This window comes from Chelon labrosus, assembly GCF_963514085.1.
Source record: "Chelon labrosus genome assembly, chromosome: 17".
Lineage (NCBI taxonomy): Eukaryota > Metazoa > Chordata > Actinopteri > Mugiliformes > Mugilidae > Chelon > Chelon labrosus.
In genome coordinates this window covers 5,946,135-6,057,369 of record NC_140350.1, presented here as the reverse complement: position 1 = coordinate 6,057,369, position 111,235 = coordinate 5,946,135, and the positions used below count along the sequence as shown (strand labels likewise).

The window sequence follows — 111,235 nt, the reverse complement described above, 5'->3', positions numbered from 1 at the left end:
CTAAAGGCGAGGCTAACGGTTAGCAAGCTAGAGCCTGGTAGCTCTTCAGTTTGCTTGCCTTCAGCTGACCAAATTTCCTGGATGGTTTGCTGGGGTGTTGCTTTGCACTCTTAGCTTGAGTTTTCACCATTCAGACTCTTCATCGTGCTGTGTCCCTTATCAGCTTCAACAACAAATTTGAAGCTGAAAGCTGCAGCCTTGACCAATGATTCCATAAACTAGGTAAGCTAACTATTCAGTACCTGTGTTAGTTTACATAGTCTTCATCCTGTAGATCCAAACAGCTGCGAATGTCAGCTGTCACTTCCATTCTGATAATTTTGCTATTTATAGAGATCAGTTATTATGTGTGATCAAATATTATATAATATTGTATGAGCTCACTAGGTATTGTAGCAATTTCCTTCCTCAGTTGTTGCTTCTGTTCAGTTTAAAATATTTTGGCATTGTGGCTGAAAATGTGGCTGTTGTTTACATATGGTTAATTTGCCTGATTATTTAAAGTTTTGCTTCATGGTAAAGCCAAAGCCTTTTGTGACATGCAAGCATAGCTGTCCCATTCACATTTAACTCACAAACACCCTTTTTAGCTGCAAATAGAAAATGACTTTCTATTTCTACTGCCAGGAATCGATTATAGCATTTATAATTATGATTTTATTAATGCATTATTACTTGTAACCACAAAAGATTGTGTTTTTGTTACCTTGGAATGACTCCTTCATACACAGGGGGCAGGTCTTCTTCCACTGAGCTGACCATGGTCCCCAGTCATGAGCAAACCAAACACTGGCTCAAGACAGTGCCTTCGTTCGTTTTTACATTGAAGTTGTAGCCACTGCACATACAGAGGTAGGCCGGTTCCAAAAAAATATCCAAGAAGCAGCCTCTGTTTTTACTTCAGCTATGGTTCCTGTAAATGAGTGGCTTTATAAATCTTGCCTACAACTAAATACAATTAAAACTGTTTGTATGATGTTCACAACCGTTGGACATCAAACATTCAGGTGTATTTTTGTGAGGACAGGAACTAGCAATTGTCTCTGAATTCAAGTACCTTGGTGTGACACTTGATTCCACACTATGTTTCAAGAGCCATATTAAAATAATAGAATAACCGCCTGTCCTCTGGAGGTTTCTTGTTTGATGCACAAGGTGTTACATGAACTTTCCTAAAAAAAGGGCTCACTGCGGTCTCAGGACCAGGGCCTCCTCTAGAGGGGACTGTGAGTTCCCACACAGGAAAACGGCATTTGTACAAAATGCTCTTTCTGTAAAGGCCAGCAAGATCTGGCACAGTCTTCCACTGTCCATAAGGGAGTGTCCCACATTACAAAACTTCAAAACCTACATCAAGCAGTGATTGAAAGCAAATCAGTCTTGTAACCACTGACATTTATCTTTTTAGTAATGTACTGTCCTGTGATTATGTCTTATCACGTTTTTGTGTTACTTGCCTAGTGACTACGGATGTAAATCAGCATTGTTGCTATAATCCTGCATATTTATGTCTATTGCTGTCACTATTTGTAGGTGCTGTCTTTGGCAGCGGTCACATGGCACAGCTGTTGTCTCCCTGTCTTGGTGGATTCTATATAATCTAGAGATTCCTTATTCATATAAATGAATTCTGTGTCAGATCAGTAGCTGAAATGTTAAGATGTGTTTCTGGACCTTTTGAACTGCATCACAAATGACCCCCATGGTATCATCCCCTGTGCAGAATTGTGTGAGACCGAAGACTCCCCTGAGTGACTTTTGATGGCGCAGACTGTAACTTGGTGCTTTGGTATAATTTGTAATGTTTTTCATTAACTGAATTCAGACATGTTCTCAGTAACACGAACAGACCCATGAAAGCACTTTATTCACTGTAAAGTACAGCAATCCCTGGACAAAAGGTTGGAGACAGTCTGCCAGTTGCCCCACAAATAAACCCTCAGTAACAGAAAGGTGGACACTTTTAAAATGACCGTTAACAAAGGTTGGAACACAGGGGAAAGAGATTTTTATGCCTGACAGGATTTCCTTGCCCCCTCCCTCATACTGTCAGCCGGTGGTGATCAGGTGTCGGCTTCCTCCTTTGGCACAGCATCCTGTTTTCACATCAGCTTGAGGGTCAGTGCAGTTTTTTTTTTTTCACAACACTGACTTCATGTCAGAGATAGACGCACATTAACCCTATTTACATGTTCAGTGCTGTCTTCTGTCAGGCTTAACATAACCACACAGGTCATCACTTTGTAACAATTACACACTTAAATGATTGCAATTTTCTTTTCCCCGTGCATGGACGACTCACGTACGTGAAGGTTAATTTGTTATTTTCTTGAAATAAAAGAATCCCTTCTGTGAAGAGGCTGCTTATGTGAAAAAAAAATATATATATATATTTTCATCGATTTGTGACTGATTGTTCTGACCCAGTTTCATTCATTTCATAGAGATATATATTGATATCACCTTCATTATTTCATGTGCTCTCTTTATACTTTATACCCTTTAAGTAACATCTGTGGTAATACCTTTATAGGTTATTTGGTATGCCTTGACTACTATCTTTTATCAACAGTTACCTTTATCATAAATTTGAGTCAGTATTATCATGTTGTCAAAATCTTATACTATTATATACTTCTTCTGTGTTTGAGATCAGGGAGATGAACATAACAGTGGTGCAGCACTACATGCTTGTAGAGCTGATATGAACACACCACGTGCACAATGGATCGTTCCATTTATCATAACAAGCACATAGCAAGAAAACAGCCGTACATGTCCGTGTTGCGGTGGGCTTTAGAGAGCTCCTTTTCCCCGGAGTGCTGAGAAAAATGAGGTGTATCAGTTTTAAGCACAACAGCGTTCCTGTGCAGTCGAACGCACCTACAGGGCTGCGAGGACTGGACCGCAGCCAGACGGCAGCAGTAACCTTCAAAGTCTGCAGACAGCAGTGCAGCTATGTTCATTCCAAAGTGCTCTGTAACTTACACATTGTAACCCCTCTGCTTTGTTAGTTTCACTGCACAGGCTTATGCAGATTTCACGTACTGATTGTGTGATCTTATGTTGTGTATTTCACTTAAAGGAAGGAGAAACTAGTTTAGCAGCAGTTTAAAGTGCTAGTGATATGTTGATGTTATTGATGTTGGTTTGGATTTGATTTGTCAGTTTCCTCATAGAGCATGGCTTTAAAGATTTACAGGTTTTGAATTGTTGCTGCACCTTCTGTGCCAAAGTTCACCAGCACAGCCCTTAAAACATATTTATTGTGTACCAGTCACTTCAATTGGGAAGCTTGTTCTCTTATAAATCCTACGCTTTAAGATGCATTTTTAGAACTAATATTTTAGTTGTCAGTCCAAAAGCCAATTTGCTAAATTAACTGCAAACAAACAGGGGTCAAAATATTAACTGACTGCACCAACGAGGCAAAACATTTAGTATAAATGGTGATTTCGTGAGAACGTGTAGATTTTAGGCTATGTTGAGCCTTTGTTATCTTACATGTAATATTGTGTGTAATGCACTGAAGTCTCAGGTATTGAGGGTGCATATTTCTGTGCCAATCCCTACCCGAGATATCGCTACAGATTTCAGTCGGCTGTGCTTTAATTTGAGTGTGTGCAGTTTGTTTGTTCCCCGCAGGATGTCCTCGCACTGTACTGCTTGATTTCTCCCTAATAAATCACAACGTAAAAAGCACAGACAAAGAGACTCACAAAAAGACTTGTCAAATGAGCCTCTGAGGGAACATCAGATGAGTCCGCCGTGTTGAAAACGCGCACCTTTGAGGCTTGAAGAAGGGGCCGTAGAACTCCGAGACAAAATACATCGTCCTTTTAATCCCCATTTCCATTTGCTACATCTCATACAGTAAGCACATGAACGAGAGAAGGGCAACATACAGAGTCCAGTCACTGAGCATACAGAGAGCGACTTCCCAACAAAAACACACAAGTCCACAAAGTTCCCGGAGCTGTCTTTGTGGAGGAAGTCTTTGATCTCTCAATGCGTAGGGACATGCAGTGAAATTGCTGGAGAGAGAACACAGTGTGTACGACTCCGCTTGCAGACAGCTGCTAATTCACAGTTTGAAAAGTGCACACAAGGTACTGATCCCGTAAATAGCTCGATGAATATTATCTCTACTGTACGTCTTTATAATACCATAACACGTAGTGTTACAGAGCTCAATGTAAGACAGCAGTATTTATCGGATGTAAAAATAAATGACATGACATATCAATATTCACAGAAAACTATTGGAATCCATTTCACAATATCTACAAATTCACAACTTAGTAACACTATTCTGAGCAATTAGAATTGTTGCCATTTAGTTGAATAATCTGTTCATCTATTTGTCTACGGCTTTCTACGCATCAAGAGGTTTGCATCAATGCTGTAGAGCAGTTTATGTTGTATAAAACATAGAATATTTAATGCTGTACTGAATAGCATAAATATATTCATATAGTAATATAGTCTTAATATACTGTATCTTATAGGATGACATGTTTCTGCAGAAGTTAACTCTGGCCCTGTGAGGATAGGATTTACCACACACAATGGTAAGCAAACCTAAATGGCAACAGTACAGTGGAGTCCTGCTTATCAAAACCACTCAGGAATAAATACAAAATTACCACAAGTGTTTGTCCTAATATGCTAGATGTACATGCATACCCTTCGAAATACTACTTTACTACAATTTCTTCTTTCTGAATTGATCGATCATCGATTTTTTATTTTTTTATTTTTTATTTTTTTTTGCACAGTTGCAGGTTTTATTGCCAGCGGCCATTCGGTTATCAGTCGGAGCAGTTTGGATGAGTGTAGTTCTACTGCAGGTCAGCAGTAGCCGTTACGGTTGCACAGCTCTGGAAGTGTTTTCCTTTTTTTAAGTTATTCACAGACATTATGTGTGAATAGAAAAAAAAAGACTAACCCTGTGTATTGCGCTCAACATGAAAATAAAACGAGAATGTCACTTTAAGACTCGTCAGGAAGTGCATCAAAGTCCAGTTCCCAGTCATAGGCAACATACAGAATAAATGTAGCCACTCATAAAGTGTCATATCAGTCGTGGAATGGACAAAAATCTGAATGAAGCTCCTGGTAAACCATTTCAAATAGTAAGATACCGATAAAATCCACTCTTCCTTTATATTTTCTAAATGTACTCAACTTGTGTGTGAAACTTATGCTATCCTGCAAGCTACTCACAAAACTCTATTGCAATGTTAGTGTGATTAAATTGTATCTGTACACTGTACACTTCTGACGCACAATACGACATTATACCAGAAACTGACATGACTAAGGCTCGCAGGCATGTTGGCAATATTTATTACTAAGATGGCTGTGCTGTTGAGCGTACGACTGTCTCTGAGGCATGTTCCTCCGCTGATGCAGTTCGGATATTCAGCAGCTACGGCTCACAACGGCTTACCTACAACGCCGCTATCGCATTACTCAAAGAAATCATACATAAGCATTAGGGGTGTGTGTCATCAGGGCCTGAATTAGCAGCAGCCAGCGGGCCTTATACACCCTCAGCAGATGTGTATGATGAATCAGTTTGTCTGAACAAGTCTGAACAAGAGACAGTGTTAGCGGCATAATGTCTGCCTGTGCTGTACTGATAATACGCAGTGCTTCACTTGGTTTGTAATTTCATTTTTTTGAGTTAATAGCGTCATGATTTCGGCAGAATTTAAGCCACGGTTTGTGTTTCTAATCGTGTAATGTAAAATGGTTTACCAGGAGATGCTTACACTGTTCTGTTTGTGTTGCAAATGGAAGCAAGACCAATACTCTTGACGCACGTTTTGATTGGATGAAACAGTAAAAAGATTCTGTCCTTCTCAAATGTATAATTAAAATCACCGCCAGAGCAGAGTTGGTGGGAGTGGCCCCACCTACCTACCAATCACAACATGTAATCATAACGAAACGAGTGAGAAATGAAAATCCATTTCATCGTTGTTAAGTTGTGATTGTTTTTTTTAAGGATAATGATCAGCCAAACATAACAACAACCCTTCATTTTTGTAATAAGCTCAACCTGCAATTAAGTTGGAAAGGATGGGAACTAAATCATAAATTGTAGCTGGCATGGCCTTGCATCTTTAGACATACATGAAAACGCTAAATGAGATGAGCGTAGCGGCCGCTCGGTGTGTGTGAGTGTGTGTATATAGTGAATGAAATCTAAAATCTGTGTGTTACCAAATGAGGGTAAAACACTTTCAGAACTCTGTGCCACCTGAAAAGTACAAGCATCACATCAATATGCACAAATAATTGGGCTTTAAGTGTGTTTATACAGATGCTGCTGAGTGGAAAACTGATGAGTAACTGGGGTGAACTATGGAAACACCGATCCTAAGCGTGACAAACATCATTATTGGAAGATTCAGACATACACATGTACAGATTGTCATGCATAAACCTATGACTGATACATCGTACATGGTTTGTGTTGTTAACAGATCTTTACAGAGGCCACGACACCCGTTCCACTTATTCCCCTCTCCTAGGCGTCCCACTGACGATACATTTCGAAGAGATTGACCGCACGCCAGGGTCTCAAGTACAGTGGTCATCGGAGAAAATAAAAATATCCAGAATGCATCGAGGAAAAAAAGCAACCGAAACCGCTTGAATGAATGATATAACATCTGTATAAACACGTACCAAGTTCAACACATGAACACACAATGTCACACAAAAATACAAACGTCACTAAACAAGCAAAATTTAGAGACACTTGCTGCTGTTGGAGACGAATCTGATCGTCACACGTTGAGATTGTTTGGACTTGAGATGTCTTTATAACAGTTACGTTTCTGGATTTATTGTTGGAGAAGTCAGTCTTTTCTCTTATGGATTTGATCGAACATGAACATATAATCGCCTCCAGGGACAGTGATAGAGTCTCTAAAATTTGCTTAGGAACTCTGCATATGACAGTGACAAATTGGCCTTTGTTGTGTACTACAAAAACAGCAATACAGAATATGTAGACAATCAAATCATCACCAATATACTTCACACAACAAAGTACAGCATAAATCAACTTCTTACTAATGACCATGCAGAAATGCATGGAACCGAACAGCTACTACAGTAACTGATGCAAAAAAGAAACAGTGAAGTAAAAGGCTTCAGGATGTGCGCCCACAATCCCCGGAAAGAAACAAGAGTGTCTGGTGTGATTTCATGTGTAACACATCCAGTGTTGATTGCATTTCCATGGAAAACATACAATAAACTGTGATTTAAAATTCAGTCTGAGGTAATGGTGGTGGCTTGTTATGACTGTTCAGCTCATGGAGACGGCGCACCATGAGCCAAAACCAGAAATGCACACGATAATTGTTGTGGACTATGCTGGATCCTTTATTCTCTCTGCTTCATGAATTCACAGGCAGTGGTCTGTTAACCTCCCATACTAACAGGCTAGTTTACACTCCTGGCTGTAGGCTGCTGGTGGGCGGGGCTCAGCCACTACTGCAGAGCCTGTGGACACCAGTAAATGATTGCATGTAACATACACACGGACCTCTGTGTGTATGTACGTCGTGAATGCAAATGTAAGCATATCCAAGCCTGTTTCTTAATGATGGGTGTATTTACCAAGGCACATAGCTTCTCTGTCACTGAACACACTCAGCCACTTAAAACAATAAGAGCCACTGAGCTAGAAAATGCTCATACAGCCCCATGAGAACGCGATTCCAGATGATACTGCATCGAGACTGTTGAAATTCACCGTGAGCTGAAGGCCAGACACTGACAATTATTAATGATGTTCCTATGGAACTATAGCGGCCCCCAGCTAACAGAGCATGGCGAAGCGACCAGCGAATGGCTCTGCCGCCGGTTTCTTATGCATCACCGTGCGTCTGTGTGCATGCATGTTGCCAACTCGATGGATGTGTCAAAGCCTTATCACTGGTAATGAGCTACAATGGGAACTTCAAACGCATGCTTGCTGTAACTTATTATAAGCAAAGCGCAAACATGTCAAAACATGGTGAAAACACAATTTGACTACTCCATGAAACAGCAAGCGATCGAGATACAGTGAAGGATATTCACGACAGGGAACAGGGCCAGAGCTAAGTGTGGAGGGGAGAAAAGAAATGCTACACAGACACAAACTGACGTGAGAATGTGCTTCCTCCAATGTCCACTACAACATGTAAATCTACTGGATGTTCACATTTGCCTTCCATCTATACAGACGTGCAAAATATCAAACGTTTAAGAAAAAACAGACACACTAAACATGCGCGCACGCACATACACACACGATAAGATGTAATGGACTTGGCCTCCTGCAAATCTGTCTACCCTTCGGAGCGGAACAAGATCAAGCCTAGCATTTGGTCAAACTCAGTTTTGGTTGTTTGCCTTCATGATGGCAGGCTTCCTGTTGACATACGTGGCCCAGTAGCCTAAGTTGAAGATGAAGAAGAGAACTGGGAAGATGATGCGTGATATCTTGTCCACTTTGCTGACGCGGTTGTAGGACTTCTTGGCCTCCGTGTAGGGGTCGTCCATTTTATGCAGGTAGGGGTGTTTGGCTGATGCTCCCGTGGCACTCTTGGAAATGGTCGTTAAACCTTGGTCTTTAGCTACGTTGATGGCATAGGTGGTCCCGACAATGTTGAAGGTGTTGTTTGCCTTTTTGGACAAAGTCGCAGATTCTCTTCTCTGAAAAGGAAGAAGGCAATAAAGTAAAGGTTGTCAGGAGAGAAGCACCAGACTCAACAATACTTCCATTTGAACTCATAAAGAGGAAATAGAAGCAACACCACGAGACACGACACACACAAGAACAAAACAAAAGCCTAACCATATCTTTAATCCTGGCCATGTTAGCCTGAAACGGTTCCTGAAAAGAAAAGTAGAAAAGAAAAAAAGTTTACCAATTATATTAAAATTACCCAACTTACATACTCTATTCATCAGTATCTAGCTGGAAGTACTTTTGAACATTTTACACTATTGATGTTCTCTAATCAAATCTGCATCATACAAATCTGGACGGCCAGAAAGAAAAAGGCCTTGATACAAAAAAAAGAAGAAAAAAATCATGACAAAATGATCAGGCTGGGAAAATTAAGAGTGGAACAGTTCTGTTTTGCATCGCTGAAGAACCGGGCTGGACTGGCATCTGATGCTTGCTAACAGTAGCAGTAGCAGCACAGAGCAGGATTAGAAACAAAGCAAAACAATAGTGCCTGAAAACATGTCTGACAGACTGTATCAATGAGAGCAGCCAGGCCTCTTCAGGCAAACAGCTTGCGATAAAACAAACACGACAAAGGCTGCATGTGATAAAGCTGGCTGAAGAGACTGCTGTCTCTGCACCACTAGAGAGAAATCATTAGACTGCCTCTCATATTGAAATCTCACAGGGACACAGAGTTTTATTTGTCAAATTGGTGCTCTTAGATAACTAAACTCGCATCGCTGGAGGATCCTGTCAGCCTCGCAGAGTACATCGCACAGCAGATGAGGGAGAACACGCTGGACACTAGGATTGATTACTGGCCAGAGCTTCCTGTGTGGCATTCAGCGCGTGAGTCTGTACCATTGTAATTTCCCCCACGCCGTTCATCCCCTCTGTGGCCACCTTAAGATCTGCGGCAAAAAACAGCAGTGTGTGTCATGTAACAGGGAGCCTCACTTCACAGAGCTCTCTGTTTTCTCTCCAGCTTTGAGCCCAGTTTTAATTTTTGCTCTACTTTTTCAGCTTCATTTAATTTCCCTTTTCCTTCCTTTTCCCTTCACTCCGTCTCTTTAATTAGCATAACTAATGTCCCCTCTTCCAAAATGCTTCACGGTGGATCTCTTTCAGTGCACAGCTCATCACCAAATGGTTTGTTTGGTCTTTATCCTCAATATTCACGTAAACTCAGAAATGGAGACAATAGCGCAGTTTCGCTGCACATACTCTGTATTGTCAGATGCTTTAAGTTTTCAGACAATCGTCCAAGGTGATGGAAAAAGCACGGGCGAGGAGATAAGTCTGTTTTCTCCTCAAGTGAGTAGAACAGGATGAGCATGATCCTTCAAGCCCCTCTGCGACGACGGCGAGCTAACAAAGCTTGCTGACAGTTCATTGCTTTGAACTGAGGAACGGTGACCCACTGCCTGAAGGGTCTGCAATCACAAGTCAGTTTGAACAGAGAGAAAGAAAGTCACACTGATGCCCCCAGATAACTCGAAGCTTTTCCATGATATCGATTCTTCCTACTCCATCACAGTTAACAGCTTGCGTCAGCAGGAAAAACAAATGATGCGTCATATGACCTTAATCATGGACGCCCTAACTCTTCTTCTCATAGGACCGCACGGTAACCTGACTACCAAGCTTGCGAAGTAATTTTCTGTTATTTAGCTGGGCTGTCCTCTGCAGTAAATTAGATGGTCTAATTATTGGGGAAACTGCATGTGGCATTGGGCTGTATGCATGTTCCTACAAACCTAATGTGACACAGCATATAATTTACTTCCGGCCAAAGCGTCTTGTCCACTGTTCAAAGTCATTTAGCTAGCTGCAGGCAAAAATACCCCCACAAGTACCATGCATTGACCTTGTCTTTGGAACTTGTGCAAATTGTTGCATCAGAATTTCTTTATGAGAGTGATTAAGTATCCTTAGGCTAATTGTGCCTCGCTGTGTCCTGCTGTTTGGAGCTCAAGCGTGTGCATGTGTGCGTGGAACTGAACCCCGTGACAGTCTGTCCCTCTCTAAGACTGAAGATGAGGTGTTGGCATATTTAATAGCCTCGAGTATGTGAGCATTTGGGTGTGTGACTGCAGATTGCGTATAGGGAGCCGCAATGTCCCTGTGTGTGTGTGTGTGTGTGTAGCTTTGATGTGGCACTCGCTATGCCAAATTGTTTTGGAAATGTGGTCGTTGTGGAGGTGGCCTCAGCTTGATCTCGTCACTGCAGGTTGTGATACAGATTACCTGTCAGCCAGTGTTAATTAAACACAAATAAAAATCCCCAAATCAATGAAGAGCTGCTTCTGACAAACATTTATGCATCCCCTCCACCTGTTTTTTGTTTCTCCTTTGTCTGCTTATTATTAACTGACTCTGACTCTTTCCCTAATGCATCTGCTTTTCTGACTAAGCTAACTTGTTAGCCTAATTTGTCAGGCTAGTCACACTACCCCATGCCTTAGGCTCTCCTGTGCCTCCCCACAAATGTAACCACAGTTCACGGTGATGCAGGCTGCAACAACTCTGATGTGTTTCTCTCAGTGGCCGGACAAGCACAAAAAATTCACCCATCTTCTGCCTTGGTTAGTTCTCAGACACACCATTTGCTCCAATGCAGCGATTTAAGGAAAATTTCGTTCAACATTTGACAGCTTCAACTCCACCACTATCTTCTCTGTTCCAGTCGCCACAGTATGAAGAATGGGAACAAAGCGATGCAGACACACCAGCGCACAAGAGTTTTTGCTCACAAAGGCATAGGCTCAGTGTAGATATAAAACCCAGCTTTATACTTCTAGTGCAAAACCTTGCATCCAGTCATGCCTATGCTAATATTTCAATCAAAGTATGGTTAAAGGGGAATTACCGTTTTTTACAACCTGGACCTTATTTTTGGCATAGAATACGATCGTTTACTCACCCATATAACTTTGGTGTCATTTGGAGTCGTTCGGACAATATTTAGATCCGCGTATATCCATATAGTGGGAGTGACTGGGGCACCAAAACGCAGCCTCTAAATAACGCATTATCTACCACGAAACTTGTTCATTTCACCAATATTTTGTTATGATGAACTAGTGCTATTCCCCGTTGAGTCTGGAGTTACCTGGTATCATCATCTGGGGTCTGTAGATTGACCTACTAACCTTACCGTTTTTAGCCAGAGTATACGGATGAGCTTGTTGAAAAGAGAATGCGGAGGCAGAGAGAGGAACAACTAGCCAAAGAACAACAAACCGCTACACGTCCGCGAATAGGTAACAAGTAACTCCGGACTCAATGGGGAACAGCACTAGCGTATCATAACAAAATATTGGTGGAATGAATGAGTTTCGCGGCAGATATTGCGTTATTTAGAGGCTGCGTTTTGGTGCCCCAGTCACTCCCACTATATGGATGTATGCGGATCTAAATATCGTCCGAACGATTCCAAATGACACGTTAGTGTGGGTTAGTAAACTATCGTATTTTATGCTAGAAATAAGGTCCAGGTTGTAAAAAACGGTAATTCCCCTTTAAGGGTGATTAATCAGTAACAACCACTTCATCTTGCTATGTTATTCCTGGTTGGAACAGTCAGATGAAGCTTCCAAAGAGGCAAATGTTCAACGCCAAAGCACAAAAAGCTAATGCCACAAGCTCAACTTTGTTTTGTGAAACTTCTCGTGTTAAGTTAAGTTTTGTTTCCCTAATAGACAGCGGTAGCGAGTCCTCCGTTGTTCAGTCGAGCAGAATTGTCACACTGACATGCAGCTGCTAGGAGTGACGATGACAGGTTGCGCTCTGTAAGAAATGATTGTGTTGAAATGTGTGTAGATGTAATCTTTTGTGCTGCAGCTGCAGACGCACGTGAGACGGTGGCTCCAGCAGAGAAACACACTGCAAAATCAGCCAGTGCTGCTGCCTCTGCTGAAGAAAATAGCACATAATATCTAACGCAGTGGTGTCACATGGTGCCAAGAATACGCAGACTTTCATTCCAACCAAACTCCCCACCGTCTAATTTCTGTAGTAAGCACACCTTACACCAAGAGAGAACTAATTAGTGGTAGATTGCTTGTCGAACAGAATGTTAGGTGACAAGAATGGAAGAAAATGGCACAGAAGCACCATGACCAGCAATGTAAATTATTGCACATAGACTTCTCTACAGCTCACCATTAGAGACCTTAAGAAGAAGAAGCCTGGAGCTGATGAAGTCATTGTTTGGTTCCAGTAGGAGCAGCGGTTGAAACCCTACCTCTGATGACTGGGGACTATATTTGCAAAAACCTCTGTAAAGCAAATTTGTCCTCCTATAATATTGTTTTCCTTTTCTAAACATGTCAAAAGGAAAAAAAATATGTGAAGCGCAATCGCTTTGCTTTCCAGTAGCTCATTCTAGCAGGGAGTGTGTGCCGTGTTTCCCCTCTGTGACCCCATTCTTTTTTATCTATCATGACAACTGCATGCTCAGCACAGCCCCTGAGAACGCAGCCCAGGCTGTTGCCATTAGGACAAGCCATCAAAAGGGGAAAAAAAGAAAAAGAAAAAAAAAACCCTCCGCTCTGCAGCTATGTAACGCTGCAAATTATCCTCACCGACTGCAAAGTTCCGTGGCAGCAATATGCATTTCTGCCAATCACTCCGAGGACCAAATGTCAAGCGGCATGAAAAAAAGAAAAGGCTGTACTGATTGTGTCAAACAGTTTGTACATTAGTCGCAGAAAATAGATTTGTGGCACTGTCTGTCACAGAAGAAATACGTCTCTCCTTGTGTTGTGTCTGATGCTGATGGAAGAGCATTTACCTAGCCACCATTTATCACGGCAGGACAGTTCCATAATATTTTATATGTGAGTCTTATATTTTACATGGCCATTTTACTAATGTTGTTTTACTTTTGACATATTGCCACCGATAATGGGTTTTAATCAATTTGAAATAAACAAATAGGCTAAGGCATAGTTACAGCATAATTTGCATTTTGCCTGTCTTTAACCAGTGGCGATCCTAGGTATTTGCAGGCCCAGACAAACCCCCAGTGCCTCAGTGCAGTTTATAAAAAGGGGTTTTTGATTGTCATTGCAAAATATACCGAAAGGTAGCCACCTTAGGGGCCTCCTTTCTCTTTTCTATCACAAGGCCCAACGGCTTGGCTTGCCTGTCCTGATGGTCTACCTCTGGTGGTTGTACTGTCTTTTTGATAAGGGCTTTGTCAAATGGGACATACAGATTGGCTGTCCCTTCTCATACTTCTGCTAGCTACAAAGACAGTAGCATGATTATATTCTTTTTCTCATTTTTTTACTCAAAATGTCAACTTCTTGAATACATTGGAACTTGTCCAAACCAACAACCTACTGAACAATCTTGACCACAACCTTATCAACAAAAGACACACATGGAGGATTTGACTTATGTTTGTTAAAAGGTTCAGTGTGAGTGTCCTATTAGCGGAAACGGAATATAGTATTCCTAGTTATTCTTTCTTTAGAGTGACCTGGGATGAATCGTTGTTTTTTTTAGAACCTTAGGATGAGTCCTTACATGGTGCTTGTCATATTTCTACAGCAATGATTAAGCCCTATAGCTCCAATGAAGTGGTGGCCACTGTCGGTTCTCCTACATGCAGTCTACAACCTCACCAAGAGGTGGCACCAAGTCCTACACACTGGTCCTTTAAGGAAAATCGAGACAGAACGAATCTGTCTGAATTTTCACTTGCTGGGAGCAATTTTATATACATTCACCTAAAGGTTTCAAACACTTACCATATCCAACATGAGTGTCCGACATTATAACACCATAAAAATGACAAGGACATGTAACTGATCTTAACACACCCAGACAAACCGCCATTATTAACTGATAGATGTACATCTAAAGAGGAAATCGTATTACATTTTATGGTGGATTTCTCATCAGTGTCAGTCAAACAACAGCATCCACACCTGATTCTGTTATTTATGTGACACACATGGAACGAATGAAGCTTTGAAGCAAATGCTGTAGCTAAATTGTGAGAAACATGGGGGTTTCATACATCCAACACAACACAGGACCAAGTGCTTAAATTTTCCTCATTGCATCTCTGAGCCTGCTGTGATACCATCCCCTGCCGTTAATCTTTTTATGTGATGTGATCAGTTATAAAACATCACAGAGAGCGTGATAATTTTAAGCTTTGGGGTTATCTAGAGACACACATCAGGCCTTATTTAAGTGAGCATATCACAGTTTCCAGAGAAAAGCAACTTGCTTGGACCCCTGCATCCACATTTGGCTGTACCCTCAAAATAAAACCGTCATCCTTTAAATGGGGTCAAGCACAGAGAGCAACTCTGTGCTAAAATACTTGGTACAAGTCTTTAATTCACTGTATTCTCAGCCCCTGTCCACTATCCTCGAAGCAGCCAAGACTAGTGACAAATTAAAAATCTGTAAGTTGTGATTTATTAGATTTCTATAAAAGAAAGTCAACCTTGGGTGACTCAATATGGCACACTCACTTTTTAATCAGTGCGCCCTACAAGGATTAAATCTAGATGTAAGGAGGCTGTTTTATTCTGGAGAGAATGGGTCTTGACTGACTTCAGGGTGAGAGTTGAACATATGCTGCCAGCGTAAATCAGGGCCAGTGTCTCAGGGAGTTTACCTCTGTTTCCGCTCTCACTGTTCCGCCCTACTGTCCTTGTTCCATTTGGCTGGTGATGAATAAATAAAAGCTCTCTTTATAGTCTTTATAGAGTAGTCCGGGCTGCGTTAAAGAGAGGGAACTTTCTATCAGTGTTTCCAAAATGCCATTTACCCTCACCGCTCCTCTGGTGTGGAATGATTTTCTGAGCAACTTGGCGCACTTTAACAATGTTATCAAGTCATTAATTTGGAGAGTAATAAGCAAGAAAAAGCAGAGGACGACCATCTTGCACTAACGTGTCGAAGTGTGTTTGTGCACTTGGGTGAATCGAGAGTGCAGGTGCGACATATACATTAATAGTTTTAGCAGCAAACGAGAATCACTCACCCTTATTTCCATGCCCTCTTTTTTCCCATCCCATGCCCAGCTGCGCTTGGTGAAGTAGTTGACTGTGGCAAACTCAATCAAGGCAGAGAAGACAAAGGCATAGCACACGGCCATGAACCAGTCCATGGCAGTGGCATAGGCCACCTTAGGAAGGGAGTTTCTAGCACTGATGCTCAGGGTGGTCATGGTTAGGACAGTGGTGACCCCTGAGGATAGAATGAAAAAGATCAGTAAACAGGCTCTTACTTTTGATGAAAGGAAAGCTTTTTACAACTTGAGTCTAATTTTGCTTTGGGCTTTGCCGTCATGGCTCTCAGTTCTCATAACTTTTTACTTACCAGCTTCCCTCTAGAGATTTAGGAAAAAGAGAAGGCAGTGTGCAGCTTAGAAAATGTGTCTACCACCACTACCAAGCAGAAACTTTAGATGGGTCTAAATAGTTTATTTCGAATCAATATTATAAATTGCTTTTTGGGCTTGAAGTTAGATTTAAGTTTAAAGTTACAAATTAAAACTGACGGTCCGGTCCACTGCATTGCAGAGCGTTACATAATCTATTATATGAAATCAGAAAGTTGAGCCTCATACTGCTGACACAATTCAGTGGTGCATAAACATTGTGAGTACACTGAGTCAGTGTTGTAGGTTCAAACTCAGAGCGACTAGCTTCTCAATGCAGTGTTTGAGCTCTAATTGTTTTTTGTTTTTTTTAACCAGTTTGACGCATGTGTTTCTGGCATCAGCAGATCTTGTAAAATGTAGCTGCAAAGTCCAAGCTATCTACATTAAAAAATAAACTGCAAACAATAGTTAATTAAAAACCATGTCGACAAGACCCAAGTTGTAAAAAGATCTAACTTTCCTTTTTTTTTACAAAGACAGACAGGAAATGGCCCTGCATACATTTAGTGCAAACCATCTCAGTGGCAGGATTATGAGCAAATGTTATCCATAATGAAAATTTAAAATGAAATCCTATGTGAAAAATGAACAGCAGGCCTCCACCTAGTGAAATTAATTAATCTGGAAATTAGTCTCCTGGAGTAAAAAACGTTGCAGATCATTTCACATTCCCTCTGGGGATGAAAGGAGGCTCGGGCAATGGTCGCCCATCCAACCACATGAAAACAATCATCTGTTCCAGCCTATCTCATCTGATAAAAGACGGATACACAGGCTCTAAAAGGGTACACTGTTAGAGAACGGGGAGGTCAACTCATTTCAGAGAGTCATGCGCGAGAGATTAGAAACCGAGACAAAAAGACTGATTGGTAACTATTCCCTTCAAGGACAGAGATTGATTGATTTTCAGGTAATGCAGTTCGCATAACGGGGCTGTATTGCAGCATTTTGACTGTGCGCCATGTTTCAGTTTAATTATATTCATCTGCACAGAGAGTAGGCTTTGCTGGCACAGTGATTAATTGCTGTCGGATAAATTGAGGACATGAAGGTGCTTTCAGTAACAATATTAACAATCTTAAATAAAATCCAGATATAAATCAAGAACTATTTCACTACCGTGCCTGTAAAATACAACATAAAAGCCTAGCAGGGAACAAAAAGGATAAATCAGTGTAGTTGCTAATGGCTGTTATAACAGAAGAGGACACATAAGAGAAGAGAAAGTTATTTCATTAGATCCGTCTGATTCTTAGAACAAAAAATGCAGCACTGGAGCTGTGTCCTTAGTAGTAAATGTTTCAGTCATTCCCCTGGAAAAACGAAACTGACTACAACTACAATCTCCTAATGTTCTCTGAGGATTGGATTTCTTGTGTAAATGAAATGATTTCCTCTCTTGATAGAAAATGTACTCGAGGGCGTGTGTATGTCTTTGTTTAGAAGTGAAAGAGATGCGGTGTTTACTGGACACATAGGCTACAGTTTTCCTATCTGACCAGCCGTTCACATTGCACGTTACTGCACGTACGCGCATGCTTCAGCCCCAAATCAAAGCGCTAATTATTCAAGAACTACAGATTAAAGGGCACTTCACTCACATTATTCGAGGGGAAGGGAAAATCATTTCATCTTCATGGAGTGCAGCGTGATCCAAGCAGACACAATGTTCTTATGATGAAGAGCAGTGGATGGACGAATTGAATGTATCATTATTCATAGCACATTACAATATTTATTAACATTTCGTTGTTAGATAGAGCTATGATTTGGTCTTCTGATGATAAGTACAGATGATCTGATTTCCTGTCATTTCTTTGTATATTTTTATAAATTATTTTGCAATTAAGAATCCATGGAAACTTAAGCGGGATTCTCTTGGTTGTTAAAAGAGATAGCCATGGTTCTCTCTAAATAAGCTATTGCTCATTAAGTAGTACCACTTCAAATCTGAGTGGTTGTTCAGATCAGTTAGGTATTCTCATCCAGATGCAGCAGATTTTCCGGCTGGCTGGGAATCCACCCAGGGATTCACTACTTGGATGGGGTGGGTCGACCCACCTCCAACTATCTCTGATTAATTAATGTCAAAAGTTACAGAAATAGGATCAAATCAATACTCTGACAAAAGGTTTGGGGAAAAAATAATTACTTTCCATGCTCACGTGTACCTGAATGCACCAAGCTATGTTTCTGCATTTTAAAGTAAGTGGTACTGGAAGTTTTAATGCACCAACTTCTTCTTCTCCTCATTTGTTTTGCTCTTACATCATAATTTAAAAGCCCCGCCCTTGCAATTAGTCTGACCTGTTAAATTAATCATTCATTTGAGCCAAAACACAAGATGGCACTCACCAAATACAGTGCGCGCAGGAACCGATTCTCTGTTTAGCCAGAAGGAGACTTGAGACAGTATGACAGTCATGATGCAGGGAAGGTAGGTTTGAATCACAAAATAGCCAATTTTCCGTTTCAAATGGAAATATGTTGTCATCACTACATATTCTCCTGGGGACAGAAACACAGAGAGAGATGGAGAGAGACACACAGGGTTAGCATTATTAATAGAGCTGTGCCCATTAGGGAGAAACATGAGCTGAAGTATTCCAAAAGAAATTAATTAACTTTAACATGTACACTTGCATCATCAAAGTAGCTCATGAGGATTGTGCCCGGGCCCCTTAGATGAGCCACTAAACCATTATGAAAACATAGAAAGTTTTGGTTAAAAGATGCTGTGTTCTAGGAAATATACCACTGAAGATGTATGCGCACTTTGCATTAGTCACATAATTAACCTCCATCCATTCAGAGAAGCATAAGAAGTTGCATGTCAACTGATAGATGACTAAACTGACTTAGGCACCTTTGGTGCAGATTTGGTGATGCTGTTCTGTTGCAAAGTCCCTCACTGTGGGATGAATAAAGGATTATCTTATCTTAAAGTACTTACTGAGGAGTCAAGGAAAAGAAGCAACCTATGGGCTTGTCCAGAGCTTGCAATAAGATCCGATCTGGGCGTTCCGATCACATAAAAGACAGATGTGAACACCCTCAGGATGGATCGAGATTGCATTTGAGAGATCCTATCTGTGACCACATTTGGAGGTGGTCTGGGTCACATGTGTCCGCATTTTCTTTGGTAGTGTGAACGCAATTTGTCCTGAGTCACATTAAAGACCTCCTATACTCAATAGGGGTCCTATATACATACAGGAGTGTGATTCTGTGTTACTATTGATGTACTGATGTATGAGGAGCTGCATGTGGTTAAGTTATGTATTTCCTCAGTCACTGGTGGAAACTTCCAGGGTTGGAGGTATAATCTGAGTTTTGTGCAGGTCTAACTAACGTCAGGGCAGAGATCAATAAATAATAACTTAACGTGTGCGCCAAAGTCATGGCACACACTCATAAAACAGCGCTGTTCTTGGTTCTGGAGCAGCGGTAGAGATCCATTAGAGACAGCAGCTGTCTACTGCACCTCAGATAATACCAGTGTTTATCTGCATACAGAGTACGAAGCTGAGATGCTAGAGATGCATTTTGGAGACGCATGTTAATGCCAGGTCTGAGCTCACATACCTGTGATAGCCACTTGCAATCAAATAGCCCAGATCGGATCTTAATGCAACATCTGGCTCTAAGTCAAGGTGGAAATGTTTCAAATGTCTGTGAACCTCTCTCAACATCATTAAGGACACAAAGATGAAATAATTATTTCAAATATTATTTAAGATGAGCAACTGATTTTACTTTCACTTGAATGGATATATTGGAATAGCTCCATCAAACATCTTCCTTTTAAAGTAAATAGTCATCTTGTATCTACAAAAGGTGGCTTTGAGAAGTTGGTTGCTTTATTCTTCCTCTGTGGACACATGTAGTCTTACCCAGGGGAACAGTGTGCGCCGCTTTCAGAGCCTGACTCTACAGCCATTGATTTATAAACTATAGATTTTCAGTGGCACATTCCACTAAACACACATTTACATTTTCCTATAGATTTCTAGATGTGAAGAACCTGCGTCAGCCCCTTGATATTTGTCACCGATGGCAGCAAATGAACAAATTCACAGCGCCTCTAAGCGCCAGCTCTCATTGCCATGCCTGCAATCTGCGTTGCAAAGATATGAGAAAAACAGCCCTCCGTTCCCCGAGGTGCTTTTTCTGAGCAGATTCTAACCGGAGCTGAACTGGCTCAAATCCTCCCACTTCCTCTGCTCACTATGGTTCATTAGATTTAAAGTTTTTAAAAAAAATTAGATTTCCTGACACTCATGAGGTGAAGCGTTTTATTAAAGGAGTCCCATTGACTCCACCTTGAATTGAGGCAAACTCCAGCTGATCTTGATCCTTCAAAGTGCCTCAGCTATTCTCTTGACGTAAGTTGAACCCATCCAGTGGAATGACAATAAAAATGGGTTTAAGGACAGCATCCTCTGCAGAGTTCAGCAAGCGCTGTTATTTCAACAACACGCTTGAAAGCAGTAAACAGAATGAGTGCCATCCAGAAAAGTAGTTTCACGGCCAAGTGTAGCTGAATTCTGACAAATCTCTGTAACTCTGTGGCTCATCTCCTGAGAGCTGCACAAGCAAACAGCTTCAGAGATAAAATAGAACACTAGAGTTGTAAACTAGCTTTTGTTGTCTGCACTGTTACACAAGCCTGTGATTGATTGCGTTAGGTTTGCAATTTGCCTGATCGTGTTTCAAAAGTTTCCAAAACTCTCCTTTATGTTAACGAAACACAACTTCCTGTGCATTATAGTCACTAATAAATATAATTAAGATACAACACACAAGCTGAGGTTCATGTCAGCACCCAGCCCCTGTCTTGTCGTTTCTTCTCTTTACGTTAAAGTTCAGCCATAAGCTTTTAGGCCTCCAGAAATAACAGTAACCAAAAAAGCGTTTTTGTGTGCGACAGATAAAAGGATTCTGCCACGGCTCTGACAAGGAGATTTGAAGATCAAATGAATATGTAATCAAAAACCGGGGCTGGGAGATATTTTCTTTAATTTCGTGGTTATTAAAGTTGACTCGGGGGTTATGGCCCAAAACGTAATGGAAAGAAGACTCTCACCTCTGGCACACCTTTGCGTATTATCTCTCTAAATGTGCTGAATAGTTTACCTAAAAACTGAAAATAGTCATTGTTGGGGTTTTTTTTTTTTTTTTTTGATGGACCTGTGCTAGCTGAATTGAAAATGACAGGAAGTGGGGGAAAGTGCAGACTGCTGCTACAGAAAAACACTCAGGAGTGGCAGTATATGTCAAAAGAGAAAATGAAAAATATATGCAGGAAAACTATTAAGAGTTTACATTTTAAGGAAGGAAGGAAGATAATTTTCTCTCACTGCTTGCATGAAAATGGAATTCGGTGCATTAAACTGCTATGAAATTTTGCTAGGGTGACCAGCCTGTGCGTACCGCAGGCAGGCAAGATCAACGCGGTGTGTTTTTTTGCCCTAGGCTCTAACCTTTCGCCTGATCCAACACACCAAATCTGATTTAATTTGAAGTGTACTTTATGCTGCTATCTGGGCCAGGAGTGGCGTATAGACTACCTGTGCTGGAACTGATGGTTTCTTTGCCAATGACGTGTCCCAGTAAGTCGTACTGGTTCAGCCTGGAGCCGTCCTCCGCCACAGCGACAGACTTTTCGTCCCCCTGGGTCCACAGGTAGATCACCTCGTTGTTGGTGTAAGCGTCTAGGCAACAGGGAGAAAGTAAAAAAAAAATAAAAAAACTGAAGAAAACAGATTGGAAATCAAAATACATGGTAATTTGTCCACGCTGTACAACGGATGATCAACATTTACTTTGGTGAGATAAGCTCAGAAGCAAAGTTGATTTCAAGATTTAAAGGACTGAGTCATTTTCAATATCATAGTGAATGAATCATTCTTAGGTATACACTGTTGACAACACACCATCGATTGGGATGATGCGGATATCAGATTTCAGGTGTTGGAAATTCTCTTTGATAATCACATGGGATGGCAATGTAGGTCAGATTTAGAGACTGAAATATATCAATAACAATGGAACAAGTCACCAGATTTATTTCCATCCAGTGTTTGCATTCATTTTTCACCAAGATCTTGTATTGATGATGGGAGAGTCTGACCACTGCACAAAGCCTTCTCCAGCACATCCCAAAGATTCTCAATGGGGTTAAGGTCTGGACTCTGTGGGGGCCAATTCATGTGTGAAAATGATGTCTCATGCTCTCATGCTCACAATTTGAGCTCCATGAATCCTGGCATTGTCATCTTGGAATATGCCCGTGCCATCAGGGAAGAAAAAATCCATTGATGGAATAACCTGGTCATTCAGTATATTCAGGTAGTCAGCTGACCTCATTCTTTGGGCACATAATGTTGCTGAACCTAGACCTGAGCAACTGCAGCAACCCCAGATCATAGCACTGCCCCCACAGGCTTGTACAGTAGACACTAGGCATGATGGGTGCATCACTTCATCAGACAGTTTATTTGTCTAGCTCTAATATGCAGCAGAGTGATCCTCCTCCTTTAACTGTGTTACTACTTTGGTCCTCATTCTATGCAGAAACACTTTTCTCTGCAACAAGAGCCTTGAACCTACTTTCAATACACAAGTTGGTGTGTTAAATACGTACATAGACGTTTTTAGGCTATTCATCTTTATCAAAGGAACTTTCACTTCAAGCCAGTGTTTGGCTACTGTTTCTGTGTTGACAGTTATCCCCCAGCATCATATTCCTAGCGGTGACTGCTCTTTGAGCCTTCTGAAGTTTTTCTAGGTCAGGAAAGGTGCCTAACACCTACTGAGAACAATCACCACTCTTTCCGTAGTGTGATTTTATATTAAACGCTGTTATATTGTGACCATCTGGACTGACTTACAACTTCCAAACTTCAGAGGACAGGCGTGCGCATCCATCGGGAAATCCTCCAGGTGCATGGGGCACTCAGCATGGATGGTCAACCTGAGGGGGCAGAGGGAGAGAAAATACTCCACCGGTCAGGCTGCAGTGTGTTTCAAGCGACCATTGCGAAAACAGTATGACATTATGCCCTTAAAAGTGCCTACGTCCTTCAGAATGATCTACATTTCTGCATAACAATGACTGAAAAGTCTGAAACTAGACAAAGAGAATCCAATCAAACAAATGAGGCAGAAATATTGCACTTGTCCATTTATCTATTCAAGAAAATTGATCATTTGTACATATCTGAGTTGCAAAAGTATGTGAACCCTTGTTTTCAGTATCTAGTGTGACCTTCTTGAGCAGCAACAACAGCAACTAAACGTTTCCGGTAACTGCTTCTAAATTGGCTTGGAGAAATTTGATCCCATTCCTTAGTACAGAACTGCCTCAGGTCTGACATGTTGGTGGGTTTCCTCAAAAGAACTGCTTGCTACAGGTCTTTTCACAACATTTCTATTGGATTAAGGTCAGGACTTTGACTTGGTCATTCCAAAACATTCATTTTGTTCTTCTTTAACCGTTCTTTCTTTAACGACTTGTGTGCTTGGGGTCGTTGCCTTGCTGCGTGACCCAGTTTTTCTTAGGATTCTGCTCACAGACAGATGTCCTGACATTTTCTTCACTGGTATGAGAATTTACTGATATAATTCAAAATTCATTCATCCATCAATGATGGCAAGCCTTCCTGGCCAAGACTCAGCAAAACAAGCTTGTCCACATGATGTTGTGCCCAACTACAGTTGGGCAGAAATGTTCTTGCTCCAGTTGGAGTACTTTTGTTGGTTTACCATTCCTGTGGAGGGCTTACAGTCAGTTAAATCTCCTCCATTTGGTCCCAATCTGTCTGATTGTGGATTTGTGGCTTCCAAACTCTTTAGAGATGGTTTTGCGACCTTTTCCAGCCTGATGATCAGCAACAACTCCTTCTCTGAGGTCCTCAGAAAGCTTCTTTGTCCGTGCCATCACACACTTCCATAAGCATGAGTTGTGAAGATCAGACAGTGACAAATCCCAGAGTTTCATACCATTGATTGGAAACACTTCTGAACTAATTTGGCCTTGAAATTACCCTTGTAAGTTAAAGATATGTAATATTGGCATTTTTTTCTGAATAAACAAATACACTAATATAACATTTCTGTTTCATTTGTTTGATTGGGTTCAGTTTGTCTAGCTAAATTAGGACTGATCTCCAGATGAAATTCTCAAAAGGTCTTCCACAGATTGCAAGAGATTGGCATTTGCACAAATCAAAATGTAGACACACTGAAATCATCGCCACTTTAATATCAAAGTACACTGCAAGACTAAGGCATCCGAACACAGTATGTTTGAATAACATACTGTGTGCCCTATCTGTCAAACCTGCGTCTCAAATCTGACAACACAGCTGACTGACAAGGAAAAAAAGAATCTCCAGAGTTTATTTCATTTGATCAGATGGCCGAGCTACTACACACACCCTCTAAGTAAACAGAGAAATGGTGCATATTATCTCGCTTGTGCACGTTTAATCAAAGTGGGGATTACATTTTCTGAGCTCAAACAAAACAGCAAGCCATTAAGCCATCCTTCAATGGACAGAGTCCCTCATAAATGGACCACAAACTGGGTTATTGTACCTCTATTGCAGCATTTATAGTCCCTGCATCAATTCAAAACTGGGTTATTTGAACAACAGGGATTGGAATGTAATTAGTTTATGTGTAATTCTCATTTCTAAAACATGTCAGCTAATGTGAATGTACTGTAGCTTCATGCACATCTATTTTTGCCAATTTTTTTGCCAAATTCCGCGCTACTGTGACAAGGAGATTTCCCATACGTGGGATAAATAAATGTCTTATGTCTTATCTACAGTTTCTTGCTTGTATATACTGTATAACATACACTGTTGCCCATAAAGTTGTAATCATTCCGTTTTCAGACACATTCCTCTTTTTATTTCCATTTATATAAATCACATTGTCACAATCAATTCACGAGAAGAGATACAAATATTTTAGTCAAACTTTATAGTCAAAAGTGCGTAATGCATTGTGTGGCTCGGTAGTATGCGCAGATGTCTCATAAACTTTTATGTACCATGAAGAGCATAATAAAACAAGTAATGTAATGACTAGAGTCACTTGGTCTTCACCATGATATAAAAGCTGTTTAATGTTGCAGGAAATTCCACATGTAAAGTTAATCGTAGCCACAATATTAAAACTTGTAAGATCATGTCCTGCTTCTTCAGACAGAAGTTTTCGTTTCTAATTAGCTCTTTGTGTTGTATTTACAGCGTTACAGCATGTGCCCGTTTCTTTCTCCCCACCCTCTTGGCTGCTCTCTGGTGCTGCCTTATTACTGATAAGTGGTCCAGAAACTGCTCAAATTAATGCAACGCAACAGAAATCAAACGCGAGCATCACGCGACTGCATATCATACGGCACTTAAACCCGCAACTAATTGACGGCATTCATCTCATTGCTAGGCTGTGATAGGCTGATATGTGAAAAAATAAAAAATAAAAAAAAAAGATTGGAGACAGCAGAATCACAATTACTTTGATCAAACACAAAATAGAAAGCTGACGTTGTTGGCTGTGCAATGAAAAAATACTTCATTAGGTATAAAAGAAACTGGTCTACAACCATAATGAGACACAGTAATGCCTTGTCATGTGTCAACTGTCTTACAGTTCTACCACGCTGATGTTTTACAGGAATCAGTGTTAATCGTCTTCAAAGTGCACACAGAAAAAAAATAGAACTGACTAGTTCTAGTCAAGAAGTCACTGAATTTCAATACAATTTAGCAAGTTGTAGCGATTATAGGAAAACAACATTGGGCAATGCGAAGTTACTCTCAACTTTGAGGCAATGCAATTGAGGCTACAACCAGTGGGAGAATCTAATACAGTTTATAGGAAACACCGTCCATGACTTTAGTTTCTACCACCAAATTCACCCTGCTGATAGCGGGCTTGAGCCCTCAGGTCAGGACGGCAAGAAGGATTAGCTCCGTCCATGCACTAGCAGCATTTTTATGTTCAGTTTGTTTCACTCTGAGACATTGGGGTGGGAAATATACAAGAAGGTTACCTAAGTAATCAGAGCCTTGGACATCCACTAGTAGCAAACTGTTTAGTTCAAGATTTTGTGGCAATGAGTTGAGCTATATAGCCGTAAACCAAAAATATATGGAAATTTAGTGTACATTTCTGTGATTCATCCTGGACGTGTAGACCATATTTCAGTGCAATCGACTGAGTAGCTGTCAAAACATTTCACTAAAATCCAGAATGCGTCAACGTCATGGTGCCTCTTCTGAAACTCAGGGTTTCCCAAGAGTCAGCATCCTCTGGGGATCATGAATGTCTGCACAATATTCAGTAGAAATCAAAAACTTGTCGAGATATTTGAAAAAGTGACTGACCCATGGGTCGCTGGGATAGCTCAGTGGGTAGAGCTGGCGACCCATGTGCCGAGGCTGAGTCCTCGATGCAGCAGCCCAGGGTTCGAGTCCGACCTGTGGCTCTTTGCTGCGTGTCATCCCCTCTCTCTCTGCCCCCCTTTCCTGTCCACCTTCAGCTGTCTATCATAAAGGCAACAAAAGCCCACAAAAAAAATATAAAAAAAAAAAAAAAAGAAAAAGTGACTGACCCTGCTATCCCTAGCCAAAAAAACCAGATCAGTTGTAAGTTATGAAGAACAGTTTAGTGTTATTTATTAAATATGTTAAATACGCGTTTTAAGGCAGCATTGATTCAACTACAGTTAGACAGAGTGAGTCTTGCTTCACTGGTCCAGTGCACCCTGATTTTGTTAAACACGCAGAGCTGGATATCTCTGAATATAACCGAACAATTGTGTTTGTTTTGGGTGGGTTCATAAGCTGTTAAGTCCGATTTGACGCTGGCATTTTCAGCGTTTCATGAATTATTAGGCTCCATGAGGGAAGCAGACTTGCTGTAGAAACCACGAAGAGTTTGAGTTAAATTGAGGTGAACTGAGAGTGAGTGATAAATGCTCTGACAAAAATAAGACTGCAGCAGCACTGACAGACAATACCAGCTCCCTCAATTGAAAATAATGATGCAGTCCTGCAGAGTGGAGGCCTTCACAGCATTTGTCAGTTCAGATGCTGCAGACGTGCTGATTAAATGGATTTACGCAGTTGTTTAGGGAGAAGTGCCAATCAACGCTGGGTGCTATGGTGACGCACCCCACACTAAACTTCCAGTAAGATGGATTTACATTCTAAAGCCTAATGCCTATGCAGTGTGCAAATTTAAGTTATCAGCCTTTCCTTTGGAGTGCTACACAGTGAATCTAACAATGCAGTTCATTTAGGTCCCTTTCAACTAATCAGCAAAAGCTCTGTATGAAGGTGAAGTAGTGCATGAACTGAGGACAGTGAAAGTTCTTTAAAGCAGAAATTGCATATTAGTCATATCAGACGGTGTTACACTTATCAGTTAAAACAGACAAGGTCTGGAGAATAATTGGTAGCTTTAAACCCATAAATAAACCGCAGGGTCTGAATAAACAAAAATGCTATCCAAAATCAGTGGACTGAGTTCTGTTTGAAAGCTTCAAACAGGATATAGCAACATCATCAGTAATCTGGTTCCAAAAAGGGCTTTTTGTTTTATTTTATGACAGGTTTACCATTCTTTATCATACAGCTTACTCATCTTCTTACCGCACATTGACTTGGGTATATAAACATGTCAATCCTTGTAATGCTGCTCTACAGCTCAGATGTCTTTGTTGGCCTTGGCAGAATTGCCACCATGTCACACCTACTCATGTGGGAATGCAAAATGAAATTCTTTCCCTATTTCATTGTCTGGAAATCAATACTGACCTTGTGGATGAGGATCATAAAAAAAAAATATATATATATATTTCTTTTCAAGCCTTTTCATGGCAATGTTGAAAAGCTGAAGGGAAGGCTGATTGGGATATTTAGATCAGACAACATCAAAGTCTTTTTGCTCTCGTTCTATAAACAATGATATTCATTGACTACAAATGTCTTAGCTTATGCCATTTGAAGTGTACTTTTGGCATGACATTCACACAATGAAAATCATGTGTCAGCTGTCTGGCTCTTAATGGTAAAATGAGCAAAAGTGATCCATGTGCGTCAGCTATCCATAACTTCTTCATGCACCACCATGAAGATTGCATTTCCGTGTTCAAGCAAAAGGTCCCAACAACTGTTTTACTAACTGCTATGAAATTTGCCACAGACATACAGTACATGCCCCCCTTGAGATGAACTGGATGAACTTCGGTGATCTCAGTCACCATCTGCTCGAACCCTCGGGTCTAGAACTGCAATTTATCGATTGTACTGAAATGGTCTATAAAATGTTCCAAATGGTCAAACACATCCTTCACAGTTTTTCAGAGCCACAGGGGACATCTTCAGATGTAGTTCTTGACCGTTAGTTTGACCAAAACACACAAATGTCCAGTTTACTGTTAATGAAATCAAGCAACCATTGGAATTTGAGAAGTGAGAACAAAGGAACCTTTGGGCTACAACAATAAAATTGAACAAGTCAATGGATTAATAATTTCGTCTCTGTTTTATTTATCTAGTACTTAAGTTTACAAGACCTGCAAAATAATGACATCAAAACCAATGTCAGCAAATATGGTGAACTGTACTGTACTGTACTGTATATACCTCAGGGCGTTATTGTACTGAACAGACTCACAGAACGGCCAGCATCCAGCATGATGACCCGGGAGTAATCACAAAAGTGACTCACCTCATCGTGTAGAGGAGCGTGCCGTTGTCAACCAGCCGCAGCAGTTTGTTGGGAGTCGTCATGTTGTGGGCCACCGATTTCTTCCCGTTGTGGAAGAAGGTATCGGGAGTCCAGATCTTACTGGCCAGGAGGTTGTTGAGGGGTAAAACTTGCATGGGCCCGTCGAACTTCAGCCGCTCGTCCCTCCAGCTCTGACGGAAGAAGACGTCGATGGTGTACTCCTGCAGAGAGGAGAGCACGAAGAATGCGTTAGCAAGATAACAGTTCGCAAAAGTGGGACATTGTACTGTAATCCATGTGTCATTTTACGTTAATTGACCCCTTTTCATTTTGGCTTGGCAAAGCAGGATGAGCAGTGGAAATAATAACATTTATCGTGGCTGCATTCCGTTAAGGTGAGCCAGTTCTGGGCCTCAGGTATTGTGTGTGTTCAGCCAGTGACTTATGGCGACGCTTGAATGAGTGGAGCCATTATCAAATAAATATGTTATTATTTAAATCTGTGCATTTCCTGCTTCAACACGTCCACATATTTGCCTTTAGAAGCATCTGCTGTTCTGCCCAGAGGATGCTAAAACTATGTTAAATGTAAAACTGGAAAAGCATCCTATGAATTATTAAAGAGGTATATATTTTTTCATAGTAAACAAAGTAGCAACAAATATGCATACACCATAGCAGTTATTGTGAGGTTATGCATTTTTGCATCATATAATTACAACTCTGTTTATCTTTCACACTTGAAAGGCCAACAATGGGCTAAGAGGCAAATGAGCCTCAGCAAGAAACCCTGTTATACATCTGTTTCATGTTTTATTAATATGCAACAAAGTCTTCCCGTGTTGCCACCAACACATAAAAAAAAAAAAAAAAAAAAACTAAATAAACTAAAGCGAATGCTGGAAGTAGCCGGTCAAAATGAATGTATTTCACATTATTCATTCAATAGGACTTTGTGTCCTAGCAACGGCTTTCCCTCTCCAGCTGGATACAGCGGCTGTGCAAATAGAGAGCAGCCGTTTTAACGGAGTTAGATGGAAGGAAGCTGTCTGTATCTCACACAGCAGCACACGTTATTGGTGATCAATAAAAGCACAGCTGCATATGTGCTTCTGTCTGGTACAGCACTTTGTGCTTAATGCTGGTATGGTGATAGGGGCTCGCACACCACAGTGCTCACCAGTGAACTGTAACTGGCTGCTCTGCGAGGGAAAACCTGATAAAGTCATTTCTCTGGGGCTTTAACAACAGGAAATCATCATTCGCATCTGAAGGGGGATAAGACTTCCACTCAGAAACATCAACAGGGCTCCTCTAAGCTGGCTGGACGCCTCTTAATTGATGTAAGTGACCTCCTGATGGCCCGTAAACCTACAGAACTATTAAACAGTTACGCTGCAGCTGTCCTCACAGCGGTGCTCTTAATATATCCCACAGAGATCCTCAAAGACACGTGAAAGCACAAATCGGACAAACACACACCTTTCCCTCAACCGCATTCTTCTTACTTTAAAGCAGATCTTCATAACTGTTCTCATTTAATTGCAGTCTCAGCTCAGTAATGTCTAAGATCTTGACAAATCTGATAAAAACTGAGGTCAAAAAGTAATTTGTCTGTTTCACATTAATTATATCACATTCAGGTTGGTCATAAATTAGGTGCCCGGTACAGGCAACTAGGGACTTCCCGTGTCACAAGAAAGACTGATGACCACACACGCACATGGACACATGCTACACACACTGGGATTTATGAGACCTTGTCTTGTGCATCTTTTTACCTCCAGGAAGTTTGTTCTATCGTTCTATCATTCTTTTCTTTAAGAGATGCCAAATCTGGCCAGAATCAGAGTACGACATCCATTGATGAATAAACAGATAATACTGCGCTTGGCCCAGCTGGGGTGAAGCCATCATTTGTTTCCATCCGTTGGACAGAAATCTCCTGTAAACACAGGGAATTCATTTGAAGATCGAAATGAGGAATGAGGAAAAGTATAGTCAATCTCCACACAAGGCCAAATGGCACAATGGGCTCAGATGCCAGCTGGTGTTTCTCCAGGGACCGAGTGATTGATTTCTCCTTGACAGAGGAGACAGAGCAGAGCTTCAACCCAGCAGTAGATTTCAAATGTCTTTTTTATCGCAGTGAGAATCATGAATGGATTTGCTGTTGCAAACAACTGTAATTTAAATGACATTTTGATACACGTTCATGACACCGCTGCTCAAGATAGATTTGTGAATACAGAATGACTCTTCACACATACAATAATATACTGGTCCTCTTTATATATCTACACTTTACTTCCGGCATTTTCCCATTATTAGAAAGCAGAGAGGCAGAAAAAATGGGGAAAAAAATGGAGAGAGAGGAAAAGAGCAATGACGTGCTACAACTCAATGGATTCAAAGTGGACATTGCAGATAAGCTATTTACTGCATGTGTCTTACAATACTGGGTCAACAACATCTGCTGCAAATGCACACAACTGTTTCGTGAAAGAATCATTTGTAGAAACAAACTCCAAAAGTTTTGCTGTCCGTCCTGGATGGATGGATGGATGGATGGATGGATAGATAGATAGATAGATAGAGCTGTCTGTTATTGGACCATCAATGGATAAACCACCACAAATGGGTTTACTTCCAGAATTCCTTTATCTTAAGCTATGTGACAGCATCCCCTGAAGACACTAAAACAATGACAGCTTGTCGGATGCACGCTGGGGGAGCATAAAGTCAGATCAGGTTACATTTAATGGGGTCGACTCAGTTCCTTGATTTACAAAACCATACAAGAATTCTTCCAAGCATTCTTGTATATTTGGATTCGTGTAAAGATGGTTCTTTTTGCCACGTGCTGTAGAGCCTAACGAATTGAAAAGGAATTAGGTCGGACAATCTGTTTATTCACATGCTTCGTAGTGAAATTATGAAATCACCGTCTTATGTGCCATAACTAAATGTGTCTTTAACGTTTTCAAGTCGAGGTTAATTACCGAACCCTTGCAGTAAGAACCGTGGGATTGTCACTGGAAAACGAGGAACAAACAGATGAAAACGAGAGGAAACAACAAGCATGTCACACACACACAAAGACATGTCTCCTTTGCTCACATGTGAATGTGTGTCGCAGTGGGAGAGGAGCGGTGCAGAGAAAACCAGCCAATGGCAGGGCTGAAAGTGATGAGAATGAGAGGAAATGAGAAAAATAATAGGAGCAGCTGATAAGGCGGCAGTTTAGGTAGGATGTACATTAGACTGGGCTAAATGAGTCTAGACCCTAGAAGACGACAGTGTCTGGCTCCCTGATAATGGCAGGAAAGGTTGTGTCTAATATCTGATAGAATATTAATGCAACCTTTTAATTAATGAGTTCATTAAATTCTAAACATTTAGTTATTACGTTCCATTTGAATAATGTCGCCAGCAACACAGGCGTGTAAAACTTATAGGACTTGTTTTAATCACGTGACCCTTTGTGGTTTTAAATGTGCAACATTTTTCTTTGTGTTTCAGTGAGTCACATCATGAGCCCGGAAGCAAGAACAACCTCCATGCTCATATATTTTTTTTTTTGTGGTGGAAAGTTGGTCTGGAGCTTCTCTGTTGGGAGCTGATTCTGCCCCGGCAAAGATCAGCAACAGCAACAGTGAAGAAGTCATTTTTTTTCTCTGTGTCAGCTGAAACTTGTCCCATAATGAAATCCAAATGGCTACGCCAGGCTATCATGTCATCCTACTACACCTCAAACAGCCTTCACTTTGTTTTTTAAACCCATGAAAACGCAGCCACTTGAACAAATTACTCAGTCCAGGACATTTTTGAGTATTTCCACACAGTAACTTATTGTCCTCCTAGATTAGGTGACTGGTTCGACAGCTTTGATTTACTACATCTGACAAGATACTATATTGTAAAAGGGAGCTATTAGCCCAATTTACTGTGCACAAAGTGTTATGTGATATATGTCACGATGTCTTGTTTTTGACAGTATGTAGAAGGCCCAAGATGAAATTCTGGTGTGCTGGCGTGGTTAATGATATACATCACTTCCTAGATGTAGAATATCTATTGAACCTGGCATTTCTAGATTTCACTCTCTGGGCGTAATGATCAGCCAGAGACTTGATTAATGTCTTAATTACAAGTCTTTCTTACTCTCCCGTCAATTATCCGCTCTCATTTCGCTTCTTGTGCGCTGTTCACCTTTCCCTGCTGGGAGTGTAACCTGTGTGAGACTTGCAATGAGCTGTGAATCCCATACCAACTCCAATTATCTCCAGAGTTCACAGGCTTCTGCAGCTCTGTGGCGTAAACATGTTTTAGCGCTTCCCGGTGTCGCGCCTCAGACATGAACGCTTTGTTCCACAAATACGTACTCCGATGTGTTACATCGGAGTACATATTTGTGGAGCATGATGGCTGCAAGACTCATCGTTCAATTTTGGAGTTTCGCATCTCGAAGAGATTGATTTATCGATCTTGTGCAACCACATCTTCTAAAAACAAAAAAAAAAAATAGACAATTTGAAATGTAATTGGTGTGTGGATTGTGTTTACTAACAATGTTTTTTCATTCTTGTAGTGCAACTAGTGCTTTCAGTGCACTGAAGTCATTAAGATTGAAAATAGGTTTACATTCTATATGATATATGTGACAGACCTATTTTAATCGCCAAGCTTTGTATTTTATGCTTTTCACAAGTCATTTTACACATGCCTACCGGATAGGCTGCCCTGCATTAAGGTTTCATTACTGCAGTAGAGAATATCCCGTTCCACATTTTTCTTCTTCTATTCTCAAATAGTTTCTCAAATATATTCGTTGTTGTCTCTGTGATTGCAACTGAATAATCTTTTCTGTGGCCAGAACATAAACGCATTAAAACAAGGCCAATGCAATAATCAGAAAAGTGGAGAACCTCTTGCCCCTTGACTGCTACATAATCGTAGGGTGCCGAGGTCTTCAAGTCCTATTATCGTTTTCATAAAAACATCGAATTTAACAGTGCAAAAAGGCAGTGTCTGCTCTGCTTTCCAGTTGTTCCGACCCTGCACATGAATCATATTTTGACGCCCGGGAACACAATGACCTGCATGTTGAGCTCTAAAAAAAAAACAAACCCCAACCCTAGTTTAAGAGAATATTTTAAGGTGGTTCGAAAACAAATTTACATTCTGTGTGCTCTCTAAAAAGACTGTTAACTTGTTCTGCAAGTCTTTGAACAAGGGCAACGTGATTGATACAGAATCCAGGAGTTCACCTTCAAATTTTAGTAGCATCCATCTGTTCTGTCAAGACCTTGAACTGATCAGGCATTTTGGAGTTTGAGTTTGCTGAATTTTATGCTGATATGCTCTGGAAATCTTATATACTGTGGAAATGTTTACCTCCACTGTGTGCAGCTGTGGTGAGATCAGGCCATCACTGATGTCTTTGTCAAAGCAAGCCTCGGCGCAGTACATGTGACAGCCTAAATCTCTTCCCATTTCATCGGCGCGGGCCTGTCAAATCCCACCATGAAAACAGGTACAGTGCAGTGACACCGCGTGCATGTGAATGAGATGTGACTCTATAGACTGAGAGGTGAGGAGGAGGACTAAGACGAAAGACTGAGGAAAAAAATCAGCATGCGGAAGTGAAAATGGGGAGGCTGGAAGAAGAGAGTTACACCCACCTACTTACCAGAGATCAGCATCAAGACTGTAACCCACATTCTGGGTCTTGGTGTGACAAACTCCAGAATCGTTCCATTGTAGACACGAGTCTGAACAACGTGCCTTGTTATTTGGCCTAATATTTGATTTTCAAGTCGGTTATGCACTTAGCTCCTGTTGCGATGTGGGACGCTGCGGCAGATGTGGCGTACTGGGGCCCAAGCGAAGACTGAACGAGAGGCCCCAGGGCGAGCGAGAGGCCGACATTTCTGGGACACTTGATGTTACAGAGATGGGTAATTGGACCACTGGATGTACAAAACATAAAATATGAGATGCCTGTGTGTGCTCTGTCTAGTAACATCTCCGCTTTAACAGTTCCTCAAAGCATTTAAGCTCTACATTTTCAGTCTACTCCAGGGATGGCAGTGTTTGTCAGTTGGAAATATCTCAATATTAAATGGAATGACATGAGATTTGGTACAGACAGTCAGTGTACCAAGAGGATGAACTTCAATCTGACTATATAAAATGATTAGCTATCAAGCAAATCATGTGTACATCTACAAGGTTCAATGTTCCCAGATGATGAATCCTATTTCCAATTTTGATCCCTTTACTTCGCTTCTAGCACATGGACAAAAGTAGTTTGGAGTGAAATACCTTGTTAAATAATGCATGGCTTGGTATTAAATAAATTAGCCACATTCTTGTTCAGGTCAGCAGGGGTGATTGTGGTGATAAACCAAATTTTGAACTCATTACGACAAATCTGGAGATAAACATACGCTATCAACATACAAAACAGCATTTCCAGAATCATCTACACAGTGTGTTCATGTTAACTGATAAACTGTTGCATGGTAACGTGCTAAGCTAAGGTGGTAAACATGACAAAACATCAATTTGTTAGCATAATCGTTGTTAGCTTGTTAGCATGATGACATTAGCCTTTAGCTCAAAGAACTACATTAGCTTACTACAGAACCCTAGTAGGCTATCTGGTAGACTTTGAATCTAGTTGCTAATTTATCAAAAATCAGTCTAATTGAGTTAACAAAAATAAAAATCAACTGAAGAGCTGCAACAGTTAGCAATGTTTAATACAATGCTTTAGTAAACCTGACAAAGCAGCGATGCTTTGAGCAGTACAGCTGATTCTCCTCTTTGTTTTAATGACTAGATATCTGCCTAAATAATAAGATAATCTAAACTCTAGCGAATAGTCTTCAAAGCGGAACTTTCCTTTAGTGAAGACATCAAGGAACTATCTTAAAAAGTGCCTTTCCACCTCTGAAATACCTCCAGGATTAGCCATTTCCTCTCTAGTAACTGACCTAGAAAACCGGTCCATTCTTTTGTTTCCCAGAAGTGTTTACTGCACTGCTCAACCCTCAGAAGTTGTTCCACTCAACACAACTCCACTCAACTTAGTAGCCTGGAAACTCACGATACAGAAAACACAATCACACAATCCTGACCTACCGTAGATAGGCCTTCATCGGCTCTGAGTACCCAGAAGTGGGAGTGTCTTCAAAGCCCAAATGTACAACCTTGAAAATAACTTGCCCCTCAGTACATCACCTTTTTACCTAATCTAAAAGCCAGGCCCGGTGCTCCGCTCTCTAGACGCAACAATCTTCTTTATTCTCGAAACTAAAATGAAAAAGCAAGCCACCCTTCACACCCACATACCCTCAGAGGGTACACTCCCCTTTTAGAAACAGGAACCAGTTTTGGCAAACGTCAAAGTCCATAGTCGAGACCTGCTTATTTACCACAGTCTACTATCCACATTTGCTAACTATAATTGACGATCTTGGGAGTGCTGATCTGTAACGTTTTATTTATGCGCTCCCATACTATAACCCAGGCTTTGCAATGCACATACAATGTGATCACAGAAAGTTTTAAATTTACAACAAGCAAGTTGTCAGTGTGAATAAAAAGAAATTGTGCTTTATACTGCTCATATTATATCACAGATGCAAAGGATGAATAACTATGTAATATATTTTCAAAGCATATACCTACAGACTTTTGTCAGTGTGATGCTTTCTGACAGCTAAAGCTTTATCGGCTTTTCAGACTAGAATATGGAAGAAACTTTGAAAGGAAATACTTGAAGCCTTTACACAGTCTTTATGCAAGTGTGGAGCAAGGAAACTCAATCTAGCCTACGGTCAAAATGAGCCTTGCCTGCATAATGATCCAAAACTGACAAGGCAATGCAGAAATTATAAAATAAAAAATCCAATATGCTGATGTTGATGTTTTCACACCTGGGACCAGTCATAAATCCTTGGCTTCCATATTACATTCACTGGCAGGATGGAGGCGTGGAGTGTGCATGGACAGCAGGTGTTTCAGCTCTGACAGGAGACAGAAAAGAGCACCGCTGACCTTACTAACCGTGGATACGACCAAAACATTACCACAAGTGGGTTTCTGCGTCCCATGCTGTTTTCCGTTGATTCATGTTCCTGCCAAGTGGAGCATGTGAAGAGAGTAAAAGACTGGATCCAGAATGAGCTCTGAGAGAGCCTGAAGGTGATACGCGCTGAAAAAGATAAAGCACTGCCTATTGTTATAAAGTAAGGGAGCCAACATTCTCCGACAAAGCCCGCTCAACGCACCGTGATTTGCACATTGTTTCCTGACAATGGCAGGGATGATCTTGTGGAGGTAGAATTCAACCCTGGAACTTTTGTTTCTGAGAACTGGTGAAAAGGTGTTTGTAACACACAGTGCAACACATCCAACTGTGACAAATAAGGAACTATTACATAAACTGTAAGAGAAGAAATAAACATTTAACAACTGTTTCTTTGGCCACATTGGCGCATATGCACATCAAACCATTTTAGAGCAATATCATTATTTGTTTGTTGTTGTTATTATTTATGTCTGCATGGCGGATTTATGTGCCTTCTCTTTTAGCTCCATTTTTCATCCCTTCCAACTTCTGAGTGAAATAATTGTGAGTGAATTCTTATCAAAAAAACTGCAGCATGCTCTGACTAAAATTTATGCTATATGAGCTATAAAGCTCTGTGAAGGGGAACTGCAGATTCACATGGTGCCTCTCTGTAGGTTCATGACACTCTAGCTTTCATTTGGTACAAGAGGTCTCACAGCCTGGCGTAGCCAGATTCAGTTCTTATCAGAATATAAGTCTGGTAAAACACCATCTGGATTTCATTACGGGACGTATTTAAACCGATACAAAGAAAAAAAACAATGGAACCTTAAAGTTATTTAAAGGACCATCACTTGTTTTGAAACACGTCTCAAAAATAAGTAAAAAAATCAGCTTTTGCATCAGTTGAAAAGATAAAAGATGGTCATTTGAAGTTATTTAAAGATGAAAGATGCTTCTTTAAAGTTATCTAAAGCAACATCTTTTATCTTTTCAGCTGAAGCAAAAGTTGATTTTTCTGTCGGCTGTGCTTTGATGACGCATATAACTAAGTCACTGTTACTCCTCTGCCCATCACCGCATAAAGTTCACTCAAAGAATTTTAGTGGACCAGCAGATCTTCATAATGAATTCCGAACAGAGCGACCGCTAAGGTTTTGTGGGTTGAGGAACTTCAGGCTGACCTCCAGGGAATCCTTCCGAGCTATTTAATTAAACAGATATTTTCGTACCAAGTCAATGCCAAAACGTGACCAGAGGTACTATAGTACCAGAGGTACAGAAGGCACAATAGTTGCCATAAGCACTGAAGATACAAGACAATGACAACATATGGGGTAGAAGGTCTGCTACTAAATGTTTGCTATGACACGGGTGAAAAAATAGACTCAGCAGTAATCATATATGGAGACATTTTGCATATCAGTCTGACGGATCCAAGTTATAGACACCCAAAAGCCTTTAAGCACTTCATCGCAGAATCAGAATCAAGGTGCATCTATTTAGGCAATTCTCCACACAACACTAAGAAAGGCTAACCTTTAGTCTAATTTGTTACTTGTTACTTACTTCAGCTTGTTAAGTCTAATGCAGTGGTAGTTGAGCCATAAGCTAGGTGGCGCTCACAGTGTTAGCAGGCTACCACCATTACTGTTTAGTTTATACAGCCATGGGATCTGCACGCAATTGTGCAATATATATATTTTTTTGAATCACATAATATATGCACAGTTTGATTGATATTCTATTTGGCATCGAGAACTGCAGAATCTCACTTGTGTTTTTAGCGACCATCACATTTCTCTGTTGGTTACATCGCTTTATGGTACGTTGTTAGTCAAAATATCTATCATATCCACATCAGTGCACCATGAGATTGTGGAAATACTTTCTATCTGGGTGACACTTGTCAGCTACACTCCTGGAACATTGTTTCTGACTCAAGAGTTTCACTTTAGTATATGTAAGGTAAATGTGATGCATTATTAAACACTGCGACGTCGGTGTGCAAATGGCTTGGAAACAGTGCGAGCGCTCTGAACACAACAGTACAGAAAAATGTAACTGTAACAATGAAATAAAATGAGTTTCGCTTCTACCCTACACTGTAATTGTCTTCATATAAGTCTGTGAGATCCTCAGGAGATCCTTATCACCGCATGTGGAGTCTGAGTCTGACAGCCTGAAGACGAGCTCCTCCGGAGAAGCTAAGAGTGGAGACGTCTTACAGCGCGGAGCAGCTCTCTGAAGAGACCGAAACCCTCAAAGTTCTCCAAAATGCAGTAATCTGGCTACGTCATACAGGCTGTCAAGCCAGCCGAGTGCTGAGCCACAGACACCACCCAGAGCTCAAAGCGGTCAATTAGAGCTGCATGATCAAATATGTCAAATGCCGCATAAAGTCCCAAGACAAAGCATGAAGCATCTCGGAACATCTGCCGTTTGAAGGAGGTCATCCAGGGCCTCTAATGGAAATTTCCCCAGAATATGTTTAAAAGGAGAGCACTTTGAGAAGAAATAACTTTATCCAAAGTGGTTTAGCTATCGTAAAATAGTTTCTTGATATTAAGGTCATATTTTTTGTCAGACTGCACTACGGCTACTTTACTACAGCTGACAGTTCGAGCTGCAAAGTGAAAGTAACAATTCATTTTTGTTTTAAATCTGTAATGTTAACCACAATTAAATCTCCAACTAAGATTTTATCACTTTGTTAAATAAATAATATTGTCTGTCACCTTGGATGGTTTTCATATTGTTCAGCTCAAAGGCTGACAGAACCAGCATGTTAGAAAGACAGCTGAACTAGAACAGTGGCAGTAACAAAAAAAAGTGAATTACTAAGACCAACAATGTCTGCCATTATCTGTAAAGGCAACACGAAGCACATCAGTGGAACAAGCAGTGCAGGAAACAGTTTTCTTTGAGCACAAGTGAAACATGGGTAAAGCGGTGAAAGCCTGTTTAGATCCGATGATTCACATGTCTGGTCAAAGAGAGGGGGAAGGAGGAGGATGGTGCTCACCATGTCTGTGTCTGACACTGGCCCGAAACTCGTCACGTAGATGTTTGTCCTCACTTCTGTCACACTCTCTGCGGGGAGAGACAACAAAGTGGAGAACAAATTACAGTGAGGTATAGAGAAAAAGCTGCAGCGCTGTCTTTGTCAAGCTGATTGCTTGTGTCTGTGACAGTGAAGTCTGACTGTTTGCTTTTGACAAAGCTGCTTCACAAAAAAACACCTCTACAAAGTTATTAACACTCACAGAACGGCTTCAAACCGAGGAGAAACTGCAGATTTATGCACGCTCATTGAAGATTCAGTTGCGTGTATTATTGCTTCCTGCATGATTTAGCCAAATCCATGTTGTGGTTGTTGTGCCTCAGACTGCGCGTTTAAGAACATAATGGCTGGACTAACAGTATTAGATACTTCCTCCAACACAGATTAACCCTCTACCACACAGCACTGCTTTTAGCACTTCCGAGAATTTGGCCCAGGAGAGCTTTTTCGTGAGCTCAATTCCGAGGCAAAATGTTGTTGTGAGCAACTTCACAGATGCTCTTGAAAGTCTTCCGTTCTGTGCCATTTTTTTTTTTTTTTTTTTTTTCTGTCTCCAGCTAGTTTTGTCCACTTCAGCATAAAATCTGCTTTGGACCTTGCCCAAGTCTGTATCTTTGGAGAGGAGACATCCGTTTTAACCCAAAATAATTTAGTTAGACTGCCCCAAAAACATTTAACGGTCCCTAATGGACCACTGGCTCAGGAATAAAAATCAGCAGCTCAGCATTAAGCATGCGGGTCGGAGTGTATTTCCTTTATTCAAATAACGGGCACATGTTGTTGCCGTTACACAATTCTATACACACATTATAATCACATTAGACATGATGGAGTCTATTGTGGTATGAATCCGGCATGACTGTTACAAGGCGGTTATGCTCTAAGTCTTCCTGGGGCCAATGTATTCCTTCCATTATAATTACATGTATCATTGCACATTACATTACAATACAAGCTCTATAATTGCCTTTGTTCTGTCATAGTGATTTATAGATGGTTTCTGATACTGTAACAGTCAAATTGATCATAATACAGGGAGTGATACAGGGGCTTTTAAATGTGATATTAATAATGTGATGTGGAAGGTTTGTTTTGAAACACTTCATATGATCTTTTAATAAAGCATTAACTAGGTCATGATGTGTAAGTCATGCCAGATCAGTGTTTGCCCTCTCCAGTGAGGGCTGAATCAGCTCCTCTGGGACAAATGTGTAAAACAGGCTCTTGGGCCACTGGCGAGACAAATAGCTGCTCCCAGTGGTGCAACAACTAGAGAGGGATGAGGCTTTGGAGTGAATGGATCCTCAGCTCTAACTGTGTCCCAGATCTAGGCGACCACCCACAGGTGAAGTCTCTAATCCTTTGGCAAAGGCCCCCCCCGAGAGTGAAGATCCACTTTCACATTAATCATTCCCACGACACGAATAGCTCTCACAAACACACGATTATCACAACACCGCGTCAGCACTTTGCATTTCAGACCTGGGCATGGGAACAGAATGGGGTGCTCCGTTTCTGTTGACAACAATGCATCAGAGCGTAGGGCAGAGCTGATAGATGCTGCTGAAAATAAAATGAAATAGCGTTTTTCCAGATCCTGTTCAGTCTGCATGTCTGAGATGGTCCCACATGACAGTTTCTGAGACGGACTAGTGAGGCATGGGGGTGGCCAACTGGAAGAAGATTGGTATTCTGTTTCTTGTACAGGCAGAGGCTCTGGACTTTGACTGAGCATGCTAGTTATAGGACGGTCTTTTGTCTCTCTGCAGAAAAAAATATATAGAGACAGATGGTACTAAGTTATCATATTTTTATTTCTATCTTTTTTACTTTTTTATCTATTAAACTGCCTGCTGCTGCAACAGAAATCCTCCCTCTGTACGATAAAGGGTGTTATTTTATCTTATCTTTTGATGAATATAGAAATCTATTAAGAAGAAATAAAGGATGATAAATGTAGCCTGATGTCTAATGTCCCTAATCATTAACATAAAGAGTGGCTACAATCTGGGAAATTCAAACTGATCTGCAGTTCATTCCTCTGTTAAACATAATGACATCTGCCATATTACTACATAAATACAAGTATATATTGACACCATATATTTAGCCTCTGAATCAATGACACTAGTGGCCTAATAAAGTCATTTATATTTTATGCCACCATATATTGTAACCATCAGGATAATTTTAGCTATGGTCCTGGTCTGATGGCACCAGCAGTATTTCTGGAACACCTGTTTGGATTCCATTTTCTCCACATGGAACTTTATTGTCAGTCACTGCTCCACAAAGCGAGGCCATCATGACCGTAAGCCCTGACTGGTGCAGGCCTCATCATCTCATTGCCCACAGAGATGGTAACCTCTGTGCAGAGGCAGAATGTGACATTAATGACCGGTTGCTGCCTCAGAGTCCAGGTCGTCCAGCCTGTTTGGACGACCGTCCGTTGGGCACCCTCATGGCGTCGGCAGCAAGCAGCAGAGCAGAAATGGACATTCCAGCTGGCTGGCTGAGAAAACGGCAAAGCCCGCTTGAGCTTGTGGGCTCGCTGCTATGCAGTTTACTCTCCTTGGGGGATGAATATTTGGATGAAATGGCACCAATTAGTGGGATTTTCACTGACATATGCTATTTGCGAATTTGGGCATGATTGAACAAAGACTTCCACCCAGGGGAAGTCACAGAGCTGCACGAAATGACCTGACTTCATTGTGATCCTGGTGTCATCTATCCAAGTTACCATGACTCATTCAGCCCACTAGCAGCAGATACTGACTTGACTGATGAGGTTAAAAGGAAAAAAAACTACTACTGACCAGAAAACATTTAGCAGCACCAGTACGTAGTTTAAGACAGTGGGATATAATATTGTTCTCACAAATCTACCAGTCCAAACTAGAGCACTATAAAATGCTAGACCACAAAATATATGTGGTTAGTGCAAGATTAAAAAATGCTGCGATTAATGGATTTTGTCACGCCTGTAATTATTATTTGTGTTTCTTCTTTTGGTAGATAATCAGTTTTGTAACTACACTTACTCCCCATTATGTTGGGGATGCGAACAAGAAACATAATGTTGCACTGTGATCAGTGATTCGTGCCATGGGTAACAACTTGGGCGGTGATAAAAGTGTGGCAAATTGGATGCTAGGAGTCCTGTTTGCAGAGTGCCTGCAGATTGCATGGGGGATCAGAAGGAGCAAGCTAACGGCTTTAAAGCACCTTTCTAACCTTCATAAGCTATGTGTCAGGCACTGCTGCTCCTGCAACCGCTGACTGTGCTGATAAGTGGGGCTGAAGCAACATGGCAGCTAAAAGTAATATCTTGTAATTTTCAGAACACTGGAATGCTCCTGCACCCTTTTGGGCCACTTTTACTGAAACCACGTTCTGCGAAACTAAATGAAGCCACGTTACTAATGTATGTGTATTCAAGAGTGAACTTAAGAACGATACAGATTTTATTGCTTAGGCCGTGTACTTTCCATTTGATGTTGTTTACAACAGCATTATAAAACAAGTGCACATAATTAAAACACAAGCTGCGTCTTCTGGCATTATTTTCACACTGGCTAAAGAATATCTACGACACCCTGTAAAGCCTAATGTGGATGTTTTCCTATCCCATCAGTCTGTATCCTTGTTTAGCAGTATCACAGCAGTCTGATGCTGTGCAGATCCTCGCTGAAATCTTTATTTTTTTTTATATCTATGTAGGTGCCTGTGGTTTATCTAACATGTCTTACCTCCGAGCCCAGGACGAAGCCTGTTGTCATATCCATCCAGCAGCCTGTCTAGGATTCGGGTGAAAATGGTGATATTGTCTTTACTATCATCAGGCAATGGTTCTCTGTGTCCAACTACTGCCCTGCAGGGAGAAACAGAGAGAAGGAGATAGAGTAAAAAAAAAAAAATATATACAGGGAAGATATAAACAAAGACGCTGACACTGAGACTCAAACGCCTTCGGTGCACAACTGAGTGAAAACCTGCTGTTTGTTTGCTACAGCCACAGTCAAAGCGATCCGCGTTCTCACAATGAATGTACAAGTCCATGTGTTCTGATGGTTTACCACACAAATGAATATATTAATGACTTATTATTTATTAGTTCTCTATAAATTAATGAGATCTAACTGTTCTCAAAAGCTAAATGTTGGAAATTAGCTTGTTGAACATTGTTGAAATATTGTGAATTCCACTTGGACATGGTACACAGTGTGACTACTGTAATTTCACTGAGAGTGAAATCAGCCTTGAGCCATTTCACTAATGTTGTCTGGTGGTGGTTGTCATATTGTGCTATCTTCATTTACTAGAATGTCTAAAACTTGTAGATTGATGGAAATTAATAGTTTCCAAAAAAAGGAAATACGCTGCAGCGTTTTGTTAGAGAACTCATCATATGCTATCAGCCTCTTATTAATTTACATGGCCCACAATCCCCTGCAGAACAATATTGTACTGAGATGAAAAGGCCACTATACTGTAGGTGGAACAGTGATGAGTTAATGAGTACCATCTTTAATTAAACTAAAATCCCCCGAGGAGCTGACCTATAATATACTACTAATCCTCATCAACCACCACTCCGCGTCCAGATGCACTCTCGCAGACACGGGTCCTTGCTCTGCGCGGCAAAAGGAGCTTTAAGGAATTTGAGGGTATCCCAAATTTTCCCTGAACGCTTCTTGGAGGGAATCCCGAACTTTAAACAGCAAATCTGCCAAGGCTTTCTATAGCTTAATGTTTCCTGTAATAACTCAAAATAAGAGCCCTCCTGAGATACAACCCTGTCCATAAAAACGCTTACTGGGTGAAGGTCACTACTTGAAATCTACGCAACTATGATTATTATCAGTTTGGGAGCAAAAAATGGCATCCCTGAACACTCTGGACACAAAGTGCGCCCAAATTTTGAGTTATCTGGGCACATGACATCAGCCTAGCTAAGTGGCCATTATGAGGGCATATGTGGGCATTATATAAATATCAATTAAGCATCTGGACTCCCTTAAGTTCCAGCTCATCTATATTTTAATGATTGCTGTGGTGTATAGTAAAATTGGGATATCAAAACTTATGAAGGTGTGCTTTAAAGTCTACCGGTGATACTTTATAATGTATTGAATTCATACTCCTCTAGTAACTATTAGGTCTTTATGCCTTATACTACAGTGTTGGGTTGACTTTCTAATTCTGTGGTCCTCTTGGGTTATCGTGAAATTCAAATCAGTTTTGAAACATTTAAGATAATTTATTGCTCAGTTGAGCAAATTTCATAATTAGTGTTGGAGTCATTCACACTCATGAGGAATTCGTGGGAAATGAGGCATGCGTGTGATGCAGCGTTGCACTGTGTAATATTGTCTCCCTGGCTGAACAGTAAACTGCAAATGAGTCATTCTCGTAACACTGTATCAGAGCCGTGGTAAATTACTGCTGGTGCCATTGTTGCTTCACAGTGAAAGCGTTTGGCTAAGGGGAAGACACCTGGAAAGGCAGGACAGCTATTGTTAAAAATAAACATCTAATGGTATGTGGTTGCAATTTGTCTACCTTAAAGGTAATCCAAACACACATCAACGTTTCTCATATGAACACAAATGGCGGTCGACCTGCTATGCCAGGTGCTCACTTGCCATCATGAGCAACTTCAGGTTCGGTGCCTCGCCCAAGGACACTTCAACAAGCTGCAAAGCAACTAACTTTGTTCCTGGATCCTGACCTAGTACATAGTCTATGGAGATTGTCAGTCATCCATATTATGGTATCTTTAAAACAAAGATAACTCGATTTGTTTGAGGTCTCTTGAAGATGCTTCATCACTCATCCAAGCGGAGGACACGTTCTCTAAAAAGCCAAGGTGCACCATCAGGTCAGGCAACCCATGCAATTATTTGGGGCCCCGTGAAACAAGCGAGAAAGGGGGGCCTCAGATAGCTACCTCAGCTACCTTTGGGCAATTCATTTTACTGACAACCATGAACCCTCTTAAACGTATAGAGCATTACAGTGAATTAACAATACTTCATAACCGCCCCTAAGTTTGGCTTGTGAAACCATGCAAGGTGCTTGCCTGCTACCAGGCTCAGTGTCTTGCCCTAGGACTCTTGTGCACGTGGCGGGGATCAAACCACTAACTATGCGATTGGCGTTCTACCACCGGACCCATAGCCGAGAGTGAGCCTGTAGATGTTAGGATTTGCATGTGACAGATTGCACACCTGTACTGTGAACAGATTGCGCTCAATTATTTTTGATTGGCTTTATGAAAGTCTGTTTGTTTGGCTGCACTGCCAACAGACAAACCAGTTGTTGTTGTGTCGGATTTATGACAATGCAGCTCCAAGAGAGTTTGCTGTCTACCAAGGTGAACCACGGATGCTGGCAAACCAAGCAGGAATAAAATCTTTAGGGCTAGAATTTAAGGAAGAAACTACCGGTGAGTAACTCCAAAGTTCACTATTCTGCGACAGAACACTAACCTCACGACTTGCACTTCATTGAGTCGGGCACAGTTTGATCTATTCTGGCTGTCAAGTAGGTGCCTAACTGTATAATTAAACTCTGGAAAGACTATGTCAAAATATGACAGCGTACAACAGTGTACTCATAAATATTTGAAAAAAAAAAAAGAAAGAATGCCGTATATTTTGGGATTTTTTCATTCACACACTTTATCAAAAGTTGACAGGCATGCGTGTTTGAAGCATCTCACGCACACCGAAAACACTGAATACAAAAAGCTCTAGAAAAGCTGGGGCGAGTTTAACTGCAGCAGGTAATATCTCACTTAACATGAATCATATATCAACCAAAAAGCCTATGTGGCCTCTCCGGCAGCACCGGTGGAAATTCAAAAATTAATGAGAAACCTTTAGTCCCCGAGAAACCGTTCCAGCAACGTCTGCTCCACACTGAAATATCCACTTTAGAAAAACAAACCTCTTGTGTAGCATCTGTGTTTAACTGACACACACACACACACTGTCTGTGACACACACAAACGTCCTAACCTCTTCCAGTGGGGTCCAGCTGTTTAAATTCACGATTGGGACTTAGAAATGGGACATTGCCTTTGAATTCGGCTGCATTTTTGTTTAAGCTCCCAGCTTCACAGTCATGCCAGCTGCTAGTTCTACTTCTTTACTCGCCTTCATTAATCTTAACACTTGCATATAAGTCCTTCAGAAGTAAAAAAAAAAAAAAAAGGAGAAGAAAAACAATATATTCCTGAGCATTTCACACTTTGAGAAATTACTTTTGAAGAGGACAAAATCCGTCAACAGACTTGTCTGAATTTTGCCTTAAGTAGAAGAACTTGCTCGATGACTGGAAACTATAAATGGCATAAACGCAGAAGATGCCAAGACAAACATTTACAAAGTTTTCCGAAGCTGTCTAATTTCAGTGTGGTCACACCCTGCCTTTTATTAAACATTTATATTGGTGGTGGGCTTAGTATATAAATAATGTGCATTATTAATAACTGCCAGGACGTTTGATTGCATTACTATCATTATTCCGCGTGGTTGCTCTGAAGCAGAAGTTTGGTGGTTGAAAGTGAATTGTGACTATCTGATCATGAGAAGAGAGATACTTGCCAATGCTGTGTGAGGGCGGTTGCTAAAGGGCTCCAATTCATCATCAAACGAAAGAAAAAAAAAATCAGGATTTATTTTTGACAGACAAATCTGTAATGGACTTAGTTCCTGGATCATGGTATGGGACACAATAGCTTTATCTCCAGGTCATGGTATGTCTAGAACAAAGCTAAAACAAAGGATGTGTTTTGAGATTCCTTGAAGATGTGTCACCACTGTGGTCTCTTCAGTTAAGGAAGCCATATTTAAGGGCATCTATGTAAAACTGGAAAACACCTTCAGTAAAAAGCATGGCTGCACCGTCAGGATTGGCAAACCAAGCAATTGGTTGGGACCCCGTGAAAAAAATAAATAAATGAGAAGGAAATCCCCGACATGGCTACCTTTTGGCATATTTTGCAAAAACCATAAAGCCCATTGGCAGATGTTGCTAATTATGGGCTGAGGAGATAGCAGACAAACGTCTTTGCCTGTGGCCTGCTAAGATGGCCACTGCTAAACAAGGAAGGTCAAAGCTTAATTTACAGCATCGTGTCACTTCTGCACCTTAGCAATAGCGTAGCTCTGGACCCGGTGCTGTACCCTACGGCGTAGCCTGACTTGCACAACCCCAGAAATGTACTTGTCACGGCGACGCAGACCGCCAACCCTGTGACTGGTCCAAGATGCATTTCCTTGTTCCTGTGTCTGAGTGGGCAGACAAACTCTCCCTTGTTCAGCTTCCTACAAACCATCTACTCAGACGACTTCTCAATGTTGTCTGAGTGATTGTTGATACAGTACAATACAGTTGATTAATGGAGCATTTCAGTGGCGTCTTGTAACGTCTCAGAAAAACGTTTCACCCGGATTCACACTTTCAGTCTTAAGAGTTTCAGGCTTAGGGGGCTAAAGAAAAAATAAACTTACCATCAGAATTACATGCTTTAATTCAGGGCCTTCCCTTAACCCGAGTGTAGGCTTCATGCACATGTAAAAAGTAGTCACTAGGAACTGAAGAAGCCGCTTGAATTAACAATGAAAAATCAGCTCAAGTCCAGTTTCTCTGGTAACTTCACTGAAACTGATCTATTTTCTGCTAGAACACTGAGTTTGGTTCAACTCAACTTCAACCTGAGCTCAAGTTTAATTAGAAACTTAAAACCGCTGAGTGGGAGTGCGGTGCCTTCAAGTTCACAATGGTCCTTTTTTTTTTTTTTTTTTTCCACCAGCAGACAATAGGGAAAGCTCAGGTGTTACTAATAACGTTAACAATGGCCCTGTTCTGCTACGCTCCAGAAAGCAGTGGGACGGTGGCAGGACCCTGTAACTGAAGCAGCTAAATGGAGTTTCTGTCATTGTTTCTTTTCCAAAAGGCCCACACGTAAGAGCAGTAGTCACACTGCACTTTCCTCTAATAAAAATGCTGCACGGCATTTTCCATGAAACAGCCTTCGGCCAGAAGTATGTGGACATAGATTTTAACCAACAAAAGCAATTATTTTCCCCATTTGCGTCATTACTCACTTATATTAAAATGTTAATTAACTGCTGTGCTTCATGTTTATTTAATTTGTGAAATTAACAGTAAGTCAGGTCATTAACTTCAGGAGCCAGAGTGTTACGGTAGTTTAATTGTTAATTCAACTTTTTCTTGCTACACAACATTACGGCGCCTCCTGCCAGTGACTGATGACCGGCTATGTGGCACAGGGTCAGTCGTCACTAGAGGCAGGGAACAAGTCTTTTCGCACCTCTTATCTCTGCCGTTTATTTTCAGAGAGCGTACTATCCACAAAAGTGACACATGACATTTTCCAGCGTCAAAATTGACAACTCACAATGAGGAAATGACTGCCACATATAACAGCACGTCAGACTTGATGGAGCGGTGAACAGTGCGCAGTGCTGACCTGCGGCAAGTTTGGATTGAGAGACAATCAAAAATATACTTTTGTTACAACTTCAGCTTGCACATGCTGCATGTACGTGTGCGGAGAACATTCTTCACGGATTAACTGGTGTTGCTATAGTTTTAAATATTTAAATCTTATAGTAAAACTATTAAATTATATTATGTTTTTTTTTTTAACTGATTTGAACTAAACTATGATTGTTTTTTATTTTTAAACACTCACTGATTACTTTCAGCCATTATCATTACATTAAAAGCTTTAACTTATGCTTTAAATGTACCATTATTCTATTTGTATTACTTACATGAAAGCAGAACTAAAACCATCAGCTTCATGGTCGGCATACACACAACTATAAGTCAAAGATATTACATGTCCTGGAGCACATGGATAATTAAGCAACTTATTACTGAGCGCACAAACTTTTGGGGAAATTTATTCCCTCGGAAGACAGCACATAATGAATTAAATTTTACTCAGTGAAAATAAAGTTTCTTAATTAACCATGTTCTCTTAAAGTCTTTTTAATTAGTTATTTCTCAGTGCCATTTCTGAAAGGCACCGGATTTGCAGTTTTCTTCACTTGCGATGAAGGAGACTTTATTCTCTTCTCCACTGACAAAGATGAGAGGGCGCGAAAAAATTGGAGACTGTTGATGAAGGCATCAAAGTATCTGTGCCGCCTATACTTTCACACCACAGATGTTTCGGATAATGAAGTGGTCAGCTTCTGCTGGGGAGGTGCTGTCCTGTATGGGTGACTGGCAACTTAAGAAGTAGAAGGTGCTGACTTTGTAGGCAGGTGGGAACTTATATGTGTGTGTGGGCCCAGCAGGCTGAGTTAGTTGGAAAGGGCACGTACTGAATGAGTGGACTGGCACCAATCCAAGGGTAGTAGTGCACTAAAGCAGTGTGGCAGGTGAAGGATGGCAGGGTTGGCCAGGGAAGAGATGGAATGGTGGTCTCTGAGGGTACACTGGCAGCCGGCAGGACTGGGGTGAGATGGAGAGCGGGATGGAAGGGAGCAGTAATGAGAGCTGTTTGGAGGTGGCAGTTAGGGATGAAAGGTTTCATGAGCTGAGAGAGTGGCGGCCTGAGTGAGGAGGACTAACTAAAACTAAAATATGAGTTAATTTATTCCATATTAGTGAACTTTTTAAACTTAATGTGGTTTATTTATTAATATTTTACACTTTATTAATATGGTTATTATTACACAGTTAAATGACTATCATAACCTAATGTAATATACTGTATATTGACCAATTAGGAGGAAAAGTTCAGAGTACACATTTGTATTTGAGTTCAATAACTGGCCTCATTTCACGAGGCCAGTTATTTTATGCTACAGCTCCTGGTGCTTCAATATTTTAGGCACTGGAACTATTTGATTAAATCCTCTCTGTACACACAGCAGGGCCCGCATTTCATTATTAGCTAAAGAGCTCTGACGTAACACCAGGAGAGGCCAGAAGAAAGGGTGACCAATTAAGATCTCACTGAAAAACTGTCATTAAGCGGGTGAATGCCCCCCTTCCCCCACCCCCCACGTCTGAACAGCACAACCAACTTAACAGCCCCATGAAATGGTATTACGTGCTTGATGTGATGTATTCCCGTTTCAAAAAAGGATGTCCTGGAAACCCATTAGGAAGTGAGGGATGAATCTGAGCTAATGGGCTTAGGCAGGTTTATTAGATAGAGCGGTCAGAAAGGTGAGGTTGCGCTAAAAGTTTGTGAAGGCTTGGACTTTTAAGTCACACACACTGTTGCAGCGTGAGTCACCGCTGAATATACCTAAACACAGCCACACAAACTAAGGCCATGTCAGTCCTGTTGTGGTCAAAAAACCCCCACATTTTTCTCTTGCAGTTCTTGGTGTTATCTTTCTCAGAACACAAGGAGACCAGCAAGTTGCTGCATATATGCCAGTTCCTGGTCGACTACTTTGCAACATGAAAACTATATTTCTACTTTTTGCTTCTCTGCTGTCGCAGAGATATTACTCAAAAAAGACTTTCTGAATTAAACTTAGCAGAGGAAGCATAGCCCTATTATTGCGGGCTAGGTTGTTTCAATGCAGGAAGTACACGCCGTGAACAGTACGTCTTTGGGGCATGACTGCAGACGCAGCAATATCTCTGGATGTGCAGCATCAATTTTGATCCTTTCATAAAAAATAAAGAAAAGTGTTGTAGAGTGCAGAATCATTGGTCTGCTCTTTTAAAGTTAGTAGCTTTGAAAGCTTTTGAATGCAGATAAAAGAAAGGGAGGGAACAAACAGCCTCTCTGATTAACTGCCATCCCCACAAACTTTTAATCTCCTAAACATTTGGCTACTGCCGCCGCTGCCGCTGCTCGTGCATCTTGAATGGAAAAGCGGGCACCTCAGGAAATGCCTTTCTCACCCAGCTACCTTGTCGCTATCTTAAGTGCGCGTCACTGGAGACGCTCGGATGACTGATAAGAATCCTGATATCCCACCACCACTGAAGTGCCCAGATGACGCACTCACTGAACTGTCTTTTCTGCAGAGAGCTGGGGGCAACCGAAAATCGAATGGAGGGGATTAGCGAGGCTGCTCGGAGCTTTGTGGAAAAGATATATTGGAAGTTGATGATTTTCCCTCACTGTGGTTATAGGGGGCACTGGTTTATTTATTTAAATACGTGCCAACAAATACCTAATTCCTGTCACTGAAATCCCACAAAGCAGGGAGAAGGCATGGAGGAGAGGGACATCCAATTAACACACTGCTGATTAATAAACACTAAATTTGATGCTCGAATTTATGCATGAGGTAACCTTTACAGCACAACTAATCTTCCTCCCCAGATCCTCCCACTCACGTTTTCTCCGAGTCTACCAACAATATATTGATAATGTTATGCAGCAGCACATTATGCAGCATATTGTCTCTTACTAATGGAGGCCTTGTATCATTCAGAGCCTTTACAATATGACTGATTTTTCTTTGTTTGCTTCTTTATTCTGCCTTCCACTTGCCTGTTTTGAGAAGATAATGTATTATGCACCAGAGAGAGGCTGGAGTGAAAGGGTGGGGGCTGATGGGATGAGGTAATAGCTTTTAACATACAGTACAGTAGCTTTGGCTGACTCCAGGGGCAACTGCCTCATCTGCGGTTCCCCTTGGGAAAAAAATTATACTTGGTACGTCCTTCATCCACTTTGGTTTTGGTATTTGTGAACATCTTTTCTGGAAATTTATTTCTTGTGGAAATTGTACTAAAATGTGAAACCACAGTAGAAAATAAAGCTGTTTTTATATGATAAAAGATTTCCGTGCATATACTGTGAATGACAGTTAAGTCATTTATCATCAAATGAAGTAACATACTGGTGACTGATCCTGATTTGTGCTGCAAACCATTTAAAGCATTTCACTGGCAAAGCAAAGGTTAACTTTTATTATGAAGCAGTCACAGCAAATGAAATATGTTTTTTTTTCAGAAAGCTTTTTATTGTTCATTAAGAATACATCTATGAAACAAGGGTCTTGGAGTAATGCAACAAGAAGGAGCAGCCACCTCGAGCTTTTAGATGAGGAGCTGAAGGTGACACAGTCCCAGCTTCTCATCGAGAAGGTAACCAACCAACCAACCAACCAACCCTTTTCACTGTCCTCTGCAGTTTGCAGACTCATACCACTAGAATTCTTCAACCTACAGCATTAAGCCACTTTAATGGAACCCACCAGTCCCTGCAGGTGTCTCCAGATCAACAGGTTGGAAAAGTCTCAGATTACAGACTTAACACACCTAAATTTCAAAGGGCTGTATTTTCTTTTACAAAGTTATTTTAAGACACTTCCTTCTGGACAGATTGCCATGAAATTCTGTGCACACATGCATTGTGCCCACAAGATGAATCCAAACAATCCATGACTTTTCGTCTATGTGTGGCTTCCTTTTTTGGTTATGACTCTTTAAGTTTTCTTCTTTTGCCATCGTCAATTAAAAACACATAATCATCTGGTTTATGACCAAATATCTGCCAAACAAATGCTGTTTGATATTCTGTGGAATTCGGCCTGCAGTGTAGTTTGGGAAAGCAAGCAGACTCTGAAGTGCGTCCGTAGTAAATAATTTTACCCTGTGGAGGGCAGTAATACACACCATAGCATCAAAACTTCAACAGAAGAAGAAGAAGAGGAAGCAGAAGAAGAAGAAGAAGAAGAAGAAGCAGAGCGGAAACCATGAGTAGAAGCAGTGTAAAAACAATGGTATTTGAATCAGCAAGTTCTGCTTGGTTCTAGTTCTGCTAGTGCTGCACACAGGTGAGAGCAGAGAGCCATCCTCCTCGCCAAAGACACATTGCAATAGAAACAACTGAACAACTGTACAAACAACACACTTTCAACATCAATAACATCATGGGTGGCTTATTGTGGAGAATATTCTAGGCAGTATTTGTCATTGTTTTGGACTGTTACAATAACAATAACCAGTCACATTTGCATAAAGCTAGAATATTTGTCGACTCCAATGTTAATAATAGTATTAAAAACCTATTTGGCTATTGACAGCCCTACTTCGCCCTCCAGAGATCTTCCTGAGGGATTCCCAGACACTCCCCTGCCAGCTGGGCTGGAGTCCCTCCAGCATGTTCTAGCTTGGTCCCCGGGTCTTTTCCCAGTTTGCCGTATTTGGCAGTCTTTCTAAGACAGGCACCTGGGGGACTTTTTTTAGCAAATGCCTAAACCTCTTCCCCAGATCACTTTGCAGTGTGTGTTTGCGGTAAATGCCAAGTTAGGTTACGTGTCCAGCGGGAACTTTTCCTCAGAGCTCTATACTATTGTATTGACTACAAGAACAAACTGTTAGAGATTTCAGACTGCGCCGAGAGACATGCATCGGATTTCCTGCTCAGAGCAGAGGAACACTGAAACTAATTCAACATGGGAAAAGGTTTTCAATAGTTGTTCAGCAATAATGACAGCCATGGCCAGTACTTTCTACCCAGCATCTGTTTAACACTTCCAGATAATGCGAGAGGTGGAGGGTAATTTGGAGCCTCCTTAGCCCATTGATCACCATTTGAAGCTAAAAGCTGGAGGTGTTGGTACAATCTGTTCAGACAGTGGAACAAGAGGGGGAAAATAAAATCAATTCGAAAATGTTAATTTCTAGCTGGTACCATAGCCTAACACTGCTGTACCTTGTACTTGATGGCTTAGAGAACAAAATGTCCCATATGTGACTGTTTGTGGAAGTTTGCTCGATAATTGCTTACAGTACTTTGCAGTCTCAGCTCTACATAGAAGTTCTGCTTGGCAAAGTTACAGAGATGTGCGTGTATAAGAAAGACATTTCTTTAGTCCACTGAGATGTCACACAAATATTATACTGTGATTGAAGATAGATTGATGAGAATGCCAAGTTGTTTACAAGTGCATAAGACATGATTTGGTGCATATTTCAGACATTAGTCAACAACACTGGTCCTTCCTTTAAAGGCCGTGTTCCTCTTCGCCATTAAATACACACACACATCCATTCAATAAACACACATTCATTTGATGCACACACATCCTGTGCACTCCACACGCAGTCACGATTCCCCTGGTCCATTGCTAAAAAAACCTTCGTCTTACTTGATCCCTGAATTTAACAGTTTTCGCCTCTCTTGTTGTCCTTGATCTTTAACTTGCTTTAATCCGCTGCCATGACAACCCAAGGTCAGAGGGAGGGCAGAGAAATGTCTTTACGGTGTCTTTGTCAGGCTGCAAACAGAAATCAGACCCGCCATCCGAAAGGTTTTTAAGTTCCACACAAAAACCAAACAGGAGAAGCGGTATTTCAAAAATAATGAGCGCTAGGTCGGCTTGGTTCTGCGTAACTGTCATAACAGTTATTTCATTGTAATCAGATTCGAAAATGCAGAAGAGGCTCCATGTGGAGATCCACGGCGTGGTGTTCCTGCTATGAAGTCATTTCATATTACGTTTAAAGCAACAAATACATTTTGAAATACCATGTAATACTGATTATGGTCATATTGTAAGAGGAGATGGATATTTTATTTGGGTTCTCTCCGGGTACTCCGGTTTCCTCCCACCGTCCAAAGACATGCTGGTTAGGTTCACTGGTGATTCTAAATTGGCCGTAGGTGTGAGTGTGAGTGAATGGCTGTCTGTCTCTGTGATAGACTGGAGACCTGTCCAGGGTGTACCCCGCTTCTTGTCTGGTGACCGCTGGGATAGGCTACAGCCCCCCTGCAACCCTTCACAGGACAAGCGGTTACAGAAGATGAATTAATGAATGGATACGACTACACCCTCCCTACAACAGGAGAAAATGATCTAACATATCATCTGTGATACCAACGATTGTGACACCAACCTCATTTCAGGGGCATATTCAGAGGAAACCCATGGCCTGTGGTGTCACATGCAGCACTGATATCTTCAGGTATTACACCAGTACCAGTGAAGATATAATTTATAATTGCCAGCATGCTCCGTAGTACTGCATAAGTGCTGTAACCAGACTCTTTAAAAGATGTGGCTATTTTTCATGGGGTCGATTTCACATGGTAAATAATTTACTATAAATCTGTAGAGCCAGCTTAAAATGCATGAGGATGTCAGTCCCTCCTTTTTAAATTCAAAATCTCATTCAGCTTTTTAACAAATACAGCATTTTATGGCATTTTTAGAGGAGGATGGACAATTGGAACCCAGTACATCAAACAGGACTATGTTGAGTTTATTCTAACAGGTCTAAACATAAATCGTGGTTACACAGGAGAAAAAAAAAAAAAAAAACACGCAAGGGTGTCTATTTCTTTTCGTATTGCCTAAATTACCTCTAGTTAATGACCCTGAAGCCACAGGTAAAAGGTACATACAGCAGTAACAGATTTTTTACGACCAACATATGTGTCCCCATCTGGCTGGGCGGTGTGTGTCATAGTCTTCAGTCCTCTGTGGCACACAAAGCTGAAAATACTGGAACCACTCCTTCTCGAATCCTTGACAGAAGTGCTATCCTTTCATCATTTTCCATCCCAGCAACACATGCACTCAATGCTCTCTCTCCGTTCAACTTGATTTCTTTCTCTCTTTCCTTTTTCCTCCTGGCTGACTCCAGAAGAAACGACTCCATTTGCAAGGTCTAAAGAGATGTAAATGTTATTCACTCCGTTGAACTAGTGTATATTAGTCACAGGTATGGTGTCATGTATCAGAATTAATCCATGCAAGTGTATAAGTAGGAGGGTACGTGCGCTTGATAAACATTTCTATATTTTTCCTCGGCGTTGTCAGAGTAGTTGCTGCAGCAAAAGCCTGTCCTGTCCGTGGCGACCTGTCTCAGTCACAGCAGCCAAGCACTCTGCAACATTAAGGGCGTTCAGGTGACTTTCCATACAGTCATACGTCTGCAGTACCCAGATCGATTTAAGGAGTAGATTGAACATAATGGAATCTTAGTTTGAAGGTCACATTAGCAAATTGGTGAAGAAATAATATTTCTGACATTTATTGTTAAGAAAATGATAAGGACTTAATTCTGGAGGGACCTGATGTGATGTACATGTATGCAAATATGGGTTATATGATCCACAAATCCAAAGGAAAAATTGGATTTCCAGCCTTCTTTCAGTGTTGATTGAGCGGTTTCATGCCCAGTTTGAAGGTTATTCATTTTATTTTGCTGATAAAAACAGATTTGGGTGGGTGAACAAAATCTGAACTGGTTGGTGGTAGTATTTTTTTTTTATTCTTGAGAGCACTGAATGTGTACTATGTTTACTACTCCTGTGCTTTGACTGCTTTTGATGAGCAATCTGGGTGGCTTAAGTAAGAATTATAGTTTAAAATGTAATATTTTGGGCAGTTTTGTTTGCGTATCCACAGTTTTTGAACAGCCCTTGGGCTTACTGCTGTGAGCTGAAATTAAGATGACCTCAGTGAAATCAGTGTAAACAGCAGTACCCCATCATGGACCGGGAGGGGACCAAAAGTGGCCAAGGTTATATACAAATTTAGCTCCAGCTTTAACAGAACGACATGAAATCAGCGAAGAAAAATGCAAATACACAGATAGACTGCTGTCGGTGCTTATTCCCGCAATTTGGGTTCAGTTAAACCATTGTCAGCCTGACCTCAACAGGAAAACCGTAATGGTAAGTGACCTCCTGCGACTTGTTGCAGATGGAGAGGTCTACCTTGTAACGTTGATTTAACATTATGAAAGCATCTATTTTAACCCACCTCATGTTCTTTCTCTCTGAATCTGAACAGATTTAGAAGATAGTTAAAATAATGAAAAGCTTGTAATGGGTCAGCTACATGGAAAAAAACATGGGACGCAAACCTCGGTCTCCAGCAGTTCCACCCATCCATCTGGGAAAGTGGATTTTGTCAGCTTTGCAACACCTACGTGTACATTTGTATTTTTTTCTATGAGCAATCTTATGTCATTTTGTAAAGTCAAACCTATTACGTCTTTTAGGTATGAGAGCATGCTGACTACTGCAGAAGAAGAAAATATGGGGTTTGTTATATTCATGTCAGGAATGCAACAGTCTCCTTAATGAAGATCTGTCGTCTGCTGCTATTTCACGTCAACTTGTTTGCACCAACTTCTCCATCTCAACTCCGCCTTAAGATTTATTTGCAATATGTCGATTTGTGCATTTCAAGATGTACACACATAGGCAGTCCCACCTCCTCCATGGCAGTATAACAGCAGTGGGCAGCAGCCGACTGCTTCACCCACACTGGGTGTGAAGGAGCGTTACCAGAGGTTCTGTCCTGCTGCTGTGAGGCTGTACAGCCAACAGTACGTTTTTTAGAATCACTATTGTATTTAATTTGCTATTTTTCTATTTATTTAAAGTTAACTTTTCTTGTCTTGTGCACTGTCATAAAACTATATGCTGCTGTAACACTGCAGATATCCTCACTATGGGATAAATTAAAGGATTATCTTATCTTATCTTATCTTATCTTAATTGGACTGTAAACCAATCTAAACTGCCACATTCCACACCTGGGAGGCTGTCAGAAGCTTTCTGGCGACAAAGTAATTACTGCCTTGCCACTTCCAGAAAGACACCCACATAGCCGAGTGGTGCACATCACGCCTCCACCTGCGACACCTCTCAGGTGGTAAAGCTACAGGTACAGCAGAAACTGTGATGGAGGTGCCATCTATCACAGTGCAATCTAACAACTGCGCTGCTGGAAGCCTGCTTATTAATCAGTAATAGTTTTCTTTCTTTGTACAGTCACTGGAATTAATTTTCTTTCCCTACATAAATACTGAGCCCATCACGTACAGTAGATATAAATCTTTCCAACTTATAAAGATGCACTGCATATCATTTTAAAAGTGATCCACTGAAGATAATCCATTTCCTAAACTAATTACTGGGGGCTGCACCCAACATTAGAACAAAAATGACACAAGCGCCCAAATTATTTTTAGTCTGTCCGTGGCATAAATCTTTTCCTGCTAGACTTCTGCCATTATGTTAATATGACATGAATAAATGTAATGGCCTCTGATTGAGCAGGCAGGGCAGTCAAATTACCCAGAGCGTATGTTGGGAAAATTGAACATTTTTCCTGTCGCCCTGCCTTCCTTAAACGCAATAACGAGTTTATTCTCATCCATTAAAACTCTTCTTTTTCTTTCCTTTCAAAACAATATCTTGCAACCGGTTTTGTTGCAACAGTCAATATCTTAACGTTTCTCGAGGAGACCCTGATGTGGATATAAAACACTTATATAGCGGTATATAAGTGCATGTGGTTCGCGGTTTGCGTTTCAATTAATGTTATAGCTCACATTTACTGCAAAGAAAGCGCATTATTATTTATGCTTCCAATATACGAGTGAACACACTCAGTTTCTCCTCCGGCTGCTAAATGCGTTGAACAGAAGGTGAACTGTAATTGTCTTTTTCTCTAAGCCCACACGCCAAAACCACATTATTATAAACCAGACACACGTCCTCTAAAGGCAGAACAGTTCACATGCTGACAGATTCAGACGCCTCGGAATGATACTGCAGACCAAATGCTCTGAAACAAGCTTGCCATTATCATGAAGCTCTATTTATTTTTCCCCAAAATTGTGTCCAACATTTTAACACCTGTTAGAACTAGCTGCACGTGAGCTGTGGTAAAACAGAGTTGTACAGACCCAACACCGCGATTACAGCGTGTTAAATTATTAGTCACTTATACAAGTTTGACATTATTGATACTGGGAGTTATAAGCATTTAAGGAATGAGCTGATAAATACTGTATTTGCAGATAAAATAATTATCTTTCTGTACATGAACTAGCAAATCTAAACATCTCTAAAAGCACAGACTGGAGAATCATCAACCCTATACAAATTATTTAAGCGCCTGTTCCGCCCAAAAAAGCTGTTTGATAAGCTGCTGGACAGTGTGAAATCTTAACATTATGATGAAATATTTGGCAATGGGGGATCTGACTAAACATTTTGACCAGAAAAAAATAATGTAGCCTCAAGCAGCTGGAAATAATAATAAGAAAACTCTCACCTGCTTTGTGATTCCAGCAACCAGAAAAGGGTTGGGGTATGTAATGAATCATACCTAACTCCAAACAATTGTTTATATGCCAACACCAATGTTCTATGCATATGCAGATGCGAAAAGCACATTTAAGGGGCACATTAATCAGAAAGAAATGGGGATTTCTTTACTTGTTTAATTGCACAACTGTGCATTCCATGAAGAAAGAAACATCCTTTCATTTGTAACACTAAGTCTGCATCACATTTTCAAAGGCTTCGTTATGTTTGAGGATACTAATCTGTATTGAACAGCTTGTTTATCCGTAGCTTTACTGACTCACACTCAGACTCTACTTCAGAAGGAGTCGGAGGTGGAGAGTATCGAATGTAATGAAATGATTTTCTCTCATACGCGGCACCTCATGGATGGTGAGAGCAAAAAAATAATATCTAACCATACACAGGTACTGTTTGAGTTATGCCACAGCAACGCAAACACAATTTAACGCAATTTCATGCATGGGCCATTCTGAGAGGCATTGGGCATGCAGCATTTGCGTGTGTTTCAGGACTGAGTGATCTGCGTTCAGCGTGCTTCGGTGCAGACAGCTTCTGGGAAATCTGCTCCAGCTTTTGATTTATGCCTGCTGGAGTTCTCCACTAATTGGTTACTTTGAAGCTCATCAGCCAGACCCTCACTATATCAAAAAGTAGGGAGAGCCAAAGTTTAAAAAAAAAAAAAAAAAAGCAGCAAGACACAGCAAGTATATTGTTATATACTGTATATTGTGTATATTGTTCAAAGATACTGGTACTAAAATATTGACCTTGGTGTTAATGTATGAAAACCATGGACAGGAAAACACGCATATCAGAGAATGGACATGGTCCTTCTGAGGGTGTCCTGTGGTGTCTGGCAACAGAATGTTGTTAGTGGGGGACTTTGGGTCCTATGGGTTGAGGGGAGGAGCCTCTGTGGATCATCCGACAGATACTTGATCAGTTTGGGATCTAGTGAATTTGGAGGCCAGGTCAACACCTTGTGCTGTTCTTCATGTTTTTTGAATTGTTCCTAAAGCGTTTTTGTGTGTGTGCCTGTGTCAGACTGCATCCTGCTGGGGATGGCTGCTGCCATCAAGGAGTGTCATTGCTATGGGGTGGGGGTGCCTGGTCTGGTCTAGGTGGGTGCTACATGTCTAAGTAACATCCACATGAATGCCAGGTCCAAAGGTTTCCCAGCAGAACACTGAATTACCACAAGATGATCAATGTTATTTACTTCTCCTGTCAGTGGTTGTAGTGCAGTGGCTGATCATTGTATATTATATTATTGTTTATTTAGAAAGGTAATTTGCTATGAGGATAATTGTAGGTTTGTGTTTATTTAAGCAATAATCCATTCAATGTGGCATAAATTATCAGCGATTATTGGGTGTTACAGATTTATATTTTTAAATAAATAAATAAATTATACTATATTGATCCCACAAGGGGAAGTTATCTCTCTGCATTTTGACCCATCCAGTCGTTCACAGTAGTCAACAGTCGGAGCAGAGTTATGTGTTTTGAAGTCAGACCCTATAGCTTTTCACAAGACATAACTCTGGTTTTCTGGTAATACCTGGGGCTTTTACTAATACCTGGAGCAATCACTAGCTTCCTATAAAATTTGAATGCAAATGAAACACTGTGTACTGCTCCAGTAAATAGGACGAGCCTTAGATATGACTAGGTGATGGGAAACGTTTCTAGATCTTTGGCTCAAAGCCAGAAAGCTTTGTTTGCACTATGTTTGCAAGATTCAAAGCCAACACCACTGTGTACAGTTGGCACAATGTAAATACGCTGCCATTTCACTAAAAACAATATGAAAACTTTCACACACAAATGATAGGCCATGTGTACTGTTGGCTGCAGACTGAAATAGTGAGTTGAATAGCAAATGGTACATGAGGTGATTGATTATGTGATACAAACTATCAGTCAGTTCAGAGGCCAGTATAGCCTACCTCTTCCTACTACTGAGGATGAGCCACTGAAGGATTAGAGGTTAACTTGTTAATGTGTTAATTAAATTGTAAAGGGAGACTTTGACTGGATCCCTGTTGCTATGGTTACCCACTTTACATTGTGCCAGAATATTAGTTTTTAATACTGGATGGACAGTTTGCCTGGAACTTCTTTGTAGTTGTCCTTTGTGTGGAATGTATGAATGCCCTGCCGCCAATCAGAATGGGGTATTCACTCTCGACACAATACTAGTGCATGTGTGAAGAGCTTAGGATGAATAGCCATGGGTTAGGCTGGTACTAATGGAAATCCACTGAAAAAGAAAGAAAGACTCCATGTTGACATCATTCCTTACAGTGTGCACTTCAGGAATCTTGGCGCCTTACTAAATCATACTAAAAGATGATCAATATGATTTGGTTGGACCAAACAAGGATGTCTGTAACTCATTTATAATGTGTGTTACCAACCTTACCTTTATCAAAAGACTACAGCGTAATTTAGCTGTTGCAATTAGGATCAATTAACTGTTCTGCCCTAACTGACTACTTCTTATATTATTAGACAAAATGCTTGAACAGACACAGGTTTCATCTCCTGTGGTTACTCTCCTAGATGGAAATGTACAAAATCTGAAAGAAAGAAAGAAAGAAAGAAAGACTTTGGCACGGTAGAATGACTCCATATTGACAACGCTGTCTGCTACAGTCTGCACTTTAGGAAATCCACTTTTCTAAGTCGGTTACTTGGCATAGCACCTTCTTTATAAATAGATTATTGACAAGAACTCGAGGTAATTAGAAAACAGATCAATGGAACTTCAAAAGAATTAAGAGCGTCGGAACAAGACGGAGGAGCCAATCTAAAAAAAAGGAATGAATGTAGGTTTTCTATTCAAGGTCTGGACCATCGTTCTCATCAGTTATGGTGATAACAGGACAAGCAAATTCACCTTTTTATCTAAACCACTTATTTTAAGTGAAAACCAAGGTGAAGGCTGAATGGATTTCTCGCAACAACTGTTATAGTCATATGTCAAATCTTATAGAGCTAGTTCCTGGTTCCTGTTTGATCTATGATACTGAACTAATTGTGTGTGCTGCAAAGACACTTGACCTGTCTATGCTCATGGACTCAGTTGTGAAGTCAGCTGTAAGTAAAATGAAACAACACGCGACAGGCCGACCAATAAAATGAATTAAAAAAATATATTTTTCATCCAATGTGAAGGTAGCTACACACAGCTGACAGGTCTTGACAGTTGAATTTGGCTTTGACATTAATTATCCCCACTGAACCTTTGACTTTCTTTTCTTTAGTAGGTATTTGCCTGGTCATTCAATCAGCAAAGTGGCTCAGCCATGAATACATTAGCCTTGTCCGGACCTGTGGCACATTAACCTTGACAACACTACCGAAACAGAATGTTATCTGTTGACCAGGTCACATCTCAAAGTGATGCCCCTTTCTGCCACGGCGTGAATAATTCATGTGAAACAGGCTGAGAATGCCAGGGCAGCCTCTGCAACTTCACAGCCAAGCAATAGGCAAAGTGAACATAGCACTCTCATGCTTATAGCTATTGATTATGTGCCACGTCGGCCAGAGGCTTGGCAATGGATAACAAACGAAATAGACAACAAGACGGCCGGACTGTCCACGCTTGTTAAGGGTTGACTGTAGAAGGGTAAGGCAGGGGGATGGAGTGGAGGCCAGATGAAGGATTGATGGACCTTCGGCTTAACGCAGCCTTCTCATTCATGTGTAATACATGGCTTGCTGGGAATAACAGCTTAATCATGCACCGTCTTTCAGTGTGTAGGAAATGAGGGAAATTTGGTGATGTGCTGAATGACAAACCCTTATATAGAGGATTTGTCTGTTACACCTTAATCCATTAGGAAAGTCTCCTTCCTGAACGGCAGTAAAGCCGATTTGGAGCCTGCTGATAGCATCAGTGGGCATCAGGGAGGTGGCAGTTTTCAGACAGAAGCAGCTGTGCTGATACGCAGATATCTCGTAAGCGTGAGTGTGCTGACGCTCTCAGGATTATTGCTAAACTCTGATGGACACTTAGTATATACTTTTATTTTCAGTTGCAAATTTCAAGAGAAATTCAGTCTTTAGTTCAGGTTTGGATTTCCAGAGAGGCAACACAAAGTCTTCAAAGTGAACAGCTTTGCTCTTTGCATGCTCTGCATCATGTCTGAAATCACTGTAGAATAATTAACTTGTTCATTTGAGAAAATATTCAAGCCCAGGCATAAGATATTGACTTTGTGTCCGCTGCTGAAAAGTGATGACAGTTTCATGTCCCTGAATATGTCAACACTACACATTTCAATTATTCACCTGCTGCTCTCACCACATCTCATGATATTTTATTTATGAACATGCTGAATTAATGCTGATGATTCTACCTTCAATCTTCTCTTCTGGCCTCATGCTGAAGGATCAAACTAAGGTCAAGTACTTTGCATGTCATTTTCTGACTACAATGCATTAATGAACTATTTACTAGGGGTGGGACTTTAACGCGTTAATTGCAATTAATTAATTACAAAAAAATTATCGCGTTAAAAAATTAACGCATTTAATCGCAGTTTGCATTCCAAACAGTGCAGAACTTTTGTCAGTGCAAAATTTCCTTGTACACCGATTACACCGATGCACACGTCAGAGCTCGGCTAACGGCTACCAAAATAGAGGAATCGGATGAAAGTATGTCGCTTGGACTGATGGAAGGCAAATTTTATTTAAAAAAAAAAACTACCTGATGGAAGCCTTGATAAAAGCGTGATTTTGTGCAAATTGTGCAAAACAGAGTTTGCATACCACTGGAGCACCTCAACGCTACGGCACCATCTATATGCTAAGCATGTTGCAGTGAGCACAGAAACCGTCTGAGCTGTTAGCGCTAGCAGTCCCGGTCCAAGTACGGACAAGACGTGTCGGCAGCCCAAACTGTTGCTTTTGGGGGCAAGTATTGTTATGCGATTAAAATGCGATTAATCAAGATTAATTAATTAGAGGTTTTGTAATTACCGGTAATTAGATTAATTTTTTTAATCGAGTCCCATCCCTACTATTTACTATACATGATTTACAAATCATACAGAAATTATCTTAGACACATGTTGTGATATGATTCATAATTGTAGCTGGAATCATAATGTCTGCATTTGATTTCCCCTGAAAAAAATGTGACGTTAAAACAATGTATCTGGAGCACCATAGCAGTTCATTTATAATGTGTGTTTTTACCAATTTTACATTTATCAAAAACTGCAGCTTGTGATATTTTGATATTGCAGTTTGGATTAATTTTCAGTTCATTGCTCTGCCCGGATTAACAACGTCTTGTATTAATTTGAACTAATGTTTGGACACTAGCAACGAGTTGTCACTCATGACAAGAAGCAGACAGATTTCATCTCTTGATGTTCTCCCCTTCAGATGAACAAAATTATGTAGGCCGCCATGAGTTACGTCACTGATTTCAACCAAGAATAGGTCAAACTATGGTTTTCAGTTTTCAGAGGACTGTCAGATCTGAACAGGAATCACGATGCTGACGCTGTCATGGCTTGGCGGGTACTAAAAATAAGAAATTTCAGGAGAAGGTCAAAGTCTGTGATCTTGGTTATCGGCATCATACGAATGCCAGCTGGATCTAAAAGGGAATCTTGGCGCTAATGTCGTCATATGTTGGCGTGTACTTAACACAAGAAATTGCAGAAGAAACTTAAAGTCTGTGCTATGAAAAGTATGTATGCAGACCTTGTTGAAGAGATGGTGAAGGCTGGGTTTAGTTCAAGCTGATCCACCTAGCGGACTGGAGAGTGGAAACTGGAGCTGGAGTTGAATTGTGTTAGTTTGTGCATTGGCAACTGGTTCTATTGTACCCAAACAGAGTAGGCGAATAACAAAAAGCCCTCTGAATCAGTGCTGGTGGAGAAGAAGTGAGCTTAGTAGACCTCTGGAGCCCGCTCATTATCTCTGCTTAAAGGCCAGTAGCTTAAGATTACAAGAGCCAGCACTGGTGCAACACACTAGAATATGTCAGTCATGATGAATGAAGACATCAGATATATCTGGTTCTGTTGGATCTATATGACTCTCCGTTATTAGTATGACCATGTTGTGAAACGAATATGAATATACATTTAAATGACTATTTGAGCAAAAAAACAGCATCATTGCTATGGGGTGGGGGTGCCTGGTCTGTTCTAGGTGGGTGGTACATTGACAGTAACATCCACGTGAAAGCCAGGTGCAAAGGTTTCCCAGCAGAGCATTGAATTGTCACAAGATGGTCAATGTTATTTACTTCTCCTGTCAGTGGTCATAATGTTGTGGTATATAAGCATGTGTTTGAATAGAAAGGCACACTAAGGCAGAGGTGCACATTCTTGTAAAATATATCTCTTTCCCGGTGTACCCATGCACCTTCACCTGGCCACACATTTCTATTTAATGTATGGAATTACAAAAACTGTGAGCTCCTAACAACCAAGAAGAGCCAAGTGGCACAATAACAAAGTAAACTGGGCTAATCCCTGTCACAGCGTTCCGATTTCCTTTCCCGGCCTGCTTTCTTCCAGGTTCGGTGAGCCTCTCCTAGCGTGCAAAACCTTAAAGTGATTTACACTCCGTCACGTCTCCCTGCCACAACATCCTACCTTATCAACAATGCTAACATGGCGACCTGTGCAATCTCTTGGTTTGAAATTACAAGGAGTGTGATTAAAATGTCTCCCAGACGCGGCGGAGTTTTCTTTTTTCCGCTGACTTACACTGAGACGGAGAAATGTGCACAGGATGCAGGAGTGAAAGTGCTGTGAATGGACAATCATAGCTGAGATGGGCTGCAAATGAATTCATCAGTCGGTGAAATTTAGAGCGTTGCAGAGGAGCCACATTTAAATGGGGAGGATGGGTTCACTTTAAATTTGCTCTTTTTCGGGACTAATTGAGGACAAGGTGCCAGGCGTTCTATTTTAATACTCATCCAAAAAGTTTTGTTCTGGCCAGGAAGTCCTTGAGTTTAAAGCCTACAGACACTGCAGGATAAAAAAAAGAGTATTCTTTCCTTGATTAGTCATTGCTGAAGTTTTTTTTTTTTTTTCTGGTAGCCCTGCATCATTACTTCTTGTTATTTAATATGACAGCCTGTCAGTCTTAGACACATTTGTCTTTTTTTCTCTGCCTGCAGTATAGATTAACAGTAATGGTGCTGGTTAGATTATAATATTTACTACAGCAGCAGAGAGCCTGATTAATACATTTATTTTACAAAACATATCACACAGAGACAAGAGAATGAATAGCTTGGGAAATAGCAAACAAATACACCGAGGAGTGATGCAGCATGTTTTTGCGTACCTGGCTTGAGGAAGGAGGTTGAGGAGCAGGAGGAGGATCCACAAGCTCAAGTCCGGTGATTTAGGCGTCCGAAGTGCAGCAGCCATATCAGTTTAGACCGCAGACTCCTGCAGGAGAGACGGGCAGAGATATCATCCGACAGCTCAACGTGGCCCAGCACAATAATCTGAAGTGTTTATGGTTTCATAGGTGAATATTGAAGTGATGGACACCGACTGATTGGCAAACTGTTTCCTCATATTCTTTCAAGCCTCAGTTATAGTTGGTCGCCCAGATCAACCTGCCAGCTCTATTGTGGTTTATATTTGTGATTTACGTGACTGATGGTGTTTGTTTGGTCTTAAATGGATACTCTGACATTTTTATACTGCAGCCCATCAAATCATATAGAGACTCTGTATCAGTATCTTATTTTCCTCATGCTGGATTTACTTAGTGATTAAACATTAACTGCTCCGCTCTTCCACAAGCCTTTACAATTATTCTGCGGCTCGACAGAAAGCAAGGCGGCAAGATAAATGCGCCAATAAAGTTTGATTATGACGATCTCTACTGCTCATCTTCTTGCATCCACAGGTGGATCTGAACGCGCCCTTTGTTTACATGTATCACTTCACGTGTGAAACTAAATCACGTGCACTTGTGCAGAAAATGAGAGCCCGAGAGCGCACGCAGCTGTTTCCATCACCCACACATCTGTGAGGGGTAGACTTGAGCCGTTTGTCAACAGTAATTATGCCAGAATGGCTGATGCTCGGTTTGGGTGATTAACGTGGAGGAAACTGTCCTCTCTGAGTCTCCACTTGCTGATCCAAAAACAAGTCAGGTGGACGCGCAATAAACAGTCAAACAGCTATTCTCATATTAGACAAGCTTCTGGATTATGAATGCACCGATATAGGATTTAAACGACGATGAATAACTATCTGTAGCTGACAATTACGCAATAGCTGACAATATTCGGTTCACAGATGGAAAAAAACGAAGATGGAGCAAGTTCTTTTTCTAATCCAGTATCCAGTATGTTCACTGGTTGTAAATGTGTTTGTTATAAGCTTGTTAATATTTTAATACCATGGTTTCCAGGGGTGGGTAGCCTAAAAGTAGCCATCCAAAAAATTACTCAAGTACCGAGTAACTATTTGATCATAATGTCTGATTTATTTTTTAGAAATTATATAATTAGACAGGCAAAAATATAAAATAATGTGCATTTTTTGGTATTTCCAAATAATAAAATACAAAATAAGAGATGAAGAGATGATGTACAACTTTCTAACTCTCACTTATATCCGCAATGGCACCACAGTTTGTGTTGTGACCGCATGGCAGCGTCTGATTGGTGAAACAGAGTCATGTGATTACAGTTGCTACGTCTGATTGGTGGATCTAGTGTAAAGTGTAACCAATCGAGTGTTTCCCAGTGTAACCAGGTACGAGTGGCATTTCATCTTCACAAATCTACTCAAGTAAAAGTTTTTTTTTTTCAAAAAGTTACTCAAGTAAGTGTAACTCGTTACTACTCACTTACCATGGTTTCCATCCTAAGGTTTGCAGCAAATACTTTGTCTGTACATGTCAATACACATGTTAAATAAAATCTAAATAACACATTTACCTAACAATCAAAACTATGTATATACAAACATTTACAAAGATCATTTTTATTTATACTCAGTGCCACAAACCTCTGTGATCTCTCAACGTCTGTGACACCACTCTCAAACTGTTTCATGAGTTCAGCATAGCAGCTAGCAGACAAGCTCATCCACACTCGTCCTCATTTTCGCCGCAGTCAGACTAGCACTATTTTATGAATGAAAAAACAAGTCTTAGAAATGAAGTGCGGGTTGAAGGACAGCACCAGATGTGACCAAAAAGCTAGCTAATGACAGTCGTGGATCAAAAAAAACGGAATCAAACATAATTCAGTCTGTACTTTTTGTGCACAAACTGGAGTACATATGTCTCGCTCCAAGAGAAAAAGGTTGGGAAGCACAGTTTTAATACAGAGACTAATTAATTACTAGACCGCACGATATTGACAAGTCATTAGTACTTGATTTACTACAAGAGCTAACAGTTCTACAGTATCATTCATCACTCATTTTCAGCTTGTTCAAAACAAATTGTTAATAGGATTACTACAACAAGTTGTGTTGTGCAGAACACGGCTGCAGAGGAAGCAGCAGCAGCAGATTGACAGTGGAGGGAGCAGTCAAAGGAGTTCTTCTCAGTTTTATATTCTACTTGTTCAGCAGGTGTTTGGGGAAATTGCTCACACAGTCTCCCCGTACTGGCAGACTGTTGCATGTTAGTTGTCTTGAACGCAGTCTGTGCAATCTGTGAGTTTATTTCTTAAGGGATGTCAACCAAACCCTGGTGCAAACCGTCAGCAAAACAATGAGCAGGTGATAGGAAAAAAGCATGCTCCATGTTACTGGATGATATTGTGTTGTAAAGATTTCAGCCATTAATGTTTCAGACACAAATAACATATGCATCCCTACTCCGGATCTGACTTCTTTAATCTTTTGAGCCTTGGATGGAATTAGGGGGCTCAGTAATGTTCCTTGTTCACTCAGATGGGATGCATCATTTGTTTTCCATGAATTTCACTTCTAATCCATTTAGGTGGTAGATATTGTGAACATGAATCCTTGTTTTGGTTGCTTTGTTAAAGACCTGTACTGTCATATCATTTTGATATTTTAGGTTCTAAGATTAAAAAGAACCATATATTGAGTTACTAATATGTAACTACTACCCAAATGATTAAGCCTAACTCAAACTGAATCCATTAACTATTAAAAAACCCAAGTAAATATCCCCAAACCACATTAAACTGAATACATATACTCTTATTACTGCATATTACACATTCATTCGTTTCATAAATACTTCATACTGTAGTTTTCAAGTTCCACAACTTTGGGAAGTACACTGGCACACACGGACCATTAACACATCACATAGACTGAGGACCCAACACATCACACAACGTTACACTGCTTCTCTCCTCCTTATACCTGCATTCTCTTGATTCTGAATAGCGACTGCTTTCCCAACGCTGTAATTATTAATAATGATCACAAGGAGGCTGCAGTCTGGCAATTTACAGAAAGAACAAATGGCCTCTCATTAAAAATAAATGTGCTCCGAAATTGGTGTACTTGCTATTGAATGCGGCCTAAAAAACATCAGGGGGACGGGAAAAAGGAAGCCAAATGACTGAGGTGGAGCCGTGACACATGCGCACACACACACACACATACATACACATGTAGCAGCTGTGTTGCAGTTAAAAGGCTTTCATTGTGAGCTTCAGCCCCCCTTTTATTTCCAACCATACAGAGAGGAGATCAAACACTTTCCTCGGGGGAATCGGGGATCTCTGTGCTGCTGCAGAACACTGATCATTACAGAAGGATAAACAAATGAATGCACATGAAGATGCGCTTCGGGGTGGTGTTCAGATTGGAGGCTGCATCAATAGTAATCCGGCTTGTGACCATCGTTCTGCACTACATCTGTGATGGAGCCAAGGTCAAACCATTTTAAAGGAGCTGCTTTAATTTCGATTTTATAGATGCTACTGGCAGACAGAAGCATCAGATTAAATCTGGGTTAAATCTGAATGCTACAGGACTACTTTCATACCACACTCAATCCAACTGTACAACAACTCACCTTTCTGGAAAAGATAACTTCATGTTATTCATGTTAATGGACATTATTGCACCTTTTTAATCATTTCAATGTATGATATATATTTACTTAGGTCTCTATTCCTTGTATATTTGTTCATATTCTAATTTTGTACATTTTTGCTTAAACTATTTTATTTTTTATTTTATTTTATCTTTCTTTTTACTAAGCTACTGTTACCAAGCAATTTCCCTTGTGGATGAATAAAGTCTATCTAAATCTTCTAAGTTAAAATTCAGCAGCTCGCATAGAATAGATCAACTGGTCACATGGCGCTATCGTCATTTCCTGTGAGTAAACATCTTGCAGTGCTGGGAACCACGCTACCACCGTCACATTTCACAGACCTGCCAATTGAGTACAGAAGTACGTCATTTTAGTATCGGTGTCTGTGTGAGACACCACTGCAAGACTGAATTAGCACCTAGTTATTTCCAAATGTCTAATGTGCTGCAGAGTTCCCGGCAGTTTGTGAGTCAGGTTTCTCCAAAAGCCAAATTTAAAGTGATTCACAGACGCTTCTGGATGTGACATCTCATGTCAGCATGAACCACTGACTGTACGGTGTAAAAACATGGACAAAGCCTCTCAAAGGATACCTCAAGAGCAGCTTTGAAGCTCAACGCGTTGACTCCACCCAGCTCCATCTTGATGGACAGCCTTGTTAGACAGCTAGCAACCTGTGACAGCACCCACCTGCCACTTAAAGCGGACACACCCTTAATTATGCATAACTCTAAGCTTTAATAAATTAACATGGAGGTCTACAGGGCTTGATTAGCCTTTGGAGGCAGTCTCAAGTGACCGTTTGAGTACCTTCCAAGTTGGCTTCATTTTTCAGCCTCGTAGGTCGCTGCTTGGCACGAACCTCACCTTCTCCTCGAGTGTGAGGTTAAATGGCTGTGACTGCTGCCTGCTCAATAAAACTGCGATGAAAAAGGGCTTGATAAGGAGTTAGAAATGAACATTCGAAGGCCTCAAGGACAATGTGGCCTGACGATTTTGACAATAACTTTATATCAGGGATAGATTTTTTTCTTCCCTTTTGTTCCTAATGGAGCAATAGAGAGATGGCGACTGGGTACTGTGTTAAGTCCCAGTTGCATGGTTCAGGAAATTGCTCATGAAATGTCTTGCCATGATTTACCAAGCTACAATAATTTATTTTATTAGCTTTTTAAGTAGTATATGCAACATGTAGAATCATAAACATTGTCCCTCCAAACTGTAAATCCAAGAGCGATAAGGTGTTATTGATGTAAAGATATTTACACTCATTGCTATTAACCTGTAACTGGGTGTCATTCGGGCCATAAATAAAGCACTGATCCATTAATTTGTTTGCAGTTAATCCGTTGCTTGAGAAATACTACAGTGGGTTGCTTCTACAACATGGGATGGAAATCATTAAGGTGCCAGTGAGCAAGTAAACGATGCGATCTGCATGTGTTTCCATGCCGAAGGAAACATTTTCAAAGTATCACCTATTCCTAAGAGGATACCTCAACCAGAACTCAAGAGTACTCACATTATTTCCCATGAATTCACCCAAAACCTGGGTTACTTGAATAGCCATGTTAAGAGCAAAATTGTAAACGTAGCCAATTAAATTAAGTACAGTTCATGCAAATGATCTGAAATGTTACTTTTCATAATGTCAGCCCTCATCTCCATTTCAACAGATGTCACGCTCAAGGGCATGCCAAGTCCCAGACTGTGTCAAATTATGCCAATCTTGTGTTGCTTAACAAACGCTGGTAAGCAGAGAGCTGCAGACTGCTCTTCCAACAGTCCTTTCTTGCACATATCATGTTAGGTCTCCAGCTTTTTCTTTCCCTCTTTCCTTTCTTTTCTCTCTGCACCTTTTGCCAAAGCGGTTTTGTTAAAATGAATCCCGGATCGTTATCCATTAAAGATTTTATGTTGCCATAAAAACGGCCGGAAGCCTTGTGGTGTCAGAGGGATCATTTCCTTGTCTTCTAATGTCTGGGTGAAAATTGCATTGCTAATTTCCTGACATATATTGCCACCTATTCAGATCACTTCCACTCACACCCATTATTGCGTATGTCTCATCTATGAGGCTCTAAACGTCCGAGGTGCATAAATCTTGTGAAAACACTTAGATCTCTCTCATGTCCTGAGGTCCGCTCATGACACAGTGTAGTTTCAGCAAACACAGTCTTTATGGTTTAAGGTGGGAAAAAAAAAGGTGGGGTTCTCATTAATAAGATGTAGCACACATACTGGTACACTATGAATAAGAATTTTTAACTGGTTTTATTAGTCACTCTCACTGGTGTAAAGTTACTCTCAGGTGCTTATACTTAACTAAGTATCTGAAATTTATGTTTCTTTCTACTCTGGGTCCACTATATTGCACTTTTTACTACACTACATTTATGTGGCAGCTATAGTTACTTTACAGCAGATTAGAACTTCTATCTTCCATCTATCTTTTTAAACAGTGAATTGGGACACCTGACAGTATATAAATATGAAAAAATCTGCTCTTCCTCAGTCAGCAACAATATTTAAATCGGCAGCGTGAAGCAGCACATACAGATTTTTCCGTCCTTCTGCGAGCAACAATGATCTGATGTTGCGCTGAACACAGCATGGTTTCTGCAGCTCTTCATCTAACAGCTCACTCTGGCTGCTCATTCTTGTTCCATTACTCCCTACAAGCCATTTTAGTCCATAAACTAAGAATCTGTTACATCTCCTACAGGATCTCTTTTCTGCTCTGTTCTGTTCATTCAGGTCATGTTTCCTCAACAAGCTCCAATTAGAGCTGCATTGACTAATCATATACACGGCATATAAGACAGCACTCTTTCTAAGTGTCAACAAATCCTTTTCATAAAAAAACGACATACAGACATTAAAAGACTGGCTGCAGGCCGCTGTATACAGTTCTCCACCCGATTTACCAATACCTGTCATGCAAATGAGGGGCTCAGAAGTCCCTGGGGCTCAGATTGTGCTTGAAACAGAGAATGGGAAGGAAGGGGGGGAAAAAAGACACGCTGCTTTTGTTGGCAAATTAAAAATAGCTTGCCTAAGGTGACAGCAGACCCAAAGCGCTTTCCATTTCCTGCTCTTCTAACATTTGTTTTTCAAGTACGCTGTCAGTTTATTTATTTTTTCCCTTTGGAAGGAAGCATATGTAATGAGTAATGTAATCACTTTTGACAGAATTAAAAGATGTGAAATGCCTTAGATGCAAACAAGGTAAATAATCTGACTGGACCACTATGCTGACTGATTTACTAAACAATGCACATAGCAAGAGGTAAAACAAGACGTGTCTGGTTTCCTTTTAGAAATATGTCAGTTGTTGACGTCAAGGTGCAGCTGACATCCAAAAAACCACAAAAGATGTCATCAGCCAATAAACAGTGGCAACTGCAGTAATTGTTGAATTTAGGACACAGCTCCATGGTCATGTAATCTAAGTGGCTGTTAAGTAAAAATAACCCTTAAATCTTGTCACATTTGGTTTGATGTGACGGTCACGCACTGAGCATCAGCCAGGAATCTTTGTAGTCTATTATTTAACCTCGCACACAGAATAGCAGCAAGTTAGTCATTTCTGGGACATTACTTAGCAGTTGTCTGAATTAAAAGCGTCATAGTTCATTGCAACCTTGCTGAGTGCAGCAAAAGCACCAAATAAAAATAGATAAGAAGGGAGGAAAGAGGACAAAACAAGTACTGAAGATGGATCTGTGGTTAAAACTTTCGCTGCTTTTTAACTGAAACTACAGTCACCAAGTAAAACTCTGACAAATGCCTGATTCCCAACAAGCAATAAAAAAGTAGTGGAGGGGTGGGGTACCAATAAAACTAGTCGTCCAAAAGAAATTGATTGATTAGCTGGCTGAAATGCATAATGGGAGGAAATTGTTGTAATAATTTGTAAAAGCAGTAGAGAAACAGCTGAAAAACTAAAATATGTTGCTGAATGTTGGAAATCTTTAGGTTAAGGTAATAGCACTAAAAGCTACAGTGCAGATACGAAGCCAATGCAAAATCCATGGAGCTGCAGAAACCACCACTATTTGATTTAATAGTTGACTGCCTGCTTCCAATGTTTTTGGTCTTTATAGTGAATTTCACCATTGATAACAACATTACAGGGGCTGAATGTTTATATAACTCAAACATTTAAATTTCCCCAACCAGAGGCCCTGGATAAACAGTCAGGTCCACCCCATGCTGCATGCTGGCTTTTTTGCATTAAGATCAAGCAATAGGACGGAGTTCCAGTCTGCGAGGTATGGACTGAGAAAAGCCATCACAACGGCTAAGAGGCAGTACAAAGAGAAGCTGGACAGCTTCTATTCGACTGCTGACTCCGGGCGGATATTCCAAGGCCTGCAGCACATTACAGACTGTAGGACCAGCACCATGAGCTCAACAGAAAGCCTCCTAGATGACCTCAACACCTTCTACACCAGCTTTGAGACCACCAGCTATGGCACAGAGAGGAAGTATACACACACCGGGACTGCCCGATTCCTTTCCCCTCCACCAACCGTCTCATCAGGCCAGGTACACAAAGCCCTGAGGAAGATCAACCCTCGCAATGCAACAGGACCAGACAACATCCCTGGGTGGGCTCCCAGAGTTGGCTGATGTTCTCACCTACATCTGCAACCTTTCCCTACAGGCTAGTGACACTCACTCCAATCATCATGAAGTGTTTTGAGATAGTGTTGCCTACTGGCCCACCAGGGCCATCTCAGACGTTATTGCTGCTGCTCTTCATTATTCCCTCTCCCACCTGGAAAATAAAGACTCCCACATTAGGATACTCTTTATTGACTACAGCACTTTCAACACAGTCATCGCCCACAGTCATCCTCCAAATAAACTATCTGCCTTTGGTCTGCACACCACCCTCTGTTACTGGATCCTATACTTTCTAACTGGCTACTGGCTGTGACTGCTTTGAGTGCCAAGATGGCAACCACTGCACTGAACTTCAAAACTGCTCCTCAGGAAACCCAATAGGTAAAATCATGCTGGAGCTGTCCATGTTCATACACAGTCCATAGTCCATATTAACAAATCTGGGACATGCAGGGTGTCATTGAGGTCACCTGACAGTGGAGCTATGTCTGACAAAAACAAGTAGGGAACCACCATTATAGATGACAAAGGACACTGGTGAATCTCAAATGAGAGGGGACAATTTTTCTCTCAGCTTTGGGACTGTGGGAAGGTGCAATATTATGATCATGATCATTAGGCAGTTTATCTACCAAATGATCAATGTATTGGGCTGCCAGGCAAAACACTTTCCGCTGGGGCCCATCAGCGATAATTTGTCAAGATTTGGGTTTGTTCCTCATAGACATGTAATGAGAGTGAACTAGATCCATTATGAAGACAGCGCCACACGACAATAAGCCTCTGTTGCTGTTTTTAGGGCAGAGAATAGATAAATTTCATTCTGTCACTTTCATCACACTGTGCCAAGGTTTGGCTGACTAATCTTCAGGGTAAGTTGCTCGCAGGCACGGAGAGGAACGACAAAAACTGAAGAATAAAACAGCTCAAGTGGCCCTGATGGTCCCCTTTAATCACAGCTAAACATATTCAATCTCTGCAGAATTTAAGGTGAGGTGGCTCGACAAACGTTTTTATTAGTCGCTAAACTTGGCAGGGATCTCAATCGTGACAGGTCTCTCACTTGCTGGTTTTGCCAGCACCTTCTCCAAAAAGCCTCCGACTACACCTTAACAGGAGTGGGGAAATGTATCACAAATACAACATTTAGTGAAGTTGTTTATTAGCATGGAGAGATGAATAAAATATATACCAGATGGAGTTATTTTTTGCAGCGACAGATTTAGACTCCTCATGCTGTGTGCGTAAATTTACATGACAGTAGAGAGGGAGTAACAGAAATCTGGGTTCTGAAATGAGGCCAAAGTGGTTTAAAGTAAAACACTGTCGCAGTCTTTAAACATTTGTCATTTGATGTTCAGAGGGAGCTTTTTTTTTTGGAAATAAAGCGACTGGTCCGGGTATGGTGACAATTCGGGCATGTGACAATAAATAAAACCTGATACTTGACAAGGCAAAGCTTTCAGGGGCTTTGGACTTGCTCAAGGAGACGAGTGATAAGACAATGAAAGAAGCAGCAGAGGAGTGCAAAATCCTGTAAGTGCTCGCAGGTACTGTGATGTTTAAACTCACTAACATGTCACCTCACTCAAGCCTATAAGACCAAGCTCAACCCTTTTTTTTTTTAACTTCCACTTTCTCATGTAAAAGCAAAGGTACACAATAACCTCACAGATCCAAGAGGCTGCTTTGTGTGTGAATAAAACCCATTTAGCACCTTGATTCAACATTTTTATGAGCCATCAACAGTTCTCACCTGTGCGTCTGGGTAAAATCTATAACGCCTATCCAGTTAAGCGCATTTGCACACATGGAGCACAGCTGGTAACATTCTTTATATACTGCTGAACGCACAATATTTGACATTCATCTATTGAATCTGCAAACTATACAATACAGAGAGGACTGCAGCCTGATTTCAGCAGAGCTCAATGAACCATGCTGACACAATAACATAGGTCATTAAAGAAAGCCATCTTTCATACAGTACATACCATTATTCAATAATACTTTCTAATAATAGTTCACCACCAGCTGGAAGATTGTAACTACCTCCTATATGAAGTTGCGTGCTGGAATCACATGACTGTAATAGCGCAATTGTGCCTGAAACTCATTACGCTGCTGGGAGGTGGAGATTTGATCAGCTGAATAGAATAATCATGTAATTCAGTGTGACTCTTACAATTACAGTCTGGATTCAAGTCACTGCAACCACAATTTAAAATAATAATAAAAAAAAAATAATAAAAGCAGCTGTTAGGCCAGGGACAGGGTGCCTGCCTCGTAGGGGAAATCTGTCAGAGTTCATCAAGGATCCCTGGTGAAGAGCAATACCTTTTCTAGCACTCACCACCTGTGCACATTTATTACCTCAGGTCTTGTTGTACTGTTTGCAGCCAGCCGCCTGAACAATGCAGATTGCAGACCTTCACTCTCAGTTTGTTAATCCTTTCACTGCGACTTCATATTGGCGTTCCAGACAGTAGCGCTTCACATAGTGAAATAGGCCACCTGTGAACGATGCATGCATACATACGCTGGAACTCTTCTTTAATGTCATAGCTGAGGGTGCAAACACCTTGTGTGTGAATGGGAGGAAACTCCGTTTATTCCGAGTTATTCTGAGCTAATGTAGCTTCAGCCTCATTATTAAATACACAGAGAAAACAACAACTGCATTGTTAGTATTGGTTCTGGGGCGTTGTAAGATCCAGGGCGAGCGGAGACAAAAGAAGTCACTGTTTCCTCAAGGCATGAGGATGAGAAGGAAGAAATTAAAAAATATATATATATGAAAGTACAACTAATGTTGTTTGTGTGCGCCGTAAGAGTTTATATCCAGCTGTACTAAAAACTACCGCTATTTTCATTCTGTGTCTTGGAGAAAATACATTAAACACAAACTGTTTTGACTTATTGATCATATAGTATTAACCTGGGCATCAAAATAATGATATTACACATCTATCTTTGGCATCTATTTATGGTACATTTATCATTTTATTATGTGTTCAGGATTCAGGTTTATTTGTCATGTGCAAGATTAACACAGGGTTAACAGGATGAAATGAATGAAGCAGTGAAATGTGGACAAGAGAACTGGTCAGCTCTGCCATAAGTAACACGCACAGTACGAGGGCAGCAGTATAATTACTAACATTTTCAGCATGACACTACAAACCTTATATTACATTTGGAAAAGGTGACAGGTGGTTGGTAAAAGTTAGGACAATAAACATCTGTATTATCACATTTACAACAGAAACCAGAGGATTTTATGACTTTAGACGCGACAGAATAAAAAGAGACTTGAATTTTGACTTGGACTCCAGCACTGATGGTCCGTGACTTCACTTGACCCCTAGTTCTTTCGTACTACAGGCTCCGTTGGGGCGACCGTACAGAGCTGCTTAAACTGACAAGAGTGTCATGGTTCCCTCCCACACTCGTACTTTGATGTTCACGGAAAACAAGACAACAAAACGGCTTCTACAGTAAACGGCTGCAGGCTGCAATCAGCCAACTTTATAGCAACAGATCAAGCAAAGAAACATAATGTTAACCCTTTATATTAAAATGTATATCTATTGCAAGTAATCCAGTTGCTTTGTTTATAAGTGTTATGAAACACTGATATAGAGTAAAGTGTCTAGTAGTGTGGTAGTGAAAAAGTGTCACACTCTTCACAAACAAAGTGGTGTTTACTGCAATAGACCCCTGAGAGTCTCAATTACAGAACATTATAGTCCTTTAGAGATATTGATGTAGACAGTGATCTTATCACGGGGACACTGAGAGACAGTGACCGTTTTCCCATGTAGATATCTCAACATGTCAGAGATAGTTTCCAACAGGTTTCAGGGAATCCTGGTTTCAGAACAACATGTCCATATACTGTATTAGCTACGTTCATTACAAGACATCAAATTCTCTGGGTGACATATAACTCCCCCTTCCGGGAGTTCTGGGACTCCCAGATCCCATCAACACATATGAGACCAAAAACCTGTTGTGTCTATAATGGAAACAATTCCACAATGACCCCCAACACAGATTACTTTTTAATTCAGGGAGATCACGTTCTACTCATGTATTGATGATAAAACTACATACTTATTCAAAATCTATTATTATAAGATAATGTTCATTCATTCATTCATTCATTCATTCATTCATCTTCTATAATCGTTTGTCCTGTGAGGGGTCGCAGGGGGGCTGGAGCCTATCCCAGCTGTCATGGGGCGAGAGGCAGGGTAAGATAATGTTGTAATGTATAAATGTGTGGCCTAATGCTTTAAAGACATCACTTGTGTATCCTTTAAAATGCGAATCACAATGGACTGAAAGATAATCAGTAAAAAGAAAAATCATCACAGCCCTTTAAAGCTGACACACGGGCAAACAGAAACATTATAAATGTTAAAATGGAGTCCACGCATTCATGTGTCTTAGTAGAACATTTATATAGGACAAGTACACTTTATAAAGAGTACTTTCATCTACAGTCCATGTACCGCTGGTGAACGAAGCATTCAATCCACTAGTCAAAGTACTGCACTTAAAACTTAATGTAACTATAATCAGGAAAATGTAGTTTAAGTATTAAACACGAAGTATTCGATGCAGAAACATGTTATCTGTGACTGTCATATATCATTATTATTCGTGCATTAATGTAAATTAGGATTTAACTGGTGTGCCTGGTTTATATACTGCAGCTAACGATTATTGTCATTATGGATGACTCTACAGATTATTTTTTCTATTAATTAATAGATGGTTTGGTGGGAGGAAACTTTAGTCGTCACAGTAGTCAAGCCCACAATGTGCCAACAGTCCAAACCTAAAATTATTAAACCACTTGGTGAGGAGGACATTACCACTTAAAACTCAAAGTTTACTGATACATGCTCTCAAATCTTTTATTTTGAAAGGGAATGTCAGTCTTGCAGCATTAAACCAATTCTAGGCTAGAAAAAAAAAGATGTCAAATGGAACATTTGTGTAAGGCTTAAGTGGGCAAGATTCCTTCACAGCTGATAGCATTACATGGCCAGCAGAGCAGGAACCCCCATGGAGGGGAAATTAATATCTCAGTTTAGACTGACATGTTCTGCATCTACTCGGTGGATTAGGATTACAATTGGAGAGAAAGTCTTTGTCCACTAGCAGGGGGTAACCAAACTGTCTGACAATCTGAAACAGTGAACCAGAAGGGAAGGATCAAGAAATGAGTTGAACAGTTTACAGTATAGTCTGATTTGGTCTGTTGGCCCAGCACTAGTGGCAGCTTTCAAGCTTGAGAGATTTTGATCATAGCCTGTAAAGTTGTACACTGCACAAGCCATCATTTTATGTAACAATAGCTTTGTTGTTTTAAAGATTTTGATTTTGCACAGACTAACTAATGACATACACATAGCATCTTATTTCCATCCCCTGCACTTATTGCACAATTTAAAGCTGAACCATTGACAAACACTGTACGAAGCAGCCTGCTTTATCACAGTGGGAGTTCAGCAGCTAACATCTGTGCCTGTGTGCATTTCTGAAGCTACTTGAGTAAAAATCCTTGCAGAAGGCAGTATTGAGTTTGCATTAACAGTTCATTATCAGTCAGACAGTGCAGCAGAGAGGAGTTCATCAGGAAAAAAAGCGAGCCCCTTTTTTAGATGAATGTGGAGCAGGGATGATGTGGTTAGGTTAAACATCACATTACAGAGACTCCACGGCTTTACTGATGCTACAGAACAAAACCGAGGCTCAGCGCAGGGAGATGTGTTTAGCCAATCATTTCACAGTGACGTTGACACAGCTCAGTTGTTGTGCGGGTCAGTACGGTAACCTACTGCTGTGATGATGCTATGGGAATACAAATCAGCGTGGCCTGGCCAAGCATGCCATGCCTTTCTAGTGGAGAAAGGAGATGAATAGAAACAGTGCAGGCCAGGTATTCAGTATGAGACAGTAAATTACCCTCAGAGAACTGGAACAAGCCAAGAAAATGAACAGCGATGCTGAAAGTCTGGACCCTGTGAAAAGCTGTAATATCCCATCAGGTTTTGTCACAATCCTGCCAGTTGTGTCTAAATTATCACCTGAGGAATCGCATTTGAGGTGATGATACACCCCACCAACAGGCCCTAGGGGAGTCTGCATTATTCATGTCTCAACATGTTCCTCTTTGCATGCCAGTAATTGTTTTATGATTAACCTGCTGATTGCTCACTTGATTGTCTTAAGCATTTTACTGATGTCTGACTGTTGGAACAATTCACTATTTGAGGTCCTTGACGGGCATTTCAACAAATGCACTTGTTATACAATAGGTGCAATCACATAATTCACAGTTAAAATGACATTTCTCACTTATATTGAAACTTGGGTCATCTCTTCTTCACAGCAATAAGGCATGTCCCTGGCTAGCTCGCATGGAAAGCATGGCCAATGCATTTATATTCTCCTGACTCATTGGGTTTCACAATAATGTTTTGATTGCTAGCTAACTTGCTGCCCCAGCAATGAAAAAGCAAGTTACAAAGGATTTAAGTACATTACGCCAAGCACTCTGAGAACAAATTCAGACAGGACATCAGTGTCTACAGTATGTAAAAGATAACGTTAATATGAAGATTTGTGTTTGACGAGTTGGAGTTTGCGGCTGCAGGCCTTTAACGTCGAGATCAGACACATCCATGGCAAAGGTAATGGTCGGGTCGACACAGACAGTTGCTTCCTGAACACTGTAATCTAGGATGTTAAATTTTATTCAAACTTCTTTGGTCCTATCTTTACCCATTGTTCAGTAACTCAGGGTGGGGTTGTTACAAGCTCCAACACCCCCCACCCACCCTCTTGGTCGAGAGAGGTAAAGGACGGTTGTAATCATGCTGTCTTGTTCTCTCCCTCAGGTGAAGCTGATCCAGATTATTCAGAAGGAGCCAATAAATAGGGGGAGGAACGTTGGCTTGCTCTCTCTCTCTTTCAACTCCCTCTTCGAGCCACCACAATTGGAGCTTTAGTTTCTGTTGCAGCTTTTGATTTGCTGATTTGTTATGTTTGATTTGTCTGGAGGCTTTTCTTCTCTTTGATTAGGGTTTAGTTTTGGATGTATAGGGTTAGAGGGGAGACACCAGGTCCTACGGCCCTTTGTGGGTGAGCCTGAGTGACTTTTATTCTTGTCTTTTAGTGATTTTGGCTGGTCCATCAGGTTTATGGTCATCATTTGGGTTGATTCATTGTTGTTCATAAATCAAAGTTTAATGAAACTCCTGTTTGTGTTCGACCTCTTTGTTGAGAGCCAGTTGAAGGGGTCGTAACTGCTATTTACAACCAAATTGACAACGCAGAAAATGCTGAGAGTCGCTCAATATTCAACTAGGATGTGGTAGAACGAAAACCTTCCTTTTCCTCTTTGGCAGAAGACCATACTGTAATATTGGTTGAGCTGGTACAATCTCCTACGAGAAGTGCTTAACGCCTGATGACACTACTTCAACAACTGTGGGTCTTCAGATGGGGAGAAAGGGGTTGTCACCACAGAGAGCTTTGCAAGTGTGCGCAGCTGACACTTAAATGTCCGAATAAAATTTGATTTGACCCTTCAACTGTCATGGCTACATCAAGTAGGTGGAAAGGTGGAGTAGGTGTACAATATTTTTTACTGAAAGTCTGCCTAGTTTGCCGTGAGAGTGTTGCCTTGTTTAAGGGATATAATGTGAAGAGACACTACGAGACAATACATGCAATACAATACTTATGACAAGCCGAGAGCGGCCGAGCTCAAAAACTGAAGCTACTCCAGGACAACTTAGCCACGTAGCAGCGGTTCTTCACGCGGGCCAATGAGTCAATGAAAACACCACCAAATCAAGCTATGAAGTGGCTATGTTAATCACTAAGCATGGCAAACCCCTTTACAGAAGGTGAATTTATTAAAGACTGCATTATCAAAATAGCAGAACACGTCTGCCCTGAGACGACAGAGTTTGCTAACGTTTGCCTTGCTCGTGACACTGCGGCAATGCAGTGATTGCGCGCCCCGCTGGTGAGTTCGACGACCGCTTTTGGAATTTTGCTGCTATCGATAAGGACATGTTGATATTCTCCTCTCCCTTCGCTGTGGACCCAGATGAGGCTCCACCTCACCTGCAGCTGGAGCTGATTGAGCTTCAGTGTGACAGCGAATGCCGCCGCCGACACCAGCATCTCTCTCTCTCTCGTGCCTTTTTACCGGTAGCTGGATAAGGGCAAGTTTCCAGAGATACGCACATTTCCGAAGAAAATGTTGGCTCCACATATTTGTGTGAGCAGACTTTAGCAGTTGTGAACGTGAACAAGAGCCGCTTGAGATCAAGACTAAGTAACTCCCACCTATGTGACATTTTACGCATGTCTACCTCTGTTCTCGAACCAGACCTGCCATATGTACTGAGATCCAGAGCTCAGTTTCACTCTTCATATTAATGTCAGTAAATTGCCTGTTCCTTTGTTGTCACACAGAGTTTCTGTGTGTTTCTGCTGTAATTTCAGACAACTTGTGTGCACTGAATGCCTATACTGGGAACTTTGGAACAATTGTCTGTTGCATATAAATGAAAATATTAAACAGAATATTTATGTGTGCTCTTGTTTGTTTTTTATTGTTGTCAGGGATTGTTGGCCCTCGGACACTTTCACATTACCAAATTTGGCCCTCCTTACAAAAAGTTTGGACACTCCTGCGCTACAGATTAAAATTGCACTTGTTTAGGTTCAGCCGCTGGCTAGATAGTTTTGACTGCTGTGACCCATATATGACTAAACAAAAAAAAATCAAAATGCCAAAATTACATTAATAAATCAGTGAAAACTCATGTCGACGTTATGTACTCGGACTAATTACTGTTTCTCATTGTGAGACGTGGAGTCACCGCTCCATCAAATCTGTCTCCCAAAGGAACAATGGCTTCAAGCCAGAAAGCAATAAATTATCAACCAAAATCAGCCTGCGCAGAAAGCTTACATTCCGGTTCATTTTTATGTTTTGTACCTAATAATAAAGTATATTGCTAACAAGACATTTCAAGAAGAGCCCAGAAGCAACAGCCGCTCGGCTATTTAAACTTTCACACTGTCTAGTTTTGTTAATGAGCTGAACCATCCATGCCACACTGGGGCTTTCAGGCACTATGCAAAATACTTTTTCCTCCAAACTACTCTGAAACCTACAACTTACTAATGAACCATTAATTTAATGTACTGTAGAGGAGAAATCTCCTCATGTCAGAGCTCTAAGTTTGTGTCTTTACATTCAGCCTTTAGGTGTGCTTTGCTAATTGGTAAAGGACTGAATGGCACATGCTGCATGTTCGGTCCACGAAGGTAAAAAGCAACAGCAGACCACTGAAACCAGCATGAGTTATATAGAGAAACTGTCACTCCATTAACCTGGTCCACCCTGACTTAAATCACAGCTTCTAGTGACTCTGAAAAAGCTAACAGCATTAATATTTCAATAAAACAGCCCATTCACAAGACTGGCAGATATTCCTCCAAAGTCGTCAGTGCAACAAGATAAGAAATAAAGGGAGGGCACAGGGCAAACATCTGTCTAACTGCGTGCGTTTTGTCCTTTGAGTCTTGTGGTTTCAGATTTAAGACACAGCGGCGCAATAACACGAGACCGGCTGTTTATTCTCCAGCGGGACTTTCACATCATTTCCATCAATCAAATGTTCCACGCGTCACTTTTTATCACTATCGGAACAAAGATGGTTTGTGCATGAAAATGTCAGGTGTTCTTCATTTATTAGCTGCCACACCAGCCTCAAGGTCTTGCAGGGGGGAAGGCCGGCAGGGTGGGGGGGGGTGGGGGGGGGGGCAATGTCAGTCTGACAGATGATTTGTTGCTTCTGTCCAGGTTGGATTATCTCTACAACTATTGCATGGACTGACATAAAATCTACATATATTTGCGATCCCGTGAGGATGAAGCCTGCTGACTTTAGACATCCTCTGACATTTCCTCTAGAGCCCCAGCAAGTCAAATGAGCAGGTATTCATAGCCCAAAGTTGATGAATCTTAATGACTTTCGTGATCCCTGCACAAACCCTCCGGCGCTACCACGAGTTGGACGTCTGTGACAGTTATTGAGTTAAATTTTGTTCTACAAAAAGTGTCTTAAAAATTTCACTCTGCAATCAATTGCGTCCACTGAGTATCCAAGTTAATGTAACCAATTTTGCAAAGTGTGCTAAAGAAACGAAGCAACAAAGAACAAACTTAGCTCTACATGGACTCAGGAAAACCGAGAGCACAGACCCCATCATCAGTCAAGCAAATACTGTCCAAAATGAATGATCCAAATATTTTTGTCTCAGCAACTTTAAACGAGTTGTAGTAAAGCTACAGCACAGTAGCGCTGACCATGCCCTGAATCCGTTTATGGGGTCATCAAAGTTAGGCATGATGGATGTTCCTTGAGGTTCGCCGGTCAGTTACATATTGGCATATACCTCAAGGTAAATAATGACTTTTGGGATCAAAAGAAAACCAATTTTGAACAAGGACCGCAATTAATTTATTATACCCTGTTTATTTTTAGTAGGAGTCAAGTGGGTCTTACAACATAATAGGGTGTCTCTGAAGTGGTTTGATCAGCACCCATCGATCATACTAACAGGGAAAGTATTCGCAGGCTGGCTGTGGATTCAATGTAAGTAGAAGCTATGGTCATTACTAACATGAATGACAGCTATATAGCCTAAGTGTAATTGGAATGCAAGGTTTCACTCTCTGGTAATAGCCATACAAAGAGTAGTGGGGTTCTGCACGTGCACTCGACTGGCCCCACAGAATAATTTAAAGCATAAATCAAACATCCACGCTGCAGTTCACCTTGAAGCTCTAAAGGTTTGTCTTTGCCACTTAGCTGAAAATTGTGTTGAGTAGGTGTTCTTGTTTTCGTAGCCTATCTAAACAAGGATATACTGTAAGGATTATATAATAATGCGAGATACAAGATCATCCCGCTTTGTGTAGAATGAGTTGCAAAAGCAACATGCTTGTTTCACTTCAGGGAATAAGTGTCATCGGTCGTGTAGCTCATATAGCCTCAAATGAAGTTCAACATTAAGTAAGCGTTGCTGACGTTGAAAATCTGAGTTTTCCAGCCCTTTAGCAATTTTATGAAACCCTAAATGTATGACAGGTTCTGAAATGATCTATTAAATAAACATGGTGAATGCAATTTCAAAAATCCACCATTTCAAATGAAAAATCCGTAGTAGAAATCTGCTTTATAATTAAATGTCCGTGTACTGAACAATATTGTCATTTGATCGAATTTTAAATACTTGATACTTGAATCATCAGTCAGCCAAATAAGTAGGCTCTGGCTTTCTCATATGCACAAGCTGGCCACCCATTGTCCCATATGACACGGAGACATATTTCTAATGGTGTTCTTCCCTACGCTTGCAAGAAATATTTAATCTTATCTCCAGAGCAGATGTGCTGCATCAGAAAAGACCTTACGCTGCAATTGTGAATCCCACAAATCTACACCCATCAAGTTTCATTACCTTCTTTCTACACCACAAAGATGGATGGAAGACACATTTTAAATGTGATCCCGAAATGTTCCTGCGGTTCACAAACACATGTACATACATAAATTCATAGGTTTTCCAGGAGCCTGCACCATTGTATGCTGCTACTATTCCCTGGTCTGGATAATAATCAGCTTTGCCTCCAGTGGGATGAGGCACACGTGACTCTGAACAGGGCTGTGATCTGCTTTTGGTCCTACTGTTAGTCTCTTAGGCTGAGATGTTTGCTGAGGCTTTTTGTGTGGCCAGTAGGATCCCACTTAGTGTGAATGATGGCAGCTGTGAGGGTGCCTCTGGCAAGAGTGTCTCCAACTATGGGTGCTTGCTCTCATGTAACATACAGTGCCAGATGCTCAGTCTATGTAGCACTCCAGTGAGCATGACTGATTGTGGCTGAGGTAAGCGCGTTTCTGGCGAGAATGCTGCTGAACGCAGCAAGGCTGAGTACAACTCTGGCTACACCTATTGCAGATAACAGGAAACATCAGCTAAATGCACCTGGCTACTTGGACCACCACTGCATTAGTCCAACTGTGGCAAGTGTGGCTGGGGATCTGTGACGGACACGATTCTGTATGCTCTGTGTGGGCTGCCGCTGCACAGGCTGACAGTCTGTGGTGAGAGTGATTCTGGTGATCAAAGCGGCTTTGACTGCTGGTGCAGCAAGTTATCACTCTGGTGGAGTTTGCTGGTTGGGCAGAGGCAGTGATGAACACAGCTACAACAAATGTGACTGACTGCAGCTGAGATGAGCAAGACTCAGTTAAGAATTGTTCACGCTACTCCATTTCAAGCACGAATGGCGTGCGGGGCCTGATGAGCTCTGGCACTCCTTCAAGCTGGACTCGCAAGTGTACTCCCGGCTGCAAATGTGGCCCGCATCACTAGCTTCAAGTGTTTTTGTGGCGCAATCAGAGTGGCAAACTACATATGAATAGAAGATGGGTGTTCTTGATTTAGATAGCGCCATCACTATTAGCTTAAAGTGGATAGAACATGCTATAAAACTGAAGTGGTGGGGCTGCAAAATGTAACTGAATGAGGCCTTTGACTAAGGTGTCTTCACGAGGCTTAACCATCATGCCAGTATCCTCACACTTCTCTATTAATCTTAACAACAGACAGGTAACTGGCTAACTAGAATGGGGCAATTCAATTTTGATTTGGTCACTGTAACCAACAATATGGAGCTTATTAACAAGACAACAGATGGCTGTGCTGGTGGCTTAAGAGTTAATGAAACATGTCAAATCCCTAAAAGATATAGATCCTTAAACATTTAAACATTAAATTTTTTTTATTTTTTATTTTTTATTTTTTATTTTTTATTTTGTACATTGATTTATGATTGACTAAGTTTTGTGTAGCTTTTTTTAAGCCAATGGAATTAAAGGACTATTTGAGGTTGACGTGATATCTAAAACAGGGCATCTTGCATCACTTTTAATACTTATTTACACTTTTTTTTACTTAGGGAAAAGTTTTGCAAAATGAAGCACACTCATACTCCTGCTTCATTGTAGATTAATAGGCACATAATCAGAAAAATGTTTGTGTCAGCTTTTGTGTTCAGATTTGATATTGTACCATTTCAAGCAAGACGGCTAACAAATACTTACTAAAGGTAATTGGAATACACTCAAGGTCATGATAATGTCAGAAAACTAGTCACAGAGAGTCACTTTCATTTTGTTCTTCTTCATCTTGTCTCTCGAATACATGCAGCTTTCATTTCTTCTGGTACCATTGGTAAAAAGCAAACTAGTAAGATCACAGTGTGGTCTCAGTCTAAGCAGAAAGCGATGCTCCCAACAAAGAGCCGAGCGCTTTCAATTCCTGAGGCACCGCTCCCAGTGAATATAATGTTGTTATCATTCTCTTCTATCAGTTCAAAGGGACAGGCATGTTTCAGAGTTCTGCGGTTCTGGAGGAATGAATATCACAGAGTGTCCCCAACACACACACACACACACACACAGTAAAAACCCCAATATTGGAAATATCATGGAAAATGACAGTAGTATAAATCACTCTTCCTGACAACGATCCCTGGCTAAAATACGACACAATATGGGCAATATGCTCTGCAGTATTTCATTCTTAATGACACTGGGTAGATCCAGACCAGATCAATAAAGGTATTGTGAGGAAGCGGTGTCTGCGTCCTTTTGTACTTTGAGGTTTCTGCGGTTTATTGTTGAGCCTTTCACTTCCAGCCAGCTTGCATTACTTGGCAATTGTGACTTACTGCACAGTCTGTTAACGTCAGGCAGCGGTGCTTTCATCTTTCTCTTTTAAATACAAGCAATTAAATATAGAAAAGCCGAGAAGTACTCCAAATACTAAAAAGCATTCACATCACAAACAAATAAACACCAATAAATATTTTTGATATATACTTTTTTGATTTATAATTTTTTGCCAGGATCACCATGGATTCAGTTTTCAACATATCTTGGGTGCAAACTGTCAGTTTCAGTCCACTTTCATTTAAAACTTCAATGCCAGTAATATATAACAATAGCTTTCACTCAGTTGGTATTCACTAAAAGTGTCATGCTTCTTTGTTCCTTCTTTCCTCATACATAATTGAAAACCAGCAATCTAACTGCTTGAAAACCCTGGCCATGGCTTGACACACAGCACTAAACACAGAGCGCTGGACCTTGTAGGTAAGATTTAAGGCAGCTACACTGAAAACAGGAGCAAGCATCACGGCGGCAGCTGGCAATATTCAGACAGAAAGAGACGTCACGTTTGAAATAGCTTTTTTTTTTTTTAATGATAATTATGCTTTTAGTTGCACGTGGTCCTGAATTTTTATGAGGACATTAAATCTAATCTCAGCCATGTAAAAAAAACCCTGACTGGAATCAAAGTAAACAAATAACCGTGTCATCCTAAGACTTCTATTATACCTTTAAATATGAGAAACAAAACACAAGGATATTGATCTGACTGACAATGCCTGAAATTGAGGGCAAATTGAGAATATATGGACGTTCTCCATTTAAAGCTACAGCTGCTCATGGGTAGAGAGGGATGACCTCTCTACCCCTCTCCAGTCACTGATAATGATTTACTAGACATCTCAGAATAGCCTGCAAAGATGTGGTCACTAACTGGAAAGGGTGTAGCATGAGTAGAAATGGTCAAACTGTGACCAGCAGGGAGTGGACAAGGACAATAAGAAATGACGAAGATGGTTAATGAAGATAAAGCATATGTTAGAAATACATGAAAGGCTGCTACAGTACAAAGCATGGCTGCAAAAATAGGGATTTTTTTTTTTGTTTGACCACGATCAATATTAGCCAATGAGCCAAAACATTGTTTCTACTCATGGAAGTGTGAATAATGTTGGTTACCTTGGAACACTGAATCATGGCAAGGTCTGGGATATATGAGACAGTGAGTGAGCGATCACTAATATGATTGGCACAGCAGATTTCTGCCAATTCCACCAACAATATGGTTCCACTAACAGAAAACACATATCATTGCTAATCTACAAGTCCAGTTAACCTATTTTCAGCTTTTTGTGGGCTATGGTATGACTTGGATGACTGAGAACCTTCACAGACATATATCATTGTATTGCTGCCCAGCCTTCTTATTATGTGCATCTACCAGAACTGGAAAAGACCATGTTCTCCAGGGTGACCTGTGACAGGTTTTGCAGGGGGACAGTATCACTGCTGCAAGTCATCCTGTCCTCCAGGAGAACTGTGTTCACATTCTTGGCATGAAGTCAGGCTCGTTCAAGGTGGGCGTCAGAGTCCGACAAAGTTGTCACCTCGCCTGTTCCTGATGTTCTTGGATATGTATCTGGGCACAGCCAAGGTCTGACTGTCCAGCTCGACATTCGACATGAGGACTGCATCCCTGCTGATTGCTGAAAAGGTCATCTGCCATTTGTGGGTGGGGTTTTGCTATATGCATTTGTGCACGTCAGAATATTAAAGACACAGTAACACGTGCTATTTCATGTAAAGATGACTTACATTTTTCATGAGCACACAGCACAAGCTGTCACTGCACTGACAGCAGGGAGCAGGTCTTTGAACAGTACTAGTTTTTGGATTGTGTCAGTGTTCATATGTATGCCCCTTGGTTACTGTAAAGGTCTTATACAGGTGGTTTTATTGTATTGGAACAGTTTATGTCTGTAGAATATACTTTTGTGCAGGATGCATAACATCAATAACCTGTGCCAAAGATGTAAAACTTTGGAAATTAATGACATTTTGTTGAGATACATTGTGTCTACAATGTACTTTCTTGTATTACAAAACTGAGATCAAAATGCTGTAAAATAATCTTTAATGGATAACCTAATAGGATTCCAAGTGCCCGTGATGACTGCTTTTATCAAACCTGCTACTTTGCCTTAAAGTAAAGCACAGGGACATGATCCCATCTCTACTTTTTTAGCCTCTTTTCAATGGAAGCCTATTTTAGCACGGATTCTCAGATTTGCTAATGTTTTCTGGCCTTTGAATGACCTCCTCCTAACTTGCCTCCGAACTTAAGATTCCTTACGGCCCCTATATGCAGCATGAAATCCTCAGACAGGAGCATCCCGAACAGTTTGTGTGTCATGGTTAAAGACGAAAGGTGACCATGCTGTTCCTGTCAGGGCTCCAAAGCTTATGAACCAGCTTGCAGCATAGCGACATCGCAATTAAGGCCATTTATCATCTTTGATATTTATTCTTCTTGCATCCCCGCTGCCTTGTCTGATCTCAGAATTTTGCATTCCCTATCCCTGTGGCTCCGTCTGTTCGGGTTTGTCAGCCATTATAACCTTGACTAACAAATTTCCTGTGGCAAATGCTTAAAAATCCCATATTTATTGCCGTTGATCGGAACGATTCATGTTTTCATTTAAACTGTAAAATCCCTTTGTGCATTGAAAAGATGTATTTCGACGGATACATGGCCACCTGCACTATTTTTTAGCATGCCAATGCAATAGTAATGTAAAATAATCTCTGTGAAAGAATTTCTCGCTATGCTTTACCTGCAGTAATTCAATGTGGGATGAGAGAGAGTGGGGGTGGCCAGAAGCTATGCACATTAGAATGCCCACAATCATCTGGCATAAAAAACAATAAGCGGAGAGCTTACTTACACGGAGGAATTCCTTGTTTCTGTGCAGATATTTATGTCAATTTACATTAAAAACATTACATGGTCTATGTTATAAAACAGCATAGAGTCAATTGGCTGCATGGAAAATTCAACGTCATGACTTAAACCCTGCATATTACTGTCTATTAGGGATATTGTGTTTTTACAGTTATTTTCTTGATTATTGACTGATCTATAAAATGACAGAGAATACTACACTGATCAGGCATAACATTATGACCACCTTCCTAATATTGTGCAGGTCTCCCTTGTGAATCCAAAACAGCTGGGACTCATCAGAGAATGGACATGGGCCTTCTGAGGGTGTCCTGTGGTGTATGGCAACAGAATGTTGTTAGTGGGGGCCTTTGGGTCCTATGAGTTGAGGGGAGGGGGCTCTATGGATCATCCCACAGATACTTGATCAGTTTGGGATGTGGTGAATTTGGAGGCCAGGTCAATTGCTATGAGGTGCCTGGTCTGGTCTAGGTGGGTGCTGCATGTCTAAGCAGCATCCACGTGAATGCCAGGTCCAACAGTTTCCCATAGTCAATGTTATTCACTTCTCCTGTCAGGAGTTTTAATGTTGTGGCTGATCGGGGTAAATAATGCCTTAAAACCGAGGTACCATGATCAGATTGTTGATGTATTGCTGAACCAGCAAGACATTCCATTTATCTAGCCATTATCTATTGCCGCGCATCCTTAGAGGGTGCTGCAGCCTATCTCAGCTGTCAGGGGGAAGGAGGCGCAGTACACCCTTGTCAGGTCACCAGTTCATCACAGAGAGACAAACAACCACTCACAGCTACGGTCAATCACCAATTAACTTAACGTGCATTTCTTTTGAATGTGGAGGGAAGCTGGAGCACCTCAAGGAAACCCACGCAGGCGCAGGGACGACATCCAATCTCATTACCAGTGCCCCAGTGGGCTGCCAAATTCGAAACCACAATGTTTTTGCTGTAAGACGATGGTGCTAACCACTGCACCACCTCCCACACTTCATTCATCATCACATAGAATAAGCAGAAAAATATCTAATAGTTGTTTAAACACTTAAAATGTCCACTATAACTGCCTCCCACACTATTTTACATTACAAGCGGGGCCTAAGATTTATCTCAACGCCAGAACCCTTCTTTGAGGCAGGGGAAGGTAAGATTAAAATGACTCTGGGTCATTTGAAAGATAATACAAAGCCATCCCAATCACTTCAAAGTACCAACTCAAAAGGCACTATCTAGATGAGAGGACGCTGTCAGAGTTTGCCTGTGCACTCACGTATCTGATTATTTTATTATTTTTGCACTGTGGTCTGAGCAGATGTCCGCTCAGTCAGAAAAATGTCTAAAACAATACGAGCCGCCGAAGCTCAATCTCACACAGCAGAATCAGTGTTTTTTCTTCATTTTTATACTGTGCTGCAAACACCAGCACGTCGCAGAATAACAAATAACTTTGGTTATTTCTTGCCCGTCCTCACACTTTCCCTACTTGATGGGGTGAAAATGATGACACCCTCAGGACCCAGAGGCACACACAATTTACTCAGGCGCATTAAAAAAAAATCAAAGATAATTAAAGCTTCTCTCTCCTCTTGACATCACAGAAACCCCTCAGGACCACTGCTTGCCAATAATCTCCACTATCTTTAGCCAAAAAACACCAGGTTACCAGGGCAACAGCTGTGTGGATAGTGTGTTCCTCCCGGTGTGTCTGACAAAAGTAGCACTTGAAGCATCACATTTTATAATTGCAATCAAGGTAGACCTGTGACTGAGATGGTCGATGGTGGTTAGAGCAGAATGATGTCTGTTTGGCCAAGTGCGACGGCTGAATTTCATGCACACAGGAAATGTATATTGTGCACAGGAGGTTAGGCTGTCATGCAAAGCGTTAATTGTCTAGTTCCATGCGCCTGCAGCCTCAAAAGCACCATAAGTGCGCCACCATGCCACTTCTGCACACATCACACTTGACTGCAATTTGTGCCATGCACCTTGACGAGAAGTGCACCCGCTGTCTTTGCCAATAACCTTCAAGTAATGTTTCTCCGCTTAATCTGGATCAGGAACAAAATCTGACCACTCAATGTCTGTGCCTCCACGAGACTAAAATACCTTTTAGTCCTCTGCCAGCCTCAATAAAAAGTCCAATATTTAATGCTTTAATTCCTTTTCACTGCCAGGTGATAGAATTAATGCATGACTAAGGAAATTCTTCACTGGATAAACAAAATTTGAAAAGGTTTGACTGTTCTAAATAGAGCATTTATCTTTCTCCAACACCCTCTCAGGTCTTGAATGTGTATAATAATCTGTGGCATTTTAGGAGTTTCTCAGGACCTGCAGACATTCTGCTTCTCTGGTACAGCCGGCCCTAATATCAAGCTTTAGGCTCTTAGAAGATTCTGACATTTGAAAGATTCTGACTGTCAATCTTAAAAGGTCACATGCAGTGCGAAAGACATATATTGTTTAGGAGAGTTGGTGAAAATAAGCAAGAGCAAGGTGGCATTATATTTTCTACAACCTCCAGCAGCTGGATGATTTTATTCCAAGAATAGCTCCGGTTCAAACACGCAGGTTTCAAAGTGGCTCCAGAGCTGAGCATTTTTTCAATTTAACAGTTGATTTGTTGCCTCTTTTTATTCTGAGACTATGATTCTGTGATTCCTACTCCCATCTTTCTAAAAACAACGCCTGAGACACAAAAAGTGGTGATGATGGATGGGTATTGGTGTTACAGCTTGACTTTTCATGAATTCATTTAGAGTCAAGTGTGCGAAGTCTTGCAAAATGTTGCACAAACTAAAAGTCCTTCGTCATTTTCCGAAGGCTTTTCTGCAGACGAACCCGTCTTCTTCAGGCAGTCAGAAGCTGAACGCGTAAAATATACCTTCAAAGAACAAATGTGTCTGATGATTAACAAAAACACTCTTTCTCCAATGGTTTTTCACCAAACAATAGGGGATGCACTTGTTGAGAGCAGTGTTATGCTCTAAATTACAGGGATGTGCACTGGCAAGATTTCTCTGTCTCAGCTAAACTACAATATTACAGTCCCATTTTTTAATAGTGTTTACTTATCAAATTACGGATGTGCCAGAAAATGTGTGTATGAGATCGGTGACAATCCTGGAAATTATCATAAATCAGCGGGCTTCTGGGGGTAACATTATTCCTGTGTGATTGGAGCTTCGGTGATTAATCTTCCCCCTCTCCTGCACGTAGATGGGAGCTCACCACAACACAGAATGAATGAGTACAATTCTGGGAGAATAAGTAATGCAGAAGCACTCCACTGCTTTAAAATATTCCAATTTCTTCACTTCATCCAACAAATTAGGCTTGGTTGCGCTGGATAAGTGAAGCAAGTGTGTCTGCATTTCTCTTGGCCTGTATTAGCCCAGCACGGCCTACTCATTGTCCTGCTTTGTTCCACTTCCCATCATCTTTTCACTTTTTGGAGCCAAGCTGTAAATTTCCCCTAAGAGCTTAGTGGTCACGACCAACACGATCGTGGTCGAGGCTTCAAGACATGTGGAGGGCTCTGGTGATTACTTCTTGTCAGCTGTTTTCATTATCATCGTCACACAGTTGCTCTGTGCCTAAGACCAATGTCTGCTCCACCGGTGTGGCGGATCTCAGTACACTAACATCTCAGAAACAAGCTTTTCTGTAAGCTAGCGCGTGCTGGCTTATTTTTTTTATTTATTTTTTTTTATACTGCAAACATGCAACAGTAGCGGAGTGGAGCGCAAACCCTATTATTTAGCAGTGACTCATTTCCAAAACATGTTGTAAACATTAATTTATGGGCAGAAAAAAAAAACACAGAGAAAAACAAAACAAAGACAGTGCTTTCCCTTAACACAATGGGACACATTACCCTCATTTATTTTGTAATCACTGGAGATGCTTTGCATTTTACTGCATCGTGTCTTACACTGCCTCGAGGAACAATAATGCAAATCCCTGCAACAATCTGCCTCCGTCTTTGCGTTTTATTTGACTGCATCTACTCGCACAATCCCGAGAATAGCAATTACAAACAGATTCTCTGATCACTTCAGATGTAGCACTAAGTCACAGACGCACAGCACATCCATCTGTAGCTCGTGGATGAGACAGCAGCATCTCCTTCAACAAAATCTGCTCTCCCCGACACATACCCTGCTGGACAATGAATCTGAGTTTGCTTCCATTCCACCGTGCGGCCGTTTCCTATGAAAAAAAAAGAAAAGGAGGGGCCTCTCTGCACCGTATGTCTCGACAGATGAAGAAACTGGCTGAGAAAAGTCATTTACTTGTGGTCACACTCACGAGTCTGGGGAGTCATCACATTATGAGCCCTGTGGTGTGCAGACTGAGAGCTGGCTGCCACAGATGACTGTGCATTACATCAAATGAGAGGTGTGGTAAAAGCATTACGTGATGTGCAGAGGTGGAACTCTTTTAAAAAAACGTGGCAACTCTGACAGGCAGAGGACAGAGTGCAGGCTGAATCGTGTGAACAGCCATAACCTGGGCGACGTCCAGTAATTAAAAGCAGAGAATGGCCTGTGACACAGGCTGCTTGACGAGCATGAAAAAGATTATGAATCGCGATGCGAAGTGTCGAGCGTGTGCTGTTTGAACGCGCAGAGGCAGATGTGTGCGTGGAAAAGTACGAACTACCTGACCGTGCACACAGATGCATGGGAAATAATCACCGTTAAGACCACTGTTCAGTTGCTCTATCCAGCATCACTCCTAGATGGAAACCATTTGTTGCCCATATGCGTTGGTCGCTTCACCGCCCAGCAAACAAACTACAATGTAAATTGTGCTCTTCGTCATTGGTGGAGTCTGTGTTGACCCCATTTCATTTTCATGGTTTTTTTTTTAGTGGAGTGATGTACTTCTGCAATAGGAGAGATGTTTTTTGGAACATTTTAAATTATTGAAGCAGTCTGGTCTGATGTTACAGAAACACTGTGTCCAGCTGGGCACTGCTCAGCATGCCTCCATTGACACTATACTGTATATAGGTATATAGGCATGGTCACTAACAGAGAAGGAGGAGGGGTGAGGGAGCTGTTTTTTTAATGAGGCAGGCATGTCTCCTCAGAAACACGGGGCTATATTGCGTTTGAATTATTGAGAGATATAAATGAATAAATAAAACCGCAACATGAAAGTGTTAGGCTATCTGTTTCACTGTCGTCATTCGTTAATCTTTTTTTTTTTTTTTTTTTGCGCCAGTCAAACTTATCAGATCGGAAAAAAAGAAACACCAATCGATATTATATGTTTTTTTTTTAGCTGTGTTGTTAAGAGAGAAGCAGGCAGACGACAGAACCTTCGCTTTAACGATAACGATTTTTTTTAATTTATTTTTTTTAATCTAATTTAATTCCAAGGTTAAGTTAGCCTCGGCTCAACAGTCTTGTCACAGGTTGCGGTAGCTCGTCTCCAGCACGCGGGGGGTCAACGCACGAGGCTGGTGTTATCGTTAAAAACCTCGCGCGCTCCTTCGTTTTAATTGCCCATTAACGGAAAGTAACGGCAAACGCTCGCGCCGTCTTGTCGCATTGTGTTGCCACTCGACTTGTCCTGAGAACTCAAGCTTGAGAGCAAAACAACAACAAAAAAACAAACAAAAAACAAAACAAAAAAACAAACATTGAACACCGCCACAGTCTGAGCTGCCCTCCCACATTCATTAAACGAATACTTAATTCCCAGGCGAAACCTTCGCGGTGGCAGGGTGTACGCATGCAGCGCCGCATCCTCAGCATCAATCCAGCATGCGAGGGGAGACCTGTTAAACCATCAATTATACTGCGGTAGCTACACAAACAGCAGTTGTTGCATGTGAATGAAACATTGGCGCTGAGCGTTTCTGCGACTATTTCGAAGTATTATCTTTGGACGAAAGGCGACAGATCACAGGAGACACGCAGGTAATGAGCATACAAATAATAATGATAATAATAATCTCACCAGCAGCTACAGAGGTTCCTGCTGTATCTTCTCTCTCCCGGCTGGGTTTCCTTGGAGTTAATGAGGTTCTGACGTTTGGTCCGACTGACTCCACCGCTGGGTTTGGATATATGATTTCTTTTTTTTTTTCTTTCTTTCTTTCTTTCTTTCTTTTTTTTTATGTTCTTCAGCTGTGAAATAATAGGGAAATCGGCGTCCTCTCGCAAAGCTCTCTTCAAACTAACCTTCCCGCCCCCTCTTTCTACCCATCTCAGATTGGTGCTGGGCAGAAGGGGCAAACCCTGAACCCGAGGGCTGGTTTAGAGGCGGTGATCTGTCACGCCGATCAATACCCACATGGACGCGCGGTGAACGTTTGCGGGGAGGGCTCACTGTTAACCGAGCAGCCTCGTCAGTGTTGCTCCCGACAGCTGGAAGGGACTCTTCCCCCACCTCCTCCTCCTCCTCCTCCTCCTCCACCTCCTCTTCCTCCTCCCCGTGCGTTATTGCACAACAGCCTCCCTGGAGGAAACAGCAGTGAGTGGGCCCCACTTTTTTTTTTTTTTTTTTTTTTTTCTTTCCGCGGGCTCCGGTGGTTTGAGCACTGACGCAGGTGCCCAAGGTCCAGCCAGGACTGACAGAGATCCCAAGCCCAGGAGCTGCTGCTGCTGCTGCTGCTGCTGACAGTGATAGAGCAATCTCATCTGAGTCACTGCAGTAGTAGGAAATGGGAGCTGATCATTCCCACCGTGTGACCTTGGGGCTGGGTGGTCTAATAAGAGGGACGAGCTGGGGGAGGAAAAACCTAAAAAATAATCTGGGCTGGGGGAAGAGACAAATGAGACATCCCACCTTCGTCTCAAAATGCGCTCAAGGTGCCCTTGCGCGAGGCGCGTAATGTCACCTCTAACCCCTGCTCATGCGGCGGCAAATGGTACAAGGCTGCTCCGGGGCTGTCTCAACTCCCAGGTGTGTTTGTGTGAACAGCAAACAGTGTCTGACCTGATTTTGTTCTCCGCTTTGTACAAGATCAAATATATCACAACTGTCAAGGAGAGACACAAGTGATAGGGGTGACCCGTCAGTCAGCTTTCAGCTCACATTTAAATGACATATGAGAATACTACTACTACTTGTAAAGCAAATATCTGTTGCATTTTACCTCTGCTCTGGCTAATACACTGATGTTTAAACTTTCTGGTTAGATGAATGAATTGCGTCCCATATTTGTTCCCACAGAGTGAAAATGTATCCTCTGCATCCAACACGTCCAGAGAGCAGACAGAACAGAAGTTTGGAGCAGTGGGCAGCCACCTGTGCGGCACCTGGTGAGCAGTAGGTGCCTTGCTCAAGGGAACTTCAGTCAGTCAACTTCAGTAGGACATTTGAACCAGTCACCTTACAGTCCCTTCTCTAACAACTACTTCACAAGCTCCCAAGATATTCCCTCATTTGGGAAACTGGCATGGGTCAGCACAAGATTATAATGCATCTTGATACAATTAGTTAATTATTGTTAATGACACTATGTAAATAAAATGAAATAAATAGCTAAGCCACCTTCTTGATCACGGTGTCTCCCCTGCCTGGTAGGACAGCACACATGTTGCTTACATTCATGTATTTACCTATTAGACAGTCATTTAAATCTAAAACAGAGGTTGCCTCGTTCAATGTAACAAAGTGATTGCAGGCGTGCTGAGTGTTCTTAGCGTATAATTACGTCTCAAAATCCCCATCTTAGACAGAGGTTCATTTCAGCTTTGATTGCCGTACAGCTGTGGCAGTGGTAGTCCTGGTTAACCCGGTCGTTCTGGATGCTCGTGCACGGAAAGCATTAAGCGACAAACCCAATAAGCACTTAACGTTAATGAGTAATATATGAGGAACTTGTGCGGCCAAACCCTCTGAGATTTCAGTTATTATATCAGCTACGACGAGCTCTGAGTCTTCAGATGACTTTAACAAAGCTGCAGCTGTTAGTCTGGAATAAATTCAGTGAGACGGACGATTATAATTTCAAGGCAAACCTTATGATTTCGATTGTGTCACATCATTTCTAAGATTTCAGGTAATAGTTTAAACTATAATCATTATGTACCATGCAACGCAGGCCCATACTTATATGATAATAAACAGAGGAGCACAAAGTGTGATTTCTTGCAATTTCTAGTATTTATTGTTGTGAATGGGTTGGTGACAGAAAAGGGATTATTTTTAAAGCCTTAATAGAGTACATAAACTTTCACCAGTGTTTTTCTGGAAGCTGGATCCCTCTCTGTGTGGTCTACCCTGCAGGCTTGTTGCTTCTTGTCCCTAATTAAGTCTACTTGAACAGGTTTCTTCTGGCTCCCACTGAGGGTCTGAGGTGGGTGAGGGGGGGTGGTGGTGCCATTTTCATTTATCATTTTCATTTATTGTTCCATTGTGAAGCCCTCTGAGACTGTAATTGTAATTATAGGCTGTAATAAACTTGATTTGCTGTGAGCTCCTGTGGGCAAAGAGAGAGAGAGAGAGAGAGAGAGAGAGAGAGAGAGAGAGAGAGAGAGAGAGAGAGGTGCTGGCCAGTAAGCCAGGACTAGAGTCATAGTTGGGGTGCCTATTTTTACGGTGAAATATCATCAGTGCACCCCAAAAGTAAAGGCTCTCCTCCTGGCCGTCTATTTAATTATTTAATCAGTGCTGTTTAAGCTTCTGTGTTCCTTCTCTGTTTCATGTGTAACCACAGCGCCTGTAAGAACCTGCAAACAACTTCAAGTGTGACCAGCTGAAAGCATTTTACAACCATTTTCACTTCTCAGCAGTGTTAAAATGATCTGTGCACAATGTGCCATTTTCACACTTTCTGCAGCACCTAACGGTTAACTTCCTTTCAAAAATTTGATGAGCTGCTATAATCATGTCCTCTAGCTAACAATTATAAACTCAGGAAAGACCAACACATGCATGAGTATGTTTCGGTTACTTTTCTTAATTAGTCCCAGCTTGTTGGAACAAGATAGGGTGGATTAGGGAAAAACTGTACGCAAAATGAGCGTCGCAATTTATTTAAAAATGGATTTGACCATTCAAAGTTCAAATGTTATGTATGTGAACATTCCCGATTCACTGTTGCCCCTCTGGTCCCATCTTCAAAGGTTGTCAGGTCTGTTCTGCTTGGAGGCCAACGAGAAATTTTTATCGCTTGCTAACAACTACTTCTCACGCCTGGAAAGGTGCTGCTGTCCGGACGGTTGCCCTCGGTGTCTCCAAGGTGTGAAGACACATATCTAAATGTCACGTTGATAAGCAATCTCATTGTTACATCCAGTCTTTCGCTTTTTTCCCCTCTCTCTCTCTCTCTCTCTCTCTCTCTCTCTCTCTCATCTTTTCTTTGCGCCTAATGAGCGTGACCTTTTCGACATTTTGTATTCCTGAAAATGAGTCTCCAGGCCGTGTTTTTCCCCCTGCATTCATTATCGCTTATTGATAATTCAAAGAAGATGGCGGGCTCTCTGGTTGTTGTTGTTGTTGTGTGTGTGTCCAGGTCTGAGCCACAGGTGCGAGGGTTGTCAGGGCTGGTAAACACAGGCAGGGTGATTCGCGGACTTGATGCTTTCACTGTCATGAAGACGGAGCGGCGTGTTATGTTCTTGCACATGTCCGCATTGCGCTGTCAGATGTGATCACCGCTGAGTAACTACCGACTGTGGAGCCCCCTTGTGGCAGATTCCAGCTTAAGTAAGCGTGCAATCCGTTCCATTACTCTGCATAAAATCACTATCGTGTGAATGACGTGCAAAGGTGAGGAAACATATGTCTTTGCAGGAGAAGCTTCCCACAAGTTCAGACAGGAACCAGAATTTATGCACGCCACATCAGTTGATACTAATTAGCGCTAATTACCTTCACCACTTAATGCCAGGCAGTTCATTGAAGCTGTCAGCTCTTCATTTAAGCCATGGGCTCCTCTGTCATACAGTGGTTCTGCCACGCTGCTCACCGTGCGAGCCTCTTCCCGTTCAGTTGCCTTGGTAATCAAGTACTGTAGCTGTGGCATGTTTCTGCAGTCTTGTCCCTTCACAATGCATTCCACAGCTCAACAATATGTGTTTGCAAGGTTCCCTCTGAGAGCCGGTTTGCTCCTGCGCTGTATGTTTATGACAGCGAGAGCAGAATCCATACTGCAGAATGCAACTGCGTAAACATGTTTACAGTGATGCTTTTCACTGACAGGGCTGTTTTTGACTGAAACGTGCCACGGAGACGAACGCTGCATATACATGCTGCAGGGTTCTTTAGAATGACTAATAGTTTACAGAGGTAGTGCTGTGGTTATCGCATCAAAATAAGACAAGATGATTATTAACAAGACAGCGATTATATGAAAAAGATTCATGCCTGTTAACAAGTCCTCCCAGCATCCATTTATGTGTGTACCACCCTATGATCCCCCCTCTACTGTAAATGATACTTTTGTCAGTGTACGCTAAAATAACCCAGTGTTGTTGAGGTTATGTATTGATCAGCATCTATTTAACTGCTGCTACAATATAGGTGACTGCTTGTCCATCCATATTCCAAACCTACCCACACTTTTTCCTTGACACTACTGGTTTTCCTGTTGATACTTAGCCTAGAAGCCAGACCAGTTTTTTGTTACGGAAACTTGGTCTGGAGCAGCTCCGTTGAGAAATGATTAAATGTCAGTCAAATGATATGGGTGGGCTTTTTGCGCCAATGGACAGAAGCGGAAGAGTGACGTTGTCATACACGACATCTGAGTGCCGTGGAGTTGAATGTGATTGCAACAAAATGTCTGCCATGAGCTGTTGTAAAAGATATTAACAGCACATATTTCATTCCTCTGATTGGCTGTAGGACTATCCAGTTGGGTGCAGAGGTATTTTTTGCTCTGTATCAGTCAAAACATGAAGAATCCCAGTAGGCTGCTACCAGACTCATATTCCGTTCCAGAATCTTTTTTTGTTTGTTTGTTTCACTTAGCCACCCATTAGGTGATAAGTAAATATACAATGCGACCATGACTGCTGTTTGGTTTCATGCTGCATGCATCAAATGAAAGCCCCTCAGAGACTCGGCAGCAATCTGAATTCAGACCATTTAGCTCAAAATAATCCCAGATGGGACTCTGGCATTTTCCACACAAGATGTGTAGCTGCTCTGAGGACAGGAGGTGCTCCCGGCCAAACGCGCCGCTCTACAGCAGAGCTTCCCAATCCTGCTTCTTGGCACTCGGGGTACTGCTGGTTTTCTGTTCCACCCCGTCGTTAATTGAAGCTCATTGCATTTCCTCAGCGTTCTGCTCCTTAATAAGTCCTTGATTAGATGGCTGAAACAAAGTCCAACAATGTGTTTAAATGGAGCCCCCGGTGCGCACGTTCCCATATGTGTACATACAGCGGGCCCCATGAGACTACGCGAGCGCTGCTTGTCCCAGAAGTATGTTGTAGCCTATTTAACTGTTGAGAGCAAAACAGAAGTTTACATTTGTTCTCAAACATAGTTCTCTGGAGACTGAGCAGTTGAGCTACTGAATCAGACTGACTTAAGCTCCCAGTAGTGTATCTGTGCTGTTTGTTTTTCAAAGGAATGCTCCATTCTAACTGTGAGGCTTAGCACATTCACCACATACATGCGTATTAATGAACTTATTATAACTTAGGTTCAGGAACAAGACCACTCCCATGTCATTCTATTTCCCGTGCTTACCCATACAGGTGTGTCTTAATCCTCTCTCCCCACTCAGCACCCGGGGGTCACAGAGCGGTAGCTTCCTGAGACGTGCGCCCACCCTGAGTATTGCTCCTTGGGTTCCTCTGCCTCTGGAGACCATCATCCATCTCAGCATCCCACCCCTCTCCTCTCTTTCCTTCCATCGATTAAGGTTGAGTCTCAAATGTGTGTATTTCATTAAATTAGGTCATTTTAGGTTATTTTAAAACTGAAATTATTTTCAAATTGGGTTAAGTTCACAAACAAAGATGTGTTTCCTCAGGATTAATTCAAACACATGAAGAAAGTCACATGATGGTTATTACAGTTGTTCCTGAGCTTCCTTATTTCTGGAAGATATTATTACTCTATACTTTAATACAACCTACCCAACACATTCAGGACCTATTGCATATCATGTATATGCAAATATCATTTGAATTAAGTCTGTGTAAGTTATTTGAAATTGCTGCAAATGTTGATCTTTACTCTGTTGATTAATCTATTAAAATAATAAACAATACCTTTCCCCCTTTGTTTTTAGTATGGTAACAAGTGCATTTTGATAACATGAAGTGGCTGAGTGCCTTCATGGTGAAAAATTCACTTTGGTAAGAAATCAGTAAGACAATCCCTTCAATTAAAAACTTGTATAAAGATAACATCTTTCATTTCATCATCTACCAGTACACCTTTCATGTAAATCTATTCTATATCAAGCAGGAATTCATAATAACGCTCCACTCCGAGCTTTAATAAACGTTGCTCTGTCCTCTTCTTAGCCCAGCCTCTCATATTCCACCAGTACTGCTGTGAGAGGCACCTGGGTGCTAAAAGAAGATGCTACTGAATCAAGTGATTAAGCCATCTAACATCTCACAAGACTGCTATTCTGTCAGGAGAGTAATTCTCAAGTAGGTTTTTATAATGACTGTCGATGAGTATGAATACCTTCAGCTAAAATCTACACAAGCATTGGCAGTTTTATAGTGTTTCGTGAGAAGACAATATTCCAAAACCCTCTGCCTTTGATTGTTTCATGCAAACGATTACAAGTCATCCATCTCAAAGCGTGTCACAGCCGTCAACAGCCAGAAATATTCATTCTGTTTCAAACACCCATCCAGACTTCATTACTCACTACATTAAGACTCATCATATGTGGTCATCTTTCTTCGCTCGTGTCTAAACTCCCTAGTGCTCACATTCATGATACACCACAAAGCCAATCTGAAGCTGGTCGACATGTGGAAGATGCGACAACAAGTTGTTCCCAAAGCCAAACATATGTTTTAATGTCATGATAGCAATAATAGCAAGAACTCACAGTCAGATGGAGCGTTCAATTCAATTCAACTTTTGTGTTATCATTCCAAACATAAATTGATCAATTACATTGAAATTCTTAAGAAGCGTCATGGAAATTTATATTAGGAGACGAAAGCTCAGGACAACTGCGCAAAGTCTGCCTCAGTCTACACTAGCTGGGGACAGTCGGCATGGGTAGTTGGCACAAAAATCTGTTAGTGTGTGAGGGGAACAGATCTAACCCGACCCAAGTCATAGTCTGTCACAATCGGGTAGTGTGAACTGATTACTGACCTAACTGCAAACACATATTGCCAACAGCCAATGAAAAAGTGAGAGTGGGACACAGGAAATAGTGCCAGAAGACGACGGGAAGTATTGGGAATATCCAAACAATGATGTTGAACAGCGAGAGCAAACACGCCACAGAAAAGGAGAGATTAATCAAGTTCTGGCAGGAGCACGAGTGCCTATATAATGTTGGTTGGAGTGTTAACCACAACTGTCGCCCTTGCAAGAGTTTGTTGTGTTTAGTTGGCTTTAGTTGATTTGACAAATCATGTAGTCTGTGATCCCTCATCAGGCTCAAGTGTGTGATCTCCAGTCTTTCAGTCATCATACAAAAATCTGCTCTAGCCAGTCTGTTAGTGTGTACTCCTGGTCTTTTTAAAATCTGTAATGACTGTGAAAGTTGTGTAGTGAGTCCCCGGCTATAGGCATGCACCACAGCACTGAAACTACATCACACTGGTTTGAACGCAGAGCGCTTTCTGCGCAGCTACATTAATCTCAGCTGCTAACTGCCACTTGAAGCTGCTGAAGCTAAATAGTATATAAAGGACATAATGAATAATGCACATTTAATGTTAATATTAAAGGAAGGAAATTCAGTTGGCAATAGTAAAACAGTAATGAATACTATTGACAGTGCTCATAAAATTCTAATATTGTTGGAAGAGGAGCTACATTATAAATGTCCCCTTTAATCCATGAGGGAATTATGAGATATATTTCTCATATTCTAGAAAATGTTAATGTAACCAGGAGTTGGGAGAAAAAAAAGATACATTTATGCTTAGTGTTCATTTTTTAAATTGGCCTTTTTGTCACTCAGATTAAAGTTTCTGGGGATGAAGCTCTAAGATCACTTACATCATATAAGAACTTCGACAACGAAGGCACGTGAAGGGTGTATATTCAAACATTCCATAAAGGAAGCTTTGTGATCATTTTTTAATTTGTTTAAAGCAAAATTTGAGTACACTGAGTACCTGTAAAAACCTTGTGTATAGTGTCTGTCTCTTAGATGTACATTTCCAGAGAAGACCTGGTGGTTTGAGCCGCATAGGGCATCGAGGAAGAAGAGGCTGCCTGCCAGTCGGCTCTGCAGGCATCAAAGAGGTTGCAGTTGTGATGTGGGTTTTATGATGTGAAAACCATGCTTTCAAGAGGATGGAATGACTTCTGCCCTGGAAAATATACCCCAGCAGTTGTGCGGGCTCAGATTCTTGAATTAGGTTTTAACGTCTTTCAATTTGCACGAATGAAATAGTTACTAAAATACCTGTATGCAACAGCCCTACACATCCAACTACACACCTTGAGCTTTTCCTTCTAAACAAATATTCCACCGCAGTAGTAAGCAATGCTTTTATTTAACAGAAAATGACTTTGTAAGAGTAGGGGAATTTGACAAATTCCAAAAATGAAGAGGATAAAGAAGCTTATCTAGAAAGAGGAGAGACACAGGAGATCTTGTGAAACACCATCAGAGGACGCAGAGTTTGTCTTTCTGTAGATATGGCTGGCACTGGCAGCATTGGCATTCACTGGAGTGGATGGGAGTAGGAATTCAAAGCAAACCAACAGAAATTAATTATTGATGAGTTATGAGAGACAACCATGCATCATCATGGTATTTTAGGTGGAGAAGCAAATGAGAAAGAATTATTGAGTAGCCACGAGTTGGGTCAGCTTGTGTATCATAAAGAAAAATAAATAAAATCCAGCTCCAAACTCCAGCTTCTAAGACCTGACCTTCTATGCAGTTCCATCATTCAGCTTTCTGTTTATGCTGGAGAGCTCTTGCTTCAGATCAGGCGGCAAAAAAACTGTAAAAACACTCTGTGCCTGCAGCCAAGGCTCAACAGTGAAGAGTTTACAGCTTGGAAAAAAAAAGAAAAGAAAAAAGTGTCCAGGGCTTTCATCAACAGCCAAAGGCATCTTCAGAGGCAGATAAAGAAAAGAGCATTGAGCGGCTGTGCTGGAAGGGAAACGACTTTACTGTAACTGGGAACCAATATCGGGAAAATTCATCTCAAGGGGCAGGTGGCTTGCAGTAATTTATGGTCTACAGATATAGAGAACGTAGATTATGCTATGCACCATTTTTACCTAAACTGCTCTTGTGTTGTAATATGTGTTTTTTAAAAAAGAAATTTTAACAAAATGTATTGATTTATTCCCATTTTAGGGCAATCAATAAAGCCTGTCTGATGAATGGAGTTGGTCAACACAAAGCAGAAAGAGGCGGACGAGGGTCATGACCTTTTCAATGACTGGGCAAGGAATGATAATGAAAGGCTTTGAAGCCTTGATCTCATCAGCTCTGGGATTCTCTCTGGGATGATCAATAGAATAATATGCCCTCATGTCTACAACCACCTTAAGTCCACTGCAGCCTCTTGAATGCGTTGGACATGTCAAAAGAAGCGGCGTTATAATTGACACAGATGAATTTGTGTGACTTTAAGCCCCGCTTCAAATGTCACGACCCAAGCGCGTCAGCAAAGCCTCTGCTCATCCTGGAGGACAGCGTTTCAGCTAACACCGGCCACAATTTCCAAGCTGTCTTTTTTTCCAGCGCACGCACACTCTCGAGAACACGAACAAATGCTGGTTTGAGAAATATTTGTGTCAGAAAGGTCTGCGTAGGTTTGACAGTAGCGAGTGTGCGACCGTGTGCAGCCAAGACAGTTGCAAGGCTTCCAGTGAAGCATATTAAATCAACAAAAGCAACTCAGTGGTAGGTCTTAGTCATGCTGTGGTTTCTATCAGGACAGAAAGCAGAGTTATACTTGCGAACGGGGGTTGCTGTCACTCAAAACAATTCATCTACACCCAGGTGTTCCCGCTCCTGTTTCCGGTTTCTGCTTTTATTTGTTAGATTTGTAACAGTTTTTGATTTGCATTTTCATTTCTCCTCATGTGTAAATGAATGATGGTGGAGAAAATACATTTCATCCATTACAACTATGCAGAATAAACACATCCTCAAAAACCAGACTGCGTTAGCAATTAGCTAATCACTTAATTATGTGGTTTGTAAATACCAGAATTTGGTATTCTGGTATTCTTTGGTAATTTAACCACACTATTAGTGACACAAACAGTCTGGGAGTTTAGGAAATACGCTTTTTCAATGTGTTGCTAAGATTTACAGTGTATGTCTTGTAGCCACCACTAGAAACTGGCTAGCTTAGCTTAGCATAAGAACACGAATCACCTTTTTTTTTTTTACTGGGGATGGACTGATACTACTGTTTATCAGACAGAATCACAAGTTAGGGTATGCAGTACCTTTTTATAGTGTTGGGATTAATGATGACTAAGAAAAAATTGAGAAAATTGAGGTTGTACAAGGAACACAATAAAAGCAAAAGGAGCCGGAACAGAAGCAGCAGCCTTTCTTCCAGATGTGTCCACTGGTGAAAAGTGAGATTGTCTGTAGCGTTATGTAATACTTTTCTGAGCCACAAGAAAGCCAGAATGACCACAGTATTATTCCTTTTTTATTCAGTATTTGAGCTAAGCTAAGTTAGCCAGCTGCTGGCTCTAGTTTTAGGCACATGAGGGTTGTCAATCTTCTCATCTAACACTGTGAAAGCAAACAAACATGTTTCACAAAAAGTCAGTGTGAAATGACAGGCACCTAAATTTCAGTGGCTGTTTATTGGTCAACCTGTGCCGCCGCTGCTTGAGCCGAAGACAGACACCTACAGTATGTAAATTCAGTATGTCCTCAACATTTTTAAAGTATCCGATATTCTGTTTAGTTCACCAGCTCTACTGGAGATTTCACGATTTCTATGTTTGAGGGAAGGCTGTGAAGAACTGTGGAGTCACTAAATAATACAAGACTCACATAGTTGCTGGCTACAGACTGTAGTCTGATCTGAGTGCTTCTTTTGTTTTGGTGGATCACGATGTTTTTTCTGTCTCTGATTGCAGTGGTTCACAGCGTGGGGATACTCTGTTTACCGAGTAGAGAGCTTGTAGCTAATAACACTGTCTGGATCCAGCAAAGCACACTGGAACCATTATTTCTCTTTATATGCTCCCACAAGGGACAATTACCAGGAAACAGAATCAGATTTTCACAGTTACTCGGCTGATATCGTGCACATGACTTGACATTTAAGGACTCTCCGTCCTCTCAATTTGATAAATGAATATTTTGATAATGAGGCGGTCATTCCATCACACTGCGGGACACTATTTCAAATAACACGTTTCAAATTGAACAAAGTAACCCCCTGCTTGCTTTGGGCACAGAGTAGGTGTATTGTAGCAAGCTAGTTTGCCATAAATTGAATCCCCTACCATCATGGGACCATGAAGCTGTGATGTCAAGGTGAGAAATGCAGACTTGCACCTCCAAGACATCCACTACTAATGATCAGATTTTCTTGGAAAATATGTGTGGAGGAGGGGATGAGTAATAGTCTACCCTAGAGGTATCACAGTGGGGAATTTTTCCTGTGGCATGCACTCATGCAGCCATGGCTTTTCTTAAACCCACACTAAAAAACCGCATTATTTAGTGAAGAACAACAGAAATGGATGAATGGCAGATTCTTATTATTAATGGTGAAGGGTTTTCTGCTTCCTCCACTGTAGCAAAGGGAACTGAGGGAGGTGGTGACTCCACTTAGTTTGCTGCTTCCCACACTTGGCCACTTTTTGAGCAGGAGGCCATTTGTGCTGTCAATCCATGTACATCCATATAAATTTAATGCTGTTTTTTACTTTATGTCAGTGAAGTTTAGGCTTATAAGAAAAATTGCACTTATATAGAGTTATAATCAGTTGATACTGTTCCCTGGACTGCTCTTGTATGCTCACAGACTCAGCCTCGTGTAGGCCCAAAGCATACTTGTCTGTATCAGTCTCCTATTTTTGTTTTTAGTCTAAATTAAAAAGCCCAGTACATACAACAGATATATATTACATTTTGTGCAAACATTCATAAACAGAGGACAAAGCCAAAGTGATGTCCTGACTCTTGTTCTACCTCACCAAGCTCACATTTATGGTTTACTTCAAAGTCTCGACAACTATTTAATGGATTGCTGTTAAACTTGGTGCACACATTCATGTCCTCCACAGGATGAACTGTAAAACCTACCACAGTGGGCTGTAGTAAGTGTAGCAGCTTGGAGGACAGTGGCAGGCTTGAAACATAAAAAATGCATGGTGTCCTGGGGTGATGCCCGTCTCTCATGGTTGTTTTGATGGTGGATTGGTGGAGTTATGGTGGATTGATATGTTTTATAAAACAGAACAATACCTCTTCTGAGTTGCAGTCTTACAAAATTCTGCTATGTGGATCTGGCTTTAGACTGTCTAAGGTGATCTTTACTTACTGAATGTATATGAAGATGGGCAAACCATTTGTGGCCAACCCTC

At 41.1% G+C, this 111,235-nt stretch overlaps 1 protein-coding gene across 3 annotated transcripts; it reads right to left on the bottom strand.

Annotated features, from left to right (window-relative positions):
* Positions 1-8,395: 8,395 nt before the first annotated feature.
* Positions 8,396-98,844, bottom strand: gabra3 (gamma-aminobutyric acid type A receptor subunit alpha3). 3 transcript variants are annotated; one of them, XM_084564588.1, is made up of 11 exons: positions 98,546-98,844; positions 67,482-67,588; positions 43,810-43,931; positions 40,019-40,086; positions 28,911-29,131; positions 23,054-23,136; positions 21,731-21,874; positions 18,516-18,668; positions 15,759-15,964; positions 8,867-8,905; positions 8,396-8,724 (listed from the first exon to the last, which is right to left on the bottom strand). In XM_084564588.1, exons 2-11 carry the CDS (start codon positions 67,565-67,567, stop codon positions 8,404-8,406), a joined length of 1,443 nt encoding a protein of 480 aa, XP_084420714.1. In that variant the 5' UTR covers positions 67,568-67,588; positions 98,546-98,844; the 3' UTR covers positions 8,396-8,403. The 3 variants fall into 3 exon arrangements, with proteins under 3 accessions (XP_084420714.1, XP_084420712.1, XP_084420713.1); XM_084564586.1 differs by lacking the exons at positions 67,482-67,588; positions 98,546-98,844 and having other exon boundaries at positions 43,810-44,134; XM_084564587.1 differs by lacking the exons at positions 8,867-8,905; positions 67,482-67,588; positions 98,546-98,844 and having other exon boundaries at positions 43,810-44,134.
* Between the last annotated feature and the right edge of the window lie 12,391 nt (positions 98,845-111,235).

Bases quoted from the DNA above. Each gene is read 5' to 3' on its own strand.
- gabra3 (XM_084564586.1), bottom strand. From the start codon at position 44,119: ATGGACTTGTACATTCATTGTGAGAACGCGGATCGCTTTGACTGTGGC. The intron at 29,132-40,018 runs GTGAGCACCATC...TCCTCTCTGCAG, and splicing joins CAGTGTCAGACACAGACATG to GAGTACACCATCGACGTCTT. The intron at 18,669-21,730 runs GTAGTCTATACG...TTCTGTCCCCAG, and splicing joins AACCATCAGTTCCAGCACAG to GAGAATATGTAGTGATGACA.